The 144179-nt window shown below is 41.5% G+C and overlaps 4 protein-coding genes and 1 pseudogene across 6 annotated transcripts in view; 2 read left to right on the top strand and 3 right to left on the bottom strand.

The window, feature by feature from the left end:
* Positions 1 to 48006, bottom strand: part of UBE2W (ubiquitin conjugating enzyme E2 W) — a 58837-nt gene extending 10831 nt beyond the window's left edge. Inside the window, exons 1-5 of one of the 2 annotated variants that reach the window (XM_070392690.1) lie at positions 47959 to 48006; positions 23415 to 23506; positions 18249 to 18351; positions 7115 to 7270; positions 3311 to 3386 (exon numbers count right to left, since the gene is read on the bottom strand). In XM_070392690.1, coding sequence (XP_070248791.1) covers positions 3311 to 3386; positions 7115 to 7270; positions 18249 to 18351; positions 23415 to 23506; positions 47959 to 47973 — 442 coding nt within the window. In that variant the 5' untranslated portion in view covers positions 47974 to 48006. The remainder of the gene's footprint in view (positions 1 to 3310; positions 3387 to 7114; positions 7271 to 18248; positions 18352 to 23414; positions 23507 to 47958) is intronic. The other variant, XM_070392689.1, reaches the window with a different exon arrangement.
* Positions 48007 to 71984: 23978 nt separating this feature from the next.
* On the bottom strand, positions 71985 to 98125 carry ELOC (elongin C). Of its 2 annotated transcripts, none has more exons than XM_070392767.1 (4): positions 98021 to 98125; positions 80601 to 80654; positions 78579 to 78722; positions 71985 to 72934 (listed from the first exon to the last, which is right to left on the bottom strand). In XM_070392767.1, exons 2-4 carry the CDS (start codon positions 80602 to 80604, stop codon positions 72744 to 72746), a joined length of 339 nt encoding a protein of 112 aa, XP_070248868.1. In that variant the 5' UTR covers positions 80605 to 80654; positions 98021 to 98125; the 3' UTR covers positions 71985 to 72743. The 2 variants fall into 2 exon arrangements, with proteins under 2 accessions (XP_070248868.1, XP_070248867.1); XM_070392766.1 differs by lacking the exon at positions 98021 to 98125 and adding an exon at positions 93278 to 93371.
* LOC138993609 (U6 spliceosomal RNA) lies at positions 73080 to 73174 on the bottom strand (annotated as a pseudogene).
* A 188-nt stretch (positions 98126 to 98313) lies between the features above and the next one.
* On the top strand, positions 98314 to 105768 carry TMEM70 (transmembrane protein 70). The gene is made up of 3 exons (XM_070392765.1): positions 98314 to 98572; positions 100122 to 100227; positions 105052 to 105768. The coding sequence occupies exons 1-3, from the start codon at positions 98378 to 98380 to the stop codon at positions 105507 to 105509; spliced, it is 759 nt and encodes a 252-aa protein (XP_070248866.1). The 5' UTR covers positions 98314 to 98377; the 3' UTR covers positions 105510 to 105768.
* A 2719-nt stretch (positions 105769 to 108487) lies between these two features.
* Positions 108488 to 120672, top strand: LY96 (lymphocyte antigen 96). The gene is made up of 5 exons (XM_070391852.1): positions 108488 to 109123; positions 112302 to 112391; positions 116858 to 116986; positions 118248 to 118300; positions 119216 to 120672. The coding sequence occupies exons 1-5, from the start codon at positions 109015 to 109017 to the stop codon at positions 119312 to 119314; spliced, it is 480 nt and encodes a 159-aa protein (XP_070247953.1). The 5' UTR covers positions 108488 to 109014; the 3' UTR covers positions 119315 to 120672.
* Positions 120673 to 144179: the final 23507 nt, after the last annotated feature.

Genomic DNA, 144179 nt, shown 5'->3' with positions numbered 1-144179 from the left:
TTTTCTAGTTTAGTTATGAAAGTACAGATTTCTCAGAAAGTAACTGATAAAACCTATTAATATCAAAATAACTTCTATTGTAAGTGTATTTTATTTTAAAGAACTGATTTTTCTATTTTTAGTATCACTGTGGCTTTCTCCATTTCTTATTAAAAAACAGGTAATAGCCATAACCGGTTTAGCTCAGTGGATAGAGCGTCAGCCTGCGGACTGAAGGGTCCCGAGTTCGATTCCGGTCAAGGGCATGTACCTTGGTTGCGGACACATCCCCAGTGGGAGGCGTGCAGGAGGCAGCTGATCGATGTTTCTCTCTCATCAATGTTTCTAACTCTCTATCTCTCTCCCTTCCTCTCTGTAAAAAATCAATAAAATATATTTAAAAAAAAAAACAGGTAATAAACTCTGGACCTATTTTTAGATAAAAGGCTTCTCAATCAATCCTATATAATAAAAGGCTAATATGCAAATCGACCGAACAGCAGAACAACTGGTCGCTATGATGTGCACTGACTACCAGGGGGCAGACACTCAACATAGGAGCTACCCCCTGGTGGTCAGTGCGCTCCCACAGGGGCAGTGCCGCTCAGCCAGAAGCCCTGGGCCAGGCTCATGGCTGGCAAGCGCAGTGGCGGTGGTGGGAGCCTCTCCTGCCTCTGTGGCAGTTTGACATCCCCCGAGGGCTCCCTGACTGCGAGAGGGCGCAGGCCGGGCTGAGGGACACCCCCCCCACCACCACCCGAGTGCACAAATTCTGTGCACCAGGCCACTAGTTTACCATATTTACAAATCTTATATACAAAAAGACCTAGAAAAGTCTAATTGTATTGCAATGACTATTATTACATTAATATGTTTTGGTGTATGGTAGACTAATTTTCCTTCTTATCTTTTAGTTGAAAGTTCAAACTGATTTTTCCACCTGTCATTTTTTTCCAAACCTTTTAAAACACTCACCCCATCATTCCATTGGATTTTTACTGAATTACATCAAACCTATAATTTTTCAAGAATACACATTTTTGGGGAGAGCATTTGAGACCTTGCTCTCCAACATGTCATCAGTTTGGCTCAAATAAACTCATAAAAAATTACATTTTAAAAATAATACTGGTTTCTCATTAAAATATTTTCTCACAGCTCTTAACAGTTTTGTTATTTTTTTTCTTCTAGGTCTCTATATTTCTCATTAACATTATCCCAAATATTCCTTTTTTCTGTAGCTCTTCTTTCACTGTGCTTCCTAAACTGTACCTGCTGGAATAGTGCTATTGTACTGACTCCAGTCATCTTTTATTTCAACACCTAGAGAACTCCTATTATTTATTATTTTTTAACTCTTTATTGTTTAAAAGCATTACATATGTCCCTTGAGAACTCCTATAATTTAAAAAAAGTTTTTTAAAGAATGAAAAGGAAACAGTAGTAAGGAAAATTGTTTTTGGAGTCAGAGGTCCTGAATTGCAACACGGTTTCATTACTTCTTTTGTTTTTGTTGCTTCTGTTGTTGTTTCCAGATTTACTGAGGTATAACTGACAAATAAAATTGTCAGATTTTTTAAAAAAGTTTTTAATAGACTCAAATTAATTGAGGTAACAGGTTTCATACTGGATAGAAAGATAAGGGGGAAAGGCTCCATTCCTTTTCAATAGTTTTGTCAGTTCTAATTCTTATTAGATAACATTAAAACAAAAATCAAAACAAAGGAAACGCTCTTATGTATATAACTAGAGGCCTGGTGCACAAAAATTTGTGCACTCAGGGGGGTCCCTCAGCCCGGCCTGTGCCCTCTCACAGTCTGGGAACCCTTGGGGGATGTCCACCTGCTGGCAGTCAGACATCACTCTGGCAGCCTGGGAGCCCTAGGGGGATGTCCATTTGCCAGCGGGGAGCAGGCCTAAGCTGCAGTTGGACATCCTTAGCGCTGCTGAGGAGGTGGGAGAGGCTCCCGCCACCACTGCTGTGCTGGTAGCCATCAGCCTGGCTTGTGGCTGAGCAGAGCTCCCCCTGTGGGAGCGCACTGACCACCAGGGGGCAGCTCCTGCATTGAGTGTCTGCCCCCAGGTGGTCAGTGTGTGTCCTAGTGACCAGTCATTCTCAGTCGTTCTGCTGTTAGGGTCAATTTGCATATTACCCTTTTATTCTATAGGATAGAGGCCTGGTGCACAGGTGGGGGACGGCTGGTTTGCCCTAAAGGGTGTCCCGGATCAGGGTTGGGGTCCCACTGGGGTGCTTGGCCAGCCTGGGTGAGGGGCTGAGGGCCGTTTTCAGACTGGCCACATCCCCTTCAGGGTGGGGGTCCCTACTGGGGTGTCTGGCCAGCCTGGGTGAGGGGCTGATGGCTGTTTGCAGACTGGTCAAGCCCTCCAGCGATCAAAGCTCCCAGCCTCTCCTTTTTTCTTTTTTCTGGGATTTATTTATCTTCTATAACTGAAACTTTGTAGCCTTGAGCGGAGCGGAGGGCTGGCCAGGGCAGGCGGGAAGCTTGGCTTCCTCCAACGCCAGGGGCAAACCAAGCCTCCTGCTCACTCCAGTTCCGTGGCCTCCGCCATCTTAGTTGGGTTAATTTGCATACTCGCTCCTGATTGGCTAGTGGGCGTGGCTTGAGCATAGCAGATGGACAGTTAATTTGTGTGGTTCTCTTTTATTATATAGGGTGTCACAGGGGGTGTGTTTTGTTCACTTGCTTCAAAAAGTATATTGAGAATATCAATTTTTTGTCTTTAATTTTAAGCATTTCTGGCAAAGCAGTAAGGTCAGTTTAGAAAAGATGCCAGCAGCTTTCAATTATAAAAGCTACCATCACCCTCCCCACAAGAACAGAAATGTAAAATTATAGAGTACTGTATACATAACTTCACATTTTTTGAGGAATAACTATTAGAGGAGGAAGCACTTTCTTTAATTTGATGGGTCAGCTCTAACAATGTGGTTCCCCCTCCCAGAGAACAGCACGAAAACTGAAGGAGTACACAGGCATCAAAACCTCTATTTCAAACATCAGGTTTCCCAATAACTAGCTCTAATTTGATCTAAACATTACTAAGGACTTCTTTTTTGTAATATAATGGTAGTTTCAAAATGTTAAAGCAATTTTAGATTTTACTTGTATGATGGTCATAATTTTGCGTGCCCCATTAAGAAGCTAGTCTAACTTGCCCATAACATATCTTAAAGTATTTTTAAAATTTTTTCTCCATATTACAAAAATTCAACATTAATTATATTCCCTTCTTTTTCTCAAGCAAAAAGATATATAATTTTTCAAATCAAAATGCTAAAAATTTATTATTCTAAAATAAAACTGCTTACCATGATACCACCATTTTGTTTTCTTTGGATTCTTGTTACATGTTCGAACATAAAAAGAATTATCTGGTGGTCGTCTCTGAAACAAAAAAGCGTTTAAATAGATAAGAAGTTGTAAAATAGAAAAGCATAAGGGAAAGACAGATTTAATAAAAGCTTTAGCAAAACTATTATAGAATGCATAAAAAAAGAATATAACTACTGATGGCATAAATGAAAGAAACCCTAGGGACTGTAGACATTTGACACTAAAATTGCTTTTAAAAAACTAGAAGTGTGTGGTGTAGTTTGAGTTAGGCTCCTGTGGGATTACTAGAGAATGAATATCAACTAGTAGTGGCATCTTTAGGTTGTAAGAAATTCTGGTTTCATGTATTTTGTCTCCCTAGAAATAAGTTAGTAATAACTTTTGTGAGGTAATTAAAACAAAAAAGTCTACCCAATTAGGTTTGTCTGAGAAAACTAATGCAACTTACACATCTCCACAAAGGAATTTACTTTTCTGTAAGAGCACCAAGGACAGACCATAGGACTCAGTTTCCAAATAATATGAGAAAAAGGGGAAAAGATACATTGGCATTTCTGCTGTACATATATATGCCTTACTAGAACCATACTACAAACAGATGGCAGCTTTGCAAGGGATATACTAGTACATCAGAAACAGTGATGCCAACACTGAAGATAGATTATAGAAAAGAGCTGTCCTGAAAACTGTTGTATATTGATCAAGTACAAGGAATAGGTGACACTAAAGATTTGGAAACAGGTCAAACCTATACTAAAGTCATGGAGGGTAGGTTTGTAGCTAATAGGATAGGCTCAAGCACAATGCAATGGAAAACAGGACTACCTAGAGATAGCAAGAAGGAAAACAGGTAGTCCACCTCATCTAAAACTCACACATACAACTCTAATCTTAGCCGAGCCTCATAATGCCCCTATTAGTTAATATTAATTCAACAAAAGGGAAGAGTAGAGCATAAAATGTACAACTATCCAAGATTACCCTGTTAATACTGTCTGAGGAAATCCCTGAAAAATTATGACATTAGATGCCTGACTACTTTAAAGACTAGATGATCTGCTGCTGCTTGTCCTGCAAAGTCATAACCAGTGCTCATATGGAATAAATTGCTACTACTATGGCAAATAATTTCACAAACTACTTCTATGTATATTTACTAGAACCCAATTTTAAAAAGACACTTATTCTATTTGCTTAAGTCAAGAATATAATCTAACTGGTAAGTGCCCAAGGAGATTGTGTTCTTAGAAAAAATAAACTATATGTAAAGATAGATTACCAAATTGTTTTAGAATAGGAACACAGGCTGGGAAGTTTGGACTATCTATATTATAAGGGCACTGAGAATAAAGGGTAGATTACTAAAAAACCCCTGGTCTCAAATCTACTAACACCTACTGACATAACAGATTTACTAGTAAATACCTTCAGTTTAGGAAACCATTCTTGACTATGAAAAGGGAATCTGGAACAAAACAATTGTAACTAAATCTAAACCTCAAAAGCCTATAGTAAAAATTAAAATTTGCATTAAAAAAGAGTCACTAATAAAGTGAAACTCATACAACCATGTCCACCACAGAATACCATTCACCTGCTTTACTAGAAGAGTTTTCGGTGAATATTTAAAAGACTTCTTAAAGCTTATTTGAAGCTAGAGCACCTCAAAGACAAAGCAAGTTTCCAATTTGTAATCTACTACTTAGCACAGTAAAAATAGCATAGAGTAGGTACCTAATAAATGTTTGCTGAATTTCATTATATTTCACAGAGTTAATGCTGCCAGATGCTGACTTCCAGATTACCATCTTTGTTGAATACATCATAGTTTATACAATATAATATAGCTTATCAATAATTCAAATGGAATGGCTAGTCTTATATACGAAAAATCGAAGAAATGGTAGGAAACAACTAAATATGAGGGGAATGGTGAAACTTAGAAAAAGATGAAGGAGGTAGAGAATATAGTAATTTTCTAGTTTTTAATAGTAAATCAATAAATTTAAATGTAAACAAAAGTTAATCATCAGGTATATGGAAGAGCTATGTCAGATATCACTAGTATTCATCTCTTAGCTTTTCTTATTCAAACCTGTTACTGCCTCACCTGTCTATAGATGTTAAACATTAGCAGGGACATAGAAACCCTAGTCATAGCAAACTGCTCTGTTCTACTAAAAGCTTAAAACTGGTATGTGTCCTGGGGAAGAAAATATGGAAGTAATAAAGGAGTAAGATTTATTTCCAAAGCCCTTGGGGTTTACTAAAGCTCAAATGTAGTGTTAAAATGCAGCTTAGAAAAGAGCAAAGAGGAAACTAAAGTTAAAAAGTGATACTAACATATGTACTCTATTTCATCTCTTCTAAGATGTACATTTTTCTTGCACTGTTTAATATTCTTGAATGGAGATACATGTCTTAACTAATGGTGTGTCACAAGTTTAACTGCCCCAGTTAATTTCCTTTCTTATATAGTATATAAAAGTGCATTTTAAGGGCTCTTAATGCTATAATTTGAAAAAAACACAATCTAACCCATTATTTACCATGCCCAGTTGAACAAACCTTTTTTTTTTTTCTTTTTAAACCTAACACCAAGAAACTTGTTATGGAACTAACATCCCAAGAAACTTACTTTGCAAACAGTGGCTTAAAGTGCTTGAGTTTAGATAACCCACTGTTTAAAAATAAAGTACTCTGCTAGCCAGTTTGGCTCAGTGGGTAGAGTGTTGGCCTGTGGACCAAAGGGTCCCGGGTTCGATTCCAGTCAAGGGCATGTACCTCGGTTGCAGGCTCCTCCCCTGCTCGGGCCGTGGTCAGGGAGCACGCAGGAGGCAACTAATTGATGTGTTTCTCTCACATCGATATTTCTCTCTGTCTTTCCCTCTCTCTTCCACTCTATCTCTAAAAATCAATGAACAAATATCCTTGGGTGAGGATAAAAAAAATTAAAATAAAGTCCTATCTTAAAAGTTCTCTAAATACCAATTTAATAAAAATGACAGTTCAATTTGGAAACAGAAAAATAAATAACCTCTCAGCTCTCTAATCTCAAGGAGAAGTTTGTTTCTTCTGTAAACAGAATACAAAGGAAAGCCCCATGGGGAAGTAAGGCTTTAAAAGCGTAGCACTCTATGAATATTGTGCTGCACTAACCCTCAAGTGGGAGTGACAAGAGGACCAGAAGTGCGGAGGATTTAGGATCTTTGAAAGGACATCCTAAATATTAACTCATGTGACTTTTGTTTTTGGTCTTACTCTCCTCTCCTCTGCATCAGACAAAGAACCTGTGGGTTTGTAAAGGAGAGTAAGAGGAAAAGTCCTAAAAATTCTCCTGATAATCTAGTCTGCTGCCTTCAACCTAATCATTATGATAGCAAAGCTCCGGTTCCTGGGAAATGCCCTAAAAGAGGCTGATAGGGTGAGAGCCAGCACAGGGAAGAAAGGGGAGTAGGGAACTCCCTTATGATGCTTGTTCTTGGGGCTTTTCACTCTGAAATATAGAAACAAGAATTTCTTGTACACTTTTTGCCCTGTGCATGTTTTTGGAAATAAAATCCAGACTGTTTAGGACATCTGCAGGTATTTTCTGTTTAAGAAATATAAAACAATGTCTAACTTCTATTTGGGATGAAAGATTATCAAAACACACATTCCCTGTAACTTTATAATAAAAAACATTAAGTCTTTCCTTCAAATCAAATGTATATGAAAATAGTTTCTCTACCTAAACTGAAAGAAGAGACATTACCTGGAATAATTCTGGAAAGTCCTACCTTTTCTTTGCAGCTGGAAAGCATGCTAATAATGCTAAGACAAACTGATTGGACTGAGAGCGCTGGGGACCAGTCTTCTGTTAGAATGGATAAACAGATATGACCATTGCTATAAACATGAGGATGAACGGGAATATTTTCACCAGTAAACATGACCTAAGAAAGAATAAAATTCCATTAACATGCAAATATTCTGTATGACAAAAAAAAAAAAAAATCCCCACATATCTTAGTATTTTTAAAACCAAATTAAAAATAAACAAAAACAGTGCCAGGAACAAGATAAATAACTGCTTTTTTATTCTCATGAATTCAGTAAATACTGGTTTCACTGTATGAATGCCCATGTCATAGGGGGAGGGGAACCCTCAAATTATCTATATTATATTTCAATTATTTTTCAAATCCCTATAAAAAATTTCAAATTACCATGTATTTTTAGACTAGTAAAAGTCAACTCTCGATTTTTAAGAATGGTTTTTCAAATTCTATTCATTGCTCTCTGCATTTGATTTGTATAGAAATCAAATACAATAAAATTCTGAACAGAAAGTATTCAATTTTGAGACAATATGAGTTATAGTTTGGAGGAACACCCCTTTCACCTGTAACAATGCTACCACCTCAGGTGCTCTATGCAAAAGGAAATGACTGCAACATATTCCACCTCCTCTAAACTTACACATCCATTATGATGGGCACAAATTACTACTTATTAATCAGTAAATAACTATGTGCCTAGACCAAAATAAAAAACACAATTACTTGCTGTTTTTCTCTGCCTTTTCTTTTACTCAGTTCTTATAATAGTTTTTCCTTTACACTATTTTGCTTCTACACTATTTTGAAAGGTAATAAACCTATTATTTCCTTCCTTTTCCCTAATAATTCAACAAATATCCTAATAGTAGTGTTTCTTATTATACATATCTACCTAAGCATCTGAAAAGGAAGGAGAGTAGATCCATGTATCCTGAGGAATTTATAAGCATAGCCCAAAGTAGGTCAAAGACAATAAAAGTTATTTTTAAGAATGTTTGTTACTTCATATTAAATTACTTATTTTAACATAGAAGTTTATTTACCAATCTTTAACTGAATTTTATTCTGCAATAAAATGTACCATTTTTATTCTGTTGTTTAGTATTCATTCCTAATTCCCCAACCTGGCATTTAAAAAAATTACCTGAAGATGTGGCTAAAAATACAAATTCAAGGACCCCACTTTCACAGATTTTGAATCAGTAGGTATAGTGGGATTATTATAAAGCTCATCAAATATAAACCAGTAGTTTCCAAACAAGACTTACAGTATTTTTCTCAGTCCTGCAAACTGCCTCACACTTGAATATAGCAGAATCTTAGTAAGGAGAAACTTTACCTTAACTTATGACAGAAACTGATGAAACATACATTGTTCTAGGCATACCTTTCCTTCCCTTTAGAGAGAAAAGAACCAGTGAAATAAATGTGGCCAGTGTAAAGTATGTCATAATTTAATATAGGACACGTTGTGGAAAATTACCATAAGCTAGGCTTTTGCTTTTATTTTTACACAGCTAGCTACAAATCTAATTTTATTACAATCTCACAAATACTTACATTTAACAAAGCATTCTTTCATACAAGTAGGAGTTCTCTAATATTTCAAACACACTACTAACATATGGGACTCATTTCCTTGGCTAAAGCTAATATAAGACAGCAAAAAGATTTTTTTTCTCAAAGGAATGACTTTTCAAACATTCTTCTTTTTTTTTTTTCTCTTTAAAATCTGGCCATCCACCCTCCATTCACACTAAAGAGAGCTAAAATAAAGCTGAAAAATAAAAGTAAAATCTCAAAATAAGAGACATCAAGTTACTTTCCTTGCCCATGCAGAAAACCCCTGAAAGACTGGCACAACTGTGTTAGAAGTATACTATTTACCTCAATTATATCTGCCCATGCTAATGCCTTTTTCATGACTTCTTGCTTAAAGAAAGTGCTGCTCTGCAAAAGGAAATGACTGCTTACATGGTCTTGCAATTCTTGAATTTATCCTCGTTTCCACAGGCTGTTTTAATTTAATTTTTAAATTAAATTTTATTTTTTACCAGTACAAATTATAGTTTATTATTACATGCATTTGATATTCCCACAACCTGTTGTAGATGTCTACAGTGGGTGTTAATGAATCTCACAGAATATGCATCTGCTTTGTGGTATTCCTTTTGCCAGAAAATACCGTTGGACCAGTAGGATATATTTATTAAGAATGCAAGCAATGCCCAAGAGCTTATTCTCTAACCACCACAATTATTTTTTTACAGGATATTTTTCAGGAACAACTCTTTTTTAAGAAATCAAGTAAAACAGTGCTTTGAAATTGCCAAAAAATGAAGAACCACCAAGTTATCTTCTTTCGCAAAAAAGAACCAATGTATCAGCAACCATCAAGGAAAATACACAGACAAATACAATGGTCAACACTGTATACTCTGACTAGCCAATTCACAGAGCAGAAGGAAAGCAGCATTCTTGGGGAGAAATGACGGCACACTGAATCACTTGGCCTGGGAGCCAAGAAATATGCAGGGACCAAAAGGAAACAAGGAGAAGTGAGAGGAAAGGGGGGAGCAGCCGTGGACACCTGCAGCAGAGGCAGCAGTCTGTAAGCAGAGAAGAGCCAGAAATCAAGAGATCAGCTCTGAAGTATGAGGGGACTGAACTAAAAATCAGATCTCAGTAACCCTTAAAAAGCAAAAAAATAAAACGGGGCTTTTAAACATGCTGCATGCAGGGCAAATGCAGACAGTCCAAAACTTTTAGCAACCATAAAAACAGGGGAATAACTTAGTTGTACATAGTACAGGTAACCCCTAAGGCCTAACCTGACAGATACAGAATTTTAGAAGTTTCATGTCTAAACATGGAAAGGCTGAGTTATGTGCCACAGATGAACTGCTAAAATAAAACACTTTTCAAAAGTATCATGTAAAAAGCTGGTAAGTAGTTTCCACAGGCTGTTTTAATGTAAATTTTGCTATTCTGGTCCTCTGCATGGGATTGGGAGAGTAACCAAGGCTGAATTTCTTCAAGATCACTCTCTTAATCATCCTCATTTACTTAACACCAGTAGAAGCCAAAGGAGGAAATGTACATTTCAGTTATTTTAATGCAGCTAAGTAAGTTCTAAAACCTTAAGAGATAATTAAGCTATTTTCAGAGTTCAAAACTTTTTATTTGAAGTCCCAAGTAGCTGATTAAACTATCTAAAACAAATCTGGCAAGACAACTGAATATAAACGAATTTGAAACCAAAGGGAGTAAGAATGTTGCTAATTTATTTATTTTAAAAATAATTTATTCAGATATAAACTAGTCATATAGACCTAATGCATATGAACCACACCTGAAGTTCTCAGTCTGCATTAGAAGCAGTCCACAGATGTCTCTAAACTTCCAAACATCTCCCTATCAATGTGGCTCATTTTCAAGAGCAGGTGCGATCTGAGAACTGTGCTCAGGATCCATATAATTTTATGTGTGCATATTACACATCCACTGAATGTACGGTCATAAAACACTACTAAAATTTAAACTGAAAGCCACCAATAGTGACAAAATAAAGGCTGGAGCTCAGCTGTTCCTAATATGAAATTAATGGTACTCATATATAAGATTTCCAAGCATCAAGCTCAACCGTACAATACTGAGGTCTTACCACAGGAAGGCATACTACTATGTTCAGACTAGTGCACTAGAAGTAATTATAAAGTCAGATACCTAATCTGGTGTTAGGTTAGGTCAAAACACAGCATATATAGAATGAGTAGTAGAAAACAGGCTATAATTATAAAAGCCAATTAATAATATGGGTACCAAGATTTCTCCAGGGACAATACGAGAGAATACTTTTTTCCTGATGAAAACTGTAAGTAGATGAAATAATGTGTAACCATAAAACTGAACACACAAGCAGAGAATTTACTGTAATAAACTAAATTGGGTATCTAATTATGAATAATATATGATTATAGGTAGTCTAGTGTAAATGGTGAATCTTTGACAAAAGTGACTGGGGTTAGATTTTAACATAGTTTTCAACTCAATTCCTCCCTTTGGTCATCTACTATGAATTGGCAGCATCAGTATTAACCGTTTTCCCGGTCTTTCATAATTACCATGACCATACAGCTATACCTGTACTGCAAAGACAAAATTTCTGGTTATAATTAAACTAAGATTGGGTTCCCGTGGATGGTAAACATTCTCTCCTTTATGCCCTGTGATCTTCTAGCCTACCTGTCTTTTCCTGTACCTTCCCTCCGCTTTACTTCCAATGCTTGAATGAACCGGGTTCATTGTCAGATATCCTAGGTGCTAGACCATTTAAGGCAATAGAAATTGTTATTAAGACTTTGGAAAGCTTACCTGCCATCATATGACAGAGCAAGGAGAATTGGAGCACAGATAACAGGACGAGGACACTATGAAGAAAGGTTTGGGATCTCCACAGTTAGGGAGTTCTCAGCAACTAAATGAAAGGTCTATGTTCGGGGCATGCAAAGGAGGGGAATAAGGGTGAGGGAGAAATGACTACTCTTTTGCCCCAATGTTTTGAAAGCTTTGTAGTCAAGGCAAGTATATTTTCAGCACTGCTCTTAGCATCAATATGGTTTCAAAACTAAAGTGTCCTCTACCTCCTAAAAAAATATTCCCCTTCTATTTCTAAAATGCCTAACATTTCTCCAACAAAAATTATTTGAAAGCTTAAAAACAACTATAACTGGGACATTTACAACCTAATATAGGTGTGCTTCAGATTTGTTTTATTCAAATAGGATGCTCTGCCCTAGCTGATTTGGCTCAGTGGATAGAATGTCAGCCTGTGGACTGAGGGGTCTCGGGTTCGATTCCGGTAAAGGCACATACCTGGGTTGCGAACTTGATCTCCAGTAGGAGGTGTACAGGAGGCAGCCAATCAATGATTCTCTCTCATTTTTGTTTCAATCTCTCTCTCCCTCTCCCTCTCTGAAATAAACAAACATAAAACAACTAGGATGCTCTGACAGGCGAATGGGGTCTAAGATAGTGAATATTTTCAGGAAGGAAGAGTTGTGAATGTGAAGGAGGAGGTAGAAAGGAAAAGAAGCAAAATAGTAAAGACATAAGCTTGAAGACTTCATAGTTTTTTGTTTTTAAAAATATATTTTATATTTTTATTATTTATATTTTTATTATTATTTATTGATTTTTTACAGAGAGGAAGGGAGAGGGATAGAGAGCTAGAAACATCGATGAGAGAGAAACATCGACCAGCTGCCTCCTGCATACTCCCTACAGGGTATGTGCCCGCAACCAAGGTACATGCCCTTGACCAGAATCGAACCTGGGACCCTTGAGTCCGCAGGCCGACGCTCTATCCACTGAGCCAAACTGGTTAGGGCAAGACTTCATAGTTTTGATGCTGACCATACCTCCCAAGTCCTTTGAGATAAACTTCAAACTCCTTCACATTACTGTTTTGACAGATTCCCAAATATCCATTCACTTTAATCTCTCGTTGTAGCCCTCCAGGATCTACACCCAAAACCACAACAACATAAGCTCACAGAACTCAGAAGAGGCCACATTCTCTCATGCCTTGCCCATTTGACATAAATAAACCCTTCTTGTTCCTTAAGTCCCAGTGCAAATAGGTTTTTCAACAAAAATTAATTGAAAGCTTAAAAACAACTAAAGACATTCTACTCTAAATCAGTCACTGCTTTCTCTTTGCTCCCAAGCATACAATCACACTTCCAGTTGCAGAGCCCAAAACTTGTGGACTCCTTCCCTTCATTCACATTCCACACTGATCCATCAGCAAATTCTGTTAGCTCAACCAACTTTTAAAATAGGTATAGCCCAGCCGCTATACCTATTGAGTGGTTGAGCATCGACCCATGAACCAAGAGGTCAGGATTTGATTCCCAGTCAGAGCACATACCCAGGTTATTGGCTTGATCCCCAGTGGGGGTTGTGCAGTAGGCAGCCGACCAGTGATTTGCCCTAATCACTGATGGGTTTCTCTCTCTCTCTCCCTTCTTCCCTCCCTCCCTCTCTGAAATCAATAAAAATGTATTTAAAAATAAAATAAGTACAAAATATGGCACCTTCCATGATCTCCACTGCTACCCTTCCTGAATTACTTCAATAGCTTATCTGGCCCTAGGTAGTTTGGTTCAGTGGATAGAACATCAGCCTGCGGACTGAAAGGTCCCAGGTTCGATTCCAATTTTGGTCAAGGGCATGTACCTGGGTTGCAGGCTCCATCCCCAGTAGGTGGCATGCAAGAGGCAGCCAATCAATGATTCTCTCTCATCATTGATGTTTCTCTTTCTCTCTTCCTCTGTGAAATCAATAAAAAATATATACATATTTAATAAAAGCTTATCTGGTATCCCTGCACCAGTATCCCCAATAGTCAATTTGCTATGTAACAGCCAGCTTTTACCTTTTAATTTTAAGTAGGATCATGACATTTCTCTACTCAAAATCTTCAAAGGTTTTCCATTTCATTCAGAGTAAAAGTGAAAATTCTTACCATGGGCTTTAAATGTCCTATCAGCCCAAATTACCTCTGCCCTATGCCCTACACTTCCCCCCTTGTCTACATAGCACTCTAGGGACCACTACAGGAGCACTGAAGTCACCTGCTCTTCCCCTTACCTCTATCACATGGTTCACTCACTCATCTCTTTCAGATCTCTGCTCCGATGCCACCTTTTCAGTGAAATCTTCCCTAATCACTCTTTCAAAACTACAACACCCTCATTCCTCTTTTCTGTTTTTCCCCCCAGTTTTCCATACTATATGTATTTTACTTACTGTCTGTCTCTTTCCACAAGAATACAAACTACATGTAAGCAGGGTTTTTTTTTTTCTCCTACAGTTTTATTTACCACTGAATCACCAATACCTAGTCCAGGATCTGTCCTATGCTATGTGCTATATAAATACTTACCAAATTAATGAATAAATGTCTACCTGTCCAAATATTAAACAGATTATAAGGCAGGACCAATGCTTTTTAATTTCTGTACTCCCATCTCTGAAGTACACAGAAGTGTATTTGGCACACAATTCATGCTCAATACAAGTTAAATTAGCCATTTACCTGCATGCTAATATAGAAAAGTAGTATATACAAAAATATTATATTTTCTGTATGGCTGGTCGTAAATGCACATTCGTAGAAACCAGTGATAAAAAGGTGTCTCATCTTGGCTCTCATATTAACTGAAAACGTTTTTTGTCATTGTTATTATTTTCTTTAAAGCAAATGGCCAGGCCAAACACCATTATTTTAGATAGGTAGTCTTTTCACTATAAAGTGAAATAATGTGAGATAAATTATAACTAGTAGGGGAAAAAACACAGCACACTATCATGTTTATGTATGGTCTTAAAGATCTCACTCACAGATACAAAAGTAATAATTTCACAATGAGATTGGTCTATTCTAGTGCTATTTCCCCAAATTCTACTCTTGTAAATAGTGGTAAATTTAGTGTTGTTCATTGCACAGGAGATTGAATGACTAGCCAACCAGTGCCAGTGCTGCCAGGTCTCATCCAATATAATCTTTGCTTTGAATGAAGAAATTTACTACCTCAGAGCAATGGGCTTCTACAAAGTCTGTTATGACAAACATCTTTAAATCTATATGCATATCAAGCGTTTATTGTTTAGACCCATTATAATTACATTATAACCATAAAGATGATGTGATTAAAAATAATATTTAACTATTACTGGACTCAGAGTAGCTCTGTCATGTTCTCAATCCTGGATATTAGGATATGCAACTTCAACGACATGGGAGAAACTAAAGGATGAATTGATGTTAAAAACAGAATCCTTGTATTATTCCAAAAGTTTGGGAACAAGTACCCTGGAGCTTACAAAGGTATCATTCTACAAATGATCTTTCTCTTCCAGAGATAACATTACTGAATGGATAAGTAGGCATTTTTTTTCCCATGCTGGTACTCACTCCTAATTGGCAGTCAACAGAGAAGTAACTTGGGTTTGAGTCATGACTATTCTACTAGCTACCTTTTAAACCATGAACAAGACATTTTACTTGTATAAGTTTCAATTTCTTCACTTTTAAAATGAGGATGAACCCATCTCCCTCTAACCCAGGGGTGGGCAAACTTTTTGACTCGAGGGCCACAATGGGTTCTTAAACTGGACCGGACGGCCGGAACAAAAGCATGGATGGAGTGTTTGTGTGAACTAATATAAATTCAAAGTAAACATCATTACATAAAAGGGTATGGTCTTTTTTTTTTTTTTTTTTTTTTTAGTTTTATTCATTTCAAACGGGCCGGATCCGGCCCGCGGGCCATAGTTAGCCCACGGCTGCTCTAATCTCTTCATTAAGAGCTATTACAAACAAAATAAGGATGGATGTTACATTACAAAGTATAATATAAATATCCTATGTAATAAAAGGCTAATATGCAAATCAACCAATCATAGAGACTGGTGGAACAACCAGTCTCTATGACTCACACTGATCACCAGGGGGCAGAAGCTCAATGCAGGAGCTGCCCCCTGGTGGTCAGTGCGCTCTCACAGGGGAAGTGCTGCTCAGCCAGAAGGCCTGAGCTGTGCTCATAGCTGGTGAGCACTGCAGTGGTAGCACTCCTGCCTCCGTTGCAGCACTGAGGATGTCTGACTGCCGGCTTAGGCCTGCTCCCCATTGGGAGCAGTCAAGACATCCCCCAAGGGTTCCCGGACTGCTAGAGGGCACAGGCCGGGCTGAGGAACCCCTGCAAGTGCACAAATTTTGTGCACTGGGCCTTTAGTTCAGTGATGGCGAACCTATGACACACGTGTCAGAGGTGACATGCGAACTCATTTTTTGGGTTGATTTTTCTTTGTTAAATGGCATTTAAATATATAAAATAAATATCAAAAATATAAATCTTTGTTTACTATGGTTGCAAATATCAAAAAAAAATTTTTTTTTAAATATATTTTATTGATTTCTTACAGAGAGGAAGGGAGAGGGATAGAGAGTTAGAAACATCGATGAGAGAAACATTGATTAGCTGCCTCCTGCACACTCCCTATTGGGTATGTGCCTGCAACCAAGGTACATGCCCTTGACCGGAATCGAACCTGGGACCCTTGAGTCCCCAGGCCGACGCTCTATCCATTGAGCCAAACCAGTTAGGGCTCAAAAAATTTCTATATGTGACATGGCACCAGAGTTAAGTTAGGGTTTTTCAAAATGCTGACAGGCCAAGCTCAAAAGGTTCGCCATCACTGCTCTAGTTACTATATAATAGAATGCATGAAGGTAATGGATAGCTAAAATTATTAAATTCAGACTTGACCATGAATGGACCTAAGCTAAAGAGTATTTAGACCTGACAGGAAATAATGAACCATTAGAGGTTTTACTGAGGAAGGTGGTTCCATGTGTACTAGTACATATAAAAACCAATGAGGTAATCGTGACTTCAAAGAAATCTAATGGCACTGTAAAAGGACGGGTAGGGGTGAAAAGAACTAGGATTAGCACTGTTAGTAAGGTAAGAGCAGAGTGACTGCAAATGGATCTGAAAAACTGCATTTACAGTGTGGGAAACGGAAGAATTTTAACACCAGCAGTGAAAAAAATATCTTATTTTGTAATTGGAAAAGATTGAGTTTAGATGTGTTATGTTTGAGATGTCTGGAGTTACTTAAGTAGAGATGTCCAAGAAGGGAGTGAAATTAAACATCAGAAGGAAGAACTTATACTCAGAGCTGTAGACCTGGGACCAGCTGCTTAGGATGGTTGAAGTCAGAGAAGAGTGAGAAGAGTAAGGGAGAGCTGAATAAAGAACTCCAAAATCAGAAGGGTGGGCAGAGTACATTCGGAGAAAAAGAATTTAAAAAATATGAGATAAGATGATAAAGGGAATTTATTACAAATGACCATATGTTAAAAATGAAATTCAAATGATGCTGGATTGATATTTGATATAGAAATAAATACTAAGGATTAGAGGACACTTTTGACTTAGTTTCACGTTTACAAAATAGTATTTTCCTGATGAAAAATGTGTGAGCTCCGACAGTAAGCCTCCAGTAGTCAAAAGTGTCCAAGTTGGTTAGTTGTATTCTCCTTCCATATACGCAAGACCCTGTTGCCTTCAAGCATTAACAGTCAGCAATGATGCTAATAAACCAAAAGCAACAATAGAAAGTGAAGATCATTTTCTGGAGAGAAGAAAGATATTTACTTTTGTTTTTTATTATAATCTTTTTCTATTAGACTATGGTATATCCTCTTTAAAGTAGCAATGCAATATGACTTTCCTTAAAAATAGCATATTTTAGCACCAAACAGGTTGAATTTCAGGTATTTGGGAAATTTAATCATCCAGAACACCTCATTACCTAGCAACATCAACAGAGTTGGCATTAAGTCTTATCATTTTGCCACTACGAGTAACTCATTTACCCTTACCGAGACAGAAATCTGAAGTCATCTTAGAGTCTCCCCTTCTCTAACCTCCACCGATTAATTATTCACTCTGTTAAACAGCTCTCAGAAATGTTCCTCCACCACTATTTTCCCCTGTCCAAGTATTAAGCCATTAACTGACAGTGCCTCAAATTATAATGATCAGATTTGGGGCTCATGTCTAGATGTTTAACATCTCCTAATATATTCTACTCTTGCAGTGCTAAAATGTTGCAAAGACAGCATGTCAATGCAAAATCAAAGAAGTGCTCCTTTGAACAAAGCACTTGCCTCTTTACAATGTCATTCTATCATCTTATCTAGGAACGCCTAGCTATTCCAGAATGTTAAGTTCTCTCTCTGACAATCCATAGGCCTGGGTCAGATTTCCACCCCTTTTTATTAACATCTATGGTTAAGAAAGTTTTAAGTTCTTGGAAGTACAAAAGTAGCAAAGACCTAATCTCAATAATGTAAAATGTTCAAAAGATCCTGGTTTACATTATGGTAAGATAAAGGAAGAAATCTATTTACATAATTAAAATAAATTTACTTTATCAAGTTTTTCTTTGTCAAAAATCACCAATTTAGCATTTTGCTATAAGAAATACAATGAATTTTTTAAAAGCAAGGAGTTACCTGAGGAGAGTCAAAAGGATATCGACTACTAAACTTAAATAGAAGTTGAAATTTTTCCCCTTCATATAAGGTACCTGGTGCACCTTCCATGTCTACAATCCACCTAGAATAGAAAAAAAGAAATTAAAAACTTCAGATAAAAGAGATTGGGGCAAGAAGGAGAAAAGATAACACGAAGAACTTCCTCTATGCCAGGTATTGGGATAGGAGTCATTTGTGTATAATAGCATACTTCATCCTCCCAATAATTATAAAAACAGCCATTCACATTCCTGGAATGCCTATTCAAGGGTTAAATAACTAGATCAAGGTCAGACAGCTAGCAAAAGACAGAGACAAATTTTATCCCAGGTCTCAGAAAACAAACATAATAAATAACGAATGAATAAATCAAAAACAAAATAAAAACCTAACTCAGGGTGATAACAGCAAAGCCTGTGCTATTCCTACTCAATTTATCCTATCTTATTTTCTCAAGATTATTTCTACAATGACTAAGAAGATTTTATAAATAACATCAAACTAATTAACTTCCATTCTGATATCAATTATTTTAGAAGCAATGGGGGAAGTATCAGCAATGACAACTGAGAACTACAGTCATCTGACCGATGATCTCATCAGTGTCTAAAGAAAACTAACTAGGAAAAAGAAGGCTAAGCTGACATTGGTCCACGTACTCTGATGGGCATTCAAAATTTTATATGGCTTTTCCTTAGTTTCTCATTATGTCTCAAATGTTTAATAAAACCCAGAATAGATTTCTCTGGTATCGATGCAAGTTTACTTTGTTTCCACGTATAAAAACCATGAATATAAAATAGAGACATAATTAGGAACTCATTCTTATGACTTTGGTCCACTTTGCTTCTAAAATACTGCCCCATTATCTTTCTTATCAAAATCTCTGTTTCTCTACCTTCCCCTTCTCCATTTGATTTAAAAGAAAAGAACAACAGGTAATGTACAAAATATACTTATATCTCTGCACTTATAGTAATGACCGTACACCTGACCAATTCCTTCAATGTTATGCTTTTCGGGTATAAAAATTTATTATTTTAAATACAGGGAAACAAAAGAAAGAAAGAAATGAGAATACAGTTTTGGGGTTCTATTCATCACACCACTTACTACTGATTAAGAGTATGTGAAATAATAAATGTGCCTATTCTCTCAAAGCAACAGCGAATGTGAACAGGCTCTTAAGAGCACAGCTATTCATTTTCAGAATGCATGCTGAATACATATGTGGTAAAAAAGAGATGACCACAGACCCAAGAGGCAATATTTTACAGTGAAATTAGATAGATCTGCCCCTTAGCTAGCTGTGTGGCCATGAGTAAGCTATTTTACCTCCCCCATTTTAACTATTTCGATTGTAAAACAGGTATTTTTTGTTAAGTAATCACTTCAAAGTGTTGTTGGATACATAACATTACATATGCAAAAAAAACCCTAGCACATTCCTGACAGCAGAACCAGAACACAATAAATTAAATACAATGCAAAAGCTGCACTAAAAAACAAAATCTAAAACTATTCTCTTTACAAACCAGATAGGTCCTTCCTAACCATCAAAATCCCCTTTTAGCCCTAACCAGTTTAGCTCAGTGGATAGAGCGTCGGCCTGTGGACTGAAGGGTCCCGGGTTCGATTCCGATCAAGGGCATGTACCTTGGTTGCGGGCACTCACCAGTAGGGGGTGTGCAAGAGGCAGCTGATCGATGTTTCTAACTATCCCTCTCCCTTCCTCTCTGTAAAAAGTCAGTAAAATATATATTTAAAAAAAAAATCCCCTTTTACCCACCCCCCTAATCTGGACAACCATTGCAAAGCGATATCCTGAGGAAAACTCAGGACTTCCTGGTAGCCTTTCATTCTGTTTTATAAGGTAATTTTTAGGACAATGTACCATAAATTTATGTGATCTACCCAAGCACAGACTTTAAAAAAAAAAAAAAAAATCCTTGCCCAAGGATTTTTTAATGAGATATATATATATATATATTTTTACAAAGACAGGGAGGGGAAGAGGGAAAGAGAGACAGGCAGACAGAAAGACCCCCTACCTGGGGATTGAACCCTAACCTAGGGATGTGCCCTGACCAGGAACCAATCGAACCTGCCACCTTTTGGGGTATAAGAAAATGCTCCAACCAACTGAGACACCCAGCCAGTGCTACAACTTTTAAACAGCTAAGCAAATACCTCAATAATCCCTCCAAAGCTGGGTGACAGGTCAAAAAAGGCATAATTTTCTATTGTACAGTATACTGTACTTTTAAATAACATTTTATTAATTAAAAAGTAAAATATGATCACCATAGAAAATTTAGAAAAAGTATCAATAAAACAAAAATTACCCATAGATAATTACTGTTAAAAGTTTTTTGGATACATCTCATTCTAGTCATTTTGTGTTGCAGTTTCTTTATCAATGGTATTGAAGATTAGTAGTTGCATTATGTGCACACTTAATTACATACATTCAAATCATCAGTGTTTATGATTTCAATCACAAGCACACCCGCCAAAGTAAGGATGAGATGGGAGCAGTCTCAGTTCTTAACTTCTTGTGAGTAACTGAGATTCTAATGTTTAAATATAGGTTTGAACTGTGCAGGTCCACTTATACGGGAATAATTCTTCAATAAATATGTAGAGTACTGTAAATGTATGTTCCTTCTAGTCAATCTGTCTATATTTCTATTCCTTCAGATAGCACAGGGGTTTATTAGGTTAAAGGATATGATACTCGTGTTTTTAAAGGTCTTAATATATGCTACCATAATGTCTTCTACAAAGCTTAATGTGCTTTCATCATCTTTCTTATCCATATCCACATCCCATATAATCCCACTAAATAAAACTTTTGTGATTCATTTATGTTATTTTAAAAGAAAAATTACTGCCAGACAAAAATCTCTAAATGCAATATTCAAAGATAATGCATGCTGTTTTCAAAAGAAACATCAACAAAATGGCAACCAGTCAAATGGGAGAAGATATCTGCAAACAATACCTCCAACAAGGGGTCAATATCCAAAATATATAATGAACTCATACAATTCAACAAAAGAACAATCCAATTAAAAAATAGGCAGAGGACCTGAACACTTTTCCCAAGACATATAAATGGTCAACAAATATACGAAAAGATGCTCAACTTCACTAGCTATAAGGAAAAGGCAAATCAAAACCACAATTATATACCACCTCATGTCGAATGGCTATTATCAATAAGATAAGAAATAATACGTATTGCAGAGGATGTGGAGAAAAAGGAACCATTATGCACTGCTGATGGAAATGTAAATTGGAGCAGTCTCAATGGAAAACAGTATGGATGTTCCTCAAAAAATTAAGAATAGAGCTACCATATGACCCAGCAACTCCTCTTTTGGGTTATCTACCCAAAATATTTGTAAAGATATAGGTATTCCTATGTTCACTGCAACATTATTCAGTGGCCAAGATATGGAAACAACTTAAATGTCCTTTGACTAATGACTGGATAAAGAAGATGTGGTATGTATATACAAGTGAATACTACATTCAGCCATAAAAAAAAGATGGAATATTGCCATTTGAGAAAACATGGGTGGATCTTGAAAGCATCATGTTAATTGAAATAAGTCACATAGAAAAGGACAAGATCATACAATTTTATTCACATGTGGGATATAAAACAAAAAACAACAAAAGAACAAACAAAATAAACTCACAGACACAGACAACAGCATGGTAGTTACCAGAGGGGAAAAGGGGGAGATCGAAGAGGGTAAGCAGGGAAGAATACTAGATTTTGGGTGGTAAGTACACAATAAAATATAGAGATGTTATATTATAAAGTTGTACACCTGAAACATATATAATGTTAATAACCAATGTTACCCCAATAAAATTAAATTTTTTAAAAAAAGTAATGCTGGCCCAGCTGGCATGGCTCAGTAGTTGATCATCAACCTAAGAACCAGGAAGTCATGGCTCAATTCCTTGTCCAATTCCCAGTCGGAGCACATGCCTGGGTTTCGGGCTTGGTCCCCAGTGTTGGGCATGCAGGAGGCAGCCAATCAATGATTCTCCCTCAGCATTTATGTTTCTCTCTCTCTCTCCCTTCCTCTCTGAAATCAATAAAAAAATATTTTTTTTAAAAAAAGAAATTGTTATAGAACTAGAGATGTGCACTGCATTTTCAAACATCAATATATCCATCTAAATATCAACATATTAATTGCCCATATTCCTGTTCTTCATGTTTGACTCCTGTCTTAATAACTCAAATATCAAAGTGAAAGGTAAAATTTTTTTCTTCTAGAAGGACGAGTATGCCCCCCAACCCTCCATTGTGTGAATTTTGCTTACGTTTGCTCTCTCAACCTCAAATATCCTATATAATAAAAGCCTAATATGCTAAGTGTCTGGTCAACCGGTTGGCCATTCAATCAAATCATAATATGCTAATGATATGCTAAGGCCACTCAACCACTTGCTATAACGTGCACCAGTGGGGTCCCTCGGCCTGACCTGCGCCTTCTTGCAATCTGGGACCCCTCAGACGATGTTGGAGATCCAGTTTTGGCTCATCTCACAGGCCAGACACTTTAGTCACAATTCAATATTTGAATTGTCCTTATTTGTCCTACAAGATGGTCTATGGTAAACTTTTATCTTGTAGGCTTCTATCCTTTTTATGTTTTTCTGGAGATTTTTTTTTAAGGAAAGGAGCAATTATTTTATATTTTCCCACTATTTCAGAACATTCATCCTTAGTTAACAGAATTATTAAATCAAAGGAACAGTAAGAATAGACCATACTAGGTTGTGAGATCTTAGAATGATACTCGTGAAAATATTTTAAACTAAGTCAAATTCATTTTTAAGAGAGGGGACGCATCTCTCTCTACTCTTCTTGGTATCATATCTGGGAAGATACTTCTGCTCCACTCCCAAGGAAGGAGCTGAGTTAGAGAGAATACTTGTGTTCCCTTCCACCCTTCACTTTTTCATGCATAGAGTAAGGTCTGTTAACTGTATTTACCACTTGCTGGAAGAGAATATGATGAAATATAAAAACAATTATATATTTAATAAAATAAGTATACAGTCATACATTACACTGATAATAAAAGAAACTAAGTACTTTAAAAATTAAGTACTTACTGTGTAATTGAATTTTGAACACTCTTTTCATTTAAAGTCATCCCAGGAGGTGGGTCATTTTGCAAAGCCAACAGTTCTTTCTGCAGTCGTTTCTAGAAAAAAATACCAATAATAATTTGTACCTTATGGTTATATGTCTAAATATATTTATAAAAATTGATGTTGTAAAGGATTATGAAGAGCAGCCAGCTATCTACAAAACTTCATAGCTATTTCATGGAGGTTTGTAAGGTCTCAGCCTAGGTTATAAGTGTTGAGTGTTAGTAGTGCTTCTTTTACTGTTTTTCAACTATAAATATAATCCAAAAGAACATGTCATTTCAGACATGAATAAGTTTTAAATAGTTATTTATAATTTACAACCCATATTTCTGTTTTCTTAAATATGATCACCTGCACATTTTTAATCTTTCAACGCCAGAATATAACATATCAGGGCCCAAGATATGTAAATTTATTTTCCGATATAACAGATGCCCCCAAATGGCTATGTATTTTGCCTTCTTGTTTGTGCAGCTTTTACTGTCCAACTCTTCAGTTATTATCACTAGTGTACATTAATTTATAGTACACAACAACAGAAAACTCACAGAAGCTCACAATTTATGGGTTTAAAATCCAAATAATTAGAACTATATGCAACATTATAAAGATTATAAATAAACATCTTTTCTTGGATTAAAGTAGACAAACATAAATATCTGTTCAGAACTCAAGAACTTGCTGCTTAAAAGCTAGTATCAAAAAAAAAGAGCTAGTATCTGCTTTTTTCTGGACAAATATTACTATCAATATAGCAATGTTTCTAGATCTTTTCAATATATGACATCTTTAAATAAGCTTAACATAACCCAACACCAATACAGTTTAGAAAACAACTCCCCTTCTTCGTTGAGAATCACTGTAACAGAACTTATAAATGGCTCTTTAGTTGCCAAGAATGAAAAATTTTCCTCAGACCTTGCAATATCATAATTGAAAGTAACGATGAAAATAAGGTATCAACTACATACAATTCCCCCCATCCCATTCTGACCACACCCACATTATCCAGCAAAAGGGTTTGTTTTGGCAACTATATCATGTTATTTTGGTGTAACAAACTCCAACTCATCTTCAGTGCTGGCATTACATTGACTAACATTTACTGCTTCATGTGCTCTCTTAAAAATTTATTTATTATTGACTAGAGGCCCGGTGCATGAACTTTGTGCATTCCAGAGGGGTGGTGTCCCTCAGCCCGGCTTGCACCCTCTCGCAGTCCAGGAGCCCTTGTGGGATGTCCAACTGACGGCTTAGGCCCGGACCAGGCCTAAGCCGTCAGTCAGACATCCTTAGCACTGCCACGGAGGCAGGTGAGGCTCCCGCCACCACTGTTGCGCTAGCCAGCCGTGAGCACAGCTTCTGGTGCACTGACCACCGGGGGCAGCTCCTGTGTTGAGCATCTGTTTCCTGGTGGTCAGTCCGCATCATAGCGACCAGTCGTTCTACCATTCGGTCATTTTGCATATTAGCCTTTTATTATATAGTATTGACTGATTTTAGAGAGAGGGGAAGAGAGAGGGAGGAGAGGGAGAAATATCAATTTCCTATTCCACTTATTGATGCATTGATTGATTCTTTTATGTGCCCTGTATGGGGATCAAACCTGCAACCTTGGCATGTTGGGATTACGCTCTAACCAACTGGGGGACTTTCTCAATGTCATCAGCAATGTGCAAAAGTGTTTGTTTTCTTTGCAATCTTGCCAGAACTAAAGGTAATCATCCTCATCAATTTCTGTGAAGTTGGCAAAAAAAATATTCTACCTTACTTGCTGTTTTAATGGCTACTTGAATAAATTTTTGTTGTCTACTATCTTAAAATTTGTAAGGCTTTCCCAGTTTGTCATTTGCCCTTTAACTTTGTCGTTTGCCATGCACACACTTAAAAGTTATATTATTAAATATATATATTTTTAAATCAAATAAACGATGATTTCATAAAAAAAAAATAAGAACCTGAAATTTAATTTTGGTTATTTCATGCGTCCATTTTATTTCCCTTTTTAAGGTCTGGATGAGACTTCTTGGGAAGCCTCTAAAAACTTTACTGTGGGCTACATGGGGCATTAGAAGCCAGAGCACTCCTCCTCCAGACTCCTTCCCAGTGTCTGGAGGTGCTATCAGAACCACAGACCTGGTCAGGAGCTTCCCTAAGGCAGTACAGAGTCGGGCCAGGGGGCCACTAGGCAGGCCCTAATTAAGTTTTTCTTTAAAAAAAAAAAAATTTATTTTAGAATCATGTCTTTCTGTATATTAACTTGGGGAATATCAGTTAATATTTAGGAAATAAGATTTGAGGTCAGCCATCTTCCAAAAAAAATTTTATTTTTGCTCATTTAAAAAAGTACAAGTTAACTATACACCTTTTATCCATGAGTTTAGGAATTGTAGTGATATGGCTTAGAAAGCATAATGGCCTAAGTATTCAAAATATAAGTTCGTGTGGAAAAGAATTTTGTTTATGTGTGTGGAGGAAACCTATAGGTTTAAAATAATATGTCAGCCAACTGATTTAAAAGACCTTTAATTGTTTTGTTTTTGAAGCCACCCTTGTCTTCCTATGAGGAAGAATTGAGAGGGGATGCTTCTCTGTGTAAAACTCCAAATTGGTGGTGTTGACTTTTGAGCTTGAACATTTTCAGACTTGATTAAAACTTGGTTTATTCTAATTTCTGTACCAAAAGAGTTTTACGTGGTAACTAGTCTTATAACATGTATGTATCATATGTTTGTTCATCTAAAGCTTTTTAATCCAAATAAAAATGGAGTTTGCAAAGTGAAAAAAAAAATTAAATTTCACTGTGCTGGAAATGAAAACCTGTTTAGTCTTTGAAACACATTATTTGGCTTTCAGTAGACCACAGTCCTGATTTTTCTCCTTTGTGACCACTCTCTCCTTTTGGGCACTACTGTACCCTGAAAGCATGAGGAAGTGATTTATGCATTTGTCTCTCTTTAGGCTATGGGCTTTTAAAAAAAAGTCTTGTAGCTTTTTGCATTCCAATCTGATTTTTGAAGATGTCAATTTAAAATAAGAATGAGTAGCTTCATTTATTGACGGCTTTCCATTTCCTAAGGGGGGGAAAGTTTCAATAAGTTATTAGGAGTTAAGGTCTCTAGAAGTGTATTTAGAATTCAGTAGGAAAGAAAACATTTCCTTAATATGCCTGAAACAGTATTTTAAAATAAAATTTTATAGCTTAGCATCTCACCCAGAAATAAATGGCAATTGTTGTAATTATTTTTTAAATATATTTTTATTGATTTCAGAGAGGAAAGGAGAGGGGGAGAGAGTCAGGAACATCAGTGATGAGAGAGAATCATTGATTGGCTGCTTTCTACATGCCCCCTACTGGGGATTGAGCCCGCAACTCAGGCATGTGCCCTTGACCAGAACCGAACCTGAGACCCTTCAGTTTGCAGGCTGACGCTCTATCCACTGAGCCAAACCAGCTAGGGCTGTTATAATTATTAATATATTGCAGGAGAGGGGGAATAGTGGTTGTTATTGTCATGATATTAATGAGTACCAACAAATTTTTTTCCTATCTTGCTCCCCTATTATCATTTCATCTTTAGTTTGTTGTTAGATGAAATTGGAAAGAAAACTTACTGGCCATTGTATGTACTGCTGTATTAGCAACCTTTGTCATATATATATGGCTACATTTTTAATATTTTCCCTCATTTCTGTTTCTTCCTATGCTAAACAAGGATTTCTCTTTTAGAATAGTTTCTTAAATCTGTCACTTTGAGATAAAACTTCACAAGATGTGAGGCCTAACTCCCCATCCCCTTCAACTTGCTCCATTTCCCATCACATTTTATTATACCATATACTTACTTGTTTTGTTATTATTTACTGACCATCCCGCCCCCCCCGCAATCATTTAAGCTTTACAGGCCCAGGAATCTTGTCAGTTTGTCCCTTTATGCATTGCCATTATTAGTATCTAAGAGGAATATATTCTGTTCTGTTTTTTTAAAATACATTTTTATTGATTTCAGAGAGAAGAGAGAGAAACAGCAATACTGAGAGAGAATCAATGATCGGCTGCCTCCCACATGCCCCACACTGGGGACCGAGCCCACAACCCGGGCATGTGCCCTTGACCAAAATCAAACCCAGGACCCTTCAGTCTGCAGGCCGATGCTCTATCCACTGAGCCAAACTGGCTACGGATTGTTCTGGTTTTGATTTATAATGACAGAACTATCATTTAAATGTTTTGTGCCTTGGTTTCAACATACATTAGTGTGGGATAATACTTACAGAAATGCATTAGTTTAGAAGCTGAACTGCTTTATATATTAATGGCCTTTTTAGGATGCTATTTAAAAATATTTTAAAAATTCATTTTAGAGCCGAAACCGGTTTGGCTCAGTGGATAGAGCGTCGGCCTGCGGACTGAAAGGTCCCGGGTTCGATTCCGGTCAAGGGCATGTACCTGGGTTGCGGGCACATCCCCGGTGGGGGATGTGCAGGAGGCAGCTGATCGATGTCTCTCTCATCGATGTTTCTAACTCTCTATCTCTCTCCCTTCCTCTCTGTAAAAAATCAATAAAATATATTTTTTAAAAAAAATTCATTTTAGAGACAAGAAGGGAAATATCAATTGGTTGTCACCAACTGGGGATCAAACCTGTAAAATTTCAGTGTATGGGATGACATTCCAACCAAGTGAGCAACACCGGCCAGGGCACTTTTTTTTTTTTTTTTTACTAGGAGCGTATCGTTTGATGTGGTATTAACTTAAACAGTAATGTACACTATAAAACAAACATCTTAGTACATATTTATACTGTCATGCCCATCATCTTCAGCTGTCTGAAAAAGGAAATGATCAGGAGCTGAAGCGGCAAAAATCACATTGGGGCCAAAACCGGTTTGGCTCAGTGGATAGAGTGTCGGCCTGCGGACCGAAAGGTCCCAGGTTCGATTCCGGTCAAGGGCATGTACCTTGGTTGCGGGCACGTCCCCAGTGGGTGATGTGCAGGAGGCAGCTGATCGATGTTTCTAACTCTCTATCTCTCTCCCTTCCTCTCTGTAAAAAATCAATAAAATATATTAAAAAAAAAAAAATCACATTGGGATGAAATGCCATAATACAGCACTGTGCTACACAATGTGGACCTGTTGCTGGGTCATGCTTTTATTTTATGAGGACTTGGAAAAATCATTCTTAATTTCTCTAGTTAGTTTCTATGAGGTGGTATGTAATATAGTTTAAGCGCACATGAAGCAGGCCCTGGCCAAGTAGCTCTATAGAAAACAAAAACAAAGTGAACTTGGGGACACTGAAATTTTGCCTTGGGGGTTTCTACCAAGCCAAGGGTGGGGGTTGGAGGAACCAAAAAGTGAGGAATCTAACAGAAGACCTACAAAAAACTGTGACCCCATCAGTGTAAGGATGAACAAGGTAGAGGGTGCAGAAGACAGCAGTGAAATCTGCCTGTTTTGAACACAGCAATGAGTAGAGGGAAAAAATTCTTCCACAAAATGTCATAACCTCAAGTGGACATCTACAGGGGTGTACAATCTGAACTACTACCTGAGAACCTTAGGCAAGAATTTAATTAAAAGTGTTCCATGAAGTAATGCCCCAGGCCACTGACAGAACAAATAAAAATCCTGGAAAAATACAAGTTCTATCTTTTGAAGCAACAATTTCACTTCTTAGAATCTAGAAAGATACATTCAAAAATTCATAAAGACGAAATGAGAAATTATTCAGAAAACAATAGCATGCAATACCTGATATAATAAAAATCTATCTTCCCCAGCTGGAAAAGCACTAGTTCCCCAATTAATTTACTTTATGTTCTTGTAGCATTTATATAACTGAGCAATTCCAAGGCAGAAATTATGGTCTATTCATCTTTGTATTCCTAGCATTCAAAACTGTTCTATGAATATGTATTTTTGCCTCACTGTCTGTAGGAGAAAAATCCATAAACAATATATGTATCAACAGGTTATACAAATTATTATGACATATGAAAACAAGACTATTAAAAGCATAGAGAATTATGTGGATCTAGGTGTACTAACAACAAAAGAACTGCAAAATATTGAAATAAAGAAAAAGCAAGCAGCAAAAACACATAAAATCCTTTTTAAAAATTTTTAAAATATATTTTATTGATTTTCTACAGAGAGGAAGGGAGAGGGAGAGTTAGAAACATCGATGAGAGAGAAACATCGATTCAGCTGCCTCCTGCACACTCCCTACTGGGTATGCGCCCGGAACCAAGGTACATGCCCTTGACGGGAATCGAACCCAGGACCCCTCAGTCCACAGGCCGACGCTCTATCCACTGAGCCAAACCGGTCAGGGCCACATAAAATCCTTTTATGTTAAAACAAAAGCAAGAGATTTATTTACCCAAATGTCATATAACACATACAAGAGATAAGAAAGAAGCACATCCAACTACTTTACAGTAGTTCCCTACTAGCAGTAGAAATGAAGAGAGAGGACATCCCTATTTGCACTATATACTTTTAAATTATGACTATTTACAAGTAGAAGGGTATTTTTTGTATAATTAGAAAATAAATGTAAGGGCCCAATGGATTAAAAAAAACACGTCCATATAAAAACATGTCCACAAATGTTCATAGCAACATTATTCATAACTAGAGGCCCAGTGCACAAAAATTTGTGCACTCGAGAGGGTCCCTCAGCCTGGCCTGTGCCCTCTGGCAGTCTGGGACCCCTCGGGGGATGTCCACCTGCTGGCTTAAGCCCGCTCCCCGGGGGATTGGGCCTAAGCTGGCAGTCAGACATCCCTCTGGCAGCCCGGCAGCCCTCGGGGGATGTCCACTTGCCAGTAGGGAACAGGCCTAAGCTGCAGCCAGACATCCTTAGCGCTGCTGAGGAGGCAGGAGAGGCTCCCGCCACCACCGCTGTACTGGCAGCTTTCAGCCTGGCTTGTGGCTGAGCAGAGCTCCCCTTGTGGGAGTACACTGACCACCAGGGGGCAGCTCTTGCATTCAGTGTCTGTCCCCTGGTGGTCAGTGTGAGTCATAGTGACCAGTCATTTCCAGTCGTTCTGCTGTTAGGGTCAATTTGCATATTACCCTTTTATTATGTAGGATAGAGGCCTGGTGCACGGGTGGGGGCTGACTGGTTTGCCCTGAAGGGTGTCCCGGATCAGGGTGGGGTCCTGCTGGGGTGCCTGACCAGCCTGGGTGAAGAGATGAGGGCCATTTTCAGGCTGGCCACACCCCCTTCAGGGTGGAGGTCCCTACTGGGATGCCTGGCTAGCCTGGGTGAGGGGCTGATGGCCATTTTCAGGCTGGCCACGCCCCCCGGTGACCCAAGCTCCCAGCCTCTCCTTTCTTTCTTTTTTTTTCCTGGGATTTATTTATCTTCTATAATTGAAACTTTGTAGCCTTGAACAGAGCTGAGGGCCGGCCAGGGCAGGCGGGAAGCTTGGCTTCCTCCATCGCCGGGGGCAACCCAAGCCTCCTGCTAGCTCCAACTCTGTGGCCGCCATCTTAGTTGGGTTAATTTGCATACTCGCTCCTGATTGGCTGGTGGGCGTGGCTTGAGTGTAGCCGAGGGACGGTTAATTTGCATGTTTCTCTTTTATTATGTAGGACTAGAGGCCCGGTGCACAAAGATTTGTGCACTCGGGGGGGGGGGGGGTCCCCCAGCCAGGCCTGTGCCCTCTCAGTCTGGGGCCCCTCGGGAGATAATAACCTGCTGGCTTAGGCCTGCTTCCGGGTGGCAGAGGGCAGGCCCAATCCCTAGGTGCAGCCCCTGGTCAGGCTCAGAGCAGGGCTGATTGGGGAGTTGGGGCACCGCCCCATCATGCACAGAGCAGGGCAGATTGGGAGGTTGCGATGCCACCCTCAGTCATGCTCAGGGTAGGGCCGATTGGGGGGTTGGGGCACCGCCCCCTGTCACACTCAAGGCAGGGTCGAAGGGGAGGTTGCAGTGCCACCCCCTGTCACTCACAGAGCAGGGCTCATCAGGGGTGTTGGGGCTCCATACCCTGTCATGCACAGAGCAGGGCCGATCAGGGTGTTGAGGAGCTCCCCGCTGTAACTCACAGAGTAGGGCCGATAGGGGAGTTGGGGCACCGCTCCCTGTCACACACAGAGCAGGGCGGATAAGGGGGTTGGGGCACTGCACCCTGTCACACTCAGGGCAGGGCCAATGGGGAGGTTATGGCTCTACCCTGTCACACACAGAGCAAGGCCCGTGGAGGGGGGTTGGGGCGCCACCCTCTATCACCCACAGAGCAGGGCCGATCAGGGGGTTGGGGCGCTGCCACTGTCACACTCGGGGCAGGGCCAATGGAGAGGTTATGGCTCTACCCTGTCACACACAGAGCAGGGCCCGTGGGGGGGGGGGGGTTGGGGCGCTGCACCCTGTCACACACAGAGCAGGGCCGATCAGGGGGTTGGTGCACTGCACCCTGTCAAACACAGAGCCGCAGGGCAATCAGGGGATTGGGGAGCTCCCCCCTATCAGGCACAGAGCAGGGCAGATAGAGAGGTTGTGGCCCCACCCCCTGTCACACACAGAGCCGCAGGGCGATCAGGGGGTTTGGGCGCTGCCCCGTCACGCTGATCCTGGTGCCGGGAGCCTCGCTGCTCCGCTGATCCCGGTGCCGGGAGTCATATTACCCTTTCACTATATAGGATAGAGGCCTGGTGCACGGGTGGGGGCCGACTGGTTTGCCCTGAAGGGTGTCCTGGATCAGGGTGGGGGTCCCCACTGGGGTGCCTGGCCAGTCTGGGTGAGGGGCTGAGGGCTGTTTTCCAGAAGCGAGTGACTGAAGCTCCCAACCGCTCCTTGTTTTCTTTTTATTTTATTTTATTCTGGGCCAGCTTTAGCTCTGAGGCCTCGCTGCTGAAAACATCGATACAAAGTTTCGGTCCGCCTGGCTTTCAGTCCAGCTGGTTTCTGGAGTTTTGTTTATCTTCTTATTTGCAACATAGTATATAGTTGCTTAGAGTTGTAGCTCAGAGGCAAGTGAGGCGGGGGAACGTTGGAGTCTGCAGTTACTGGAGGAAGCAAGCCTCATGTTCGCTTCCAGCTGCCTGGCTGCCGGCCGCCATCTTGGCTGACAGTTAATTTGCATATACTCACTGATTAGCCAATGAAAAGGGTAGCGGTCGTACGCCAATTACCATGTTTCTCTTTTATTAGTGTAGACTAGAGGCCCGGTGCACAAAAATTTGTGCACTCAGAGCGGGGTAGGGGGGTCCCCCAGCCGGGCCTGTGCCCTCTCGCAGTCTGGGACCCGTTGGGAGATAACAACCTGCTGGCTTAGGCCTGCTCCTGGGTGGCAGAGGGCAGGCCCAATCCCTAGGTGCAGCCCCTGGTCAGGCTCAGAGCAGGGCCGATTGGGGAGTTGGGGCGCCGCCCCCTGTCATGCACAGCACAGGGCGGATCGAGAGGTTGCGATGCCACCCTCAGTCATGCTCAGGGTAGGGCCGATTGGGGGGTTGGGGCACCGTCCCCTGTCACACTCAAGGCAGGGTCGATGGGGAGGTTGTAGCACAACCCCCTGTCACACACAGCACAGGGCCAATCAGGGGGTTGGGCGCTTCCCCCTGTCACTCACAGAGCAGGGCCCATCAGGGGGTTGGAGAGCTCCCCCGTCTCTCACAGAGTAGGCCCATAGGGGAGTTGGGGCACTGCCCCCGTCACACACAGAGCAGGGTGGAACAGGGGGTTGGGGCACTGCACACTGTCACACTCAGGGCAGGGCCAATGGGGAGGTTATGGCTCTACCCTGTCACACACAGAGCAAGGCCCGTGGAGGGGGGTTGGGGCGCCACCCTCTATCACCCACAGAGCAGGGCCGATCAGGGGGTTGGGGTGCCACCACTGTCACACTCGGGGCAGGGCCTATGGAGAGGTTATGGCTCTACCCTGACCACACACACAGCAGGGCCCGTGGGGCGGGGGGGGCGGGGGGGGGGGTTGGGGCGCCGCACCCTGTCACACACAGAGCAGGGCCGATCAGGGGATTGGTGTGCTGCACCCTGTCAAACATAGAGCTGCAGGGCAATCAGGGGATTGGGGAACTCCCCCCTATCAGGCACAGAGCAGGGCCCGTGGGGGGGAGGGGTTTGGGTGCCGCACCCTGTCACACACAGAGCAGGGCCGATCAGGGGGTTGGTGTGCTGCACCCTGTCAAACACAGAGTTGCAGGGCAATCAGGGGATTGGGGAGCTCCCCCCTATCAGGCACAGAGCAGGGCTCATCAGGGGGTTGGGGTGCCTTCCCCTGTCATGAACAGAGCAGGGCGGATAGGGAGGTTGTGCCCCCCCCCCCCCTTTCCCCCGGTCACACACAGAGCCACAGGGCGATCAGGGGGTTTGGGCGTTGGCCCCTGTCACGCTGATCCCGGTGCCGGGAGCCTCGCTGCTCCTCTGATCCCGGTGCCAGGAGGCATATTACCCTTTTACTATATAGGATAGAGGCCTGGTGCATGGGTGGGGGCCGGCTGGTTTGCCCTGAAGGGTGCCCTGGATCAGGGTGGGGGTCCCCACTGGGGTGCCTGGCCAGTCTGGGTGAGGGGCTGAGGGCTGTTTTCTGGAAGCGAGTGACTGAAGCTCCCAACCTGTCCTTGTTTTCTTTTTTTTATTCTGGGCCAGCTTTATCTCTGAGGCCTGGTTGCTGAAAACATGGATACAATGTTTCGGTCCAGCTGGCTTTCAGTCCAGCCGGTTTCTGGTGTTTTGTTTAGCTTCTTATTTGCAACATAGTACATAGTTGCTTAGAGTTGCAGTTGAGAGGCCAGCAAGTGAGGCGGGGAACATTGGAGTCTGCAGCAAGCAAACCTCATGCTCGCTTCAGTGCCTGGCTGCCGGCCACCATCTTGGCTGACAGTTAATTTGCATATACTCACTGATTAGCCAATGAAAAGGGTAGCGGTCGTACGCTAATTACCATGTTTCTCTTTTATTAGTGTAGATAGCCAAAATGTGGAAGCAACCCAAATATCCATTAACTGATGAATGGGGTAAACAAAATATGTTGTATATATAAAGTGGAATATTATTTGGCTATAAAAAAGAATGAAGTACTAATACATGCTGCAACATGGATGAACCTCAAAAACATTATGCTAAGTAATGACAAAAAAGTCAGTGACAAAAAACCACATATATACCATTTACATGAAATATCCAAAACAGGCAAATTTATACATACAGAAAGTAGACAGGAATTTGCCAAGGGATGGGGAGAATAGCAAGTGGGATGTTGGAGAATACATGCTTACAAGCACAAGGTTTCTTTTGGGAATTATGAAAATATTCTTATATTAAATTATGGAGATGATTGTACACTTTATATGGGTGAATTTTATGACAGATAAATTACATCTCAATAAAACTCAATGATAGATTAAACAGCAGATTAAACACAAGTGAAGAGGGAATTAGTACCTAAGCGGAAGATCTGAAGAATTTTTCCAGTATGTAACACAAAGGGAACACAAAAGAGAATGGAAGGCAACATTTAAAGAGATAATGCCTGAAAATTTCCCAGAATTGTTGAATACATCAGTCCTCAAATTCAAAAACCCAATTAATTCCAAAAAACATAAAAAGAATTCCAAACTTAAACACATCACTGTGAAAGTACAGAACACCATCTAAAATAGAGTTAATTCTAAAACCATAGAGAAAATATAGATTACCTACAAAACTACAAAATTCAGAGTGATGGTTACCATTAAAAAGTTCATTTTTAAATCTCAATTCCAATTGACATGCAGTATATTAGTTTCAGGTGTACAATATAGTAGAAATTTATATAACGAAGTAATTACCTCAGTAAGTATAGTCCCCATCTGACACCATACATAATTATTACAATATTATTGACCATATTTTCTATGCTGTACTGCCATCCCCATGACTATTTTCTTATCTGACAATTTGTACATCTTAACCCCCTCCCATCCAGCAACCATCAATTTGTTCATGAGTTTGTTTTGTTTGTTCATTTATTTTGTTTTTTAAGTTCCATATGTAAGTGAAATCACATGGTTTTGTCTGATTTATTTCACTTAGCATAATACCCTCTAGATCAGTGGTTCTCAACCTTCCTAATGCCGTGACCCTTTAATACAGTTCCTCATGTTGTGGTGACCCCCAACCATAAAATTATTTTTGTTGCTACTTCATAACTGTAATTTTGCTACTGTTATGAATCGTAATGTAAATATCTGATATGCAGGATGTATTTTCATTGTTACAAATTGAACATAATTAAAGCATAGTGATTAATCACAAAAACAATATGTAGTTATATATGTGTTTTCCGATGGTCTTAGGCAACCCCTGTGAAAGGTCGTTCGACCCCCAAAGGGGTAGCGACCCACAGGTTGAGAACCGCTGCTCTAGATCCATCCATGTTGTTGCAAATGGCAAGATTTCTTTTTTTCTCTATTTTTTACAGAGAGGAAGGGAGAGGGATAGTTAGAAACATGGATGAGAGAGAAACATTGATCAGTTGCCTCCTGCACACCTCCTACTGGGGATGTGCCCGCAACCAAGGTACATGCCCTTGACTAGAATCGAACCTGGGACCTTTCAGTCTGCAGGCCGACACTCTATCCACTGAGCCAAACCGGTTAGGGTGCAAGATTTCATTCTTTTTTTCTAATGGTAGAGTAATAATCTATTGAACACATGTACTATACCTTCTTTATCTAAAAGCTGTAACTATGTTTAAGGGTAAAAAGGCTATCAGAAGCCAGTCTGCATTTCATAGACATCAGTAAATATTCTGTCCTCTGCAAGATCTGAGAGAACCAATCACAAAATCCCTAGACCAAAACCTCACCCCACACAACCTCATACCCTCTCTTCCCACGAACACACATAGACATAGATATACACCCAGACACATCCTAAAGAATAAAACATTTGGAAAAGGGATACAACATCAAGAATGAGAAGTAACCTGAAACACATTTCTGTGTTTAGAGAGAAAACGATCACATAATTTCAGTATCAATGAAGCAAGATCTGAGATGATTTGCTGTCAACATTTTAAGGTTTGTGAACTGGAAGCTTAAGAGAAAAACACTGCCCTGTCTAGTTTGGCTCAGTGGATAGAGCATCAGCCCGAAGACTGATTCTTCTTTCCTTTCTTCTCCAGGTTCAATTCTTGCCAAGGGCATGTACCTCAGTTGCAGGCTCGATCACCAGTCCTGGTCGGAGCACATGCGGGAGGCAACTAGTCGATGTGTCTCTCTCACATTGATGTTTCTCTATGTCTCTCCCCCTCTATTCCACTCTCTCTAAAAATCAATGGAAAAATATCCTCGTGTGAGGATTAATTTTTTAAAAAAAGAGAGAAAAACACCTACCATCAGAAAAAAAACAGAATTTCATTGAGGCATTATCTACAAAGTGAAATAATCATCAACCAAATATTAATCTAGTTGAAAGAGATGCATGTAATTAACAGAAAATTTACACTAATTTTAAAATACTATATACGGAGAACCAAGATGGCGGCATAAGGTATAGACCTGTGCGTGCTGCCTCCCACAACAACATTGAAACTACCAACTATAAGACAAAACAGCTATCATTCAGAACCATGGGAAAGCTGGCCCAGTGGAAGTTCTACAACTGGAAGGAAAGAAAGAAGCACATTGAGAACAAAGGTACGGAGTCGCGCGCCAGGTGGGCTGCAACTGGATGCGTGGTTTTTTTCTATCAGAAGGGGATACAAGCTCTCGAATCCACTGAGCTTGTTTGGGGCGGGATTCTGAGGTCCCAGACCCCTACGGGAGAGGCCTTGCAGTGGGTTGGAAAGCGAGGGCGGCTTTCTTGTAGAGCTGCTCACTGGCACTTGGGGACGTGGAGAAGCAGAGACGCCATTGCTGTTTGCTCCGCCCTGGTGATTGAGACCCCGCCCTACTCAATTTACATCCCCACCCAAGCTGTGCCAGTGGCACAAAAGGAATCACCTGCGCTTTTGCAGCCTAACCCAACAAACTGCAGATTTCAACTCCTCACATCCATAAGGGACACACTCAAGAAGCAGAATCAGGTTCGGAGGAAGCCGGAGCCGGACCCGGCTGGGCCGGCGACATGGAACCGCTGTACCAGCAAACACACAAGCAGGTCCACCAGTTCCAGTCTCACATGGGACGCCAGGAGACGGCAGACAAGCAGTCTGTGCACTTAGTAGAAAACGAAATCCAAGCAAGCATACCAGATATTCAGCCAGCTAGAACACCTGGAGATTTTGTCCAGCAAGGAGCCTCCCAACAAAAGACAGAATGCCAAACTTCGTGTTGACCAGTTAAAGTATGATGTCCAGCACCTGTAGACTGCTCTCAGAAACTTACAGCATCAGCGATATGCAAGGGAGCAGCAGGAGAGACAGAGAGGAGCTTCTGTCTCGCATCTTCACCTCCAATGTGGGATGCGGCGCCCCCTGCGAGGCTGCGTGAGGCTGCGACGGCCCCTGCGAGGCTGCGACGGCCCCTGGGAAGCCGGCGGAACCCCACAAACCGCCCAGATGGCTTCGTCGACAGCCCACGAACCAGCTTGCAGCCCCACACACAACTATCACCCGAAGGGCGAGAGGGGCGAGAGCAGCTGTAGTGTTGCTTTCTCCTCACTTTTGGTAGCGAAATCCTCATTTTAAACATAAGAGGACACATTATTTTAAAAAGCCGTTAAGTGGCTCTGCACCCTTTCTGAGTAGAGCATGAACAAGTTGTGAGAGACCTTTCCGAACACAGGGACACGTTGCGGATGGAAATAGCTACATTTTCCATGTGTATGACCTTTGACTGGGCGACAAAAAGCATACACCTATGGATGAGGACAGTGGGGGGGTAAGGGCAGAGCGTGGGGTGGGAACTGGGTGGAGGGGAGCTATGGGGGGGGAAGGGCAACAACTGTAATAATCTGAGCAATAAAGATTTATTTTAAAAAATTAAAAAAAAATACTATATACTTTATCCTATTTAATTCTTTAGTTTAATTGGGCCAGGGAAGAAGCTGAAGCAAAAGGAATCAAAGACAGGGCAAGAAGCGATGTTTGCATATTGTTTATGACCTATTGGGGGGGGGAGTATTTACTTAGAAAACATATGAGTGCTTACAAACAACAGAGTTGTCCTTAGTGAGTTAAAAATCTAATAAAGACAAAGTACCTCTATATTAAGTATGAGGCAGAAATGAAAAATCCCATGAAAGAGGCAAAATGTGCTGAGAGCACATAAGGTAAAAAAATGTGTACACTGTGAAAACAGGCTAAGTTTGGTGGGTTCATGATGTCAGGTATAAAGCTGTGAAGAACTAAAGTAGATGTGAGTAAAATATGAATTCAGGAAAATAGTACAAAGAGTGGAAGGACTAACTAATAACCTGCTAGACAGGAAAAAAATTATCCCAGAAACAATGACAAGGGGAGCTATTGAACTAGCCAGAATTCAAAATGGAATTTCAATATAAAAAGTGACTAAAAAATGTTGCTAAGTTTTCCTAGCAAGTAAAGGAGAACAACAGAATGTACCCATCCGCAGTAATGTCCACTTCAATCTAAGGACAAGGGAAGATAGACCCAGGACAGAGAATCAAAAACTACCTAACTCCCAGGGATATGAATGGACTGAAAAAAAGTTCAGCATTGGTTTGCAAAGGGAGATGCATGGCTCAGCAGTTCAGTGTCTCAGGAGGTCACAGTATGATTCCTGGTCAGGGCACATGGCCAGGTTGGGGGCTCAATCCCCAGTGTGGGGCGTGCAGGAGGCAGTGCTCAATGATTCACATCATTGATATCTCTCTCTCTCTCTCTCTCTCTCTCTTTCCCTTCCTCTCTGAAATCAATATATATTAAAATAAATAAATAAATAAGGAAGATGCAAGGGCTAGCAGCAATGGCCCTAAAGAAAGGCTATTCACATTTTAATACAAGGCTCCTAAGATTATTTAAAACAACAATAAAAATTTGAGTGTGAGCCATGGTTTGGGTTTGGCTTGAGGAACAGAGCATTGACCTGTGAAGTGAAGGGTCCCGGGTTCGATTCTGGTCAAGGGCACGTACCTCAGTTACAGTTCCCTACCCTAGTTGGAGGCATGTGGGAGGCAACCAATTGATGTGTCTCTCTCACATTGGTGCTTCTCCTCTCTTTTTCCTTTCCACTCTCTCTAAAAACCAATGTAAAAAATATCCTTGGACAAGGATTTAAAAAAAAAAATTTTTTTTAAACAACAAAAAACACTTGAGATTGTTTGTAATTATCCAACTCCAAAGATTCATGACATAAAATTTGTAGGTTTATCTAGGTACACAACTGGTATATAGGAAAATCACTTAGCTCATAACCCAGTCTGGAGGACCACCCAGCAGCCATATCTTAATGCACTTGGTACACTAATCCACTTCCACAAGGAACTCTCAGGGCAGTTACTTTGTTTCTTTGAATAAAATAGCTACCACAGTGGTCAGCAAACTCATTAGTCAACAGAGCCAAATAGCAACAGTACGATTGAAATTTCTTTTGAGAGCCAAATTTTTTAAACTTAAACTATATAGGTAGGTACATTGTTATTAACTTAATTAGGGTACTCCTAAGCTGGCCTTTGCTAAAAACGTCCTCAATCTGATTGAGGTACGTTCGCTGAGGTCGACCCCTTCCAACTCTCCCATCCACACTCGTCTTGTATACTTGTTTCGTCTATCTCCTTTCGTTCATCCTCTCTATGTGTCCAAACCATCTCAACATACCTTTCTTAATAAACTTTACTTAAAGTTTTAAGTCAACTTCGCGCTGTACGCGCGCGTCTGCACGTGGTATTTTGTAGAAGAGCCACACTCAAGGGGCCAAAGAGCCGCATGTGGCTCTCGAGCTGCGGTTTGCCAACCACTGAGCTACCAAATGAGATTTCACTAAAATTATAAGGCAGTTAATATTGGCTCTGATATTTAGTTCAGGAAATGAATGCTCTTTAATAGAAATGTGATTATGTGGACAGCAAGGAACATGTATAAACATTTTCACAGTCTCACAATTAATTCTTTTAAAAAAACACATATTTTTATTGATTTCAGAGAGGGAGAGGGAGATAGAAACATCAATGATCAGAGAGAATCATTTCAGAGAGGGAGAGGGAGATAGAAACATCAATGATCAGAGAGAATCATTGATTGGTTGCCTCCTGCACGCTCCCTACAGGGGATTGAACCCAAAACCCAGGCATGTGCCCTTGACCAAAACCAAACCCGGAACCCTTCAGTCTGCAGGCCGATACTCTATCCACTGAGCCAAACCAGCTAGGGCTTACATTTGATTCTTTTTTTTTTTTTTTTTTTAATATATTTTATTGATTTTTTACAGAGAGGGAGGGAGAGAGATAGAGAGTTAGAAACATCGATCAGCTGCCTCCTGCACATCTCCCACTGGGGATGTGCCCGCAACCCAGGTACATGTCCTTGACCGGAATCGAACCTGGGACCCCTCAGTCCGCAGGCCGACGCTCCACCACTGAGCCAAACCGGTTTCGGCTACATTTGATTCTTAAAGCTCTCCCCAGATGTATCAACTTTCATATGTCTACCATCTCCTCAACTCTGAATCTGGTCCAAGACGTATTACATCATCCAATTTACAAAATCTGCACACCTAAAATCCCCCATTGTAGTGAAGATCGACTCTAAACTTAGGGTGTGCATTAGCTGAGAAAAAATCCAATGCCCAAGATTGCTCTCTGGGGATAGTTTTGTTTTGTTTTGTTTAAAGCTTCCCAAGTGACTTAAAATATAATGCCAAAACTGAAAACCAGTAACTCAAATTGTATTGGCAACTCTAGGAAAAAAACTGGGGGGAGGTATTGATCTACGGTAGAAAATGGAAAAAGGCAAAAAAAGGAATCTGAATGTAGCAACATTACAACTGTTTAATTGATTTCAGAGAGAGGATGGGAGAGGGAGAGAAACATCCATATGCACAGAGAGAGAGAGAGAGAGAGAGAAACATGGATTGGTTGTCTTCTGTGCACATGACCAGGAATGGGACCCACAACCTGGGTATAAGAAGTTCTGATCCCGAGAATAAAAACCCTCAACCTTTTGGTGTACGGGACATCACTCCAACTGAGCCACACCGGCCAGGGCACAATGTTACTTTTTACCAGCTTTAACCAGGCTTCAATACATTTCAAATTAAAGGTGAACTGGTAATTTAAATAAAAATAGTCAATTCTCATTAAATTCACAGAAGTTATGTTCTATAAAGTCACAGCAAATATTGAACCACGGTTCCTAGGGGAAATACAGGGTTAGGTTCCTGTGATCCTCTGATCACTTTCAACCAAAAATAATAATGGTTCCTGTGTGTTTCTGTTTAAAGACACCTTAATACAGACTGTTGGTTCTTTAACACCGAACCTGAGGCCAACAGCACATGCCTGAACAAAGGTTACCTAACATACAGTCTTCTTGCAATTAGGAACACTAGGCAGCAGTTCAGTCCTCCCCTTGGGAGCCATTTTAAAGACAGAAATGTGGGGGGGGGGGGGGGGGGGGGGGGGGCGAGGGGTGGCATTAAATAGACTGAAAAAAGGACATCTGTTTACAGTACAATAGCTGAAACAAGGCAGAGCATTACCTTGTTTGTCTCAGCTGGGAACATGAGCTTCCAGAAACTGAAATTTTTTGGTCTTTTTGCCAATCGGTTGTGTAAATCACCACGAAAGCACCATAAATATCCATTTTTAATATTACAAATAAATTTTACTGAGTAGACAGATTCAAAAATACAGAATCTGTGAATAAGGATGGACTGTAACAGTATCAAATCAAGGTAGTTCAAACTAACTGTCATAAAGACATGAATTCTATGAGGTTCCTACTAAGCACATCAAGAGCAAAGATGGCACCAACATATGCACTATGTAATTTTTTCCATTGAAATCCTTAAACTGGGTTTCTTAAGAATGTAACAATTTTTCTCACAGCAAAATCTTCATACTAAAAAAATCTATATACCCCATTTGCTCAATATATCTTCCTTTCATGTAGTAAAAAAGCAAAATTATATTTTAATTAGTATTTCAATTACCTCTAATTACAAAATGCAGCAATGATTTTAAAGAAAGGATATGGCCCTAGCCAGTTTGGCTCAGTGGATAGAGCGTTGGTCCTCACACCGAAGGGTCCCAGATTCAATTCTGGTCAAGGGCATGTACCTCAATTGCAGGCTTGACCCCGGCCCCCATCGATGTATCTTTTTCACATGGATGTTTCTGTGTCTCTCTCCCTCCCTTCCACTCTCTAAAAATCAATGGAAAAATATCCTCAGGTAAGGATTAACAAAAAGAAAAAAAGGTATGTTGATTGGACTACACCCATGTTTCTCTCATTGATGTTTCTCTCTCACCCTCTCCCTTCCTCTCTCTAAAATCAATATAAAAATATGTGGGGGGGGGGGGGTTTAAAGACACAAACACACTTTGGGACAAAAATAGAAGGCATCTCATTAATTGCAAAACAGAGTAGCACAATGACTGCGAAGATGATTATCCTAGCTAATGCTTTTGTTCACTTAGACTTGACTCTACTATCCACTGATGTTTATCATTCAAAGGGAACACCTTTAGTTCTACTGTTCCCCTTTCTCTGGGCACTTGGTCCAACAGCTCCTGAACAGCCCTATTCCCTGCCAGAACACCCAGCCAAACTTCTTAAATACCATAATTCTAGCTATATTCCCCAAGTCCCCAGTGCTCAGTAAGCCTCTGTATACAAGATGACAGTCAATTTTCTAACTTTTGATTATCCTGTACCCTTCATAATGAGATCAATAAATAGTCGTGTGGAATTTAATTGTAAAGGCAGCATGACTACAATAGTAATGTTGGTAAGAGCCCATATTCCACCTCTCTCAATCACTACATCCAATTACTTGAGTAATGAGCAATGAAATTATGAATAATCCAAAATAATTTATTTCTAAGTCACCTGAAAATTAGCACACATTCATAGTCCATCTTTTGTTATTAAATCGAAAACTCCTTCCATCTAGCCAAATCAAGTCAATAGTCTAAGATCCAAAATTAAAATTAAAAAAATAGTCTAAGATCCAATTAGGTAAGAGAGGAAGAAAATGCAGAAAATCCACAAGAGTAATTCAACTGACCATGTCTCTCAATTATACCACTGTTTTTAGATTTGACAAACATCAACTATTATGCACTGGCCTTCTAAGACCTTAGACATAAGGGAGTCCACACCTGAAGTTAATAAATCTGGATGGTCAAATTAGAAAAGTATACCAAGTATATTTAAAACTTCCAACGTAAGAGAAGTATGAATGAAACAGTTGTATTCTAAGATCAGAAAATATATTCAGTAGGCTAAGTTAGTTAAATACTTTATAATACATATTTGTGAATGAAATGAGCCAATAGGGAAAGAAAAAAAAAAAGATTAAACAGAAAATGAAAATAAAACACACAAAATACAATTTTATGGTTTAGCGCAGTGGTTCTCAACCTTCCTAATGCTGTGACCCTTTAATAGTTCCTCATGTTGTGGTGACCCCAATTTCACTGTTACAAATTGAACATAATTAAAGCATAGTGATTAATCACAAAAACAACATGTAATTATATATGTGTTTTCCGATGGTCTTAGGCGACCCCTGTGAAAGGGTGGTTCGACCCCCAAAGGGGTCGCGACCCAGAGGTTGAGAACCGCTGGTTTAGCTGAATACAGAATACCCCAATACTGTTATACTCTTATGAATGTTTAGAATCACATAAAAATTCTCTTTAATAGTGCTTTTGTAGTTTGGAGACAGAAAGTTTGTAGCAAAAAATCAAGATCCCTAAAATGCTGTATCTAAAAATTTGCTACAAAGAACTTTCATTTAGTATTTAAAGATTTCTAGAATTATCAAAATCAAATGTAAATCTCTCTCTTTAATCTAACTCATACCAATTTTAAGTACCATCACGAGCCCATCATTCTCTAATAGTTTCTTAAAACATAAACTGGCCCTTTCCCAATAGCTCAGTTGGTTAGAGTGTCGTCCCGATATTCAAAGTTGTGGGTTCAATCTGCAGACAGGGCACATACAAGAATCAATCAATGAATGCATAAATACTAGTAAGTGGAACAACAAATGGATGTTTCTCTCCCCCCCCACCCCCACCCCACATCTTAAAAGAAAAAGGAAAGAAAAACAAACAAAACGTAATTTAGCCATAATCTTCTTAGTGACTTGTAACTGTTCCAAAAACTAGGAAACCATGTCTCAAAGGGCTCACATGAGTTTGAAAACCACAATCTTGAAGGGTAAAGAACAACTCTAGCAACATGACGGAGCAGGGCTTCCCCAGCACTACAGGTGTGCCAAGGTACTGATCCTCATCCTCAGCGTTTCACACACCTAGCTTGCAACCTCCAACTACCTCACATATCTTAATGTGCTATTCAAAAATTATTTTCTGCATGGGCCACAACCTGAAAAAACATTGGGAGGCACGACTAAGATGATACTAAAGCAGTTACAACTTCAACTTTAAAATACATACTCTCCAAGGAGAAATGCAAAGTCTACCCTTAGTTATGGATCCTAAAGAATACTTCATTTTTATCAATACGAGTAATCAAATTCTATGTTACATTTGTATAATATGCAAAATACAGTTCCTCTTACTGCTTAAGTAACCTCTTCAGCAGCAGTAATATCCTGCTGTGGCTAAAATAAAGAAATCTGGCCCGGCCGGCGTGGCTCAGTGGTTGAGCATCGACCTATGAACCAGGAGGTCACAGTTTGATTCCCGGTCAGAGCACATGCCGGGATAACGGGCTTGATCCCTAGTGGGGGGTGTGCAGGAAGCAGCCGATCAATGATTCTCTCTCATCATTGATGTTTCTGTCTCTCCCTCTCCCCTCCTCTATGAAATCTATAAAAATACATTTTTTTAAAAATTTGAAAACTTTTTAGCTAAGGACTTGGTCAGAGCACAGCATTTGTGCACTCTATACTTCCTAAGCATTCTAACTGAAATTCCCCAAATATCCATTTCTTAACCTCCTTCCATGCTTTTTCTCCACAACACGATCACCTTCTAATATAATATGCAATTAACTTAAATATTTTGTTTCTGTCTCTCCCAATTAGACTTTTTATATCCAAAAAGACAGAAATCTTGTCTACTTCTGTTCACTCCTATATCCCCAGCACCTTAGATAAGTACCTGACACATAATAGGCCCTCAAAAAATTATTGATGAGTGAATGAACAAATTTGATTGCAGTTTTATGTGCAATTTAATTGTTTTGAAAAAAGTTAAGCTTTGCTCTTAAGATGGTCAAGGAAAAAATTTGTTCACCAAAGACAGAACCACAGAAAGTTGTGTTGTGTTTGAAAAATCTTGATTTATGTATATTAAAGTATTTGTCAAGATACTTCCAGAAATTTGGGATGTTTTAAAAATACAAATACAAAGAAAGACTTAGTTTTATTTTAGTTAAATTAGGGAACATCAGTTTTCCATTCCTCTCATCAGAAAGCACAAAGGAATAAAGGGTGATGAGACAGTTAAAGGTAGTACTTGGGACACAAGAAAATGCAGTATTACACTGGCAAGTTTTTTCCCTATTGCTTAAGTCGCCATGTAAAATTCATAATTATCAATATTAAGTTCTTTACTGACTCATTTTTCTCTTAAAAACAAAACTGCTGGCCCTAACAGGTTTGGCTCAGTGGATAGAGCATCAGCCTGCGGACTGAAGGGTCCCAGGTTCGACCCAGCAAATTAGTTATTCCCATACTTCTCTTGTGCAATACCATCACAAATATTGTGGATTTTAATCTTAATTCTCAGTCTTAAAACAAGTATTTTTAATCTTAATACAAATCATCTTAAATTGGCCACACAGCCCAGCTACCGTTCAACTAGTGTTCCAGTTCCTTTTGGGGCCTCAAATGACGGAACTTCTCTCACATCTCCGGGGAGATTCGTGTAAAGGATAATGTTTCCTGAAATTGTTCTTGTTTTTCCCCTGCACCATTTCATGACATCTCTTCAACGAGGAATGTTCTATACTTATTTTTTTTTTTTCCCTATTCTGCAGGAAAGTCCAGAGGATGAAGCAAAGGTAAAAAACAAAACAAAACTATGAAGAACAGGTTGAAAGGGGTGAACACAAAAGCACAGAAGTAAATGTGAACCCAAGTATGTGCACAAAAGAGGAAGATGATGGAAGAAAAGGAGAAGAGATAAAAGAAAACCGCTGTTCTGGCCTACAAAGGAGAAAAACCCAGAGGGGGGGAGACCTGCTTATTATTCAAGCGACAAAAGCACGAAATCCTTCTAAGAAAAACGTGGTCTCTTTCTCTACTCGAGGCGCCGTCGTTAAAATCCCAAGCGCGCCGGCTGGACACTCACGCGCGTCCCACCTCCTCTTCCCACGCGCTCGGACCCGGGGAGCCCTCACCGGGAAACGGGGCGCAGGCTGCGGATAACGTGGAGCCCATCTCTACCAAACTCCAACTCTGGTTGCCATCTTTGCCAGAAAAACACATACACAATTCCTCGGGCTCGGGAAATCGGGGCGCTGTGAAGTTGGAAAGCCGGGAAACCACGCACTGCCAAGCCAGGGCGCGGTGACACGGGCCGGCCAACAGCTCCGACCCGACGGAGGCTGCACCGAGGACCGGGGGGGGGGAGAGAAAGGGCAAAGGGCCGGGGCCCGGCCGCTACCGCAAGGGCGGGGCGGGGCGCCGCGGGGGAGGGAGACCTGCAGCCGAGCGACCCCGGGGGGTCCACGGGGTCGCGACTCGGCTCCCGGGGACGTCGCTTAGCGGGTGTCGAGGGGCCGAGGGCAGCTCCGGGGAGCGGGAGAACGCGGGCTGCTGGGCGCGGAGCGCGGCGGCTCGGAGGGAAAGGTACCCGAGAGGCGAGAAGCGAAGGGGCCAAGGGAGAGCCGAGGGGCCGGGCAGCCGGGGAGGCCGGCGTGGGAGGCCTGGGCAGCGGCCGCCGGGCGCCCTCCCCGGGAACGCCTTTGCAGCTCCCCCACCCTCAGCCCCTCTCGGGGCCGCTCCTGCCCCGGCGCCGGCGGCCAGAGCAGCTGTTTCCGCCGGGCCGGGGACCGCGGAGGGGAAGGCATCCCTGCGGCGGGCGGGCGGGCCGGCAGCGGCCAACTGTGCGAGCGGGAGGCGACTCCGAGGCGAAAGCCGCCGAGCCAACGCCAAACTTCGCCCGTTCCTCCCCTTCGCCTTCTTTAGCCCCCAACTTCCCGGCCGGCTGGTGTCCGCTTCGACCGACCGAGCCCGCCGCCGCCGTCCCCCCCCCCCCCCGCCCTTCTTTTCGCCGCCTCTCACTCCTCCCCAACGCCCGAAGCCTGGGGGGGGACTGGCGGCCAGGGCCGCTCCGGAGCCCGCCCGGTGCCCCTGAGCCCCAGACGCCGCCCCCGACGAAACGATCGCATCCTCTCGGAGGCTCCCTCGCCCGCCCAGATGCTGCAAACTCCTCTCACCTGCATTGACGCCATGATGGAACCATCCCTCCCCCCCGAGGCCGGCGAGGCCAGAGACGCAGGGGGCGGAGCCGCCGTGCTCGCGTCACGCCGCGGGGGCCCAGCATCCCGGGCGCGGGGGCGGGGCCTCCGATGGAAGGGAATGGCGCGACGGGATTGGCTGGCGCGCTGGGCGCCCGCGGGCGGGACGGGTGGGGTGCGGGGGGAGGTAGACCGCGCTGTCAGTATCCTCCGTCCCCTCCTCCGGTCGGGCGTCCTCGGCGAGCCCCCCGGCGGCCCCGATCGCGCGGGGCATGCGTCTCCGGTTCTGAGCGGGCCGCGGTTGCTTTCTTTTCCGTCTGTTCCCCGAGATCCTGATGATGTCCGGACTCGTGGGGTGTTTTTGTTTGTTTTTCTGGTTTGTTTTGTTTTCCCAACCACAGGTAGATGGTGTACAGATGTTCCCCTTCGGAGGTCTTTCCCCACCTTTGCGCCCCCGTGCGCACCCTTGGGGCTGGAGAAAACTTTCCGCGGGGCTGCTTTCTGGTCTCAGAGCCCGCATTTGGGAAGAGAGACACGGGTTTCCTTGTGCAACGATCTGAGAATGGAAAGCAGAACCACACTTTGCTGTAAAGGCAAGCGTAGGTTTTGTAGAGCTGAAACTTGCCCGGAAGGGAAGGGAAATTTTTGAAATTGTTTTTTCCTCTTTCTGTGTCATTTCAGCCCCTTCATCCCAGCCCCTGAGTTTAAAACTTTACGTGTATCAGTAATAGTTAACGGTTGTTAGAGCATTGACATTTGATTAGACATTTGACCCTAGACAGGAATTTCTTTGTTTAATGTATCAGCGTCACGCTATAACATACACATCCCTTCTATTACATCCATACTTCAGCCTGTTTCGTGGTGGACAGTTATATGGTCATTCGACATAGGGATGTATTTGAGTAGGGAACGCTGAGCAGACAAAATTTATTCTGGGAATGCACCAGTTCTGCCAAAATTCATCAGAAGTCACGTTTAAAACAGCGATTCCAGAGCTGAATATGTCATTGGTTTGTAAGAGGAAAATGGAAGCCAAAGGCTTGCACCTCGTGTCCTATCTCTAAAAAATGAAGGGGTGTGATAATATATTGAGTTGAAGGCTTTTACTTTACCAGAATGAAAGCTTAAAACCTCTCATTTCATTCACTTGGAGACCTTTTAGAAGTTTCTATAAGATTTAAATACAAGAGCAATGTAGGATATCATCATTTCCACACTTAAATTGTGTTCTCTGGGAAATTCCCTAATGTAGAATCTCTTCAAAATGAAAAAGATCTTTAAAATACACCAATTATTCTATGGTATAGAGAGGAAGTTACTATATTGGTATACTTTTTTTTGCTATCAGACTTCCACCCTAATTGCCAGAAATGGGCTGGTTTTCCCTTTGTTGTGCAAAATGACCTTGTCCTTAAGGAATGTTTGGAGGCTCTTGGCGACCAAGAATAATCCAGAAGCACATCAGGTGTTAGCCCAATGTGTTGTCAACATTTCAACTGTGAGTAAAACTCACATGTACCAATGAAAGAGGAAAGCTGTTCCAGATTCATTTTCTTTGGGAGATTTTTTTATCCCATCATCTCAGAAAATTGCTCCAGAAGATCACATTTTATCACCTAAGGTTCACCTTGTTTAAAAGCTGATTCTTCCTAAGGTGTGAGTGACATCAGATGACCCCACAAACAAAGCATTATGACATCATCAGAGCCAACAACCAGCTGTGACAAATATGAGAAAAGGATCTTCATAGGAGGGAAAAGTCAGTACCATGCATGCTTATGAACTTTTGTATTTCAGGGAGTTACCTGACCCCCCACCCCCACCCCAAGTCCATCCATTGGCAGAGGTGTGTAAACCTCAAGATAAGAACACCTTTACTAAGGAGGTGGCAATGGAGATCAGCTCACTCTCGTGCCCTTTGAAACCTACCTTTTATGGAGATATAGTTGCGTAGCACTTCTTTTCATTTGTTTATGTTCCAGTCTTCCTGAAAAGCAGGGTGCTGTGTGGAAAGCTCTGGGTTGAGAACCAGAAGAGCTGAGCACTTGCCTTGGTCCTTCCCAGGGGTGATGCTAAACATATTTAACAACAGATGTGGCACAGATGTGGCACAGGGACCAACCATGCAGAACAGAAGCTGCTCATGCTGGGGCAGGGATCTGGATGCTCCCTGCCTGGTGGGCCGGATCAGGGGGAGCTCTGTGGGTATTCAGAGGCCACTGAAGGGAGATCCTTTGGGGGGCAGGGGTTGAGGGCCCTGGCTCTTTACTAACCTCTATAGAAGTATTTTAGTGTTTTCTTCTGGGGGTGACAGAAATGTTCTAAAAGTAGATTGTGGTGATGATTGCCCAAATGTATAAATTTACTCAGAATGATTTATTATCATGGGTGAAGTTTATGGTATATAAATTATACCATAACTAGAGGCCCGGTGCATGAAATTCATGCCCTTGGGGTGGGGGGTTTCCTCAGCCCGGCCTGTGCCCTCTCGCAGTCTGGGAGCCCTCAGGAGCGGGCCTAAGCCATCAGTAGGACATCCTTACTGCCACTGTGCTCGCCAGCCGGGAGCCGGCTCAGGGCTGCCCCGGCTGAGCAGCGCTCTCCCTGTGGAAGCGCACTGACCACCAGGGGGCAGCTCCCAGCTCCTGTGTTGAGCATCTGTCCCCTGGTGATCAGTGCACATCATAGTGACTGGTAGTTCCGCTGTCCAGTCTATTTGCATATTAGCCTTTTATTATATAGGATAAAGCTGTTCAAAGAAAGAGAAAGTCATTTCAGTGTGTTAACACAGCCAACACCAGTAAGGCCTAGATGGCCTTCAGACTGGCTCTCCCCTTAATGGTATGAGACAGTGGTATGGTCAGTTACCTCCCTGGGTCAGCATTTCTTCAAAGCTTTCCAGATAAGTTATTTCCATTGTGAAAAATTCCATAATGGTGTCATTACAATTCCTATTGCTCTCTCTCACCTGCTCATAAGGCTTTCCTTGCCCAATCACATAGTTATCTTTGCTATATTGCTTAGGAGGACAGCAGCCCTAGTGTTTTTGTCCCTGCCAAACAGTTCTTTCTCAGCCTATGACCTTATGTCCTGCCTAACTTTCCCATCCATTTTTTGTGAGCATTTTTGCCTGATCTTGCTTAACCTGTATTAGAAAAGGCACTAGATTTGAAATCAAAAGGCCTAGATTTGAATTCTAACTCAGCTTTTTCTTAGTTCTGTGACATGAAGTGGGTCACTTAAGTGTCTCTGGACTTAGTTTCATCCTCTGTAAAATGGGAGTAAAAATGCCCACATGCAGTTTGTGGTGGAGTCTCGATGAGATGATGTAGAGGAGCTCCATGAGCTGCACAGCAGCATGTGGATGAGAGGCCATACCTGGCTCTTCCCCTGCAGTACTCTGTTCTCTCTCCAGTCGGCAGAGGAGATGCTGGCTAGAGATAAGAAGTGAGGTACACGCCATGACTGAGAAATACTCATGCCAAGATCCCCAGGTTTCATATCACTGTGAACACAGGCAAGTCTGGGCAGCCACTCTCTCTGACCTGAACTCTCCAGAGACAAACTTTCGAGGTTGGGATGTTGCCTCTCCCTACCCCACCCAATGTCCTTGCCTGAACGTGGCACCCTCCCAAGCCTGCCCTTATTAATGACAGTTATGATAACATCTACCTTGGGTTGAATATTTCCATGTGTGCCACACAGGCACTGTGAGAGACACTTGCATTTCCTGTATTATTTAAAGTTTAAAACAGCATTTTGAGAACGTAAGCCAGTTCCCATTTCCAGGTTAGGAAGAGGCATAGAGAGGCAGCTGATGAACAGCAGAGTCAGGCTTCTACTTTGGGAACGCTAACCCCGTGGCTCGGCAGACTGAATTATTTGACTAGTATGCATGCAGCGTTGTCCTTCCGATGCCAAGTAACTAATCAAATTGAGTCATTTTAAACTTGAACTTAATAGACAAGGTGGATTTTACATTTCACCCAGAATATCTGAGGCCCCCAAATACATCTAATTGGTGGGTTTTCACAGTTTGACAAAGTAAAAAAATTAAAATTAAAAAGTGGCAATTTTGACCAAAAAGCATATACTGAATGCCAGGCACTGCGGATATAAAGGTGAGTAAGACACAGTTCCCATAGTCGCATTGCTTACCATCAGGAAAACAGATGAATGAAAAGTTTTGATAGAAGATAGGAAAGCTACTTGCTGCCTATGATGGGATGCTAAGTGAGGCTCAAGTAGTCTTGCCTAGGAGCTGAAGAAGACTTCCTGGAAGAGCCACAGGTGAAAAGGGGTAGAAGAGAGGCGTTCCTGAGAGGGAGCAGGCCTGCAATTGGTATCTACGGGGGCTGTTAGTTTGGTGTTGTCCAATGGAAAGTGATGGGAGGAGCTGGGAGACAAGAGGCAGGCGAGACGTGGTCATGGAAGGCTTGGTTGGCTGACGAGGAGGTTGGACTTGATCTTAGAAACCATTTGGCAAATTTGAGGTGTTATCAAATGGGAAGTGATGGGCCAGATTTGTGTTTTGGAATGACTGCCCTGGTGGCCGAACAGATTTATCACAGAAGATCAAACAAAAACCAGAGAAGGAGGCTATTGTAAGGGTCAAACAAAAATCAGAGACAGAGGATGAGGGTTTGGTCAAAGGCATATTGAGGAAGGAAATGAAGGACTCTAGAGATATTTAGGGAGGGAACATACGGGCCTGGGATTGTTAGTATGTAGGGACAAGGAAAGAATTGAGCACCAGGTTTCTGATTTGAAAATACAGGAGTTGTCAGAATGGCTATCATCATCAAATCAACAAACGACAAGTGCTAGCGAGGATGTGGAGAAAAAGGAACCCTCCTGCAATGCTGGTGGGAATGCAGACTGGTGCAGCCACTGTGGAAAACAGTATGGAGTTTCCTAAAAAAATTAAAAATGGAACTCCCAATGGACCCAGTAATCCCACTTCTAGAAATATATCCCAAGAAATCAGAAGCATCAATCAGAATATATGCTCCCCTATGTTTATAGCAGCTCAATTTACAATAGCTAAGATTTGGAAACAGCCTAAGTGCCCATCAGCAGATGAGTGGATTAAAAAACTTTGGTACATCTACACAATGGAATACTATGCCGCTGTAAAAAAAGAAAGAACGTTCACCATTTGCAACAGCATGGATGGACCTGGAGAACATTATTCTAAGTGAAATCAGCCAGTAGGAGAAAGATAAGTATCACATGATCTCACTCATTTGTGGAATATAATAAACAACATAAACTGATGAACAAAAATAGATCCAGTCATAGAAGCATTGAACAGACTGACAGACCTCAGAGGGAAGGCCGGGGAGGGTGAGAGGAGAAGGGTAAGAGATCAACCAAAAGACATGCATGCATGCATGTAAGCATAACCAATGGACACAGACAGTAGGGGGGTGAGGGCATGTGCTGGGGGTGGGAGCGGACAGGGGGAGGTCAATGGGGAAAAAGGGAGACATATGTAATAATTTCAACAATAAAGAATTTTTAAAAAAGAAGCCCTAGCCAGTTTGGCTCAGTGGATAAAGCACCGGCCTGTGGACTGAAAGGTCCCAGGTTCAATTCCAGTCAAAGACACATGTCCGGGTTGCAGGCTCCATCCCCTGTGAGCGAGTGTGCAGGAGGCAGTGGATCAATAATTCTGATCATTGATGTTTCTATCTCTCCCTCTTCCTTCCTCTCTGAGATCAATAAAAATAAGTAAAAAGAAAGAAAATACAGGAGTTGATAGAAATAAAAGGAATTATAATAAAGGGGGAAAATATAATTCCATTTTGGACATGTTTGAGGATTTTAAGCTTCATGTAGGACATCTGTCCTACCTGTTTCAAGTGGAAGTTGTAAAATCTATCTCAAATGAATTTGCTAGGAAATCCTGGGGACAGAGGTTCAACTGATATGAGGACTCCTTTCTGTCCGTCTCTGAGGTGACCTAAGTGCCCTCTAGTCCCCAGACTCTCATCCATCCAACTCATATCCAGCTCAGTAACTCCAGGATAGTTCCAGCTACAAAGATCTGGGAGGGGCTCTAGTTGGCTTAATTTTAATCAGTTCCATCTCTCAACCAATCAGTGATGAAAAAGGTGAGATACTTTGATTGGTAGGGCCTGAGCTGACTCTTGCAGCATGGGTGGGCCAGGGGTCCGCCCCACTGGAATCACATGTAAAAAGAGCTCTCCGAAGAAAGAAGGTGCTTATTCTACAATGAGGGAAGACAAGAGAAGAGATGCCAGAGAGACAAAAAGCATGGAAGTCCACTACTACATCTGAAGGGAATATATTCAGCAGGTAATTCTGCATCACAGGCCTGAAGCTGGAGAGGGTGGGGAGAAGCTTTCATTTGGGTGTAGTTTGGGATGATTTTAACATTAGATGGCCTGAAGTTTTCTTCTTTTTTTAGAGGAAGGGAGGGAGGGAGAGAGAGAGAAACATGGATGTGAGAATGAAACATTGATCAGTTGCCTCCCACACACACCCCGGCTGGTATTGCACCTGAAACCTGGTTAAGTACCCTGACTGAGAATTGAACTTTCTTCCACCTTCTGGTGTATGGAGGATGCTCCCACCAACTGAGCCAGCCCCAGAAGGAGCCCAGTTCATTTAGTAAAATGATTACATTTGAAAGCATGAGAATAAAGAGGTCATTGCAACCGAGAGTTTAGGAGAAAGAAGAATATGATCCTGAGGTCAGAAGCTAGGGGAATGCCAACATTTAGGAGGAGAGTAACCTAGCAGCCAAAAGAGAGTGGAGGAGGGAGTAAGTTGTCAGTAATGTAAATTCATCCAAGAGTATTTGTTTTTTAAAAAAACAACTGGTGCCGTAACCGGTTTGGCTCAGTGGATAGAGCGCCGGCCTTCGGACTGAAGGGTCCCGGGTTTGATTCCGGTCAAGGGCATGTACCTTGGTTGCGGGCACATCTCCAGTGGGGAGTGTGCAGGAGGCAGCTGATCGGTGTTTCTCTCTCATTGATGTTTCTAACTCTGTATCTCTCTCCCTTCCTCTCTGTAAAAAATCAATAAAGTATATTTAAAAAAACAAACAAAAACAAAACAACAACTGGCAACTGGAGCATATCAGTGATCTGCATCAGTTTACTTTTTGAATTGTGGTGTGAACTGCTAAGGGAAGCCATAGAGACATCAAGAGGCTTAGCTGAGAAGAGGGAGATCAGACTATACTAGAGACAAATGCCAGATAGAGGGTGAGGGAAATTTTGATTTTTTGTTTGTTTTCAGAAAGATATTTGACTATTTTCATATGCAAAAAGGAGTCAACAGAAAGGGAGATAGAAGTTTGAAGAGAGAGGGATCATATATATTTAGTTTGATGTTGAGTAAGTCTCCTAATAGCTTCTGAAATGATAATATCATAGAACTGAGGGAAATAGAATCCTAGGATATGGCGGGGTAGATGAAACCACAGGATAAACACCGTACATGGTCCTAGAGCATGAATTTTACTGTTTAGTAGCTTATTTAAAATAGAACATTCTTCAGACTCTTTGATATTCAAGGGCACACTGAGGGTTACTTAAGTAGAAACTTGGAGAATCACTGAGGTAAATATTAAATTTAAACCTGTTGCTGGCTTCTTTTGCTTATTGGCTTTGTCAACTGCAATGAAAAGCAGCAAAGAGTTTAAAATTATTAGAGAGGCCAACTTTGCAGGGACTCTTCTGGCCAAAGATAAGATGGTTTGAGCAACAAAACAAGTAAGGACTGCAATAAACTGAAGCACATCCACGTGGGAATATATATATGCACCTCTATGTACACACATACACAATCATATTATGCCATAAATTCATAATGATATAAGAAAAAACCCGCATTGGTCAACTTTTGAATTTGCTAGGTCACCAACTCATTTGGGGAAAAGAGGAAACATTCACTTCTTTCTACCTCTCCTATATGCACTGTATTTCAAGGTAACCAAATGGTTGATAAAGGGGAGTCCTTCCTTAGAGGAGAAATTCAGCTATTGCACATAGAAGCTATGAAGCAATAAGAAGAATAATTTTGCAAACTTTAGTGAAGTAATGGAGCCCAACATCAATCATTAATGGGTGCTAAAGCAATCAGATGAAAAGGGAGGGGGAACTTTATCAAGAATGGATCATGATGACACACCTGAACCAAGCTGGAAATGGTACAATAGGAAGTAACATGAAATGCTCTTGCCAAAAAGCCTAATCATGACTATATCTCATGATCAGTTTGTAGGAAATAAGGGTGAGAGAGGTGCAAAACAGAGAACTTTTAAAACCACACCATGAGGCTGAAGTCAGATAAGAAATTCTATAGGACAAATGCAGTTTCTTCAATAAATGGCTACCTAAGGAAAAAAAGGAAGAAGACACAAATTACTAATGCCAGAAATGAAAGGGGGAAATCCCATGGACATTAAAGGGATAAAGGGATATTATGAACAACTCTATGCTCACAAATTTGATAACCAAGATTAAATGGACCAATTTCTTGAAAAATACACTTACCAATACTTACAGAAGTAATAGACATGTAAATAGGCCTACATCTATCAAAGAAATTGAATCAATAATTAATAACCTTCCAAAACAGAAAGTACCAGGCCCAGATACATTCACTGATGAATTATACCAAGCATTTAAGGAAGAAATTATTCTAATTCCCTATAATCTTTTCAAGAAGATAGAAATAGCCCTAACTGGTTTGGCTCAGTGGATGGAGGGTTGGACTGGGGACTGAAGGGTCCCGGGTTCGATTCTGGTCAAGGGCACATGCCTGGGTTGCTGGCTTGATCCCCAGTGGGGGACATTCAGGAAGCAGCCAATCAATGATTCTCTCTCATCATTGATGTTTCTATCTCTTTCCCTCTCCCTTCTTCTCTGAATCAATAAAGATATACTTTAAAACAAAAAAGAAGAAGAAGATAGAAATAGCCTTGGCCAGTTTGGTTCAGTGGATAGAGCGTTGGCCTGAGGACTGAAGGGTCCCAGGTTCAATTCCTGTCCAGGGTACATGCCCAGGTTGCAAGCTCGATCCCCAGTGGGGGGTATGCAGGAGGCAGCCGATTGATTATTCTCATCATTGATATCTTTATCTCCCTTCCTCTCCCTTCCTCTCTGAAATCAATAAAAATAAATTTAAAAATATATATATGTTTAAAAAAAAGAAGATAGAAGTAGAGGTAATACTTCCTGACTCCTTTTATGAGGCCAGTATTACCCTAATATGAAAACCAAAGACAATACAAGAAAACCTCAGATCAATATAGCTCATGAATGTAGGTGCAAAAATCCTCAACAAAATATTAGCTTATCTAATTTCACAATATATAAAAAGAGTAATACTGATCAAGTGGGAAATTTCCCAGGTATGTAAGGCTTTTCAACATTCAAAATTAATTAATGTAATCTATCATATTGATAGACTAAAAAAGAAAATTACAAGATCAAATCAATAGATACAGAAAAAGCATTTGACAAGATCTAACACCCATCAATGATCTAAGTTCTCAGTAAACTAGGAATAAAGGGGAACTTTCTCAACCTGATAAAAATGATCCTTAAAAAACCCCTACAGCTAACATCATAATTAATGGTGAGAAGCTGGACGCTTCCCCACTAAGGTCAGGAACAAAGCATGGATGTCCCCACCATTGCTTTCCTGGGAGGGGACCTCCAGGTATGTGCGTCTCTGCTTCTTTGCATCTAGAAGATGGTGGCAGATTGATTTAGCTGTTGAGGATGGGCATGAGGGGGTTCAGTGTGATTCCTGTTTAATTTGGGGGATTCTTACTCTTAATCAACATTCAAAATTTTCCATGGCAGATGTGTAACCACAAGCTGCCAAATCAACTGACATTTTAATTCAGCAACTTTCTGAATCGGGTTTCAAGTTTGGTTTTATAGTTGTCAGAAAGCTGTTTGTGGCTGAAGAGTAAAATATTAGAAATGTCCTAAAATTCTAACGGTGCTTTGAAAAGAAACAGGATTTGAAGTTGTCCTCTTTCATTAACCTGTCAAGTACCATCAAAAGCAACCACTCCCCTGGATATAAATTCACACTGTTAATTCTCCAGGCATTGTAAGCATCCAAAGCCCTGCCCTCAATGGGCAAGAAAAAACGTAAGTAGCTATTTACCTCTCCTGAACTCTTGGCTTTCAGATCCCCATTTGTGAGTACTTTGGAACTGCCATAGTTGGCCAAGGTAATCAATCAGATTCCCCCATTTTCCCAAGGGTTTGTTGCCTGCAACCCACCCTCAATATCAATTCCTATAAGAGTCATGGTTCTTAACTGAAAGCAACTGAAATCAATTACAACTCCCTGGGTGGAAAAGAAAAGGCAATCACTGGAAGAATGTGGCGGGCTCCTTGGCTATGTGCCTAGGCCAGTGATGGCGAACTTTTTGAGCTCGGCGTGTCAGCATTTTGAAAAACCCTAACTGCCAAACCGGTTTGGCTCAGTGGATGGAGCGTCCGCCTGCGGACCGAAGGGTCCCAGGTTCGATTCCGGTCAAGGACATGTACCTTGGTTGCAGGCACATCCCCGGCGGGAGGTGTGCAGGAGGCAGCTGGTCGATGTTTCTCTCTCATCGATGTTTCTAACTCTCTATTCCTCTCCCTTCCTCTCTGTAGAAAAATCAATAAAAAATATTTTAAAAAAAAGAAAAGAAAAAGAAAAACCCTAACTTAACCCTGGTGCTGTGTCACATATAGAAATTTTTTGATATTTTCAACCATAGTAAAACAAAGACATATTTTTGATATTTATTTTATATATTTAAATGCCATTTAACAAAGAAAAATCAGCCCAAAAAATGAGTTCGCCTGTCACCTCTGACACGCGTGTCATAGGTTCGCCATCACTGGCCTAGGCTCTGGTAGTCAGGAGGCAGGGAAGAAGACTCTTTTTAGCTCCTGTAGTAGGATGTTAGGGTCCCATCTTCATGTGGATATCTTAATGATCACTTGCCCTTTTTCCTCTTCTCCATGAAAGAGAGGGAAATGCCTTAGTTGTCTTGACCCAATAACATGAAAGCCAACATAGGTCCATACAATACTAGTCAACAATTAGATCTGGTGGCCAAAGGTTTCCCTCCCTGTATGTGCAAGAGACAACAATGGGCTCACCACTGACTCTTCGTGTGCCTCATTCAGTGTGAGCATTTTTTACTCTATCAGACTCAGGGCTATCTGGTAGAAGACACACCTCCTATGAAGTTCTTTTATTATCTCCATCTAATGTCTAGTGCCCGCTGTAATATTCTGAACCTTGCTTGCTACTCTCCTTCTCCTTCCCTCCCATGAAACCCCTCACAACTGCCTGACATTAGTTACATGGCTTTGTCTCAGTGGATACAGTGTTGGCTTGGGTTCAATTCTGGTCAAGGACACATACTTCAGTTGCAGGCTTGATCCCCAGCCTTGGTCAGGGTGCGAGTGGGAAGCAACCAATCCATGTGTCTCTCTCACGTAGATGTTTTTCTCTCTCTGTCTCTCCCCCGCCCTTCCACTCTGTCTAAAAATCAGCGGAAAAGCCCTAGCCGGCTTGGCTCAGTGGATAGAGCATCGGCCTGCAGACTGAAGAGTTGCGGGTTCAATTCCGGTCAAGGGCACATGCCTGGGTGTGCAGGAGGCAACAGATCAATGGTTCTCTCTCATCATTGATGTTTCTATCTCTCTAGCCCTCTCCCTTCCTCTCTGAAATCAATAAAAATCTATTTAACAAAATAAAATAAAAATCAGTGGAAAAAATATCCTCTGGTGAGGATTAACAAAAAACAAAAATAGACCAACTAGCAAGTCCTTAAATTGATTTGAAGAAAACATCTCTTGAAATTGCTGAATTAGTTTGATTTACTGGTAGTTCTTACCTAAAAGATGAAACAGGCCAATATCAAATGGGCTATGTTATTATCTCTATAAATAAAACCACTGAGGGGGACAAAAGAGGGGAAATGGGGGACATCTGTAATATTTTTTAAAAAATGAAACCACTGAGGCTAGTCGAACCTTTTCCCCTACAAGCAGAGCTCTATGCATTAACCAGAGCTTGCAATTTGGCCACAGATCACATGGCTAACATTCATACTGACAGCAGGTATGCCTTTGGTTTACCCATGACTTTGGTATGCTTTGGAAACAGAGAAGATAGCTTCCCATGTATGCCAAATCTGCCCCAAGCACTACTCTGAAAAGCCCAGTCAGACTTCCAGGTGGCATTTTCCCTCGGCTTTAGGACCTTTGAGTTTTGGCCATTGGATTGATTCGGTTGTTCCCTTCCCAAGGACACAAATATGTGCTAGTGATCTCATTTGGTGGAGGCATTCCCCTGCCCCAGAGCCACAGCCTTTGCAGTCGGTAATATACTCTAGGAAGACCTTCCCCACTTGCGGAATCCCCTCAGAGTTCCATAGCAACTGGGGAATTTGATTCACAGGACAAATTATACAATCTCTTTATACGATCTGACTGATTTTGCAACATTTCCATTATGCTTATCATGCCCAGTCCTCCAGTCTTGTAGAACTAATGCAGCAATTAAAATTCAATCGACAAAAGCCGGGGAGTCCTTTACTCTGCTTTGGCCTAAGGCTCTTGCCTTGATATAGCTCAACCTAAGATCTCCCTTCCACAAACATAGATTTTCTCCTTTTGAAAGTATTACTGGCAGGCCCATGAGATTAGATCAAGGAATTTACACCTGCAGTGTGAATGGAACTCTCCTAATTTAATGTAAATAACTTATAAGGGCCCTTAAGACTAAGTTACAGTTCACAGAGCAATCACTCCACAGGCCCTCCCTCCCATGAAAACCTACATCATGATCTTCATCCAGGAGACTGTCTACCGCAGAGGTTCTCAACCTTCTGGCCCTTTAAATACAGTTCCTCATGTTGTGACCCAACCATAAAATTATTTTCGTTGCTACTTCATAACTGTAATGTTGCTACTGTTATGAATTGTAATGTAAATATCTGATATGCAGGATGGTCTTAGGCGACCCCTGTGAAAGGGTCATTCCACCGCCAAAGGAGTCGCGACCCACAGGTTGAGAACTGCTGGTCTATTGGCAATGCAATCTCCATAAAGATGCCCTTCTGCCCGATGGAAAGCGCCACATGAGGCCTTACTTACTAACCCTTCTGCAGCTAAACAAGGGTACTGACTCATGGATTCATGTTTCTCATATGAAAAGGACACCCACACCTGAGTGATCACCTCAACCTATTGGAGGCTTTAAGCTAAAAATCCCTGAACAACCCAAGACCACCACTAGGATTCTCATTCTGGGATCAACTCAGACGGCACCTGATGTGCATGGCTCTCCCAAGACCCACATCAGACCAGTAGTACATGAATCCACTCAGCAGCCCTTACATTTGGTCTTCCCTTTGGCCACCTGTTTCATGTACTGATTATAAAAATGTGTAACTGTGGGGAAGCACGGGACTTGGCTGGAAAGTCTGTAAGGAGGATTCCCCGAAAGGTCGGGGGCCTCTGAGGGGACCTTGCCAAAGGCGGCAGCCCCTGCCTTGACTTTTCCAAACAAGTCTGATTCCCCGGGGTGTTTTACCAGAATCTCTATGTTTGGTCTTTAAAGACCCGACCTTGTAGAAGCATATGCTTTCTCAAGGATACTTACCCTACTGATTGTATCTAGAAGTTAATTTGAGTTCAAGCTGTTGTTCCAATAAAAAGCCAACGAGGCAGGTGAACAGGGCTGCTTTTACTTCTAAGGTGAAACAGTCCCTCAGCCTCTCTTTCACAGAAACCTGTGTCAGCAATCTGTTCATCCGTCGCTCAGGGTCTGCTGGCCAGCCCAGCAGCTGGTGCCCTGTGTGAGGAGGCCAGGATGCAACGAAACGTGGCAGAACCCTCGAAAACAAAGAGGAAGAAAATGAAAGTAACTGTGCAGTAAGTCATTGGAGCCCGCTTGGGATTTCCAAGTTCAAGGGAATTCTTTCTCAGCTAAGGTTTCATAATGGGACAACAGTTGTCCACAGAACAGCAGCAATATATCACAGTGCTGAAACAGTTATTAAAAGCAGGTGGTGCCTCTGTTACAGAAGAACAACTAAAAAACTTATTAAAATTGTTATGATTTATAATCCTTGGTTCCCTGATGCTGGAACACTAGACCTTACTCTCTGGGAACAAGTGGGCAGGAATTTAAAAAGAAATGAGGCCCAGAGAAAACAAGTGCCCTTATCATCAACTATGTGGGCTCTTGTTCACGCTGCATTATGCCCACTTCATATTGAAGATCAAAAGCCTACAGAGCAACAGGAGGACTTACCACTGCCCCCTCCTCCTGAAGCAGAGCCTGCAGAGCCTGTAATACCTAAAGCCCCGCCGCTGGAGGAAATATTTCCGATCTTCTGCCTCCCGTGGGGGAAGGCGCATCAACTAGATCCTCAGTTATGGGGTCCTGTGTCAGGCAGGCCATGTTAGGAGGAGAGCTTTTGGCTTGCCCAGTTATGCAAGATCAACAAGGTAATAGAATTTATAAGCCGCTCTCCTTTAATACCTTTAAAGAAATAAGGAAAACTGTTAGAGAAAATGGGGCTAACAGTCCATTTATAAAAGGACTCCTTAATGCCTTGTCTGAAAATTATCACATGACTCCTTGGAACTGGCAAATTTTAGCCAAGACAACTCTGGACGCCAGTCAATATCTATTATGGAGAGCAGAATATAATAAAATCTGTGAACAACAAACTATTTGTAGGTGTTCACTAGCCACCCCACCCGGGAGCCCTCTGCGCCGCATTCTGGCTGTAAGTCCCCGGCACTAGAAGACATCTGAAAAATCCATGGAATTATTAAGTCTTGTCTGTAGGTTGTGCGCTCCTATAAATGTTGTTCATAAAGTATCTCTGTTAATTGTTGTTTCGTGTCTTTGTTGTTTAGTTTAATTTGTTTAAAGATAGGGCACATTTCACATTACTAGGGGCCCCAGCTACTTGTAACAGGCTAAGCTTGTAATAGGGATTCCAGGAACTTCCCAGCAGCTGCCAAGAACTCTTATGCTTGGGGACCTTCCTGTTCTCCCTCTCAAGACACCAGCCACTAGAAACTCTTGGCTAGTAGAAGTTCTTGTCTGTCTATAATGTAACTTGGTTATTGATTGATGTTCTTTACTTGCTTTTTTTTCTTTGGGGGACTTAGTTTGCACTTCACCATTTTATAAAAATAGTAAATCCTTGGTCTTCACTGTTTAGGCTTTATGCAACTCAAAACTCATGTGCTATATTGGGTTAATATAAAATAAAATTCTAAGACTAATATCCCAGTCCACCCTTTTGTAAGTACTCATTCATTTACTGTAGGGTTTTTTGTTTCTGTTTTTAAAATCTCTTCTTATATACAAAATCTCATACTGTTAGTCTACTCAAAAAGAGAAAGAATATGAGAAATAATTATTTAAACTCCCCAAGTATTTATCCTAGAGGGCTACAGCTACAGAAGTACCCTTGAATAGGCTGCAGAAGTGGCAGCAGTGGGGTGGGGGAGACAATCTTCTTGTTAAAAAAAAATGGTACTTTTACACTAAAGCTGTTAAAGGCCCAGAAGTTACTGCAGTCCTGGGAACAAGCCCCAGGACCTGCTATCTCCCCACATACACACCCATCCTTTCTCCAGCCTCCTAAAAGTTGTCAAGGTCATATTACCTCTATTATGCTTCTTAAAAATGTAAATATATTTTCCATTAGAAAAATAAGCCTATTTCTAAAAGTAAGAAAAAAACAACAGTTTTTCCTATATTTGCTATAGGAAGCAAAAATTATATATATATTATTAAAATAATTATATTATGTTAATCAGGAAGTTGATTACTTTAAATGAATAAGTTACTTAATACTGTTTAATAATAATTATACATAATCTTTTAGTCTAATATAACTAACTACCTTCCCAGGGTTTACATTTTAAAATTTTCTTTCTCTCCTTATAAAGGAAATTTTATACTTAAAATATATAAAAAACTCTGTCAAATAAAAGAATAATAATTATATTCTATTTATATATGCATATTAAATAAATCCTAATATGCTTTCATTTATAACTAATTATTATGTTATAATATTGTAGTATAATATATTTTTCAAAAAGGAAAAAATTCCATGTCATTTACATTACTGTATAAGTATCTGAATTTATAGAAATACTAGCAAAAAAATCAAAAGAAACAACAATTTTATTATAAAATTAAATAAATAAAAAATAATTATATTGTTTTTGTAACTTTGTTGAAAGTATTGCTAATTCTTTTTTTTTTTTAAGTATTGCTAATTCTTAAACTTTTTATTTTTCAAATATAAAAAAGCATCTCTAAAAAAACTTAAATTATATATTTTTCTCCCTACCTGTTCCTCCAAAATTTAACAATTCTTAATGAATAGCAATACATTTCTTTACATAAATTCAGTAAGACCTATTTCCAATTATAGCTATATTAACCAAAATAAAAACTAACAACAGGCCTGCTTACAGGACTTAGTCCATCCAGCATTCCCCGGGAATCCCTTACAATCCACAGGGGCAGACCATTATTGAACATGCCCATTTAACATTAAAAAACATACTAGTAAAACAAAAAGGGGGAATATGGGACTCAAGGACCCAATGAATTATTCACGTGGGGGAGAGGATATGCATGTGTTTCTACCCCCGCAGTGCCGCTGTGGATTCCAGCTTGTTGGATTGAACTCTATCATGGCATGGCACAGTGACTACCAGAACCTCCGGCCAGTATAGCATAACTTTTACTAGTAATCTTACTGACAATAGCCTGATTTGCACCACACACCCCTATGTCTTTGTTATGGGCCCCAATCTACTCATCAGCCATAGTTCATCTTTTCTAGTACAGGTTGGAGAAGGAGCTTATTTTGCATCCTGTATTACCACCCAGAATATTACTTCATTGAACATCAGCACTATCATGGTATTTAGGAGACAAGCAGAAATCCTAATACCTGTTAATCTCACCAAGAAATGGCAAGGCTCATCAGCTGTCGAAGTTTTAGAAAGAGCATTTAGCCAATTATGGCCCAGAAGATTTTTGGGAATGCTCATTGCAGCCGTTATCTGGGCTGTTGTTATTCTTACTACTGCCAGCGTCGCTGTGGCGGCCCTTTCTGAGTCTGTGCAGACGGCCACGTTTGTAGACAGTACGGGCCTATAATGTAACTAGGGAGTTCACTATACAACAGCACATAGATTTAAAAAAAAATAGTAGCTGGACTACAGGCAATAGAGGCAGCCATTGAATATCTGGGGGAAAGACAGGATGCTATGGCATACAGGTAAGTGCTTAATTATGATTAGGAGCATAAGCACATATGTGTCACCCCTTTAAAATGAAACAGTAGTCACCATCATTGAATTGATGTTAAAAAGCATCTATGGGAGGTTTTTCATAATAACCTTACTGAAGAAGTAAACATGTTGCAAAGTCAAATTAGAAAGTCCCTCCTTGGAATACTGCTTGGAATACAGTAAAGAAACATTTGAAGTAGTTAGACCCCACCACATGGTTTCCTACAATCCATTGGTACCTGATTGAACTAACCATTGCTGTCATTGTAATTCTCTTTGTTTTTCTTATAGTCTGCAAAATCAAAACTTGAGCAGACCCCAACCTTCCAAAGTAGAAAGTTCACTGCCTCCCTCTGTCTTCTGCAGCCAGCAAAACAAAAAGAGGGGCGATGTGGGGAAGCACGGGTCTTGGTTGGAAAGTCTGTAAGGAGGATTCTCTGAAAGGTCGGGGGCCTTTGAGGGAACTTGCCAAAGGCAGCAGCTCCTGCCTTGACTTTTCCAAACAAGTCCGATCCCCTGGGTGTTTTACTGGAATCTCTGTTTAGTCTTTAAAGACCCGACCTTGTAGAAGCATATATTTCTCAAGGATACTTACCCTGCTGATTGTATCTAGAAGTTAATTTGAGTTCAGGCTGTTGTTATAATAAAAAGCCAAGGAGGCAGGTGAACAGGGCTGCTTTTACTTCTAAAGTAAAACAGTCCCTTAGCCTCTTTCACAGAAACCTGTGTCGGAGCAATCTGTTCATCCATCGCTCAGGGTCTGCAGGTCAACCCTGGCACGTAACTATACTTTTTTTGTATGATTCAGATGATGAGTTCACACCTTAAGCAACTATAATGTTACTTCTTACAGTGTCTCCTCAATGTGGGGAAATTCAGGGGATAACACCACTCAATCCTGAAAGCAGGTGTCCTTCTGCTTTTGAATACTATTTTGGGGACTAGATAAAAAATCTGGTATTTGGTGGAAAACAAAAATGTTTCAAAGACTCCCAGCCCCAAAACTTGAAACAACCAAACCCATACTAATCTTCCAATCCTGACCCAAACATATCGAAACCTCAGGTGCTCTTTTATTTTTTTATTTTATTTTATTTTATTTTTTAAATATATTTTATTGATTTTTTACAGAGAGGAAGGGAGAGAGAGAGAGTTAGAAACATCGATGAGAGAGAAACATCGTTCAGCTGCCTCCTGCACATCTCCTACTGGGGTGTGCCTGCAACCCAGGTACATGCCCTTGACCGGAATTGAACCTGGGACCTTTCAGTCTGCAGGCCGACGCTCTATCCACTGAGCCAAATCTCAGGTGCTCTTTTAATCATTCAGGTTTCGGCCTCAGGTGCTCTTTTAATCATTCATGATAAATTATGACTTTGTCTGCCTTGATGATGACTATTATTTCATCCAACAATTGGAGAACATAAAGTCCCTGTCTCACAAATAGAACTTAATACTGTACTCAGGGTCTGGGTTGAGGGCCTAATCACAGGCTCTCACTTGACGGCACTGGTTTTTATTCTTATGTGGGACCCAAACATGTCACCTTGCTGATGATGAGGTAGATGTGGTACTGTTGTTAGTACCTGACACTGTCACCAGAAAGACTTTTCTTCTTCTGCCATTATCCCTAACCTAGGCTCTTTTGTCTTATAAACTTTGATCAAAATAAAACAAACAAGACTGGCTTTTTGAATATTGTCCTTTTAGTCCTTTCCACCCCAAATCGCATAATAGATAAGCAAGGCTTTGGGCATGTCTTCCCTAGTTTTCTTTCTTTGGTATGATATAGTTGAATTAGAAATGTCGACCAGAAATCTACTCTTGGAGGACAATCATGGAACGTTACTGCCGCTGCTCTTGACTGCCTGCCTGAGATAGCTTTACAAAAACTTGGGGTTCTGCCCAGCAAGGTGGTACTTGTGCCCTATTGGAAGAGCAATGTTGTTTCTATGTCAACAAATCAGGTAAAGTGATACAAAAGTTTGAGGTTCTGAAATAAAATATTACAATCCTTGGACAGAACATTAGCCCCTAAATTGGGTTTGGACAGACTTATTTAGCTGGCTGCCTGCAGGAATAGGGAGCTGGCTTCGTTCTCTATTATAAGCACTTCATTATATTGGTGTTTGATTATACTGTTTGCCACATTAATCAGGTGTCTTTTTAGAAAATATCTATTTTATTGATTTTTTTACAGAGAGGAAGGGAGAGGAGAGGGATAGAGAGTTAGAAACATCGATAAGAGAGAAACATCGATCAGCTGCCTCCTGCACACACCCTACTGGAGATGTGCCCGCAACCAAGGTACATGCCCTTGACCGGAATCGAACCTGGGACCCTTGAGTCCGCACGCTCTCTATCCACTGAGCCAATCCGGTTAGGGCTTAATCTGGTGTTTTACCAGGTGCATCGAACAATCACTAATAGCCATTACCAGAATAATGGTAGCCCATTGCCTAGAGATGTTACAATAAATAAATCTGAGACCACCTCTACCAAAGAACTTTAAATGTGAGAAATATGACTTAGCCTTGTTTCCAAGCCCCCTTGTTGCTCAAATGTAGCCATAAGCTCTTGTACACTTACCTCCTACGTGGGATGACATACTGGAAATGAGCCCTCCTGGAGATGAGGGATCAATGTTGCTTTTCAATGACAGACCAATTATCCTTCCTAATGGCTGGCCCATGCTTTCTAAGTAAAGATCTGGATAGAAAGGGGGAAATGTAATGCCCAACCTGCATGGCTCAGTCAGTGGTTGAGCATCGACCGATGAACCAGGAAATCACGGTTCAGTTCCCAGTCAGGGCACATGCCCGGGTTGGGTGCTCGATCCCTAATGTGGGGCACGAAGGAGGCAGCCAGTCAATGGCTCTCTCATCATTGATGTTTCTACCTTTCTCTCCCTTCCTCTCTGAAATATATTTTTTTTAAAAAGGGGGAAATGTGAAAGAAAAACAGAAAAATGGAGTTGGTATTGTCAAGGGAGCAATCTAAAATGGAGCCGAGGCCTCTGGGAAGCTGAGCTAAAATATCCCCATCCTTAATCAAGGTACTCTCCAATGACAACCTTTTCCTAAAGAGCTGAGGTCACGAAGTTACATTAACCGGTGGAAATTAAAAAAAATTTTAACAGTGGATCTGAGCCTGTTGTTATGCACAGGCAGAATTAATCACAAGCCTTATTTCCTGATGTAAAAGGCAACTCTGATTAAGATTTTGAACAATTCTGGTTGAACAAAAGTCATGAAATTAAAATTTTCTTATCCTGGGCTGTCATCTTATACATGCTTCTCTAAAGAATGAAGCAATAGATCCTATCACAGATAAAGGTCAGCACATACATATATCTAGGTAAATGTAATAAAACATTTTCTATTACAAATTACTGAAAACATCTAGTACTATAAAGAGGGGAAAATCTGATTCTGATCCACTTATGTCCTATGGAAGAAGTAACAAACATAAGATTCAAAGAACTTGATGATTAAGACTGTAAGTTCTATGCCAAAGCAACTTAGAATTTTCCAATTAAAAACAACTTGGATTGGGGGTACCAACCAGGAAATGTGGAGGAAGGAAATGGAATATTCCACAGAACATTACAAAAGTCTTTTGTTTTCAGCTAGATACATGAATTAAAGATTTTACATATGTACCTAATTCAGGGTAAGTTAATTAGAGTATGAATGAAAAATGAGTTTTGGGTTGACCTGGCATTGCATATACTGGTATGAAAACAGCACAATTTCCTTTTATATTAACAACTAGAGGCCTGGTTAATGAAATTCATGCACAGATCAAGGCTGATCTGTGGGGAGACTGGTGGGGGCCCCAGTGGCACCCACCTAGGCCAGCCTGGCCCCACCCACTTGCTGGCCCCACCCCCCCATGCCAGTCGCCTCCCTCTGCAGGGCAACCAGTGGGGCGATCGCCCCTCCCCCCAAATGGCACCCACCTTGGCTGGCCTGGGGCCTGTGGGCAGCTCCTGCGTTGAGCGTGGTCAGTGTGTGTCACAGCCACCAGTCATTCTGCCAGTCAGTCCACCGTTCAGTCAATTTGCATATCAGGCTTTTATTATATAGGATTATTGATAACCAGAGCTAAAACTGGATTTTCTTTATATGGCAGGCAATAGAAAACTACAAGAATCCTAAATTAATATAGTTAATATATTTAGTACTGATGTGTAATAGCTAATGCCTAATCAAAAGCAGCAAAGTTAAATTTATATAATTATTTAAGAGATGCAGCAAGAAAACCATTTTCTCTAATTTATTCTGATCTAATGATCTGTAATGTTGCAATCTTGTTTGCTTATAAAAAGAAGTGTTGTTGGTCTAACTGGTTTGGCTCAGTGGATAGAGCCTTGACCTGCAGACTGAAGGGTCCCAGGTTTGATTCCAGTCAAGGGCATGTACCTTGGTTGTGGGCACATCCCCAGTAGGGGGTATGCAGGAGGCAGCTGATCGATGTTTCTCTCTCATCGATATTTCTAACTCTCTATCCCTCTCCCTTCCTCTCTGTAAAATATCAATAAAAATGTATTTTAAAAAATATTTTAAAAAAGTGGTGTCTGGCCAGCCAGCATGGCTCAGCAGTTGAGTGTTGACCTATGAACCAGGAGGTCATGGTTTCATTCCTGGTCAGGGTACATGCCCGGGTTGCAGACTTCATCCCCAGTGTGGGGTGTGCAGGAGGCAGCCAATCAATGATTCTATCTCATCATTAATGTTCCTCTTGCTTCCTCTCTGAAATCAGTAATATTTAAAAAAGTGGTAAACATCACCCTAGAGATGTGCAGCTTCCTAATTTTCTAGATGTGAAAGTAAGGCCTAGTGACTTATTCAAGATCACATGGCTAATTTGCACAAGATTTCAGACTTTCTAACTCTCAGTTGGTGCTCTAATATACCAAAATACTTCAGGGCAAAACAATGTTTAAACCAACAAACCATTTAGTACAATATTCAAGAGTTTAGCCCAACAGGAATATAAAACTGAGCACAAACATGACTGACTTAAAATTAAACCAGATTTATATATTGCAAATAAAATACCATATATATAAAATCAATGGCATGTATTAATTTCTAGATCATGCTTTATCAAATTTAGGCATAACCAATCAAAACCTCAATTTGGCACCGCTAAGTCTGTATGAAATTTCCTCTACATAAGTAAGAATTACTAGGGATTAATTTAATCACTCTTCAATCTTTAACAGCAATTTCATATTATTTCTCAGAATATTTATACTGTTTTGAAAGAATAATTGATAAACTTAGCAAAATGACTCACTAAGATGACAGGTCCATGCATAGCAAGATGTCTCTAAATATTTCTCTCTTGTAACGAGCTGAATTTGCTGCTTATAGTAAATTGTATTTCTCACTATCAACAAGATTCTTCAAAAGGAAACTGTTATCTGTCAATAATTACATAAAAGACAAGCAATCTAGAAAGCATAAAATAATCTAGATAGTACAAAAATTAAATGTTAACTGAATAAAACAGAGGATTTTGTGGGAATATTTGTGCATAAAAAAGATATAGAGGAAACTTGCACATAATTTAAACATAATCAAAAAAGTAAACTAATTACCAAGTGTCAGAAAGCTGGTAAAGTTTCCATGCTATATAAAATTAACTTCTTAAATTTAACCAAATAAAAATCCCTGCTGTTCAATCATAAGATGTCCTGAAGCAAATAGTTTCATGAATCCTCAAGAAGAGAAAATTAAGGCTAAACAGATCAAACACCAAGTGTTCATCAAACCTTTCAGTCAACAGAGCCTTTATTAACATGCAAGTACCATTTGCCACAAGATATACATGTTCTCCTAATCTTTCAGTCCTTTTTCAATATTTTGACTTAAGGTTACTTGTGGATCTAACATAAAAAGTAACCTACTAAAATCGGTCAAGGTAAAACTTGATTCTAGCTATCACCTTAACCTTTTATTATTTAGGCTTATAATTGACATTATTTGTCTCAAGTAGCAGAATATAATTCTTGTACTTGATAATCTTCTATACTGAAATATGTACCAGAATATCTTAGGATGTTACTAAATATATGGAATTAACATATATATTTAACTGCTTTCAATAAGCTGGAAAGTATAATGTTAAGTTTTCTAAGAGGAAAATCATTTCTAGATCTTGGTTATGATTTTTGCAGTTTCCATAAAAACTGGTCCATATTAAACCAGTCTTGAAGAACTAAGATGAAAACTTAAAAACCCTAATGATAGCCTTGATTTACTAAGATAGAAATAATAACCAAACTACAGTTCTCTTTTCCCAGGTCTCAGCAGAGATACTCTGTCATAGCTTTTGAAATTTTTTTGTCTGCTTGGTATAAAAGTTGAATGATCTCTTTATAAGTTAGATATCAGTAGAAGACCCACAGATGATGGGCATATTTATTGGGACACAAGATAATTCATATATTGTATCAAAGTGCATTATAAGATTTGCACTATGTCTGTCCACGTTTGTCACATTTTGTAACATTTCAGTTGGATGCAGGAAGACTGGAATTGTTCAGAAAAGTCTAGCTTTTAAGATGTGAGTAAAGTTCATAGTGAGTCTTTTAAAACATTTAAATAACCAGAAGTATAATCACAACAAGGGACTATGTAAGAAGAATGAATATTGCAAAGGAAGCTTTATAGTCAATGAAAATACAGTACTTTGGATTGGCCAAAATGCACAGTACACATGTAATCAAGGTCATGTACTTTACTTATTGACCATGTGGCTACAGTTCAAAAGGTCACTGTTCCAACAGCCGTACCAAGTAATCTGCCAAACTGCTTTTAAATAAAGTTTTTAAATTGTAGCAATGAACAAAAAAAGACAAGATACACTTAAACAATACTGCAGTTTATCAAAAGACACATAAGAAATTTCAACTCATGTCTTTGACAATTATAAAAAAAATCAACATTTGGCTAAGTTATAAACATGTTTATAATGCAATTATTTGCATAATTCTAATGGTAATGATGGCTATAAGATCAGAATAGGTTAAAAAAACACACACTAAAAACATAAAAATACATAGCCTAATATTTACCTGTAGAATATGTTCAATTATGACTAAATTTCAGCATTTACTATATTGCCACCGCTCTAATTTTAAAAATCACATCCAAAGGGTAAGGCAAAACTACTTAGCAACTGACATATTTGTTTATTTCTCAATTTGTGAAAATGTCCTTAATCTGTTGATGTAGCAAACAAATTTCAACTGTGCTATGCAAAAGAAGAGACGATAGTCTGCTTTGCAATGAACTTTAAAGTTCAATCGCACACAGGCAACATGCTATATATGAAAAAATTACTAACTGAACTACAGGTATTAAATACTGAAAAAAGTTAACAGTTTATTATAATTTATTTTATTTAACAATCTAGGAAGTTCGCAGCCATCAGCAGTTCCAGTGCAATTTCAGGTGCAATTGGGAATTCAGGAATCTCTGTGGAGCTGTTAGTGTAGCGAACCTTGTAAGTAAAATACATGCACACTTTTGATAGCACGTGTGAAGGGATCTCTCTAAAATTGACTTCATTAGTTTCATTCTCAGCAAACTGACCTATAAAAGAAAAAAAAAGGTAGGTTATGCACTGAAGTGTGTTCCTCCAAAATTCTTATGTGGAAGTCCTTACGCCCAGAACTTCAGAATGTGACTGTATTTGGAGACGGGTGTTTTTTCCGCCCCCTCCTGTTCAGGAAGCATTTTAAATATGGAATGCTTCACGAATTTGCATGTCATCCTTGCACAGGGACCATGCTATCGTTCCAATTTTAGTATACGTACTGCCAAAGTGAGCATGGAGACAGGGTCTTTAAAGAGGTAATTAAAGCAAAATAGGATTTATTAGGATGGGCTCTAATCATGTGACTGCTAGCCTTATAAGAGGGGATTAGGGTCCAGGTGGAATGGCTCAGCGGTTGAGCTCAACCTATGAACCAGATCACTGTTCGATTCCCGGTCAGGACACATGCCCGACTGCGGGCTCCATCCCCAGTGTGGGGTGTGCAGGAGGCAGCCGATCAATGATTCTCTCTCATCACTGATGTTTCTATCTCTTTCTCCCTCTCCTCTCCTCTCTAAAATCAATAAAAGTATATTAAAAAAAAAAAAGAGGGGATTAGGTCACAGATACAAACAGGGGGAAGACAATGTGAAGACACAGGGAGAAGGCCATCTCAGAAGAAACCAATGCTGCTGACACCATGATCTTGAATGTCTACCCTCTAGGACCATGCAAAATAAATTTGTTGTCTACATCACCCAGCCTATGGTACTTTAAACATTATTTATTGATTGATTTTAGAGAGAGAGAAAGGGATAGGGAGAGAGAGAAACATCAATGTGAGAACACAACATGGATCGCCTGCCTCCTGCATGGTCCCCTACCAAGGATGAAGCCTGAAACCCCAGCATGTGCCCTGACTGAGAATCAAACTGGCAATCTCTCAGTGCATGTGGATGACCGAGCCACACTGGCCAGGGCGGGTCTATGGCAGCCCTAGCAAATTATTACGACATGAAATAAATCCAACTAGCATCAAGCAAAATATCTAACTCTGACTTTTGAGTATAAACATAAAAAGATCTTTATTAAGATAGCATTTGAGATTCATCAAGACTGAATTTTAAAATTTTGATTCTCTCCTGAAAGTCTGGACACTTTGGAGCTTTTCCAAAGAATCTTGATGTTGGGATTACTGAAGGGTAAGTAGGAATCAAGTCTTCATGGACCATAAGGAGCCCTGTGCTATATTGAATTGCCATGTAAAAATAAATAATAGGTGAAATACTATTTTAAAAACCTTTTCAGGAAAGAAAATGTACTGTTTCCCCCTTTAGTTTTTAAAAATATAATCATGTTAATGAGATCTTATTTAATAACTCTTAACAATTTGTAGTGATCTCTTAAAATTTCTTTAGTCATATAAAGAAATTAATCACTTAGCTTTTATTATAGGGATAAAATATATTCTTAGCCCAGGCCAGTGTGACTCAGTTGACTGAGTGTTGCCTGTGCACTAAAAGGTCATTGGTTTGATTCCCAGTCAGGGCACATACCTAGGTTTTGGGTTCGATCCTGTTGGGGTGCATACGGGAGGCAACAGGTCCATGTTTCTCTCTCACTTTGACAATTCTCTCTCCCTTCCTCTCTAAAATCAATAAATACATATTTAAAAAAAATAACAACCACCAAAAATATTTTCTTAGCAGTCATGCACTAGCACTATGACCTAAATACAAAAGGCAGAAAAAATATACTTTCTGAGAATATAGTATTTTAAAGGTTTTCTATTTACATGTTGGCTGGGGGGTGGGAAGAAAGAGCAGGATTCAGCAAAATAATTCACAGCTATAGGTAACTTGGTTTGCCAATAATAAAAATTTTCTTTCTTGAATATATGTATGAAACATTACCAATAGGCATTTATTTGAGACTAGACAAACATTTATGGTTTTTCTTTGAGGTGAAATTCATATCACAAATTTAACCATTTTAAAAAGAGTACAATTCAGTTTATATTCACAATGCTGTGTAACCACCCTATCTTGTTTCAAAATTTTTATCAAACCCAAATATAATCCTGTAACCATTAAGCCATTACTCCCCATTTTCCTCCCCCCAACCTCTATTTTCTATCACACCAATCAACTTTCTATCTCTATGGATCTATCTACTCTGGATATTTCATACAAATGAAATCACACAACATGTGACCTTTTGTGACTGGCTTCTTTCACTTAGCTTAATGTTTAGAAGGTGCATCCATGTATGGCCTGTGTCAGCATTTCATTATTCTTTATGCAAGCATTAGTTTTGGGCTGAAAGTTTGATCTTCAAGATAAAGCTCTTCTTATTGAAGTAAAGGAGATCAAGCATACAACAAGCAAAAGTCCTCTAATTTTAATTTTTAAAATTTTCTTGGCATCTGTGATTTCCCCCCCTAAAGTACATCCCAGCTCTGTCCAATAGAAGTCAAAAGCAATTCAAGCCAGGAGCAACGTTCCTGCTAGCACACAGACTGGGGTCCCTAAGTACCATTTCCCATTAAAAGAAATAGGGGCTCTTGGAAAAATGGTCATTCTCAGGATTAATGGAATAACATGCAAAATGAGCCTGAGAAATCTTGGTATTACAGAAAGCAGTAACTATCCAAGATCAATGGAGCCATGTCAAAAGGACGCAGAAACCAACATGACGTGGGTCCTTCTGTCATAAAAATGGAGCGCTTGAGCACCAATGAGAATGACTGGGCCAGGTGAAAAAGCACTATATATATAAAGTCAGGAGCTGATAATGATGTGCAAAAAAACCCCAAACACTCTTTGCTATTGGAGGATGCTGGAGAAGCAATTCATTACACTGCAAAATTATATGTAAAGGGGGGAAAAAATTTAAGCATTTAACTTTTCTTTCCTGTACAGACTGTATTTCAGGATCACCAAACAGTTCTTTAAAAGAGATTTCTAACTAATAAATGCAGAAGAAACTACACAATTAGAAAATCACTGTTTTGTAATTCCGAATGAAGTATATATCTCAGCAATAATCATAATGAATGCTAAAACCATTACATGAAAGTCAGACTGGGGAATTGTTCATGGATGAAATCAGCCTGATAACCCTGGAACCACTACTCAATCTTGACATTGCTAAAAGATGTGTTACAACAGGATACAATAGTGCCACCTATGAAGTATTCTTGCCCAGTAAAATGAACCAGATTCTAAGCAAGCCTCTGGAGTTCTAATTATGAGTTTACAAGCTGAAACAGTAAGTCTAATCAGGATGTGGACATTATATAAATAATACTGTTTCTTTGTAAAACTGATGGCCTGGAACAAAGGGAGGGTTCAGGGGGACTATAAAGATTTTATGAGGGAAATGACAATGTCAAGGATTTGCTCGAAATATTCTTTAAAAAGTGAGAATAAGAGATGAAACAAGATTGGCAAAATGTTGGTAATTTTGGAGGTGTATTAGTCTTTCTACTTCCATGTAGTTTTTAAGTTTCCATAGTAAAAAAATATAGAAAGGGAATTGCAAGGGACCCCAAAGAGCAAAAACAATCTTGAGCCTCACATTTCTCTATTTCAAAACTTACTACAATGCTACAGTAAATCAAAAGTTTGGTACGGGCCCTGCACTGAAGGGTCAAGGGCACATACCTGAGTTGTAGGTTTGCTCCCTGCCCTCAGTTGGGCTCATGTGGGAGGCAACCAATCAATGTGTCTCTCTCACATTGATGTTTTCCTTTCTCCCCGCTCCCTCCCTTCCACTCTCTCTGAAAAGCAATGGAAAAAATATCCTCAGATAAGGATTAACAACAACCCCCCAAAACCCCCCATGAAACAATTTGGTTCTGAGATAAGGACAGATATATAGCACAATGGAAAAGAATTAAGAGCCCAGAAATAAAACCGCACATCTGTGATCAACTGATTCTCAACAAGGGTGCCAAGACCATTCAATGGGGTAAAGAATAGTCTCTCTTGCCCTAGCCGGTTTGGCTCAGTGGATAGAGGCAGCCAATCAATTATTCTCTCTCATCATTGATGTTTTTTTCTCTCTCTCCCTCTTCCTTCCTCTCTAAAATCAATAAAAAACATATTAAAAAAAGAACAGTCTCTTCAACAAATGGTACGGGTATGTCCACATGCGAAAGATAAATTATTACCTCATGTCATGCACAAAAGTTGACTTAAAATAAAAAACCTAATTACAAGAGCTAAAACCATAGCCCTCTTATAAGAAAACATAGGGGTAAATTTTCATGACATTGGATTTGACAATGGATTTTTAGACAGGCCTCCAAAAACAGCAATGGGGTAAGAGATAAATTTGGCTTCATCAACATAAAAACTTTTGTCCATCAAAAGATACTACTAAGGACTGGCTGGCGTGGCTCAGTGGTTGAGCATCGATCTATGAACCAGGAGGTCACGGTTCCATTCCCAGTCAGGGCACATGCCTGGGTTGCGGGCTAGATCCCCAGTGTGGGGCGTGCAGGAGGCAGTAACTGATCAATGATTCTCTATCATCACTGATGATTCTATATCTCTCTCCCTCTCTGAAATCAACAAAAATATATTTAAAGCCCTAGCTGGTTTGGCTCAGTGGATAGAGCATAGGCGTGTGGACTGGAGGGTCCTGGGTTCGATTCCGGTCAGGGGCACATGCCCGAAATGCAGGCTCGTACCCAGGTGGTGGTGGTGGTGGTGGCACGCATGCAGGAGTCAGCCAATCAATGAGTTTCATCATGATGTTTCTATCTCTCTCTCCCTTCCTCTCTGAAATCAATAAAAAATATATATATTTTTAAAAAGCATTTCTAAAAAAACATGTACTTTTTTTCTAAAGAAAAGGATAAAAGATACTACTAAGAAAAAGACAAACTACAGAATGGGAGAAAATATTAAATCATGTATCTGATAAGAATCTAGTGTCCAAAATTTATAAAGAACTCTTACAACTCAACAATAGAAAAGACAAACAACCCAATTAAAAAGCCGGCAACGGACTTTTCTCCAGAGGATACACAAATAGCCAGCAAGCACATGAAGAGATAGTCAACATCATTAGTCACTAGGGAAATGCTAATCAAAACCACAATGACACACTACTGGTGCCCATTTGGATGGCTAGAATAAAAAAAAGTGCAAATGAAGTGTCAGTGAGGATGTGGAGAAAACCACATAAGGAACCCTCATACACTGCTGGTAGGAATGTAAAACGGTTCAGCCACTGTGCAAAGTTTGGCATTTCCTCCAAAAGTTAAACATAGAAGCCACCATATGTTCCAGAAATTCCAATCCTCAAGAAAAATTACTCAGAGAAAATGTTAAGGATAGATATTTGGGAGGTGGTAACTTCTATAGATAAAGTTTAGAAGCAGGAGCACAAATGAAACCAGGAGCACAAATCACCAGAGGCCTGTGTAGAAGAAGCTGACCATGGAAACTAACCTAGGAAAATGATCCTTCCTATTTCAAAGTAACCAACTGGCTCTTATTGAAACTAGGGTAAATACCTAAAAACAGGGTATGGCAGAAACCAACTTTCCCCCCAATGCAACATTCAATTATGCGATGTTCAAATAGTTACTGTCTCTTAAATGTTATGAGTCATTTCACTCAACTTAAAACATTCATCAAACATTAAAAGTGAAGATATATGAAGAGAAAATAAAGGAAATGTTCCTACCTGGGCCACTCAACATGGCTTTTATTGTTCCTGATGTTAATGCATGTTCTCTTTTTACAATAAACTCATGACCATCTGAAGATATCAATTTGACATACATGGCATCAGGGCCTTCACAGCCACCATAGGTTTTCTCTTCTCCATCTAAATAAAGTAGTAAAATGACTTTTGAATCACAAAATTTAAGAACAATAAACAGGTTTACCAAGGTTAATATTTGAGAAACTCAGACCAGAAAGATTTCTTGTGGGTAATAGCTACCAAGATTTTAAAGATTTTAAGCTTCTTGTTTATTACTCTCTACACATTTTCCAATGTCACAATAACTCTACGTTCAAGGATGTTACTTTGGGTGAAAATTTACCACTATTTTTCAAGGAAGTATTAATAATATTTTTTGTGACCACAGCAGCAAATTCAAATTTGAAGACTAAAACAAAATATTCATATAGTAAAATTTTAGCCCTGGCTGGTGTGGCTCAGTTGGTTGTGCATCGTCTCATCCATCCCCAGTAGGGGCCATGTAGGAGACAGCTGATAGATGTGCTCTCACATTGATGTTTCTCTTTCCCCCACCTCCCTTCTTCTATTTCTTAAAAATCAATTTAAAAAAAGGTAAAACTTTAATTCTATCACCTGAAATACTTATTTTAAAAATAAAATGCATAATGTGTTAATGAATGAATGATTGTTTATATGCCATGTGAGCTCAACTTCTGACAAGCCCAAATGCTAAATGTTAGGGCTTCTTTTACTTAGGATTTTATTCTTGATCCACAAAAATAATTATCAAAATATTTTATTGCTCAGTTTAAATTATTACACAATGAAAGTAATGAATACAGACAAATTCAGTCTTTAAACACTGAAAGTAGAGGCGAGGAGACAGGACTGTGTAGATGTCACTTGCTACCATCTAACCTCACTGATGCCATACTGGCTTCAGCACAGTGGCTAGATCAATATAACTTTCTGGGAAGTATATATATTTATATATTCCTTTAAGATCTTTCTCACATATATAACTCTCACAATATTATACTGACAGAATTTTAATTTTTATGGTTACCAATATCTGAAAGTTTCTTAACGGCTTTTTCTAAAAATTTAGGGAGCCCTAGAGAGAAGTACATAGGATGAGGTTGAAGTAATGTTCAGGTACTAACACACATTTATTCATTTATTTCTTTTCTTCTTTTTTCCCTCAGGTGAGGATATTTTTTCTTAGAGAGTAGAAGGAAGGAGGGGAGGGGGTGAGAAAAGGAGAAAGAGGAAAAGAGAGAGAGAGAGAGAGAGAGAGAGAGAAGCATCGATGTAAGACACATTGATTGGTTGCCTCCTGAACACACCCGGCCCCGGCTGGAGATTGAACCTGCAACCTTTTGATGAGAGGGCCAATGCTGTAACCACTGAACACACCAGCCAGGGCTACTCATTTATTTCTTAATAGCTAATTTAGAAATCCCTAAAATTAACATTAATATCAAAATCACTTATGTGCTACTGCTGCCCAAAATGTTTACTCTGAATGTAGTAGGAGAAAACACTGAGACAAATCTAAATTTAAAAGTGCCATGGAAGACTTCACTCCTCACCCCAGGACAGCCAGGTAGGGAACTGTTTAAAGGAGACTAAGGGGGAAGGGGCTAAAGGGAGTGAAACAGGAGACAGCTGTAATACTATCAACAATAAAAACATATATGTATTAAAAAATTAAAAAGGAGACTAAAGAGACAAATTAATGCAATAAATGATTCCTAATTAGATCCTGGATTTAAAATAATAAACCTGTTATAAAGAACACTATTGAAACAACTGAAAAACTTTGAATATGAAGCGAACACATGCTGATGTATTTAGGTGTGTACAGTAAACATAGGTTGTTGAATTAAACAACTACTTGTGGTCTACTTTGACCACTTTCTAACTTGCATTTGCATTCACTGACATTGAAGGCCTATCTTTGAGTGGAAAACCAGCTTCTACTAGTTAAAATACCCGTTATTTTCTTATGAAACTTACCCATTATGTTCTTATGAAATTCTACTTCGCTTGCACAGGAAGTTTAGTAGTTTCCTGAAAATATAACAAAGCCATATTAAGACATGTTTTTCACCATTATTTAATATGTCCTTGGTGTTACAAGTTTAAGGACTCTCTCTCTCTCTCTCTCGCTGCTAAACAGGAATTTTCTAGCCACCACACTGTGGAACAGCATCAAGTTTCTGAACATATGAGAAAAGATGATCATCTCCGGGAAAATTAAGTCGAAATACGGACTTTTTTTTTTTTCCTTTAAGGCAACTATTCTGAAAGATTTAAAAATACAGATGCTGTTCGTTAGGACCTAAACTGAACTTGAAAGAGATCCTTGGCCTTCATCATCTTCATATATATACTACATCTACTTGATTCTGGTAGACATAAAATATTTGCTGAATGAATGACAACACGATAAATCCAAGGACATGAAGTAGCTTTCTTGAGAATGAAAAAGGTAAAGCTTGCTCACTTCTTATGTAAATGTTCACATCTATATGTTTTATCCCTTCTGCATATAGGCTACCAAAAATCTAATTTAACAGAAGAGTGGTAAAAATTTATAATTTTTTGAGAAACCTTAAATTTTATAAAATATGGTGGTTGCTAAATAAAAAGGGCTCATGTTTTCAGTAATTTGTACTTTAACAGCATTGCTTCAAAGAAGGATTTTATTAATACCAGTATTATTTTTTATGTGACTATTAGGAAAACAGCATATCCTCATTATCCTTTTCTCTAAGAAATTCCTGGCTAATACTTTAATTCTAGCCTTAAGGGGAGGGTCAAGAAAATAAGCCACACATTTTAGAGCAAGAAAGAAACTTGGAGATAACATGTCATCCTCACCTTAAAAAACAGTAACATCCCTCCTGTATAGAGAGGATAAATGACTTGTTCCAGGTAATGACGGAGTAAAGCAGAAATCACCCGTTAGAACACGGGCTAAGCACAGAGGGAGATATTTAAAGTACCATTTCTAATGGAGGCAATGTAGCATTACTACCAAGAATTTGAGGGCCTGGTAAGTGGTAAACATTGCATTAAACATCGTATATACATTGTCTTATTTTAAAGCAACATTTTCACAAAAGAATTATTGTTCCCATTTTAAAGATGAGGAAACACTCAGAGACTGCTACCTGCTCAAGGATTCTACAGCTTAAATGGCAGCCTCAGGATTTAAACCTAGGTAGGCAGGCTCAATAGCCCACACTCCCTTCCACTATTCCATACTGCCATGGTAAAGCATGCTGGCCCCAGTTAAAACTTAGCCACTACTGCTGAGAGCTGTGCTGCATTCTCTAAAATTAAAATACAGTACTATGTCATTTTATGATAATAAAGTAGACACTTAAAAATTCATCAGTCATTATTTTCTTCTGTTCATACTGCTTTGTAATCATTCTCCTAAAAAACAAACAAAAAAATACAAAAAAAGGACAAAATGCTAGAAAAACTAGACCAAGAATTTCAAGTGCTAACTTTGCTATCTGGAAAATTTTCAGAGCAAAATATCTAGAATGTTTACTTAACTAGCAGTAGCTAGGCAACCATGCAAAGTGACATCATAGAAGCCCTTTGGGTAGCAACAGTTTCTCCAGACTTCTTAATATAGTAAATAAAATCCAGCATTTATACAAGGGTTAAAGGGGGAGGGGGAAGGCTCCCTATCACTAACAAAGAAAGAGTATTATCAACAACAAGAATTAAGAGCAAATCTTAATTCTTTTTTAAAAACATATTTTATTGATTTTTTTTTAGAGAGGAAGGGAGAGGGAGAGTTAGAATCATCGATGAGAGAGAAACATGGATCAGCTGTCTCCTGCACACCCCCTACTGGGGATGTGCCCACAACCAAGGTACATGCCCTTGACTAGAATCGAACCTGGGACCCTTTAGTCTGCAGGCCGAAGCTCTATCCACTGAGCCAAACCAGTTAGGGCGCAAATCTTAATTCTTAGCTAGAAGCTAAAAATATTTGAAATATGAGGAAATTTGGACTTAACCCACAAATTTCCTATAGCCGTGGTCGGCAAACTGTGGCTCGAGAGCCACATGTGGTTCTTTGGCCCCTTGTGTGTGGCTCTTCCTAAGCCTTAGGAGTACCCTAATTAAGTTAATAACAATGTTTAAAAAATTTGGCCCTCAAAAGAAATTTCAATCGTTGTACTGCTGATATTTGGTTCTGTTGACTAATGAGTTTGCTGACCATTGACCTATAGATCTAAATTTGGGGTGGCAAAAATCTGTTTGAACATTTGAACGTCTATTCCATAACTGGGCTGAGTTCTGGAAATATGAATAAGGCAAAAAGCAAGTGGTCGAGAAGCAGTGGGCTGAATGTCTAGGCAGCAGATAGCTTGTGAACAAAGGCCTGACTGAGATATCATTGTGCTCTCAGAGTATTACATATAACATTACTCTTTTATAATTTATAATATTTTGTTAACAAATAGAAATTCCAGGTGAACCTAGGGCCTACAATGAAATTAGTTTTGAATCTAGTATCCTTGAACACTGAAAATCCCATCCTATTTCTGATTTGAAATGTTACCTTTTCATATACCATATTGTAACATGGATATCCAGATTATATTGTTCCATCAACCCTGTTTGTACCTGACCAATATAGCCCATTTTAAAAATCTAATAGTCTGATAAACATGTTTTACTCAATGGTTGGGCAATCCCCTTTTTGTTATTACACATTTATTGTTAGGTCTATTTTTCAGTATAGTTTCTATTATGAATGGGATCTGTTTCCCTATTATATTTTTGGAAAGGCTATTGCTGATGTTTTAAAGAAAAGCCTAAATTCATTCAGTTAATCTTGTATCCCAACATCTTTGCAGAACTGTTCTAATAGTTTTTCAGTTAATTTGCTTGGATTATTTAAGTAGCAATTTAAATATTATAGCAACAGCTACAAATAAGTCTACTGTTTATATATTTTTTCCTTTTTCTTTTTTACATTGGATATTTACTTGGAAAAAATGTTGGATGTCTGATATCACTCTCAAAATAAACTGTAGGTTAAAATGCCAAATGTAAGAACACCACTCTGGAAAAATAGCTGCAAAAACAAATGGACCTGTGAAAAAAATGCTCCATCTCCATGGTAAGCAGTAAAATGCAAATTTAAAGTACTCAAATTTGCTAAGTATGAGTGTTGGAGAGGGGGGAAGTGGGTGATACCAAATAAACGACACACTGGTTTTGGAAGACAGCAGCAGAATCGTCCATCAGGAGGGTAGCAATTCTTCCAGGTATCTACTTTAGAGAAACCCAGCATCCTGTGTATAGGCTCTTTATTGTAATACTAGAGGCCTGGTGCATGAAATTAATGCGTGGGTATGGTCCCTAGGCCTGGCCTGCGATCATCTTCCCCAGCTGCCCGCAGCCGCCCCCCACCTCCCCGCCCGGTTTCCAGCTCGCCATTGGGCGATTGGAGCCTGCGGGAGGGACAGAGAGGTTGGCTGTTCCCGCCGCAGGTTGCTCTCTATGAGGCAACAGGCGGGGCGGGGGCCTTGGCCTGGCACTGCCTGTGTCTCCTCCACCCAGCCCCGGGTCCCATTCGCCATCTGGCGATGGGAGCCTGCCAGCCAGGAAAAGGGACCGAAAGGTGGTCAGTGTGCCTCATAGTGACTGGTCGAGTGGTCATTCTGGTCATTCCACCCTTAGGGTCAATTCTGCATATTACCCTTTTATTATACAGGATGTATACAAAGGAAAAACTGAAAATACCCTTACAGGTTCACCGATTAAGGAATGAGCTAAATAAAAACAGTGTATCTATACTTATAAAATACTAGAGGCCCGGTACACGAAAATTAGTGCACTGGGGGGTGGTGGTGGTGGTGGTGGTACCTCAGCCCAGCCTGCACCCTCTCGCAGTCCAGGACCCCTCAGGGGATGTACACCTGCCGGCTTGGCCCACTCCCTGGGGGATCAGGCCTAAGATGGCAGTCAGACAAAGCCCTCAGGAGATGTCTGATTGACAGCTTAGCCCCGCTCCCCAGGGGAGCAAGCCTAAGCGGCAGTTGGACATCCTTACCACTACTGCAGAGGTGGGAGAGGTTCCCGCCACCACTGCTGTGCTTGCAGCCGTCAGCCCAGCTTGTGGCTGAGTGGAGCTCCCCCTGTGGGAGTGCACTGACCACCAGGGGGCAGCTCCTGTGTTGAGCGTCTGCCCCCTGGTGGTCGGTGTGCGTCATAGCGACCGGTCATTCCACCGTTGGGGTCAATTTGCATATTACCCTTTAATTATACAGGATTATGGGATAATGAAAAGGAAAAAGTTTAATCTATTTGTAATGTCATGGAAATAGCAAGATAAACTTTTAAAAAATCTTATCTATCAATTTCAGTTTACATTCAAATATTATTATTATTAAACCCTCATCCGAGGACTTGCTGTGAGAGAGAGGGAGAGAGAGAGAGACATTGATGCAGGAGAGAAACATCAATTGGTTTTGAGCCCTGATGGATTGAACCAGCAACCTTTCAGTGCACAGGACAAAGCTCAACCAACGGAGTGACTCTGGCCAGGCTCAACATTATTTTGTACTAGAGGCCCAGTGCATGAAATTCGTGCACAGGTGGGGTCCCTAGGCCTAGCTGGTGAGGAGGCGACGGTTGCCAGGCTGGGTGTGGAAGGACTGGACGCACCCTGACATCATGTTGTATTCCCCTCCTCCTTCCCTTGCCGCCACTGCTGCGGGTGGGTGGAGGGCCGATTAGGGCCTGCTGGCCAGGGGGAGGGACTGTGGGTGGTTGGCTTGGGAGCACAATGACCACCAGGGGGCAGCTCCTACATTGAGCGTCTGCCCCCTGGTGGTCAGTGCACATCATAGCGACCGGTTGTTCCAGTCGCTTAGGCTTTTATATACATACTAAGAGGCCTGGTGCACAAAAATTTGTACACTGGGGGGAAGCGGGGGGGGGGGGGGGGGGGGGGGGAGCCCGGCCTGTGCCCTCTCGCAGTCTGGGACCCCTCAGGGGATGACCACCTGCTGGCTTAAGCCCGCTCCCCGGGGGATTGGGCTAAGCTGGCAATCAGACATCCCTCTGGCAGCCTGGCAGCCCTCGGGGGATGTCCACTTGCCATCAGGGAGCAGGCCTAAGCTGCAGTCGGACATCCTTAGCGCTGCTGAGGGGAGTGGCTCCCACCACCACCGCTGTACTGGCAGCCGTCAGCCTGGCTTATGGCTGAACAGAGCTCCCCCTGTGGGAGTGCACTGACCACCAGGGGGCAGCTCCTGCACTGAGCAACTGCCCCCTGGTGGTCAGTGTGTATCATAACGACCAGTCATTCCCAGTCGTTCTGCTGTTAGGGTCAGTTTGCATATTGCCCTTTTATTATATAGGATATAGACTAGAGGCCTGGTGCATGAAATTTGTGCGTGTGTGTGTGTGTGTGTGTGTGTCCGTCCTCAGCCCAGTCTGCACCCTCTTGCAGTCTGGGACCACTCAGCGGACATCCCTCTTGCTGTCCAGGACCCCTCGCTCCTTACCGCTCGGCTCACTGCTCAGCACTGCCACAGAGGCGCGAGAGGCTCCTGCCACTGCCACTGCGCTCGCCAGCCATAAGCCCGACTTCTGGCTGAGCAGTGCTCCCCCTGTGGGAGCGCACTGACCACCAGGGGGCAGCTCCTGCATTGAGTGTCTCCCCCCTGTTGGTCAGTGCGCATCATAGCGACCGGTCATTCTGCTGTAACAGTTGCTTAGGCTTTTTTAAAAATATAGATTAGTTTCAGATGTACAGCATAGTAGTTAGACAATCATATACTTTACAAAGTGTTCCTCCTGTATTTCCAGTACTTACCTGGCACCATACAGTTATTACAACATTATTGACATTTCCTATGCTGTACTTTATTTCCCCATGCCAAGATAAACTGTTTATTTTTTAAAAGCAGATAGAATAAGTAGTTTGATGCCATTATGTAAAATAAGCGTCTTCTTCTTGCCTATTAACCTCATTTTCTGCAGATAAATGCATAAAAATACATGTTCGAAAGTTTAAATAACTAGAAAACTAAGATTTAAAACTGATTTTTAAAAAGCAACAAATATGTGTATAGAACCAAGCAGTGCACGAAGGGAACAATGGTCAGTCAACTTGATGATTATTAACTATGTGTAATATGATTAATTTGGAAAACAAACTAAATAACACTAATCAAAAATTATCTGATGTTCAGGCCTATTTGAAGAGGCTTGACAAAGACATGAGAATATCCTGCCTAGAATGAGCTTATGGGGTTATGAATTCATGTCTCTGAGGATGAGTTAAAATATTCATTCTGGCCATTAAATTTATGACAATGCTTCCATATTTAACTCTTAGGCAGACAGTCTTAATACTTTTAGCAAACGGTACCCTTTCCCATCTTCTCCTCCATGGTGGAATTTATAGTTTTCTTCACTATTAGACACAAATATTTCACAGCTGCCTTATTGGTGTGTCTTTTTAGATATATTTGTCACCCTAACTAGCTATGGAAACATAAGGCAGGGAGGTTCTTTCTTTATGACCCACATGCCCAGCACACAATGGTATTAAGTGTTCCTGTTAACAGAGTAAAGCCATATACAACAATGTACCTGCCACAGACATAGATAGTATTATCCTGAGTGTTCCAACAAAATAGTTATTCAATGGCACTATGCTTTTGACCAAATTCTTTTCATGTTTTTCCTTGATGTTGGCCTTAAAAACCTTGGAACTTTCAGACAACCACAATAAAAATTGTTCTTTCTGGGAACATCTATTTAAGTTTACTGAAATATTTTGGTTTATACCGAGGGAAGGAAGTGACTAAGGAAGGAGACAATGTTCTATCTTTCACAATACAATTAAGTCAATATGAATTCTAATTCTTTTTAAAAAATATATATATATATTTGTATTGATTTCAGAGAGGAAGGGAGAGGGGGAGGGAGATAGAAACATCAATGATGAGAGAATCACCGATCTGCTTCCTGCATGTTCCCCCAAGGGATCAAGCCCCCAACCAGGGCATGTGCACTGACAGGGAATCAAACCGCAACCTCCTGGTTCATGGGTCAATACTCAACCACTGAGCCACACCTGCCGGGCATGAATTCTAATTTTTAAAACAATTTAATTTTAAAGACTTCAGGATACAGACACATTTTGTGAAATTATGATAACCAAAACATCAATCTCACATTTTTTGCACACTACCATAAACTGCTAATTATAATGCAAGTGTATGAAACATGCATTCCTCTTGTATGTACATGATTCCTGGAATTTCATGTTTCCTAGAACTAATTCAGTTATCTTGGACTTTCTATCTTGAGACACAAATAGGTTAAGTTGTAAGATTTCTGTTTCTTCACTTTCTAAATGAAAAAAAAAAAAAAAAAAAAAAGGGCTAAATTGCGTCTTTAAGTCCCTTTCAGCTCTACCATTTCATGACTGAACCGATCAGAAATTCATCCTCTCTACTACAAATGCCTGGAACTCCCAATTTCCCATCTTTCTTAAGCAGAGAGGCTCCCACACAGCACAGAACTTTCTGGCTCCAGCCTTGTGTTTCCACTGAGTCTATTTCACCCCTGGAAACTACCTAATCTCCCTGAGAGAATGATCTCCAAATTCCTTTGTTTTGGTTTGAAAGGTATGAGCAAGTATTCCCACTATATAGTATATACTTAAGTATAGATTCTTGCATTATAAAATGATTTAAAAAATATTTTTTATTGATTTCACAGAGGAAGGGAGAGAGAGAGAGAGAGAGAGAGAGAGAGAGAAAGAAAGAAACATCAATGATGAGAGAGAATCATTGATCGGCTGCCTCCTGCACACCTTCTACTGGAGCTCGAGCCTGCAACCTGGGCATGTGCCCTTGACTGGAATGGAACTTGGGACCCTTCAGTTCGCAGGCCGACACTCTATCTACTGAGCCAAACCGGCTAGGGCATGATAAGATCAATCTTTAACAGAGTTTATAGTCTTTTTGCATCTAAGATAAGGTATCATTAAAATGTCAGGATAACTTGTAACTTCCCTTTTTTCTGAACCCACTTAGGGCACAACCAAATGCCCTGGGCGCCAGGACAGATATCACAAACTCCTTCACAGTTATTGTTATCTTTATCGTGTTAATTGTTAACTGTTAACTATCCTGTACCCACCTAAGTAAAAGAAGTGTCTATCATTTTATTCTTTATCCAGTCCTAGAGGACCGCCCCCACTGTCCCCCCATCTCTAATCTATCACTAATGGATTTCATGTAACCCACATCCATCTCCTCTTTTGATTGCAAGGTTTAAAAAATAGATGAAAAAACCGCCATTCTCTGGAGCATTATCCCAATACATTAAGATTTTGCTTCCCAGAAATTGTCAACAGTTTGGCTCAAATAACTCACAAAAATTCCTTACAGGTTTGAATGTTCTTACGTTAAATATATATGTAACATATATATATATACACACACACACAAATAAAAAAGAAAAAACAAAACACTATATGTATATATTTAGAATGGTAGATAATTATATGTTTTCTTATATTTATTTGCTCATCCCACGTCTCATTGTCCTTATATCCCTAACTCCCTGACCTCCACCAAACTCAATTTTCTGCCTAGCTCAGGTCTCAACTAAAGAGACAACCATTTTGGCTGGTCTTAACTTTAAATTCATGCCTATATGTTAAATAGGAACTTGACATTGTATTGATCCTAAAAAAATGGCTTTTCTACTCTGAGAAAATTTACAGCTTCCTCGAAATCTCCAACACCCATCTCCTCCCTGGCCTGACCACTTGTTTCTTCAAGAAAATGGAAATAGCCCTGGTCGGTGTGGTTCAGTAGGTTGGAGTGTCATTCAGTGCACCAAAAGGTGGTGGGTTCCATTCCTGGTCAGAGCACATACCTAGGTTGCAAGTTCAATCCTGGTTGGGGTGAGTGTAGGAGGCAACCGATATTTTTCTCTAACATCAATGTTTCTTTTTCTCTCTCTCTCTCCCCCCTCCCTCCCTCCCTCTCCCTCTCTGTGAAAAAAACAAACACAGCAAAAACGGAAACAATCACTTCAATTGCTTTGTCTTTCCCCCTTCATCCTACCTGCATGTGTGCACCATATAGTCTGTCTACCCTTCTGTTTCAAAAATTAAATAGAAACCATCCTTCTATCCAAGACCAACCTTTCCACTTGAGCACATCTATCCAGGGCTTGTGGTTATCATTACTTTCATGAATACATGAAAATGCTATAACATCATCACCACCATCTACTTCTTAACCTACTCTAATCACTTTTGGCCCACTAGTTCATTCAAAGGGCTCTTATCAAATTTCAACTACTTTATTTGGTCACATGATGAATATATAATCCTCATCCTACTGAAGCAGGGCTTTACAGTTGACTGCTGCCTCCTTCCTGAAACATTTCCTTCCCTTAGTATCACAGATGCCACATTCTTTTCTGTTTCCATCACTGCTGGCTCTTCTGACTAGAGTGCTCCCACACATCTGCCGTCTTCTCCACTAACACTCTCCACTCAATGTCCTCCAGTCAGTCCAAAGATTTAAATATCACCTATAAAATCTGACCCCCAGATTATCTCCCTAGCCAGACATCTTCCCTGAGAAACAACGGTGGAAATCCAACTCGGCTGCTGCACGTATTCTGAGCTGTATACTAGACCAAACTCAGTACCTCCTTTACAGATCTCGGTTTACTCCCCAGAAACCAGTGCATCCACCCCAGCCCTCATTTCAGTAAATGGCACTACTGTTCACCCAGATGCTTGGGCAAAACAGTTGATTTCTCAAAAAAAATGGGGGGGAGGGGTCCTAGACACGAAGGCAAGACCATTTGGCTCCATCTTAAAATTATATTCCAGCCGAAACCGGTTTGGCTCAGTGGATAGAGCGTCGGCCTGCGGACTGAAAGGTCCCAGGTTCGATTCTGGTTAAGGGCATGTACCTGGGTTGCGGGCACATCCCCAGTGGGGGGTGTGCAGGAGGCAGCTGATCGATGTTTCTCTCTCATCGATGTTTCTAACTCTCTCTCTCCCTTCCTCTCTGTAAAAAATCAATAAAAAAATATATTAAAAAAATTATATTCCAAATCAAACTACTACTCACTAACTTATAATTCTACATCTCTAGTTCAAGCCATCACTTCTCAACTGGACTACTGTTAGGGGCAAAAATAGAAGATTGGGGACTAGCTATGGTTATGGGAAATATCAATCATGCTCTGTTAACCATGATTGCCTTGTGTTGGTTAGAGAAAGGACATTCTGACCTGGCTGGGAGTTGTGCCACCAGGATCTGGGAGTCAACTTTGGAACCATTCTCATTCAAGGATTGCCTATTATCACGGAAAGATTAACAACTTTGTTGCCCAAACAAGGAGTCCCACGCCAGCCTCCTACTTCCCCATATAATCCTTGTCCTACCTTATATAAGCAGCTGGCTTATGGGGTGGGGGTGGGGGGGCCCTGCAGAGCAGATTTTTGTGGATGACCTGCTATTCTCCCATACTGCTGGCAGTACTGGAATAAACACTCACAGATGATTCAACCCCATCTCTGCTTAGACTCAAGTAGTGACAGGCAGAACAGACCCATTGATTGTCCGGTTACACTACCACAAACCTCCTTAGGAGTTGGTTTCTTCACTTTCCTCCAATCTGGTCTATTCTCCACCCAGCAACTAGCCATCAAAAGCATAAATCAGATGTTTCTTCCCTGTACAAAATCCTCTCTCATTACAAAATCCAGCTTCTCATTACAAACAGAAAAATGAGTATCAAGTTCCATCTTATTTAGTCCTTATTAATCACTCTGACCTCATTTCCCATCACTATACACCAGCCACACTGGCATCCTTAGAATTATAACAGGTCAAGCTCATCCCTTCCTTAAGGTCTTTGCTTTTGCAGTTACTGCTATCTTAAACTTCTTTCCTCATATCCTCCTCATTATTGAGGTCTTCAGGCAAAACATCAACTCCTCAGACAGGTAGATCTTCTTTGTTCACTTCCCTATCAAAATTAGACACCTTCACCCTTGTCACTATCTTGATCTAACTCTGATCACCACCTGAAACTACTGTATATTTGCTTATTGTATATCCTCTTTCTTCTTTTAAAAAAATGTTTTATGGACTTCAGAGAAGAAGGGAGAGGGAGAGGGAAAAGCAATGATGATAGAGGATCATGGATCCGCAGCCTCCCGCACGCCCCCCACTGGGGACCCAGCCTGCAATCAACGCACGTGCCCTGACTGGGAATCCAACCATGACCAGCTGACATCCAACCACTGAGCAACACCAGCGGGCTGGGCTGGGCTGGGCTTTTTCTGACCTTAGGAACAGTAAACATTTAACACAGGTTAGCTAAAATTCATTAACACGTATCAGTGTAACTGCAAAGACTTCCCAGTTTATTTTCTAAGTACTGAAAAATCTACCAAAAAACGCCAAACAGCACTTTATAAGACATAAACTAATACTACTTTAGAACTTGATATATAAGGTGATTCTAACTTCTGATCACAAGTTATTATATTGCCTAATTATATTACAAAACTACCATAGAGTAATGAAACTGGCATACTCAATTTGAAATAAATTTATATATATACATATATATAGATAGATATAGATATATAGATATATAGATATATACACACACACACAATGCATATTTTTTGGAGTGGTAGATAATAAGCCTCATACATAAGGAAAAAAGGGTAATCACTTAAGAATTAAGTATGAACCCCAAATCACTGGCAATAAACGATAATATCCCCGATGACTGGATCATAGCCGTTGCCTTGCCATTGTTATCTCCAGAATGAATGACTCCACGTATAAACTGCGATGTTTCAGCATCATGAATCAGACAACGTAAAGGAGGTTAGAGATTTATCGTTTTAGTCCACTAAACAGAAAAGGAAACAACTACTGGGGGATTAAAGAGCAAACCTGGCAGTTTGAAAATAACTAGTTATTTCGGTGGTTTTCTCCTCTGAAGGCGATGCAGAACAGAAATACTGGCATTTAGTGACACGAACGCCACAGCTATAGGTTACTAACGAGGTTTTTCGTTCCAGGGGAGAAACTCCATGGCCACTGGACCTGACACCAGACACCTCCTTCCAGACACGACGGGGAGGGAGGTGCGCGACAGCCTCAAGCCACTGAGTCGGGCCGAGGTCGCCCTGTAAGTTGCCCGGAAGGGAAACTTCTCGGGGTCCCGCAGCCGGGAAGAGCGAGGGCCTCTCCCCGGGGTAGGGACTGCCTCCCAGAAAACGGCGACTCTCGGCGCACTCGGGGAACGCACACACAAAAAGCGACAGAGCTGCCATGCTCCTGACTCCACGCTCCCCGCGCTCAGCCCCGAGGAGGCCCCGTTCCCCCGGCCGCCGCCCCACCTCCGCCTTTTTTCCGAGCCCACAGGACGGCGCCGGGAGAGGGCCCGCCGCCCTCTTCTCCCCTCCCCCAAACCAGGGGCCGAGGAGGCCCCGGGAGGTCGGGAGCTTCCGTTCCTTCCGCGCCCAAATGGGAAGCGGTGGGCAGCGGGGCAGCGAGCGCGCCCGGTCCGAGCCCCCCTCGCTCTCCACGCGGACCTGCATCTTCGTTCCCTCCCCACAGCCCGCGACTCACTCGTTAGTCCCGCAGCCACCGCGCCGGGTCCCCGCGCACCTCCACAGCCCCCACGCCAGGGCCACCCCCCCACCCCCACAAGCCCGCCGCTGTGGGTTCCGGGGCACTTGGAGGAATCACTTCCGTCGGGTCACCGACGCTCTGTACGACGCGCGGGAGATTAGTATCCGGCGAGGAGGGGAGGGCGCGGCCTATTTTCGGCCACAGCGCCCCCTTCCCTTCTCCCAGTATCACTGGCAAATCCCAACCAATCCGATACGAGGTCTCCTGGTTCCCAGCATGCAGCGCCGTTCCTGACCCATTTTCCGCAGGGATAGCGTTCTCTGAGCCGCGCACGTGGGCCGAGGCCGCACACTGCATCCTGGGATTTGTAGTTTCTCCGGCGAGTCGGCCCGTGTTTGGTTGAGGCAGCAGCGCGTCCTGGGACTTGTAGTTTCTCACGCCGGCTCTTAAGATTTGGGCGATTTTAGAGCTTGTCCCTGCCTCTCGTTTGGGGGTACGCCTGGAGGCGGGAGACTGCAGAGGAAAGATCGAAAGGTGCGAGTGTGGTTTCGAAGCTGACAAGATCGTGTTTTTTAGGAAGCAACATCTGTCTTTTGTGTCCTTTGTGAGAAGTTGCGATGCGCGTTGAAGAGCATCTCAACTGCTCGCGCAATCGGCTGGCCTCATTTCCTCCCTTCCCGGTACCGTTCAATGTTTTCCGAAAAGTAAGCACATTTCCCCCCGCCCTCCACCCCGTCCCCACCCAGCCCCGGGGTTGCTCAGCGCTTCTAGATTCTGAGATCATTCACAGAAATTCCAGGCGTCTGCCTGCCGCCAGCACTCAGTTCTGAGACCTTCTTTGTCGCTCCACGCCCCCTCTCTTGCTCTCGGGTTCCCTTGCTCTCTCTCGACGCGCCCATCCTTTTTATTTGCTCCCTGTGGCCAACATCGGGCACCCTTCCAGGAAGGCTGAAACAGCTAAATATTCACCTTCTGTGTACAGGACCGTGGCACGTAGGGCCAAGCAGCTCACCACTGCAAGTTGCTCAACTAGGCGCTGTTGTGTAACAACGTCCCTAAACGGAAAGAGACGATCCAAAGTTTGTTGACCTAATTAATGACTTGTGTGCGGGAAGACATTTTTTAGTTAATTTGGCAGATAAACTGTATTGCTTTTTACAGAAAGACTGCCCTGGGTTAACTTATCAAACAAAGCCTTTGCAAACATTGTGAAAGTTCGTTGGCGGTGATGGTATTCAGAGTTTGGTGGGGAGGAGACACAGTGGGGTGAGAAGAGGAGGCTGTGGGCCCATTTTCAATCAGATATTTCCTCCTTTTCCTTCTGAAAGTGTCCTTTTCTCGCCTATCTTGCCTTTTTCCCTCACTGCATTATGGAATGATAGTTTTCCAGGTGAGGATATGGAGGCTAGCTAAAGCCAGATTGAAGGCTAGAATCTAGTCCAGGACTTTTTTCTTCTTTTGTGCAAAATTAAATTTAAAATTTTTACTTATGTAATCAATATAATACATGCTTATTATAAAAAATGCAGAAATCGCAGATATTTTGTTTTTTCCATGAGCGTTTACATAGATAGATCATGCACTTGATTTTTTCTGAGGTGTAGCTTGTATGGTTGACAGGAAGCCACTGCCAGGATAGAATAAGAGAGACAGAACGGTTTCCTGTAGGCAAAGGTGTCAGACATGGGTGCGTTTGGTCTCTCTATGAGTTTAATTTGTATGCAGAACATATACAAAAAAGTTACACAGACTCAGAGGAAGGAAGAGTGAGAATTGGTAAAAGGATTATCAAAAACAAAATATGCATGTGACACCATCTTGCTGGCAGAAAGTAGCAAAGATTTGAAATGATTTTTGATGAAAGTGAAAGAAGAAAGTGCCAAAGCTGGACTGCATTTGAACATCGAGAAGGCAAAAATCATTAACTACAGAAGAAATACACAACTTTCACATAGACATTGAAATTGTTTAAAATTTTGTTTACCCTGGTTCTCTCATCAATTCAAATAGAGCCTGCAACCAAGAAATCAAGACCAGGCTGAAACTTGGAAGGGCAGCAATGGAAGAATTTGGAAAGACCACCAATAGCAAAGATGTGTGATTAGAGTCCAAGCCTGAGATCACCCACACACTCGTATTCCCAGTTCCTATGTATGGATGTAAAGATGGCTGATAGGAAAAAGATTGATGTGAAATATGATGTTGGAGGAGAGCTTGATGGATACCACGAATTGCCAGAAAGATGAACAAGTGGATCCTAGAGCAAATTAAGCCTGAAACATTGCTGGAGGCAAATGACAAAACTGAACCTGTCCTATTTTGGGCACATCATGAGAAGGCAGGGTTCTTTGAAAAAGATAATAACGCTGGGAAAAATAGAAGGCTGCAGGAAAAGAGGAAGACCAAATACGAGATGGATTGATTCCATAAAAGAAGCCACAGGCTGAGTCTACAGGAGGTGAGCAGGGCTGTTGAGGATAGGACATTGTGGATGTCACTTTCATGGGATAGACAGGAGCCAGAGCTGCCTCAGTGGCATGTAACGCACACTGTATATATGGGGTTCTGTATACTGTTTCCTTTCCAACTTAACAAATCTCAAAAACTCAAACGTCTGTAACCAAAACCTCCACAGCATCATTTAAAATGTCCGTATAGAATTACATTGCATAAATGCACCATGATTCACAATTATTTCCTTAATACTGGCTATTTACCTTATTTCCATTTTATTTTTTAAATATATTTTATTGATTTCCTACAGAGTAGAAGGGAGAGGGATAGAGAGTCAGAAACATCGATGAGAGAGAAACATCGATCAGCTGCCTCCTGCACACCCCCCACTGGGGATGTGCCCCCAACCAAGGCACATGCCCTTGACCGGAATCGAACCCGGGGCCCTTGAGTCCCCAGGCCGACGCTCTATCCACTGCGCCAAACCGGTCAGGGCCTTATTTCCATTTTAAATCACTTTAAGTAATGCTGTGTTCAGTATCTCTGCAGAAATCTTTGGCCATGTTTCTGATTATTTCTTTAGAATATGAACATTTTAAAAGATTTTGATAATCTGTTGACAAATTTTTTTTTCTAGAAAGATCCTCCCAGTATATGATTTAAATCAGTAATGTATAAAGAAGTATTTAGGGTCCTTATAAATATACTAGCTTTACCAAATTTTTTTCATTTTTTTCCATCATGCCATTCTGATCTTAAGCTCACCTTAAAGGATGGGAAGGATATTGGTGAATGGGGAGGAAAGACAGCCATTTTCAATTTTTTCCATCAGCCTCTATTTTTAAAGGGAACCTCTCAGGTGATATGAACAAGGAATCAAAGCTTATTTCTTAAATAGCAAAAAAAAAAAAATTAAATATCATTCAAGTAGTTTACATTCAACAAATATCTCTAAATTACTAGACTTGGGAAATTTATTTTAACAATGCATAACAATTCCCTATAATTTTATAGCATAGTCTTCAGAATATGATTTCATTTTAGCTATTTAGAAACCTTGAGAAGTAGACCAAATGTTTTACTTACTGACTATATTTGTAGGATGAAACTAAGCTTAACAGAAGATAAAAATGCAGGTTTTCTCAGCATATTGTTAAAGTAATTGAAGAGAAGGCTATTAGACTGAGATAACTCTGGTACTTGGTAGCCTAGTAGGGAAACCAAAACCTAAGCCAGAGTCAATTCCTGTAAATGCTTCAAGGATAAGACCAACCACCAACTATAAACAGCCAACTAAGTTTTCCCAAATAACGCAACTGCTCAACTTACAGCCAATCAAATAATTGCTTTGCTTTGCTTTGCCTGTGCATGTTGTCTATAAAAGCCTTGCCTTTAGCTCTGGTCAGTTGAGCTTTCCTAACCACTTCCAGTTTGGTACTGCCTGATTTGAATAAGTTTTTGCTCAAATAAACTCAAAATTCTTAATATGCCTCAGTTTATCTTTTTAACAATATTAAAGAAAAAGTTAAATATATATCAGTAAAATAATGGGTAAATGATGATGTTTGCCTACTAATTACACTGTTTAGAAGAGTTTTTAAAATGTAAGTGGATAACTTTCAGAATGAAATTATTCATAAAGAAGTAGTATAATTTCATCCTTCTGGGTACCCAGAAAAAGTGGACAGGAGTTGCCAAGGCGATACTATTTTAGACTATTAGCTTGTTCTCCTCTTATGCAAATCACATGCTGAGTCAAAACCAGTTTCCAACTAGTAAACAAAAGTGTGCTTTTACTAGTTGGCTGCTCATCCTTCCAGACTAAGCTGAACATGATGCTTCTAGACAGTGTGAAGCCAAATTAATCATGACGTGGTATGGGCTTCTGTAGCCTTTTGTGAATTGGTCTATTTAATTATATTTTAGCTTATTTATAAATGTTTCCTTCACTATGTGAGCACTGTGGATTCCCAATTATATCCAGTATCTTTGAATCCTCTGCTCCTAACAATCCTAATAGGCGCTGAAGCACTTCAACAAGTAGGGAATGAGTGTTTATACGGATGTGAATGATTCCACAAGACAAATTTAACAAGTATGAACATTCCATGAAACGAGTTCCATTTACTTTCTAGCAACCCACTGGTTGCATTAAATTGCCACTCATTTTCGTTCAAATCCTATAGTGTTACTGTTCCTCTGTGTCAACAGGCTAGAATCACTTTCCGCAAAGAAAACAGTGTTTTGGGCCTAGAAAACGACGCCCACGAGAATGAAAGATTTAACCTTGGCTTCCAGGCTTTGTCCTCCGCGCGTGGTTCTCCCCTCAGTCCTTGCACGCTGTCCTGCGGGGCGCCAGACTCGGACGGGGAAGCCCCGCGCGCAGCTGGGCGTTTGCGGGTTGCGGCAGCTAGCGGCCGGTGTCGCGGCGCCCTAGCTCCGCGGACAGGGAACGCGCGCGACCCGGGGGAAGGTTGCCGGCGGACCGCATATTCAGCGCACGTGCGGCGGCCAATCCGGGCCGGTGGGCTCCAGGGGGCGGGGCCAGCGTGACCGTTCGGGGCCGCCGTTGGGTGAGGAGCCGGCCTTCGGGGTTCCCGGCGCGCGGCGCACCGCTGCCCGTCGCCACTCTTCACGTGCGGGATGCTGCTTTTGGCGTTGGGCGGTCCGTTGGCGGCCGGACGGCGGCTCTGCGGGCAGAGGGCGACGCCGTGGGCGGCCATCGCTTTCCGAGGCCTCAGGGCGACCGTCTCGCGGGGGGCCTCCGGCAGTTCCTCTTGGCCGGTGGGCGGCGGGAGCGCTGGGCGGCGGCTTTTCCGGCGTCCCGCGCCAGCGCAGGTCGGCGGCGGAGGGCTTGCGGGCCGGAGTAAGGGAGGGAAATGGGCGCAGCGTCCTACCTGGGGAGCCCGGCTCTAGGACGGCTTCTCCCCCCGTCGGCCCGTGGCTGTGGTGCGGCCGGAGCCCTCTGCGGGGACCGCAGGAGTAGCCGGACTCGGCCCCGGGAACAGCCCGTGAGCCCGGGCATTACGGCTCCCGCGGGGCTCGGCGCATCCTCTGGGAAGGGGTTCTTCTCTGCGTGGGCCCGAGCACTTTACAGCAGTTTGCCCTTTTTGCAGAAGCTCAGAAGGGTTAATTTGCAACACACTTGGAGTTGTTTTTAAAAAAAATATATATTTTATTGATTTTAGAGGAGGGAGAGGGATCTAGAGATAGAAACATCGATCGGCTGCCTCCTGCCTGCAATCCGGGGCCTGTGCCCTGACCGGGAATCGAACCGTGACCTTCCCGTTCATAGGTCCGTGCACAATCACTGAGCCACACCGGTGGGGCTGAGTTCGGTTTTTTTCATTTGGCGGCTCTATTTTTAGGCATTCGTTTGCTCCCTGGAAAAAAGGGGATGGAGATGCTAATCCTCTCATTTTAATCTGAGTCAGTTGTCTTCTGATCCTGCCCAGTGAAATACCAGGATTAGCAGACATGGTTGAAATTGGAAACTAATTATATTTCAGCAGAAAGGAATTGGGCATGCCTTTTGAAGTTTGTGTGCTGTGAAATTCATTTTCCGATGCTCTGGGGACTCCTGTTCCCATGAAATTTGATGTTGGATTTCAAGTAATATGGTTTCCTTAAAGGGAGCAAAGGATGCCAGGGGATAGATCCAAGGCCTTAAAGACTTTTTTTTTTTTTGGTACTAGCTATAGTATAAATATTTATTTTTATTTTTAAAAAAAATATATTTTATTGATTTTTTACAGAGAGGAAGGGAGAGAGATAGAGGCTTAGAAACATCAATGAGAGAGAAGCATTGATCAGCTGACTCCTGCACACCCCCCACTGGGGAAGTGCCTGCAACCAAGGTACATGTCCTTGACGGGAATCCAACCCGGGACCCTTCAGTCCCCAGGCCGATGCTCTATCCAGTGGGCCAAACCAGCCAGGGCAGTATAAATATTTTAGAAGTAATAAAAACATTCTGGAATTTACACAATCTGATTTTTCAGTGTTTTACTTACATTAATAAAGTTTTTGTTTTTGAAGAGCAAATGCATGTAACTCTGACAATCAAACGAGGGTGATGTTCTCATTAACAGTGGAATAGAAGAAACTATTCCAGTGAAGTTTTTATATGTTCAAGGTCACACTATTTAAAAAGCTTGAAGCTGGGACGAAAACCTAGGCCTTCAAATTCCAACTTAACATGGTCTACTTATGACGGGACTTAAGGAAAGCCATTCTATTAGCAAGTTTGGTATCTTTAGCTCTAGATTATTTGGGAGAGTTCCTTACCTCATGTGACAAGTTCTCTTCATTATCTTAATTTTTTTAAATTTAAAAGTTGTTCTAAATACAATTAATTATCTGCTTATAAAGGTCTCTGTTTTAATAGATACCCATTTGTTGGGAAAGATGTGTTCGATGCTTATACAAACAAGTTGAAAAATCAGAAGACGGAAGACTGATTTATACTGGGAATTTGGCCCGAACAGTATTTGGTGGGTAATCAGAAATGATGGTATTGTCTTTTCCTTTTAATTGTTAAAAAAAAAAGCTCTTAGTATGTGCTACTTTAGCACCTCTTAATTGCAAGACAAGGAAAAAATAAACTATAATTTTTTTTCTTGTGGCTTGTTGATAGAAGATTTAGAGGTTGAGACCTTTGCATTTTTAGATTTAAATAGATTTTTGAAGTCTGTTATGCCTTTGTGATCTTATGGCTAGGTTTTTTTTTTTTTTATATATATTGATTTTTTACAGAGAGGAAGGGAGAGAGAGTTAGAAACATCGATGAGAGAGAAACATCTATCAGCCGCCTCTTGCACATCTCCTACTGGGGATGTGCCCGCAACCAAGTTACATGCCCTTGACCGGAATCGAACCTGGGACCTTTCAATCTGCAGGCCGACGCTCTATCCACTGAGCCAAACCGGTTTCGGCATGGCTAGGTATTAAAGCTTCTTTCCTTTGGTCACCTCTTGGGATGTTTAACAACAAAACAGCAAAAAGTGTATATTCGGGTAACGTTTAAATATACAGAAAAAAAAGAAAATACCTCTGAAGAGGTTATTTTTTTTGAATAAACATTTATTTCATAAATTTTAAAATTTGGCAGTTAAAATGAGCATGTAATACTTTTTTACAGTTTTTTTAGGTCATCTTAGAACTTTCAACAAACATGCTTATTGTGGCTTTTCCAGGTGGTAGAGAATTGTGGAGAAGGAAAAGATGGTGTACTAAATTGCTACAAATTTAAAACTCTTTCCTTAGATCATAATTAGAATTTAGTATGGAACAATTTAGTAGGGAAGATCAGGAGAACTTAGGTATCTCGTTATATAATCTAAAAAAGGTAAAAGCTGAATTATATGGAGGATTGTTTTTATAACCAAGTCCGACATTAGATTTCAACACTCACATTTGCATTTGTGTTTTTGATTATGCTGGTATCAATCAATCATTAAAATTTACTCTGGAAATCTGTGTGTTCTCTAGTGTTTGACATTAAAATAGAGTGCATTTAAAGTACATTTTTAGCTATTTAAAACTTTAGGAGTAAGGACAGGTTATTATCGCTATTGAGTGAAGTCCTGAAGTTATTCTAATCAATTTAGAAATTTCTTCAGAAGTCAATACATGACTACGCCATTGAGCCTGTGCTGTGTCACATTTCTGGCCTGGGATACCTGGATTGATGCCACTGAGTTGTATTAACAGTGATCCCCATCATAACCTTCCTCTGAACAGACACTGTTCCTGCAAATGCAGGAAAGTCATGAATTTATCTAATGTTCCCACTTGAATCCATTCTAGAAAGACGAGAATATTAATAGGAATTAATTTTGGTATGAGTAGGATGTAATATTTGTGTAAGAGGAAATCTATCCAGGGTATTCAAAGTTCTAGAATTGTAACTTGTAGAGCAGTTTAATATTCGATTTCTTTCAGTATTATGATAATAGAAAGTCACTACTTATCAGGGATTAATATTTTTTTTATGTAGAAACAGGGAGAAACATTTTTTTAATGTAAAATTAAGAGACATTAAGATATAGATGCACCATTCTTGAAGGCTCTTTAACTACCAAATGGGTCCTAGTTTAAAGACATTTGCAGACATTTTGTTAATTCAGCAATAAGTAATTACTTATGTCATAGTATTCTCATTTAAGATGAGTAGACTTTAAACATGAGGAAATGTGAAAGAAAGGCATCCCAGGCATGGAAGTAGTATGAGCAAAGGAAGATGGGAAAGCCTAGAATGTTTTGTTTTTTTTTAGAGAGAGGGAAAGACAGAAATATCGATGTAAGAGAAACACATCGATTGGTTGCCTCATGCATGCCCCTGACCAGGGCCTGGGCCGGGGAGGAGCCTGTAACTGAGGTATGTGCCCTTGACAAGAATCGAACCTGGGACCCTTTGGTCCATAGGCTGACGCTCTATCCACTGAGCCAAACTGGCAAATGGCTAGGGCTATGTTTATTTCTTTTTGAAAAATTTTAAGAGAATTTGAGTCAAACTGATGACATATACCAGGGAGCAAGACCTCAAATGCTCTTAGAATATGTTTAAAAAATAGCAATTATTTCAATCCAGGCAAAATAAAGTATATGTGTATATTACTAGGGCTCTTGTAATACATTTCCAGGAACTTGGTGGCTTAAAACAACAGAAATTTATTCTCACAGTTTTGGAGGCTGGAAGTCTGAAGTCAAGGTGTTGACAGGACATGCTCTCTCTGAAGGCTCTGGGGAAGAATTCTTCCTTGCCTCTTCCAGCTTCTGGTAGCTCTCAGCACTACTTTCGTAGCTGCGTAACTCATCTCCGCGTTCTACTTCACAGGGCCTTCTCTGTGTCTGTCCTGCTCTATCCTTATGAGGATACTGCCATTGGAGTTAGGGCCCACCCTAATCCAGTATGATCTCATCTCAATATTTATCTGTCCGCACAGACCCTATTTCCAAATAAGTTGACATTCTGAGATTCAGGGTGGACATAACTTTTGGGGGGATGCTATTCAACCCACTACACTGTGACAGTGGGGGAAAAAGAGGTAGTTGGAAGGGCTGACGAGGCTTTAATATAGGAGGCAACTTGGTCCACATTGTATCCCATGTGTACCAGTGTCATGGCAACTACTGTGAGAGGAAGGAATTATTTTTAAATTACTGATACAAGCCTTCAACCAACAGTAATGGATGAGAGTGTCTACTTTGTCCAACAGCGTCTGCTGTCAAACTTTTGGTTTTTGCCAGTTTGGGGGGGAAATGGCATCTCATTGTGGTTTTTATTGCATGTTTCATATGATTGAGGTTTGGCATCATTTAATCTGTTTAAGGACCATGTGCATTTTTGTTTCAATGAACTGCTTGCTTGTACTTCTTGCATGTTTGTACAGTGTTGAGTTTTTTCTTCTCATATACTAGAAACATTTTATATATTGGGAGTGTTAACTGCATAGAAGTTGCAAATATTTTTCTCATTTGTCTATACTTGTTTATGGTGTTCATATCTATGTACATTTTAATGTGTTCAGATTTACCAGTCTTTCCCCCTGATTGCTTCAGTATTTTGAGTCATAATTAAAAAGTTTTCATATTAGATTACAAAGGACTTCATGGATGTTTTCTTCCTATACCTCTATGATTTTATTTTTTTATATTTAAATCTCGGAATTATTTGGAATTTTCCTGATATATGGTATGAGGGATGGATTGAATTTTATCTTTTTCTGTATGGCTATCCAGCTGTCCCAGTACCACTTTAGCCCATTTATTTTAGATTAGTCTTTATTCTGTACTAAATATCCATATACTATAAAGTTTATTTCTTTTTTTAAAAATATATTTTATTGATTTTTTACAGAGAGGAAGGGAGAGAGATACAGAGTTAGAAACATCGATGAGAGAGAAACATCGATCAGCCGCCTCCCGCACATCTCCCACCAGGGATGTGTCCGCAACCCAGGCACATGCCCTTGACCAGAATCGAACCCGGGACCCTTCAGTCCGCAGGCCGACGCTCTATCCACTGAGCCAAACTGGTTTCGGCAGAAGTTTATTTCTTGATTTTTCGTTTTGTTCCACTGATCAGTCTGCTTTTTTATGCACCAGCACCATGCTTTTTTTTTTTTTTTTTTACTCCTCACCCGAGGATATGTTTATTTTATTTATTTTTTTTAGAAAGAGAGGAAAGGAGAAAGGCGACACACACACACACACACACACACACACACACACACATCAATGTGAGAGAGAAACATTGGTCAGTTGCCTCTCAAACGTACCCCAACCAGAGACCAAACTCAACCTAGGTGTATGCTCTGACAGGGAATCAAACCCTGGACCTTTCAGTGTACAGGACGACATGCCAATCAGCTGAGTTACACCAGCCAGGGCAGTATCGTGCTATCTTAATTACAGTCTTAGGTTTCAGTATCTAACATTCCCCTCCACTTTTATTTTTGTTTTTCCAAATTAACTTTATAATCAGTTAGTCTAAGATATCAACTTGTCTATTTTCCGAACAGATGGTATTTTATTGGGATTGTGTTAAAAGTATACATGCAAAGAAATTTACATTTAAAGTCATTTGTTTACTTATTGTGGTAAAACACATAACAAAATTTATCATTTTAACTATTGTTAAGTATACAGTACAGAAGTCATTGATGTTGAATCTTTCTAATATGATATGTTGAATACCTTTCCCATATATTTCTATCCACTGGTATTATTTTTATTTTTGGTAATTTGTTGTTTTAAGCTTGGGCTCTTAGCTAGATAAAGTTAGCCCCCCATTTGAAGAGTTTATATTATGTATGTGCAGGTGCTTTGTTAATAGAGAGTTTTATTTGATAATGTGCTGACTGAATTGATTGTTATAGTATTCATAATGATCTTTGAGTGTTGTTAAATCTTTTATTGGGGAACTGAGGTAGAGGCCAGTTAATCCTAAAGCACTTTTCCCATCTGGAGAGGCAGTGCGCTGGAATGGCCAATGGCCTGGACTTGAGTCACATGGCCTGGGTTTGAATCCCAGCACTGCAACTTGGTAGCTACGTGACATTGAACAAGGGCCTCATTTTTCCCATCTCAGATTACCTCATGTTAATAATTGTGCATATGTGTTATAGGGCTGTCTATAGATTTCATGAATAAAATATGTAGAGTGCTTCAGACAGAACCTGGAATGTTATAACACTTACGTGTTTTGTTTTAATGATGATATAGTAAGAAGAAATGTGGGAAATTAATTGGATAGGTTGATTGTTTCATAAAATTTAAAAGTATTAATCCTCTCCCTTTTTTTTCCTGTTTAGGTGTGAAATGTTTCTCTTATTCTACAAGTGTGATCAGCCTTATATTTCTACCATACATTTTTGCCCAAAATAATATTGTATTTGGAAGTCTGCCTTTGCAAATCTTATTTTATGGCATCATAGGAAGCTTTACACTGATCACTCCAGTCCTGCTTCACTTAGTTACAAAAGGCTATGTCATTCGGTTGTACCATGAGGCCACGACAGATACTTACAAAGCCATTACTTACAATGTTTTGCTTTCAGAAACCAGTACTGTGTTTCAACAGAATGATGTGAAGATTCCAAGCAGCACACATCTGTTTACCACATTTTATGCTAAAACAAAATCACTGTTAGTTAATCCAGGTCTCTTTCCAAACCCCAAAGACTATGACCATCTAATGGGTTATGACAAACCATTCACTTTTGATATGGAAGAAGCCAGTGAAAAGAAACAGCTTGAAGATGAGAAATGAGTCTGTTGTTTTTATGTTTGTGCTTAAATGTGATTTATTTTCCCGTGTATAATAATAAAATTGCCTTTACTTTTGTTTTCTATTAGTGATTGTTAAAAAATTGAAACTGTAACAAACTTTTGATTAATTTTCAGATAATTATATTCCCTCATAATAACAAGGTATGCTTGAAAAACAAAATGCAATATTCCACCATTTGTGTTTTGAAAAAGGTGTGGAAATACATGTACATGCTGGCATATGCATGGATAATGAATAAGTGTGGTTGTCTTTCAGCTGGGAATTGGATATCAGGCTCATAGGGGGGTTATTTTTCCTTTGTGTTTGGATTTTTTTAAGTATAGATACAATCTTTTCTCACATTAAAAACTTTAAAAAAATTTACATGTTCTGGAAAGCAGTGTGAATCTGCTTCCTTTGGTCCCAGCTTGTTACCTCGGTTCTCTGACAGGGCTGCCTGTAATAAGGCTCTCCATGTGGTAAGCTGTGGGGAAATGGTGCCCTCAGCAGTGTCTTCTGTGGTCCCTCACGCACTCCTTCCTTGGTGCATCCTATCAGTAGGAAAAGAACTTGCACTAAGGTGGATAGTACTTTCATAAATAGCGATCTCTGCTAACTTACTAAGTATTGGCATTTTAAGATTTTACCTCTAATTGTAAAACAAAAGTTGGTTCCTGTGAAGGATTTTCAGCCAGGAGCAAAAGAGCTCAAACCATTTAGATCTGTAGATACTTAAGTGCCTAGTGCAGTTATGGCGAATCTTTTGAGCTCAGCGTGTCAGCATTTTGAAAACCCTAACTTTGGTGCCGTGTCACATATAGAAATTTTTTGATATTTGCAACCATAGTAAAACAAAGACTTATATTTTTGATATTTATTTTAGATATTTAAGTGCCATTTAACAAAGAAATCAACCAAAAAAATGAGTTCGCGTGTCACCTCTGACACATGTGTCGTAGGTTCACCATCACTAGCCTAGTGTATGCTAGGTACTGTGCTAATTGCCAGAGTCACAGTTCTTAACACCCAGACTGCATGGAGCTACCTAATGTCTTACTGCCTGCCAAGATGGTGAGGCTAATCTTCACGCCTTGCCTCTACAAGGGAGGTTGATGGGGAAGCAGCAGGGCCATCACTAGTTCATAGGGATGATCAAGTCCGAAACTGCTAGCTTATAGCTTTAGATAGAAAAGAGCATATTTGTGACACCCAGAGCCTGCCTTCTGCTAGGTCCTAGGATCTGCCAGCTTGCCCTGCAGAGAGCGGGCTCAGAAAGGGTCTCAGAAAGATAAGCTGGTTACATCTCTTTGCAAGTTGGGTCTCTGCCTGCCTGTTCTGCCCTGTGTTACTTAGGTCTATTCTTGTTGCTGTCTTAGTTAATGTGATATATATCTTTTTGTTGTTAATCCTCACCCAAGGATATTTTTCCATTGCTTTTGAAGTGGAAGGAAGGGAGGAGGGAGCAGGGGAGAGAGAAACTTTGATGTGAGAAACATTGGCTGCCTCTAGCATGTCTCCTACTGGGGATCAAGCCTGCAACCCGGGTATGTGCCCTGACTTAGGATATAACCGGAGACCTTTTGGTGCATGGGACAATGCTCAATCAATCAACTGAGCCACACTGACCAGGGCTAAACACATTTTTAAATTATAGTAAAATGTATAACAAAAATTTACCATCTTAACCAATTTTAAGTGTGCAGTTTAGTACAATTCAGTATAGTGTTAACTATATTTACATTGCTGTGCAACAGATGTCTAGAACGTTTTTATCTTGCAAACCTGAAACTTAATATCTATTGAACAACTCCCCATATCCTCCTCTCCCGTGGATTTGTGCCTTTGAAAAAAATGGAAGCCCAGCCGGTGTGGCTCAATGGTTGAGCATTGACCTATGAACCAGGAGATCACGGTTCGATTCCCTGTCAGGCATATGCCTGGTTTGTGGGCTTGATCCTCAAGATGGGGCATGCAGGAGGCAGCCGAACAATGATTCTCATCATTGATGTTTCTATTTCTCCCTCTTCTTCTCTGAAATCAATAAAAAAAATGTTTTAAAAGTAATTTAAAAGAAAAGAAAAGTTGCAAAACTGCCTGAGCAGCAAGACCTTCTTCTGGGGCTGTTTGAGAAAGCTCACTCTCATTAAGGGCCTGCAAGTGCAATCCTATGACTTCAGCAGAGCTTTTGACCTACAAGGAGTTTTCCCTCATTCTTGTCCTGGGTCTGAGCCCTGAACTTCAGGGAAACTCCTCAATTTGGATCAATCATTGCTTATATTTTGAAGAGTTACTTTTGTGAATTAAAATTTCTTCAGATTTCATTTCCAACTCAGGTTAAGTGTTTTCATAGAGAAATTCTGTGTTTGTTACACTAAACCCACATATACAACAAATACCTCTATTAAATAGTTTAAAATGTAAAAAAAAAAAAAAAAGTCACACAGTTCTTTTTTTTTTTTTAATATATTTTAATGATTTTTTACAGAGAGGAAGGGAGAGGGATAGAGAGCTAGAAACGTCCATGAGAGAGAAACATGGATCAGCCGCCCCCTGCACACCTCCTACTGGGGATGTGCCCGCAACCAAGGTACATGCCCTTGACTGGAATCGAACCCGGGACTCTTCAGTCCACAGGCCGACGCTCTAGCCACTGAGCCAAACTGGTCAGGGCGTCACACAGTTCTTGAAACCTTTTACCAACATGTGCTTATGACCACCTAAACTTGTAGATTTTTAGGCCCCAACTCCATGCCATTGTAATCCCAAACTATATCCTATAAATGATTTCAAATAGCAAAGAATCTAAAGGATTAACTTTTTCTGGAATGGAATAAGAATTTTGAAATGAAATTCATGCCATACGTGAAATAGTGGTCATTTTATTATTAGGGCTCAAAATACTTCCTGGAGCTGCAGTTTGCTTAAGAAAGTGCATTCTCAAGCCTGGCGGGGCCCCAGCCCACAAGACAGACCTACAGCTGATGGACTGTCTGGGGTCTTGTGCAGCCTGGCTCTGCCCCATGGCTGAACTGTTGCTGAGCAGAAATAGTGTGCAGAGGGCTGTTCAGTCGGATCTATTTGCCCAGTGCTCTGGGCCATGAGAAATTGTGTAAAGAGCCTCTGTGGGAAAATAACAATGTACACGGAAAAGGGGTGTTGTCTGTTGGGATCCTAAAGGATACCTACAGGCTGGCTTTGTTACTGTTGACTGGGAAATACCTTGTTTTGTGTGTAAAGCTCTGCGCTGTAATTTGCATCAAGTGTTGGAAAAGAGTACATATATTCTAAATCATTTTCTTTTCTCCCCTTGCAGGAAGTGCTCAAATATCACACACACACACACACACACACACACACACACACACAAAGAGGAAACGGATTGGAACTTAGAAGTCATGTGACTGATGACTAAGTTGACTCTTTCCTACTTACTGAAAGGGAAGAAGAGCCTGAGGATGAGTTGCTGGTTCTCCTTGCATTTGTAAAGTTTTGGAGCTATTAAATCATGTTCCCACTTATGCTTTTTTCCACCCTGTTTTCTTCCACGTTGCCTGAACCCAGGGAGCACTGGATCTGCAACTCCTCTGATGTGAGCCTTTGGTATAGCTACTGCGGTAAGTGCACAGCAACAAGTGGTTGTAGTGCCAACTATTTCGAGGGTGTGTTTTCACAGGAACCTCATTCTGCTGTGGTGGGGACACAGGAAGCGTCGTGTGTTCCGGCTGCTGCCGGCAGCAAGAGTGACGGCTGATGACTTCCCTGTGTGGGTTATCTTGATCCTTCACAGGCCTCACCAGTCTCTAAACTGTTGTTCTTGACCTCCAAGTGCTTCTGTTGTTTCCTGTGGTTAACTGTCTCCACCTTGAGCCTAGCTTCAGATTCCTCCCGGTTTGGGCAGAACTGTCTGCTTCTGAGCTTTTGCCTCCAGCCCCAAGACTAGTTCTTGACAAGGAAGCACAGTCCCAGGTGCCTCCTGGAACGGATTAATGTGGCCAGCAATTTTCAACCGCTGGGCCACAATATTTAAAACACACGGCACCTGGCTATTTAGTCAGGGGCACAGACCTCTTTTCCCTTAGACTGTCAAATAAAAAAGTGACAGCAGCCAACACAACAATAGCCTTTTGGTATGAATGAATAAGAATTATACGTTCTTTTTCTTTTTTATCGGATCAGCAAAAAAAAGAAAAGTACATTTCTTGATGGACTACAGCATTTTAATCTGTAAAATGAAAGTGATTTTAGAACCTATCTGAGGTAAAATTTTTAACACAGAGCCACATAGAAACAGTCTTGACTACTTTTTAAAAAATCAGCCATACCTAATGCTATGGACTGGTCTGATCACTGCCCTACCCAGACCTCTTTTTCTGAAAGCACAGCTTCAGGGCTTGGCCACTGTCTTTCTTTGGTGCTTTCCACTTCCTTGCTCACCATGGGTTGGATATAATATCAGAGAGGTTGAAAGAGAGGTTTGCCAAAATATTAGTTCTTTGAGATTCTTTTGGGAAAGGGGATTTATGGTTTAACCATTTGGGGGAGAATTACAAATGTCTGTTGAGTTCTGAGAAGTTGTGCAAAGAAGAAACCTATTTAATCTCCAGGTTTATCATTTTATTTTATTTCATCTTTTGAGTGTGTGTTGACTATCGTAAGAAATATACTCTGGCAAACACTAATAGACATTATTTCCGGGGAGTTAGCATAATTGACAGGTGTGAGAGCAAGACCAAGCTTTGTGGGTTGTGCTGAATTCCCTCTCAACCTGGCTCTGGAATTTCTCCATCCTACAAGATCAGTGTCCATTCCCTCTTCCAAAAGGGCTCCTCCGTCCACTGGGCCTACACGTTGATCATGCCACCTTCTCTATGCTAATTTTCAGGGGGCCTTTGTTTATATACCACTTCATATTATAATTAGCTTTTAAGCTCCTAGTATCAATAATTTGATTTGTCTTTTAAAAAATATTTTTATTGCTGCCGAAACCGGTTTGGCTCAGTGGATAGAGCGTCGGCCTGCGGACTGAAAGGTCCCAGGTTCGATTCCAGTCAAGGGCATGTACCTGGGTTGCGGGCACATTCCCAGTAGGAGATGTGCAGGAGGCAGCTGATCGATGTTTCTCTCTCATCGATGTTTCTAACTCTCTATCTCTCTCCCTTCCTCTCTGTAAAAAATCAATAAAATATATTTAAAAAAAATATATATTTTTATTGCCCTAACCCAGTGGTTGGCAAACTCATTAGTCAACAAAGACAAATATCAACAGTACAACGATTGAAATTTCTTTTGAGAGCCGAATTTTTTAAACTTAAACTATATAGATAGGTACATTGTTATTAACTTAATTAGGGTACTTCTAAGGCTTAGGAAGACCCACACTCAAGGGGCCAAAGAGCTGCATGTGGCTCGCGAGCCGCAGTTTGCCGACCACGGCCCTAACCGGTTTGGCTCAGTGGATACAGTGTCGGCCTGCTGACTGAAGGATCCCAGGTTCGATTCCTGTCAAGGGCATGTACCTTAGTTGTGGGCACATCCCCAGTAGGGGATGTGCAGGAGGCAGCTGACCAATGTTTCTCTCTCATCAATGTTTCTAACTCTCTATCCCTCTCCCTTCCTCTCTATAAAAAAATCAATAACATACATTTTTAAAAAATATATGTTAGTGATTTTTAGAGAAAGGGAGAGGGAGAGAGAGAAACATCAAAATGAGAGTGAATCAATGGGCTGTGTCCTGCACATCCCCTATTGGGGATTTAGCCAGTAACTCAGATATATACCCTCACTGAGAATTCAACCGGCAACCTTTTGGTGCATAGATGACACCCAACCAATTGAGCTGATTTGTCTTTTGATTTTTTTTTTTATTTTCAGAGAGGAAGAGAGAGGAAGAGGGAGAAACATCAGTGATGAGAGCGAATCATTGATCAGCTGCCTCCTGCATATCCTGTACTGAGGATGGAGCCCGCAACCTGGGCATGTGCCCTAACTGGAACCGAACCTGAATCCTTCTGTCCACAGGCCGACGCTCTATTCACTGAGCCAAACCAGGTAGGGCTGTCTTTTTATTAAAAAAAAAAAAATTGTATTGATTTTTAGAGAGTCAGGAAGGGAGTGGGAGCGAGAAAGAAACATTGATTGAGGATCAAGCCTGAAACCTGGCCATGTGCCCTGATTGGTAATCGAACCGTGACTTCCTGGTTCATAAGTCAACCAAAGCTCAACCACTGAGCCACACCAGCTGGGCTAAGCAGATGATTGTACAAATGATTACTTATTCAAGTTCCATACTAGTTTTAGGTCTGTTCCAACTTTCTATTCTTCAGTCCTTTTGGGGACCCCCTCTTGGAAAATTTGGGCATCTGGATACATGAATTAACCTCTTCCCTCCCGAGTGAAGCTGGAGACTAGAGGATTCTTTTCCTGTCTTTGCTGTGCCAGACTCAGGGTCTCTGTTGAGAGGGTGTCCTGAATCTCTCCACCAACTTCAGTGAGTCTTCATTCGAGTTTTCCTGGGTCACAGGACACTTTCGATTAGTTTCTGATTTCTCACAAAGGGAATTTGTCCATGAATTGTTGTTGAATTCGAAGTTTGTGGGGGAAAGAAGGGTCTTGGACTTCCTACTCTGCCATCTTGGGACGCTACTCCTCTGGAGAAGGAGATATTTTTAACCATCATCAGTTTTTCTCATTATACAATTTTAATACTAAAGGCATCATTTGGGGCGGGGGTGAATTTCAGAATATTTTACTTTATTGGAAATAATGCATTGACATTATCTTCATTCTATTTAGATAACATGAAATATCCTATTTCAATAAGAAGTGAACCCTGTGTAGAATTGAAGGGAAGCAAAGGATATTTGCATATTTTCTTCATTCCAAGTAAGTTTTGTAACAAAACCAAAGTTTTGTTAATGTACATCTGTTAAAAGAATTCAAGTGATATCAATGACAAATGATTGTGTTCCAAATGTACATGTATTAGTTTTCTGTTATTATGTAACAAATGACCGCAATCTTAATATCTCAAAACAGTACACATTTACTGTCTCATAGTCTGCGTGGTAGTAATCTGGGCGTGGCTTCACCGTGCCTGCTTCAGGATCTCCCGCCAGGTTGCAGTCAAGCTGTCTGCCAGGACTGGGGTCTCTCCTGAAGGCTCAATTAGGGAAGGATTCTCTGCAGTTCACATGTGACTTTTGACAGGATTCAATTCCTGTCTGGCTGCTGGCCTTTTCACCATGGCTTCTTGCTTCATCAAAACCAGCAAAGGGGACAGTCAGCTAACAAGATAGAGGTCACAGTCTTGGGTTGCCTAATCATGGAAGTGCCACTCTATCAACTTGGCTTTATCTATTTGTTAGAAGCAAATTACTAGGCTCACACTCATGGGGAAGAGATTCCATAATGGTATGGAGGGTAAAAGTGGAAATAATATGAGACTTCTAACAATCTATTAGGTATTAGTATATCCTTTGTCAGCCATTAGCTATTCAACTGATAAATAAAGTTAGGTTTCCACCAGTTAAAGATCTGTGTATGAGCAAGCCAGGGCATTTTTTTCCTAAAGGTGACCCCCCTTCTAAAAAAAAATAAGATGATGATGGGATAAAAAAAGACAATGTTTTTTGTTTGTGTTGTCTTGTTTTTCCTCTCTGTGATTTTACTTGTCATCAGCTTAGTAAAAAATAAATTGGGTGATAGTTATAACATCAGGTTGGATCCAAGTGTTTGGGAAAACACAAAAACCTTTATCCTCTCTTACCAGGCATCTTCACTGTGTGAAGCCCTAGGATCCCAGGACACTTCAGTTCTCGTCATCCTCCTCACCATTACTGTTTATCATCACCTACAATCTAGCTTGTATTTGGAGCTTATAGTTTACTAAGGGCTTTCACATATGTAAGCTTAGATAAAGATTTCCCTAGTTTTAGTTCTCTAGCTTACAAGAAAGAGGTAGCTGAGAACCCAGAAATAATAGATAATAAACTTGTGCTTTACTATTTCTGAAATTAAGTGTTCAACCTGCACTTAATTTCTGTGTTGGACACTTGGTTTCTGTATTCATTTAGTCATTGAAAAATGCATAGTATATTTCAAGTATTGTGATAGGTACTGTGAATTCATTGATAAATAAGACATCCTCTTGACCTTCAAGAATCTTCCAGGGCAATAGGAGGGACAGACCTATAGATACATGGCATGGTAAGTGAAGTGACAGTAAAGAGGCTGAGTGATAACACAGAGCAAAGAGCAATCAACTCTATTCACTTCATTGTCTTGGCCAAGAGTAAAATATATTTTTATCCCTAAATTTTTGCCTGGCTCTACAATTTCTTCTTCTTTTCTCAGGTTTTGTTTTCTGGTCTATGTGATGTGCTTTACCCCTAGATGTTTGGCAGAAGTGATTTATATGACATAACGAGTGACCTAATTTTCAAGCAAACCTCTTGTCCTTACACACAGGAAGCGAGTTGTATCCTTGCAGATCCAAGTAGTAATAATACAATATGGTATTGCTCAGGGTTCTCTGAAAAGCAGATACCAAGAAGGAATTAGGCATATAAGACATTAATCCGGAGGATCTGATACCTTTGAAATGAGAGAAGAAAGGAAGGAGAATTTGGTAGCATGGTCATCAGACCAAAATGCGTCCCTGAGATCCTGTCAGCTAGGTCAATGGGGAGCCTTAGAGCAAAGATTACCTATCACACGTGTGCCATGACAGGCAGCAGTAGGCTGGCTCTGTGTCCTTGCCGTGCTCGGTCATTAGCGGAGCGACCTGTGGGAGGTTGGCCGCTGGCTGAGATGGATATGAAGGTGCAGCAGCTGGGGGCTGTCTGCCAACTACCTTCCTGCCAGCAGGGTCTTTGGAAGGAAGGTTTGAGTAGTGTACCTTTGTGGCCACCACAGATACCCTAATCATTTACTAAGTATGACATTTATATCATTATGCTAATTTACTAACAAAATAATTATTCAGTTATATTTTTATAGAATTTTGTCATTATGATCTGAGTTTCCCTAGAATATACTAGAATTTCTGTGTAAAGTCTGGGGCCACATTATAGAAGTCAACCTTGTTTTTATGGTGCTATCTCTACTATTCAGTAAGAGCTGTAAGTAGAAATTGAATAAAAAATAGATATTATTTATTTTGAGACTTTATAACCTTGCTAGTAAATTATTTGTGTACCATTAATTGATTGACAAATAAGGCTGGACTATAAGCCTCCCTGAAAATTACTTCTGGTAGTTCCTGGGGAGGTAAAAAAAAGTCTTCTTAGTTACCACATGACAGCCACCAGGTTCTTACCTCTCACTCCAACATCCACATTAATATCCCTGGCCTGCTGAGCCATGCAAGTGGTACCTCACCTTGACTATTTGTCATGTGCCTCACATGACCACAGTGATGTCCAAGGACAAGAAGCTTCTCAAGATGTAGACCACTGAGATATCAAAACAGCACTTCCTTTCTTGGTGTCAGTGGAGACCGGGAACATGCTGTGTTCCATGCAGCAATGAAAGAAGGTCTCTTGTCCTGCCTAGTCCTTGTATACCCCAGCAGTACTGCTATGTGTCTGTCTCAGGAATTTCTCATAAAAACAGCTCTTCAGCTTCTGCCCACATCCATGTTTTTGGAGAGGTTCAGGCTAAAGTCCATGGACTGGACCATGGGACTACTGTTATGTTCTTTATACTCTACTCCATAAGTAGAGAAGTAGAGACAAATTAGGAAGTTTGGTGGTACCTTAGGCTCAGAGTAATGAGGGCCTGCATTAAAACTGTGGCAATGGGCCCTGACTGGTTTGGCTCAGTGGATAGAGCGTCAGCCTGCGGACTGAAGGGTCCTAGGTTCAATTCTGGTCAACGGCATGTACCTTGGTTGCAGGCACATCCCCAGTGGGGGGTTGTTCAGGAGACAGCTAATGGATGTTTCTCTCTCATCAATGTTTCTAGCTCTTTTTTAAAAAAAAATATATTTTATTGATTTTTTACTGAGAGGAAGGGAGAGAGATAGAGAGCTAGAAACATCAATGAGAGAGAAACATCGATCAGCCGCCTCCTGCACATCCCCCACTGGGGATGTGCCCGCAACCCAGGCACATGCCCCTGACCAGAATCGAACCTGGGACCCCTCAGTCCGCAGGCCGACGCTCCATCCACCGAGCCAAACCGGTTTCGGCGATGTTTCTAGCTCTTTATCCCTCTCCCTTCCTCTCTCTAAAAAATCAATAAAATATATTTAAAACAACAACAACAACAACTGTGGCAATGGGGCCGAAATGGAGACTAGTAAGATTACTGGGATTAGGAATTCTCGTGCTGATTTGCTGATGAAGATGAGGAAATCGATTTAGGATCTATAGGGTGAGATGATGACCAGCATTTGAATAGAGATATCGAATGCATATATGAGACAGTATTTAGGAGAAAGGTTGAGACTAAAGATGATGATTTAGGAATTAGTATCCTATGTGGCAGAGTAAATATTGAGGAAAACTGAGGACAGAAACCCTAGGTAGGGGAGTCAATGAACTAGACTGAGGAGGAGTCAGAGAGGTTGAAGGACAACCAGAGAGAGTGGGAGCACTGACACCAAACCAAGGAGAGAGTTTTGAGGAGGAGCTGGCAGCTCTGTTACCCACAGTCAAATTCAAGTTAAAGTTGGAAAACTTTTCCTTTGGTTATGGCTACAATGAGCCCTGGTGACCTTATTAGGAAAATATTTTCAATGAGGTGGTGGCTACAATAAACTATTTTCATTATTAAAAAGTTGTACATCTTTCCCAGTTGGGCCAACTGGATAATATAAGAATTGAGCAAAATGCATTGTTTACTGGCTTTTCTCATGTTAATTGATAATAGGGAGACCACGAGGAAATAATAAATGGCTCATACACCTAATTTTTAATCAAAAGGTTTAATTTTATCCTCCAAGAAATCTTTCATCAAAACTACTAAAAAGTAGGCATGAGTTGATTATCATTATTTCCTTTCTTTTCTTTGAACTTCCTAGCAGAACTGTAAGTAGAACAGAAAGTTTTATATCTTCATTTGATAGTTTTCTAAAAAAACAATTTTCTCTATTTTTAGGCATAGCATATAATTCTTACTGTGGAATATTCTATTTGATTACAATCCACTAGTTACCCTCTCAAAACTCCAGTTTTCTCATTTACAGAATAAGGATCACAATACCCACATTATAGGTAGTTGTGAAGATTAAATGAAATTATGTTGCAAAAGCACAGGACATGTTTTAAGTACATAATAAATATTAACTATTATTTATAAAATAATCTCTTATTAAAGGAACTAATGGGATTTTTTTTCTTTTTAAGGAAGAGACATAAAAAATTTATATTTCAATCTATATTTATCTTTTAACACTGTGGATTTTCCGATGCGCAAAGAAGTCATTTGCCAAGGATCTGATGATGATTATTCTTTTTGTAGAGCTCTAAAGGGAGGTAAGCATTTAATCTATGTTACTCTCAGAATCAAATAGAATAGTTTATGAGAATGTTCTGAAAATTACATACACTGAAAATGTGAAGTTCCTTTTCTGATAATAACTCTTTATTCCCATTTAAAATTTTTACTTTTAGCAGTTTGGACATTTTACAATTCTGTTATTGAGTTATTATTAAGATGTGTTTGCAGGGATATTAGAATTTTTACCTTGTTCAGATAATATTTGTATATTTACCCTCAGTTATGGTTCTCTTTTTCTAAACATTACATTTATTATTTTTCATGGAAACTTACTATATTTTGCTGCAGAGCTACCTTCAGTGTTCTTTATACTTTACCTCAGAAGAAGGGAAGTGGAGACAAATTGGGAAGTTTGGTGGTACCCTAAGCTCAGAGTAATGAGGGCCTGCATTAAGACTGTGGTAATGGGGTTGAAATAGAGACTAGTAAGATTTATTGCCCCAATGAAGGGGAAAATTCTTAAAGATAATGAGTTCTGATCTGGGTATGTTGAGCTCAAGGTAATTTTGGAACATTCAAATAAACATGTCCATTTGGCAGCTGATATATGGGCCCAAAGCTGAGGACATTCTGATTTAAGAAACACAGATGCTGCCCGACTGGTGTGGCTCAGTTGGTTGAGTGACCCATGCACCAAGAGGTCGCCTGTTCAATTCCCCATCAGAGCATGTGCCCAGGGTTATAGGCTTGATTCCCAGCAGGGGGTGTGCAGAAGGTAGCCGGTCCTTGTGATATTTCTTTCATCAATGTTTCTATCTCTCTCTCCCTCTACCTTCCTCTCTCTCTAAAATCAATTAAAAATATTTTTTAAAATCTTCCTAAATTAAAAAAAAAGAAACATCATGAGACCCTTGAAAGTTTGGGACTTGAATTAGTACCAGACATATCTGCTTTTAAAGTAACTGTCCTTCTCTATTATACCCTGCTGAAGGAGCAGTAGTATTAAATATGCACATATATTACTTGGGATAAAGCATATTAGCACTCGCTTGTTCATCACTCATTCACCGTTGGGACCAGTGGGCCTTAAAAGTTTGCATCCACTAATGCTGGTCCTGAGAGAGGCTTGCGGTGGGAGAGGAGCCCCCGGAGAATGGGAGCCAGGGGATAAGACTTATTATTTCTCTACAGTTTTGTTTGGGAGTGCTGCTGCCAGTGGTAGAAGTGTCAAAGGTGAATGCTGTACTACCAAAAAAGTCACTTAGTGATGTCCCGTTTTTTGTGTTTTGTTTGCAGAGACTGTGAATACAACAGTGCCATTCTCCTACAGGGGCATCCTGTTCTCTAAGGTATTGTCTAAGAGTCATTTTGTCCTTTCTTAATCTTTGGCAGTAACAGATGTGTGAAGAATTTGAATAAGCAGTTTGCAATTTAAAAAATCGATATTCAAGCCCTGGCTGGTGTGGCTCAGTGGATAAAGCACTGGCCTGCGGACTGGGCGAGTCCTGGGTTCTATTCTGGTCAGGGGCACGTGCCTGGTTGCTGACTTGATCTCCAGTGGGGGGCATGCAGGAAGCAGTCGATCAGTGATTCTCTCTCATCATTGATGTTTCTGTCTCTCTCTCCCTCCCCTTCCTCTCTGAAATAAAAAAATATATATTAAAAAAAATCGATAGTCAAGATTTTCCCCTACTTTTATTTGGTTTTGGGTGTTTTCCCATTTCTTATTTCTGAAGAATATGGAAATATAAAAAAGTTACATGAAAGAAAGCTCTTTTTCACATCATGTTTTTCCTGTAATATACACGGCTAAAAGTAATGCAAATGCTCACTGTTAATACATTGAATGACTTTTGGGTGAAAGCACTGTAAGAACTCCGTAGCTGCCTCTATGAATAATAACCATGTGCTTTTAGATGTTTGCATTAGATACCTAGCAAGGAAAATTTTGCACATTTCACTTTGGGTGAATATTTAAAAATAAACTTTAACAATGCATATTCTATACTGATTACAAATGATATTTAGTGTTTGAAAATCTCATAGGTTAGTTTCAAAAATTGTTAAAAAACATTCTCATACTTGGGAAATAAATGAGTTTTGAGTCTGCTGAATTCAAAGACACAAAATTTCATCTCATTAGAAAACTGAGAAAATGATAACCAATCCAATTTAAATGACTTCCTCCTAGTAATAAAAAAAGTCTTTGAAAATAGAAGCACATAGCATTTTATATTACTTGTGTTTCTTATTCCTCATTTTAGGGAAAGTACAGATGTGTTTTGGAAGCCATCACTGGGAATACTGAAGAAATGCTCTTTTGTTTGAATTTTACCATCATACACCACCCTACTTTCAATTAGAATAAATCTAATGTGCCAGCCACTGAAGCAAGTCTTGCCCCAGAAGGGTGTCTTCAGCACAGAAGTTCTCCCACTGCAGACACAGCTGATTCCCCCAGCCAATTGGCCAGGAGGTCAATTCATTCCAGTGATAACTACAACAATCAAGGCTTAACTACAACAAGACTGTGCACAAAGCCCACAAAGGGGTGCACCAAGAGTGTCCACCTCAGGTAATTGGGGAGGCTGAGCCACTGGGCCCTATAGGACACCTAGCACACAAAGCCACTCTACCAACACAGGGAAGCAGCCAAAATGCGGAGACAAAGAAGCAGGTCACAAATGACAGAAATGGAAGAAAGCAAACGATTGGATATAGAATTCAAAACCACGATTATAAGGTTTTTCAAGAATTTTATGGAAACCGCCAATAAATTTAGTGAGACCCTGGAGGATATGAAAAAAGACCAACTAGAAATTAAGCATACACTGACTGAAATAAAGAATAATATACAGAGATCCAACAGCAGACCAGAGGAGCGCAAGAATCAAGTCAAAGTTTTGAAATACGAAGAAACAAAAAATACCCAACCGGAAAAGCAAAAAGAAAAAAGAATCCAAAAATATGAAGATAGTGAAAGGAGCCTCTGGGACAACTTCAAGCGTACCAACATCCGAATTATAGGGGTACCAGAAGAAGAGAGAGGGCAAGATATTGAAACCCTATTTGAAGAAATAATGACAGAAAACTTCCCCTACCTGGTGAAAGAAATAGACTTACAAGTCCAGGAAGCGCAGAGAACCCCCAACAAAAGGAACCCAAAGAGGACCACACCAAGACACATCATAATTAAAATGCCAAGAGCAAAAGACAAAGAGAGAATCTTAAAAGCAGCAAGAGAAAGAAACTCAGTTACCTACAAGGGAGTACCCATACGACTGTCAGCTGATTTCTCAACAGAAACTTTGCAGGCCAGAAGGGAGTGGCAAGAAATATTCAAAGTGATGAACAGCAAGAACCTACAACCAAGATTACTTTATCCAGCAAAGCTATCATTCAGAATTGAAGGTCAGATAAAGAGCTTCACAGATAAGGAAAAGCTAAAGGAGTTCATCACCACCAAACCAGTATTATATGAAATGCTGAAAGGTATCCTTTAAGAAGAGGAAGAAGAAGAAAAAGGTAAAGATACAAATTATGAACAACAAATATGCATCTATCAACAAGTGAATCTAAGAATCAAGTGAATAAATAACCTGATGTACAGAATGAACTGGTGATTATAATAGAATCAGGGACATAGAAAGGGAATGGACTGACTATTCTTGGGGGGAAAGGGGTGTGGGGGTGCAGGAAGAGACTGGACAAAAATCGTACACCTATGGATGAGGACAGTGGGAGGGGTAAGGGCAGAGGGTGGGGTGGGAACTGGGTGGAGGAGAACTATAGGGGGGAAAAAGAGTTACAACTATAATAATCTGAACAATAAAAATTTAATTAAAAAAAATATCTAATGTGCCAGGACTGACCGCAGACCCTGAGTGATGGATGAATGGATTAGTCTGACACTTGTTTCTGTGAAAGAGTGGCTAAGGAACTGCTTGGCTATAGGCACCAAATAGCTTGCCTCCTTAGGCTTTTATTGTAATAACAGCTTGAACTCAAATTAACCTCCAGATACAATCAGCAGGGTAAGTATCCTTGAGAAAGTATATGCTTCTACAAGGTCGTGTCTAAAAACTAAACATAGACATTCCCGTAAAACACCCGGGGGCTCGGACTTATTTGGAAAAGTCAAGGCAGGGCTGCCGCCTTCGGCAAGGTTCCCCTAGAGGCCCCCGACCTTTCGGAGAATCCTCCTTACAGACTTTCCAACCAAGTCTCGTGCTTCCCCACAAAGTATATTTTTATTTTTCAAAGGTTTTATTCTTCACTTAATTATTTTGTTTGCACAGTGTATTAGTTTGCTAGGGCTGCCATAACAAATACCACAGAGTGGGTAGCCTAAACAATAGAGATTTATTTTCTCACAGTTCTGGAGGCCAGAAATCTGAAGTCAGTGTTGGTGGATTTGGTTCCTTCTGAGGCCTCTCTCTCTCTTTCTTTTTTATTTTATTATTTTTTTAAAATTTAAATTCTTTATTGTTTAAAGTATTACATACTAGTATGTATCCTTTTCCCCCCATTGACCTCTCCTCAGCCACTCCCACCCCCCAGCACATGCCCTCACCCCTCTACTATCCGTGTCCATTGGTTATGCTTATATGCATGCATACAAATCCTCTGGTTGATCTCTTACCCCATCCTTCTTACCCTCCCCTGCTTTTCCTTTGAGGTTTGACAGACTGTTCGATGCTTCTGTGTCTCCGGATCTATTTTTGTTCATCAGTTTATGTTGTTCATTATATTCCACAAATGAGTGAGATCTTGTGATATTTATCTTTCTCCGACTGGCTTGTTTAGCTTAGCATAATGCTCTCCACGTCCGTCCATGCTGATGCAAATGGTAGAAGTTCCTTCCTTTTTACAGCAGTGTAGTATTCCATTGTGTAGATGTGCCAAAGTTTTTTAATCCACTCATCTGGTGATGGGCACTTAGGCTGTTTCCAAATCTTAGCTATTGTAAATTGTGCTGCTATGAACATATGGGTGCATATATCCTTTCTGATTGGTGTTTCTGATTTCTTGGGATATATTCCTAGGAGTGGGATCACTGGGTCAAATGGGAGTTCCATTTTTAAATTTTTGGGGAAACTCCATACTGTTTTCCACAGTGGCTGCACCAGTGAGGCCCCTCTCTTTAGATTGTAGATAATCTTCTCCCCATGTCTTCACACGGTGTCCCTTTCTCTCTGTGTTTGTGTGTGTGTGTGTTAATCTCCTCTTCTTTTAAGGACACCAGTCATATTAGATTAGGGTCCACCTATATGACCTTAGTCACCTTTTAAAGACCGTATCTCCAAATCCAGACACACTTTGAGGTACTGTGGGATAGGGCTTCAGCATATGATTTGGGGGGCAGGGGCATGATTCAGCCCATAAAACACAGGTAATGAAATCTCTTGAACTGGTCGACCTTTCTCCATTTCCTGCCTCTGCTCTGGGGCAGGTGACAGCATTGCCGCCTGGCTGATCTTCCTGCAGCTGGCCAGGGGCCTCAGGCCAAGTATTCTCCACAGAGGCAGTTCCTGCTTTCAAAATACAGGCCCAGTCATGTCACAAGGCCAATGGAATAAAATGAAACAAGAATAAATAAGGGCCTTCCTGGGCTTTTGATTCCTTTGGGATAAAGCTGGCATCTTTGGAGGGCCTGCTGGGCCTTATCCATCCTTTCCCGTTCTAGCTGCATCTCCCTCTCCTTGCTGTCTGTGTTCCAGAATATGCCACCGTCCCTCCCACTCCAGAGCCTTTGTCCACACAGTTTCTTTTATTGATTTATTTTTATTAAATTTATTGGGGTAACTGCTTAATAGGATCATATAGGTTTAAGGTGTGGATCTATGTTACAAGATCTGTATATTGCACTGCACACCCACCACCCAAAGTCAAATCATCTTCAGAGACCATATATTAGGCTTTCTTCATCCCCCAGACATCACTCTTTCAATTCTTGTTTATTACTGGTCTTTCATTGCTCAGAAAGAGTTAATGACTTAAAAAAAAAAAAGAGTTAATGACTTGTAAAAATATTCCTTAGATATTAGCCTTGTGTTCTCTCTGTTGGAGTCGATTAGGGCTTTTAATAATTGCTCTTTGACTGTCTTCACTGTCCTAACTGGCCTTGTGGATCTCAGATTTCAGTTCAGCCCCTGCGTCCCACTATTAAGAAAACAAAAGTTTATGGAGCCAAACTTTTCCCTGCACCCGAACAATTTCATGATCTCATATTTCTCCTCTCAGCTCTCTGCCCTGTTCAAATAATTGGTTTCACCCTCCGTTGAGCTTTACAAGAATTGTTCCTGGGGATTTCCATGCTGCTTGTGGAAGAGTAAATTTCATTTGTGAAGTTATCAAGTAATTTGCAGCTATTACATTGTGCTACCTCTCAGCAGTTATTTTAAAATGACACCCTTTGTTCTTTGTAGTTCTCAGCTGTCCTCTAGTAAGTAAATGTAATTGTTTTTAGGAACTTCTAGAGCTATAATTTAAAGAAGTCCTGAAAATAGCACTTCTTTTATTCTGAGTATTTTGCAGCACCATCACAAGCCTATTATGGAAAACCCCAGGTGGGTGGAAATAGCTGTTTCCCTCACATTGATTGTTTTAGGGATTGAGAAAAGGGCATGATTGTGTTGGTTTACTTGGTGGCCCTGTGCAGCCGAGGCTGAGATTCCTGGACTGCAGCGCTGCAGAGAGAGCTGCGGGGGCCAGTTTTCAGATGAGCTCGAGGCCCAGATTCCCCAAAGCCAGGGCTGTTCTCCCTGAGACTGACCCCTGGAGGCCAGAGGTGCAGGTCAGTCTCCCGCTTGCTCCCACAGACCTGTGTCAGTGTACACCTGTCCCGATATCACTTTAAGATGCACACAACTGGAAGCTTTTAGATGACTAACTTGCTTTTGCTATTTTTTAATTTGAAATTGTTCTTCCTAGGGTGTCGACAAATTAAAAAACAACAACAGGTAGAAGGGTCTGCTAGCAGTTCTCTAATTAAAACTTCTTTTTTCATTTTAAAATGAGAACTTCTCCTTAGATTAATAAAAATCTTTGCTGGCCTGGCCAGCATGGCTCAGTGGTTGAGCATCAATCTATGAACCAGGAGGTCAGGGTTTGATTCTAGGTTGGGGCACATGCCCGGGTTGGGGGCTCGATCCCCAGTGTGGGGTGTGCGGGAGGCAGCCAATCAATGATTCTCTCTCATCATTGATGTTTCTATCTCTTTCTCCCTCTCTGAATCAATAAAAATATATATTAAAAAAATCTTTGCTGGCCTCTTTAATAAAAATGAATGCATTTCATTGTATCAACTTCACACAAGTGCATAGAATAACAAATGAAATTCCCCTTTTCATTTCTTTATACTGTTCCCTAAAACCATTTTAATAATTTGGTATATGAGTTTTCAGATTTTTGCTTCATATGTACATCATACTATATGTATTATCTTTATATATGTGTGTCTGCATATGTGTATTTCCAAATATGAAGTTGCTGTATACTGTTTTTAATTTGAATTTGGGAAATTCAAATCCAAGTCACTACATATAGATATACTTCATTTTAAAAATGGCTGCATAATTTTCTGTTGTTTGGCTACACTGTAATTTAGTAATTAATTTTTCTATAGAACCTATAGTACAAGTTATAGTATAGATGTAGAATATAGTACTGATACTGGAACTGGTGAGCAGGAATTTTTCCCAGGGTCTTGTCTCACGGAACCTAAGAAAGAAGCCACAGACCAGAGGCCTTCAAACAAGGCAGGAGTTTATTGCAAACAAACACAGGATTCCCGCTGGGGAGGTACATTCAAATGGGTTACCCCCAAGTGTTCTGCTCTGCCCCGTGTATCTGCTGAAGGCCTGCTCTTTGTCTATCTGTGCCGCTCTCTGATTGGTTCCTGGCCTTTTTGCAACATTGTTGTCTTTCATGTCCAAGAAAAAACATCCTGTTTCCTGCAAAACACATTCTTTGTTTGTTTCAGCTAGCTCCACAATTCCTCCTTCTTCCACCCCTCACCCTAGCTACCTAATCTTTAACTCCTTTCAATACTAAACACTAGCTGTGATAAGATAGAAGTTTAATTTTTGCTCACAGTACAGTGTGTGCCTAAGCAGCCCAGGGCTTGTCTGGAAGCTGTGATGTTGGGAGCCCAGAGTCCCCTACCTTGGGCCCTTCGCCCCCCCACCCCTCCCCACCCCCATGCTGAGATGACCCTCCACTATATTCACATTCCAGCCAGTGGGAAGGAGAGAGAGGAAAAGTGGCACACCCACTCCTTTTTAGGGCATGACAGGAATTGTACCTAGTACTTTTATTAACCTTCTGACCAATCAGAACTTGTTCACGTGGCCATACCTCCCTGTAAGGGAAACTGGGAAAAGTAGCCTTTATTTTGGCCGCCATATACCTAGCAATGAACCTGAAGATGTTACTATAGATAGAGTGAATGACACAGGGACCCCTAGTGGTCTCTTTAGCATAACACCTAACCTGGTTTGCAACAATGCATTAATTAGTGGTATTATTTGATTACTATCTATCTACCCCACTACATTATAATCTCTACAAGAGCAGGGACCATATCTGGTTTTGCTCACCATTGTAATTCTCATCATCTATCCCAGTGCCTGGTACCTAGTAGGACCTCAATACAGGGGTGGGAAAAGTAGGTTAATAATAATAATAAAGAATATAATAATAAATGAATAAATCACAATAATATAAGAATAAACTGTGTTTTGTGTACTCATAACTAAACCTACTTTTGCCAACCCCTGTATGTATTTTTTGAATGCATGAATACATATATTAGGTCTCTATTTTCCTTGTCTCACACTTGACACTCAGGCTAGACCAGCCGTGGGCAAACTGTGGCCTGCAGGCCGGATCCGGCCCATTTGAAATGAATAAAACTAAAAAAAAAAAGACCGTACCCTTTTATGTAATGATGTTCACTTTGAATTTATATTAGTTCACACAAACACTCCATCCATGCTTTTGTTCCGGCCCTCCGTGGCCCTCGAGTCAAAAAGTTTGCCCACCCCTGGGCTAGACCAAACCACATATGCTTGCCTAGTAATGTATTCATTATCCATTAAAAACATCTTGGCTAATATGGTAAACAAACACAGTCATCGCACTGTTTTAATTTTTTTGATGACTTTTGAGATGATATATATTTTCACGTATTTCCATTTATATTTCTTGTTTTGAGATTTGACGTGACCAATTCTATCAACATCCCTTGAGGTGCATGAACAGTTTAACACAGTGGATTTCAGTCGCTGCCATAGATCAGAGTCAGGGGGTTCACTCAGGGCCTTACTTGATGAGGAGTAGAATGGTGAGTGATGCTCGAAGGAGGGCATTCGTGGATTCTGCCTGAGAGCAGTTTCTCACCACTGAGTTTGCCACAGGAGTTGGGAATACAGTGTTAAAGGTTACATTCCCTGTGTAGAATCTGTAGGGATGGTGTGGTATTGTGGCTTATAATAAGAAATATATATTCATTCCTCATCACCCTTTCTGGCACCCTTTTAGAGCTTCTAAAACCCTTGGCATTTCTTAAATGATAAGAGCTATGATGATGTCTTGATTCTCATAACTAACCCCTTTCAACTGAAAGGGTTAAAGAGAATAAAACAGAGCAGAGGAAACTTACTGTGCTTAGCAGATATCTTGCAGAAAGCTTGCGGCCTTGAGCTCGGCATAGGCTAGATAACCACTAGACATCTGGCGCCGGGAGGAACCAAGGGTGTACTGGACAAGTCAAGCTCTGTTCGTCAGCAGAACTGTTTGCAGCCATCTAGAAGTTAATAAAACCCTGCCTCCCCCTTCAGTCACCGCTGACTCCTTTCTCGGACTCAGCCCACCTGCACCCAGGTGCCTGAAAGAAAAGTTCTTTTGGTTCATTATGGCCTCATGTCATAGGTGTGCGACCCCGGCCCATTCCGAACATTACATCAACCACACTTGAGTTTATGTTAGTGTGGTGGCTTTTGGAAAGCCCCTAAGTCCAGCAAACCAGTCATGTGATTAGATTGGAACTTAAATTTTTTTTTTTTAAATTTTATTAATGTCAGAGAGGAAGGGGAGGGGAGAGAGAAACATCAATGATGAGAGAGAATCACTGATTGCCTGCCTCCTTCAAACCCCCAACTGGGGATCGAGCCCGAAACCCAGGCATGTGCCTTGACCGGGAATCGAACCATGACCTCCTGGGTCATAAGTGGATGCTCAACCAAGGGAGAGGGACTGGAGGTTGAATTGATCACTAAAGGCCAATGATTTAATCAATTGTGCCTATGTAATGAAGCCCCTATAAAGCCCCAAAAGGACCGGGTCTAGAGAGCTTTCAGGTTGGTGAGCCAGCATGTGCCACATGCCGGGCCCCAATTCCATGGGACAGAAGAAGCTCCTTTGTTTATCTATCCCCCTGCCCCATGTATCTCAGCTGGCTGTTGATTCCTATCCTTTTATTTTATTTATTTATTTTAAATATATATTTTATTGATTTTTTTTACAGAAAGGGAGAGGGATAGAGAGTTAGAAACATCGATGAGAGAGAAACATCGATCAGCTGCCTCCTGCACACTCCCCACTGAGTATGTGCCCGCAACCAAGGTACATGCTCTTGACCAGAATCGAACCTGGGACCCTTGAGTCCACAGGCCGACGCTCTATCCACTGAGCCAAACCGGTTAGGTAGGACATGGTATCCTTTTATTTTTATTTTATTATTTTTTAAAATTCTCACCCTAGGATATTTTCCCATTGATTTTTAGAGAGAGTGGAAGAGAGAGGGAAAGACAGAGAGAAACATCAACATGAGGGAAACACATGGATTGGTTGCCTCCTGCAGGTGCCCTGACTAGGGCTGGGGCCGGGAAGGAGCCGATTTGTATCCTTTTATATCCTTTGTAATAAACTGGTCATGTAGTAAGAAAACTGGTTTCCTGAGTTTTGTGAACCACTCTAACAAATAAATTGAACCTAAGGAAGGCGTCATGGGAACTCTGATTTTTAGGCAGTGCATCAGAAGCACAAGTCAGAAGCACTTGAACTTGTAATTGGCATCTGGAGTGGGGTGGTCTTGGGGACTGAGCCCTTAATCTGTGGAATCTGATGCTATCTCTAGGTGGATAGTGTCAGATTTGAGTTAAATTTGTGGGGCAGTGGGTCCATGCCCTCAGAGAATTGAGTTAATTGCTTGGTTGTATAGAAAAGCACACACATCATAGGTGGTATTTTACATTTCTATTTACAGAAATATCTAAGAGTTTTAGCAGTCAGTAAAGATTAGTGTTGTACCCGGTGAGGTTGAAACAGCCCCCGTGAGGTAGGGACGACCCCGGTCTGGTAGGGACAACCCCGGTCAGGTCGAAACGGCCCCGGTGTGGTAGGGACGACCACAGTGAGGTTGAAACGGCCCCCGTGAGGTAGGGACGGCCCCGGTGAGGTTGAAACGGCCCCGGTGAGGTTGAAACGGCCCCGGTGAGGCTCAGACGGCCCTGGTGAGGTTGAGACTACTCCAGTGAGGTTGGGACAAATAAAGGGGACCAGTATGGACTGATGAACAGGGGTAGATACAGAAGCAGAGCAACATTGAACAGAATGTTAAACTACAGTGGGAACCCTGGGGAGGGTTGGGGGGGGGGGATTAAGAGACCAACTGAAGGACTTATATGCATGCATATAAGATTAACCAATGGACACAAGACACGGGGCGGGGGGGGGGGCGGGGGGTAGGGGCTGGGGGAATGTCAAGGGGGGGAAAAAAGGAGTCATATGTAATACTCTTTGTAATACTTTAAGAAATAAAAATTATTAAAATATATAAAAAAAAAAGATTAGTGTTGTATTGATAAATGAATTAGTTTAAGATGGTGTTAATGATGGCCAGCCCACCCATAATCACCCACCACACCAACTACCACTGGGAACAGATGTTTTGCTTATCATATGTTAAGTGATAATAAGAACATAAAAATATAAAATATATTTAATAAAGATGCACTGAATGAAGCTATATGAAAAAATTAAAATATGTGAGGGTGGTGGGATTTAGATATTATACTCCTTTTAACGTTATTATTTAAAAAATATGTTTTATTGATTTTTTTAGTGAAGGGAGAAGGTGAGATAGAAACATTGATGCCAGAGAAACATTGATCAGCTGCCTCCTGCACACCCCCTACTGGGTATCAAGCCTGTAACCGGGGCATGTGCTCCAACTGGGAATCGAACTGGTGACCTCTTGGTTCAAAGGTTGATGCTCAACCACTGAGCCACACTGTCTGGGCTTAACATTCTTTTCTCTTTTTAAAAAAATATCTTTTTGTTGATTTCAGAGAGGAAGGGAGAGGGAGAGAGAGAGAGAGAAACATCAATGATGAGGGAGAATCATGGATCGGCTGCCTCCTGCACGCCCTCTACTGGGGATCGAGCCCACAACCCGGGCATGTGCCCTTGACCGGAATCTAACCTGGGACTCTTTGGTCCGCAGGCTGACGCTCTATCCACTGAGCCAAACCAGCTAGGGCTTAACATTATTTTCTTAATATTGTTGTCGTATTGTTGCTAATGAAGCTAAATCATATTACCATTACTTTCAGCAAACCATAACTACCAAAACCAATCCTGTTAGCAATGCCCTTTTAAAACTACATACGATCTGTAAGATATTATTGGTAAAAGAGAAAAGAAGAGGGGGCTGTTCTAAATATAAGCAAGTATGTGGCCACTCTGCGGAAGACACCTTTTCCTGTATAAGACTCAACTGTAATTCTGAAAGCCAAGAGAGGAAGCAATAATTCAAGGCAAAGGAAGTGAAGGGCTTCTATTTCCTTAGCGTTCACGAGCAGGCCTGGGATGGACATTAGTGCTAATGAGAACAGCATGCTGTCAGATGGAGGTGCACGCCAGGCTTCCACGTGGAGATGACCTCGGGTCAGCACAAGTGCGGCAGCGGGGACTCAGTGGTTTTGCTCGGGGTTTAAGTTGGGTATGACGGGGAGTAGCCTGCTGATACATTGTTCAGTGGCTGCTGCTCAGAAATGCCTGTGACTGCAGATGCCCCAATGGGCACACAGTTCCTATTAATCTAGTCTGGGAAGCTTCTCTCTCACAATGACCAGGTCCTTAGCAGGGTTCAATGTGACTCCCTTCTCAATTTACTTTAAAAAAAAAGACTTTATTGATTTTTTACAGAGAAGTAGGGAGAGGGATAGAGAGTTAGAAACATTGATGAGAGAGGAACATCGATCAGCTGCCTCCTGCACACTCCTTAATGGGTTCTGTGCCCGCAACCAAGGTACATGTCCTTGACCGGAATTGAATCTGGGACCCTTGAGTCCGAAGGCCGATGCTCTATCCTCTGAGCCAAACCAGTTAGGGCTCCCTTCTCAATTTAAATGACGGAGTTTTCAAGTTCAAGCACTCTCCGAGTAAAGTTGGCTCATACAGCTGTTTAGAGAGGGTGAACGCACCAACAAGGAACAGGACATACTTGGTAATATGGTTGGTGAGATGAGGTTACAGTGGGGCCTTGACTTGCGAGTTTAATTCGTTCCGAGACCAAGCTCGTTAAGGAGCTCGTTAACTCAAATTACTCTATCAACTCAATGCAAAAAATCTGCCGAGAGACAGCTGGTATCTCAAAAAACTCGTTAGTCGGGGCACTTGTAAGTCAAGGCCCCACTGTATTTTGGAGAAGAGGAGGCGAGTTTGGTGGAAGGGTAACATGGGCCAGTAGGAGGGTACCATGTGAGTGTGTGTGAGCGTGTGAGCATGTGTGTGTGATGTATGGACACAGGGGTTGGGGTGGAGGAGGTGACAACAGGAGCTAAGAAAAGAAAGTAGAAGTATGACGTAACTGCCTCCACTACAATTTCAGTTAAAGGACTGGTGGCAGCCCTGGGTAAGTCAATGTACCCGAGGCTGTAACCTTTAGCTTCACCCAAGTTAGCCCGGTTTGCCCTGACCAGGTGGGCCCATTTCTGACCCTTTAGAGTTGAACACATTCTGGTACAGCAAGGCAAGTTCATTCATTCTAGGTAAGAGATGCTGGGTGATCAAAGGTAGAGAGGACAGAAACAGTGTGACTTACCAAAAAGTTGCTGTATTTGTGCTGGTCCTACGTTGGTGTCTGCACATAGACTAGGACGGAGGCTCACGAGCAATGAGGCTGAAGCTGCAGTCAGGGTTCCGAATATGGAGTTGAGTGTGTGTGTATAGTCAGTAAAATTGCAGTAAGTCTGCACGGTGACAGGTGGTTACTAGACTCAGGGTGGTGAGCGCATTGTAAGGCTCACAAATGTCGAATCACTATATTGTACACCTGAAAGTAGTATAATATTGCGTTCCAACTATACTTCAATTTTAAAAACATATTGGGAATAGAATTTGGGAGGCAAGGCAATGCCTTGTTTCAATTTTAATTTTAGACAGATCGCTAGAGGATTAGCCCTGGGGGACACTAAAGACTGAGAAATGCCCTGACCGGTTTGGCTCAGTGGCTAGAGCGTCGGCCCTCAGACTGAAGGATCCCGGGTTCGAGTCTGGTCAAGGGCATGTACCTTGGTTGCAGCTCAACCCCCAATAGGGGGCGTGCAGAGGCAGCTCATCGATGTTTCTCAACAATGTTTCTGACTCTCTACCCTTCTCCCTTCCTCTGTAAAATATCAATAAAAGTATCTTTTTTTTAAAGCTGAATAACTAAAAAAAAAGACTGAGAAATGGGTCAGGCCAGGAAAGAACAAAGACAGTGAGCATAGGGATGTAGATTAGATACCAAATGGAAGAGACAACGATTTCAGGAGGCTGACTCCTCGTGGTTCAGTGGCCTATGGGAGGTGAGGCAGAAAGGAGAGGGGGGAGTTGGCGCTGAGGCCCAGCTTCCTTGCTGAGTTCCTTGCTGAAACAGGGAATACAGACTGGGTTTCATTTTGCCATGTTGAGTTGCAGGGGCTGTGGAACGTACACGTGTTGTTTGGCAGGCCCCACAATGGTGTTTTTTAAATGTTTTAAATCAATTGCCAACATTGTGTGGTTAAATTTTGGGGGGGCATAAAAATCCAAATGTACCCCTTCTCTTGAAAAATCAGAGGATCTGCCCACATTGCACCAGTATTCCCATAGGGTACACTTAAATGTGCAGATGCCTTTTTATTCACCGTAATCACATGCCTCCCTCTTATCTTACACCTGGCCTGCTGTCTGGCCCCTTAGCAAAATGAATTTGCCACCCCTCAGATTGATGCAATGGATGTCCTGGGAGTAAGTGTCACCCCCTGAATTGAGTTCCCACCACTCCCATGTCCCTGCATTCCTAGTACCTTCTAGAACCCCAGCCACCATCCAACTCTCTGGTCACCATGCTCCACCGCCTACCTGGCACCTTCCCTTCTGTGTTTGGGCTTTCTGCTACACCCGGTCCCAGAAGGGTGCCTGGTTTCCAGGTAGATCTACTGTCTATAAGCTCTGAGCTCCCATCCAGCACTTCCCCTGGCTTTGTCTTTTGAGCCCTGCTTCCTCCCACTCCCAGAGTGGTTTCTATCAGACCAGGAAAGGGTCAGAAATGGGCCCACCCATATACTGGTAAGATGTCATTCAAAATTCGGTACAGTCGCCCCTAAAAATAGCTGTATTTTGATCTGGGTGGCAGCTATAAAGGAGTAAATATGTTAAAATCTTTTAAGCACATATATGAAGATATGTGCCCTTTATGATACCTACGTTAGAACAATAAAGCATTACAAACAATTCTACATTACTCATCCGTGCATTCTTTTTTTTTTAAATTTTTTTTATTTTTTGCTAAAAGTATTACAAAGGGTATTACATATGTGTCCTTACCCGCCCCCCCCCCCCCCCCCCCGCCCTTGACAATCCCCTGCCCTCCCTTACCCCCCGGTGTCTTATGTCCATTAGTTATGCTTATGTGCTGCATACAAGTCCTTCGGTTGATCTCTTACTCCCCTCCTTCCTGCCCCCCAACCCTCCCTGGTCTTCCCACTGCAGTTTGACAATCAGTTTGAGGCATCCGTGCATTTTTAACTGGACTGGTGCCTGTATTTTTGATTAGGTTCTTCTGAGACTGAGCAGATGCAGCACAATAAGGCACAGTCACATGTGGGTTTATGTGTAAATAATTATAATAAAATTACCTTTCCAGGCTTACCTCCAACTTCCCAGCATACGCTGGACACTCCTGCCAAATTGGATTACTCATTCTTCCTCAAACACCCGATCCTTCTCACTTCTTTGTCCTTGCTCATGCTCTCTGTATATTAACTTTTCCCGAGTTAAATCACATTTTAAATGGACCCAAAGAGTTTTCTTTGGAAAAAAAATCAAACCTTGTAAGACCGTTTATAAAATAAAGGATCACAAAGTCTTATTATAGCATTTATTTTTTGGTAAAACCCAGATCTTCATATGTTGAGCTTGAATAAAATGAAAAATTATGTGATCTAACATATTCACTAATAATAGCTAATAAAAGTTAATAGCTGTAATAAAAACAACAGAAAACAAAAATTCTGAGAGGCAGGAAGGTAGAGAAAGGGGCATAGAATTTGATGTCAGAGGGACATGATTTTGATTTGCTTTCATCACTTGTCAGATGTGAACTCCCCTGGGTCAATTAGGTTCTTTTTTGATAAATAGCAAAAATTACAGATGAGTGGATAAACAAGATGTGGTATACACATACAATAAAATATTATTCGACCATGAAGAAGAATTAAGTTCTGATACATGATATGACATAAACGAACCTTAAATATACTGTGCTAAGTGAAATAACGCAGACACAAAAAGACAACTATTGCATGATTTCACTTACATGAGGTACCTAGAGCTGTCAAATTTATAGAGACAAAATAGAACAGAGGTTCCCAGAGGCTGGAGGAGTGGGGAGAGGGAATCATTGTTTAATGATTATTGTTTAAGAGTTTCTGTCTGGGGTGATAAAAGTAGTTTTGGAAATAGTGATGATGGTTGCATAACATTGTGAGTGTAATTAATGCTGCTGAACTGTACACTTAAAAATAGTTAAAATGGCAAAATTTATGTTATATACATTTTACCACAATAAAATATTTTTTTTAAAGTACTGGATTAATGATCAGACAGTCCCCTCTCCCATTCTCTTTGCTGCCCCTACTGTAATGCATTCCTAGTTCCTGTTCCGGTTTTGAGGCCTTCTGCTTTCCCCCCAGTCCGAATGACCGTTTCATCCAGGAATCCTCCTTCTCAGAGGAACAGAGCGCTCAGCGTGCGGCGTGTTGTCCATGCTGTCTCAGAGCTGTAACAGAACGATCACTTCTGTCTGTTATGTTAGACTTTTCAAGAATATAAAGCTGTCCAGGGTCACAGAGTTTAGAGCTGTCATTGAATGCTTCCCCTCTTTCCACCTCAACATCTTCATAGCAACGAGAGTTTAAGGAGGGTATAGAAAAACGGGTGGTGCGAGACTGTGTCTTTAAAAAAAGTTTTTATTGACTTCAGAGAGAGGAAGGGAGAGGGAGAGAGAGAGAGAGAAACATTAATGATTAGGGAGAATCATCCATCGGCTGCCTCCTGCACGCCCCACTCGGGGGAGTGAGCCCACAACCTGGGCATGTGCCCTGACCCCCCAACCTGGGCATGTGCCCTGACCGGGAATTGAACCCATGACCTCCTGGTTCATAGGTTGACGCTCAACCACTGAGCCACACCAGCTGGATCTTGCAGAAGCTGAGAGTCTCCCATAAAGTCTAACAATGAGGGAGGGGATCCCGGGAGAGTTTTGTCACAAGGCAGCAGTGAATTCTTAAAGGTAGAGCCTGTTATGGGGACGGAGGGGGGCAGACCCTTCCCCACATCCAGGCTGTGGGACGCAGCAGTGAGGACAGTGGGACAGAGAGAAGGCAGGGAGGGCGAGTCTCTTCCTCAAGTTCACATCCAGGACCATTTGCAGTGAGGAAGGGGGTGAGGGTAGGGAGGGAGCTATGCACCTGAGTGGAAGGGGAAGCGCATCTCTGAAGATGACGTTAGACCTGGTGTTCAATAAACCAACCGACGGAAAGAAACAGACTCACAGACACAGAACAGACAGAGTTGCCAGAGGGGTGGAGGGGTGCGGGGGTCGGGGGGGTGGGGAGGAGGCTCATTGAAAAGGTGAGGATTAAGAAGTACTAATTGGTAATTACAATAGTCATGGGCATGTAAAGCACGGCATAGGGAATCTAGTCAACAACATTGTAATAACTGTGTGTGGTGCCGGGTGGGTCCTGGAAATGCTGGAGGGAACACTGTGTAAAGTGTGTGATTGCCTAACTGCTATGCGTACACCTGAAACTAATACAAAATGATGTTGAATGCGAAGAGAGAGAGAGAGAAATGAAAGACTGGGAAAGAAAAAACACACCTCAAACACGTTGTTCAAGACCCCTTTGCCTGTGTGCACACAGACCTCCGGAAGGCAGCCAAGCCCCTCCCCAGCTAAACGGTGGCCTGGTGGCCGGGGTGACAGGGATCCCTAGGTTGTCTGGCTGCAAAGCCAAACACTGAGCCTGCTTTTTTGCTGTAATGCCAGGCTCCTGAGCAGGACGGGAAGGGCTGGGGGAGAGGATGGCTTCCCAAGCTTGGGATCGTCTGCCTGAAGACGCAGTTACTCATTGTCGGTGCAGCAGGCGGAGCCTGGTGACTGCCCACCAAACCCCGCTCTGTCACCAGGAGTGTGCATTGCTCTCGGCCACCGTAGCCATAGCGATGGCTTTGCCGGTCAGGATGCTGTTCTGTTCACTTTTCCAACTCCTCCTCCCTGATGTTCGGCAGTGACAGCCACACTGGCCTTTTTCCCGTTCCTCGGACTGCCAGGCTCCTCCGTCCCAGGGATTCGCACCTGCTGCCCTTCCCCGGCACCTTTCCATGCCTGGCTTCCCCGGACAAGCAGGCCTCTGCTCCAGTGTCACTCCCCCGGAGAGGTTCCGCCTGGCCACCTACACCAGCCTCTCCCTGCTCCTCTCACACTCTGTCCTAATTGTCATTTCTAGCTTGTTGCCATCCTGAAGTATGCCGTCTCTCCTGCTGGACTGTGGGGGACACGGCCAGCGCTGCTCAGTGCTGGGTCGCCGGAGCCTGGTGCCTGTAGGCACTTGTTGGCTGACTGGGGCAGTTCAGGCATCTTTTGCTCACGGCACCCTCCACGGAGGCCTGTCTCCACCCCACGCCCGTCACTGCTCCTTCCAATGAACCACGGGACCTACCACAGCTGGAGGCAATCTGCTCTTCCATTGATGTCAAGGGTTCCCCTGTTGTATTTATAAAGCAAAACTTAACCAACAGTCGGATTTAGGCCCAGTTACGAGTGAGGCTGAGGGCCAAGATGACTCATGTTTTAAGGAAAACCTGTTGCTCGAGCTGCGTGTGTTTCCTCTGATGTAAGATTTGTTGTGATGGGAAAGGGAAGGGGGGGGGGGGGACATGTGTTCACGCCGCTTTCGCATCAGCTCCCAGGTGAGGCGCCTCAGGGTTGAAATGCGGCACCTGTGTTAGGCAGCGTGGGCTGCTGAGGCAAAATACCGTAGGCGGGTGGCTTGAATAACAGACGTTCACTCCTCACTGTTCAGTAGGCTGCGAAGTCCAAGATCAAGGTGCTGGCAGATTTGGCTCCTGGTGTGAGGCCATCTTGCTGATGACCGCCGCCTTGCTGTGTCCTCACATGGCAGAGAGGGAGAGAGAGAGGAAGAGAGAGAGAGAGAGAGAGAGAGAGCGAGCTCTGGACTGTCTTCCTCTTTTTAAAAAAATTTATAATATGTTCTTATTGATTTCAGAGAGAGGAAGGGAGGGGAAGTGACAGAAACATCAATGGTGAGAAAGAATCATTGATCGGCTGCCTCCTGCAGCTCCACATGAGGGATCGGGCCCACAATCCGAGCATGTGCCCTGACCGGGAATCAATCTGTGACGTCCTGGTTCATAGGTTGACGCTCAACCACTGAGCCACCCCAGCCGGGCTGTCTTCCTCTTTTATAAGGTAAGTGATCCCATCATGGGGACCCTCATCACAACCGAATCGCCTCTAAACACCATCACATTCGGGGCGAGGGCTTCACCATATGCATTGGTGAGGGCACACACATTCAGTTCACAATAATGTCTCTCAAACAGTTGTACCATATTGTTTAGTGTTGTTCTCGCCATGGTATACCTTTGAAGCCAAAGAGCCTGACTGATACTTTTGCCGAGTACCTGGTGCGTACCTGACAAGTTCAAATAATTGATTGTTGGTGGGATTGTGTGTGAACCCAGCAGAAGAATTGGGGCGAATGCAGCCGATGACAATCACTACAGCTCACCGAGGGCAAAGGCGTTACAAGGGTTCGAGTATCTATCTCCACCGTTGGTGGGAGGGTGGATTTTTGGCAGCTGTAGCCTTGTTAGTCTACCCAGTATTCAAAACCAGACATGTGAATTGTCCCGACAACATCAGTCTTTATGCCTTTATTTCCTCGAGTTTTGCTGTGAGGCAATATTAGTCTGAATGTATGAAACTGTGTTTTAGACACTAAAGGAAACACGAGAAACATGCTTCTAAGCTTCTTGGGGGAACTTTAGGAAGGAGATAACAATGGATTCCTGTGTCATCGACAAGGTTATATAAATGTTCCTGCTCTGCCTTAAGGCATTTTGAACAGTTTTCTGCAAAATTCTGCCCAGATAAATTGCTTTGGATCTAATGAAAATGAAATCTAATTTTCACCCGTGTTTCATGTTGCTGAGGGATGTCTAGAGAATGGACCGGTGACGACTTGGAATGTAAAAAGTGGCCTTTTGTCTGCTGCTCTCAGGGAGAGAGGAAGAGAGCAAACTGAGGGGCAGAGTGAACATCTAACACGTTGCAGGTGTTTCTGTCCCATGATGGCAGCCTTCTGGTCCGTCCTTAGGATCTCAGCGTTGGTGCAGTCTGAGGGCGGGCGTTCCAGCCCCTCTCTGGACGTGGGACCTGCTCTGTTCCCTTGGTTTCCACACGGATCACCAAATATTTACTCTGTTAAAAGGAATGGGTTTGAGAGTGTTCCACACCCACGTCTTGCCACGGCCCCACTCCCAGGAATCTTGTTTATTTTGTATGTATTCATCATTCTGGGAAAACCCCAGCACCGAGCACCGGGACATTTCCTTCAAGAGCCAGCAGGGGTCAGCCAGGTACACCCTCTGCTCTGGCTTGTTCCTGGGCCACTGCTCTTGCCAAGACCAGGGCAGCACAAGGAGCCATTTGCTGGTTCCCTGAGCTGGGCAGGGCAGTTGCTAAGCCCTCAGAGGTGTTTGTGTTCCCTCCCTACCTTTTCGCACTGCTTCCTGCTTTACACTCACCCTCTCCTGGGCTCCGTCCCTGTCCTTCTCTCCCATCAACATCTCAGCTAGAACCACAAACCATCTTTTTCCCACTGAAATGGAGCTCTAGCGTTTATTTTTATAAAATATATTTTTATTGATTTCAGAGAAGAAGAGAGAGGGAGAGAGACAGAGACATCAGTGATGAGAGAGAATCATCGATTGGCTGCCTCCTGCACGCCCCCTACTGTGGGTTAAGCCCGAAACCCGGGCATATGGCCTGACTGGGAATTGAGCTATGACCTCCTGGTTCATAGGTCAATGTTCAACCACTGAGCCACACCAGCCAGGCCTCTAGTGTCTATTTTAAATTGAAGCTCTACAGTAGTTAATGTTACAGTTTTATCATGTTAACAGGCCTCTCTTGCCATTCATTGACATTGACCCTGGTGGGGAATTCCAGCTGTGGTCTGGTGGGAGGGGGGTAGGGGGTGAGAAAGTTGCAGAGGAGAGAATTGCTGAGAACAGTTCCACTGCTCACAGAAGGGCTGGCTGTTTTAGTCTGAGAGTGAAAATCCCATCTGCTCAGGGGCCAAGCTCCCCTCCCTGGGTTAGTAGCCATGGACTAGCTAATGGCTATGACTGGCCAAAAGGTTCACACACCGTGAGAACTCTTCAACTTCCGGAGGTTCTCAGTGGGCTATTTCCACACATCTCTTACCCCCAATCCTCAAAACAGGACCAGCTGCATGATATGTGGGGTTTAGTGCGAGACAAAAAATGCAGTTCTCCTTATTCAAAAACTATGAAGATGCCCTAACTGGTTTGGCTCAGTGTATAGAGTGTCAGCCTGCAGACTCAAGAGTCCCAGGTTCAATTCTGGTCAAGGGCATGTACCTTGGTTGCGGGCACATCCCCAGCGGGGAGTGTGCAGGAAGCAGCTGATCGGTGTTTCTCTCTCATCGATGTTTCTAACTCTCTATCCCTCTCCCTTCTTCTCTGTAAAAAAATCAATAAAATATATTTAAAAAACAAAAACTATGAAGAATTCCCAGTCAGTGATGACAGAGCATTATGCCAAGCACAGGCCCTCTGAGCATGGAGCCCTGTGTACACCCATGAAGCCCACCTGCCCCAAACACACAGAGGGCAAGCTCTTTGTCCTGGACCAGGGGTGAGGGTGAGGGCAGGTGTCCTCAGGAACCTGGAGAGTGAGAAAGGTACTCGGGAAGTGAGTGAGATTTTATTCAATAAATGGACAAGCTACACTATTGTGGGCTCTGGGGATTCTGTAGTCAACAAAACAAAGTCCCTGCCCTCACAGATCTCAAAATCCAGTTGGGGAAGACAACAACAGACACAACACCTTAACCCTCCCCCTAACACACTATAGGTGCCCAATGAGTGTGTATTGGAAGAGCCAGTGAGTGAGTAAAGTATTTAATAAGATTTCTGTAATGAAGATGGAAGATGTAACATACAAAGAAGGAAGTGAGGCAGAAGGCTTTGCCGGTGTTATATAGTTTATTCCTACTTTGCTTCTATTGAATCTGCAAGAAATGTTAGAGATCTGTTCACAGGAAATAGATGATGTGTTTCAGAGCCATGGAGCCTGTCAGCCTGAATATGCTACAGTGGGCCTTAAGGCTGTATTTTCAGTGTGTGGTCAGTAGGTGGTGCTGTACCTTGTTAGGGCTTCATCTCCACCAGGTCCTGCGTGTGTGCGGAAGCCTGCTCATACAGATCCAAGTGTTAAATGCGGTTTTAACTGGATTATGTACTTGTCTATCATTGACAATTAGATTCGCTTCTCCAGTAATTCGGTAAGACACTCTTGGAATTATACATATAAAACTCAACATTTAAAATGTCATTCCTCCGTAAGTGGAACGTTTAGATGTCATGTAAGTGATATAAAATATATCTCAATATTGGAAATAGAGCAGGGCCCACCTGCTGCAGATATCTGCCTTCAACGCTTGATGACGGTTGAATTTTGCTTCCTTCTCTATGTGATTCTGACACGTGTATGTATTCTGTGTAATTTACATCATGTTATGTAGACTGCACTTTGTAGCAAGACCGCATAAGGTACCATGAGGTTTACTTTCCTTATTGAACTAGTTCAGGGAGGGAGAAGTAAAGGAAGGAGTAGTGTAGGGAGGGGTATTGATGGGGAGATGAGGCTGCAGTAAAATCCAGAAGGCTGGGCAGTCTTGTGGGAATTCTATGAACACTTCTCAGTGGCAAGTTTCCTCCAACCTCGGGCCTTCTCCAACTGCCCAGCCGTCTTTGTCCACCCAGAAAACTTGCTGAAGCGGCAGCACCTTGCCAGGCTGCTTCCCCTGGCACCTGCAGCTGGCTAGTGCTTGTCCAATGCCCGCCTTCCTGCCATTGGGATTGGCCCTCCCAGAGGCAATCTAGCTACCGCCAGGCATCCCGAGACTCTGGTGTGGTCAGGCCTAAAGAGTCAGATGACCCGAGATTCTGGTGGGTCCCTGGCTTTCCTCTGAGCCAGGCTGAATAAACATCTCTCACTAGATGACCCGTGTCCCCGGGCGTCCCTGATAGATTAGAGCGGTGGGCTCCTAGGGTGAGACTGTTCACACCACTAAGAACATGCAGCTCCCGAAAGGGAAGGCCTTCGGAATGCCTTTGCCGGTGGGTGGGCCGCTCACAGGTGCCCGGTCAGCATAGTGCCTCGGATTGCTTTCACTCCAAGCAGTGCCCCTGCCCTTCCCTGGAATCTGGGGCCTGAAACTGCAGAGAGCAGTTCGGCCCTCCTCCCTTTCGGCCAGCACCTCCTTCTTTCCTCGCTGTCATCAGAGACCCCTGTCCAAGGGACTAATGAGGTGACCAGTCTACCATGTCCCCATCTTGCTCAGCCCTTTGCTTTTATTTTATTTATTTGAAAAAATATTTTTATTGCTTTCAGAGAGGAAGAGAGAGGGAGATAGAAACATCAATGATGAGAGAGAATCATCAATCGGCTGCCTCCTGCGCACTCCACACTGGGGATTGAGCCTGCAACCTGGGCATGTGCCCTGACCGGGAATTGAACCATCGCCTCCTGGTTCATAGGTCGATGCTCAACCACTGAGCCATGCCAGCTGGGCTAGAATTCAGCTCTTTGCTTTTAGAGACCCCCCGGCTCTGCTGGCTCTTTTTAAGACTTCCACTGTGCCATCCACTCACTGCTCATCGAGTCCGACTGTGCCCAGGCGCTGGGCCGGGGAGGCAGCAGGGCTCGGTTCCTGGCCTCAGCTTCAACTTAGCACACAGTTCCCCTCCCCACGACTCATTGGAAGCTGGTTTTCCTCCGATGATACAGCTTTTCTTTGGCCCTTGACTGCAAGTTCTCGTAGCCCTCCGGACACTGGAGCTTTCTGTCTTTTTATGATCATTAATGTATTGGCTTTTTGTTACCTCACGGGGATATAACTGGCTCTGAGAACCTCTAGGCATCCATTTCTCATTCAATGCAGACCCATCATGTCTGTGTTTCTTAATCAGAAAAGAGAGAGTTTTTGCCCTAACCGGTTTGGCTCAGTGGATAGAGCATCGGCCTGCGGACTGAAGGGTCCCAGGTTCGATTCCGGTCAAGGGCATATACCTTGGTTGCGGGCACATCCCCAGTAGGAGATGTGCAGGAGGCAGCTGATCAATGTTTCTCTCTCATCCATGTTTCTAACTCTCTATCCCTATCCCTTCCTCTCTGTAAAAAATCAATAAAATATATTTTTAAAAAAAGAAGAAAAAAAGAAGAAAAGGGAGAGTTTTCATGGGCTCCCAGCTGAGTCCCCGTATCACCGCGTGGCCCCCTCTCACTGAAACGCTGGGAAGACGAGGTCTGCCTTTAGGAAGAAGAGGTTGGGGATTGGCACCTGAGTCATCCAATGAAAGCATCGCTCCTGGGGCCCACTCTATCCAGCTGCCTTCGCTCCGCCACATGCATTCGCTCCTGGGCCACCACTTCTCTGCGGGCTGGCTGCTGTCTTCATCCCGGCTGGCTTTAACCTCGGCATGGATGTCTCTTGGCCTTAGAGCTCTTTGCCGTTCCCCCCCTACCTCTCTCCTCACTACTCCAAAGCTGCCCCCTAACCAGCCAGTGCTGAATTCACTTCTGTACCCAGACTTGTCCCCCCCCCCCGCTGCACTGGAATCATGGAAATCTGTCACCATCACTGTAATGAGGGTCCTGGATTCGTCTGTGCTCCTCTCTCGTCCTCACTGCGGACCTTCCTCCAAAGCTCCTGAGACCTTTTCATCTCAGCTCTGGACTTGTCTTTATCCTGAGACAGCTCCTCTTCAAGTCCTCACCCTTTTCATCCATCCTCCAAACGGCCCCGTTATCTTCATGGAACTTGATTTCATTGTTCTTTCTTGACTAACAACCTCATTGTCTCAGCATAAAATAAAAGCACGGCATTCAAAGTCTGTCCTGCCCATGTGTCACTCAGCCCCGCCCCCTCGACGCTCTCTTCTTTGTCATTCTAGGTTTTCAGATCCCCAAAGAGGTGTCAGGGCTTTGTGGTGTCAGGGACGCAATTTCTGTCCTTCTCCCTCGGCGAACTCCTCATCCTTAAGAAGCCAGCTCAGATATAACCTCGGCGACCTGTGTCCCTCAGCCTCCCAGGCAGAACGAATCACCCCGCCGCCTCTTCTCCCCCTGCGCTGCCACTCGTAGTGGTGACACTGTTTTCCACATCCACATCTGTGTCCTTTAAGAACCAGCCTCCGAGTTAGCTGCACGTCTTCAGCGGTTGCTGCAGTGCCTGGCTCCTAGCAGGCGCTCGGGGGCTGTTTGCTGAAGGTGTTTTTGGACGATTGTGGCTAGCAGTGGAGGACATTTCCTGGACGTTGTGCGTTTGGTACACTCTTAACCTGCAGTAAATATGAACCCTAAAAGTTTCGTTAAGAAAACTTCAGAGAACAAATGTTTACTGCAGTGGAGAGATCTCAGTTTCCAGGATCGGAGGTGGGGTGTGTGTGTGTGGTTGGTGTTTTTAGAACAAGGCAGTGGCTCAGCCCCGTGGGAGCAGATTGCATGAGACAAGCACCCAGCGTGGGGAGGGTAATGCCAGCCAATCTGTCAGATTTCATCATCGGCAGGTCTGGGGCTGGTAAGATTCTTAATATATGCCTCTCACACTGAGACCGCGTGAGGAGCCGCCCTCCATTCCATCCTCTGCAGGTGGCTTATACAACCCCTCTGAAAGGAATGTTTGAAAAAAGCATATTATTTATTATTTACAAATGCATCTTGGTGTATTGTGTTTATTTATTTATTTATTATTTTATTTAAAAAAATATTTTTTTTACTGATTTCAGAGAGAAAGGGAGAGGGAGAGAGAGAGAGAGAGAGAGAGAGAGAAAGAGAGAGAGAGAGAGAGAGAGAGAGAGAGATAGAAACATCAATAATGAGAAAATCATTGATCGGCTGCCCCCTGCACATCCCCTACTGGGGATCGGCCCGCATCCCAGGCATGTGCCCTTGACAGGAATCGAACCTGGGAGCCTTCAGTCTGCAGGCTGAGGCTCTATTCACTGAGACAAACTGGTGAGGGCTGTGTTATGTTTATTAAGCATGGGTTCTGATCCTTTCTGCTCCGTGATAAGCCTGCAGGCATGGAGAAGAGGCACATCTCTCTTGAGGGTGACTTCTTAGTCAACCGAGAAAGAACATATTTTTCTTTTTATTTTACACTGCTAAAATTGCAATTATATAATTATGAAAAAGCAGTTTGGGGAGTAGTCCACTTAAGACTTGAGATAGAGGGGGCTGTTGCTGTCAACAAAAAGAGGGTCAGTGATTTTATTTTATTTATTCCTCTGGGAAACCGACTTGCTCATGGGCTGTGGGCATTGGCAAATAAAATGTGTGGTTTGGGCCCGGCCGGT

This window comes from Myotis yumanensis, unplaced genomic scaffold (assembly GCF_028538775.1).
Source record: "Myotis yumanensis isolate MYYU_CA2020_CCGP unplaced genomic scaffold, mMyoYum1.0.hap1 SCAF_15, whole genome shotgun sequence".
NCBI lineage: Eukaryota > Metazoa > Chordata > Mammalia > Chiroptera > Vespertilionidae > Myotis > Myotis yumanensis.
The sequence above is the reverse complement of the archived record's forward strand: the minus strand, read 5'-3'. Positions and strand labels throughout refer to the sequence as shown.

Bases quoted from the DNA above. Each gene is read 5' to 3' on its own strand.
- TMEM70 (XM_070392765.1), top strand. From the start codon at position 98,378: ATGCTGCTTTTGGCGTTGGGCGGTCCGTTGGCGGCCGGACGGCGGCTC. The intron at 98,573-100,121 runs GTCGGCGGCGGA...CTGTTTTAATAG, and splicing joins GGCGTCCCGCGCCAGCGCAG to ATACCCATTTGTTGGGAAAG. The intron at 100,228-105,051 runs GTGGGTAATCAG...TTTCCTGTTTAG, and splicing joins TTTGGCCCGAACAGTATTTG to GTGTGAAATGTTTCTCTTAT.
- ELOC (XM_070392767.1), bottom strand. The intron at 72,935-78,578 runs GTAGGAACATTT...TTTCTTTTATAG, and splicing joins AGCCATGTTGAGTGGCCCAG to GTCAGTTTGCTGAGAATGAA.
- LY96 (XM_070391852.1), top strand. From the start codon at position 109,015: ATGTTCCCACTTATGCTTTTTTCCACCCTGTTTTCTTCCACGTTGCCT. The intron at 112,392-116,857 runs GTAAGTTTTGTA...TTTCTTTTTAAG, and splicing joins GCATATTTTCTTCATTCCAA to GAAGAGACATAAAAAATTTA. The intron at 116,987-118,247 runs GTAAGCATTTAA...TTTTGTTTGCAG, and splicing joins TTGTAGAGCTCTAAAGGGAG to AGACTGTGAATACAACAGTG.